A 144,179-nucleotide genomic window follows, 5' to 3' on the forward strand; every position below is an offset into this window, starting at 1 on the left:
AAGGGTTGAATGCAACATATGAAGGAGAAATGATACATGACTTGCTGGATGTAACGGATGAGCTTATGGCTATATCTTTGCAAGCATTCACTGGAGTAACAAGTTATCAAACAATTAGAGTAATTGGATATCATGAAAAGAAGCCCTTACAGGTGCTTATTGACACTGGTAGCACACATAATTTCATTGATCAAGGGGTAACTGCAAGTCTTGGATGCAGGCTAATCCTATCAATAACCAATCTATTCGTATGGCTGATGGGAGAAAAGTGCAGACAACTTCAGTTTGTAAGAATTTACAGTTGTAACACCTCGTGCATTCGAGCTAAGATTTGACTCATAAGATGGGGGTATAATAAAACCAATTTGAGTAGTGTATAAATGGTGTTTGAAACCCAATCAATACATGAGAAGATCCCTTGAGCAAAGGAAAGACGGAAGCTACCCTACGGAGCATGTTTTCAAGTGAGTTTGCACCATGTCTCAGTTAAAATGAGTATATGGAAAATTCTGTAAGGAATGTGGGAAAATTTCCTTCATTAAAGTTGTAGATCTTTGAAATACCTTTCCAACGGTATATTATGGAGGTCAAACATACATCTGTACAAAAAGTTATGCCCGTTTTACTAAAACAGTGTTCTGCCGATTTACGGTGGAATCTACGGGCCGTAAAAATTATACAGGCCGTAGATTTGGGCCGTAAAACTGGTCCAAAAATCCCAAATCACTATAATTGATTTACGGTGGGATCTAAGGTTCGTAAAACTTTTACAGGCCGTAAAATAGGGCGTAAAATAGGTCCGACAACAATTTTAAAACTTCGTTTTAAGGCTTTTTCACTTCATTCTTCACACCCCAAGCCCTAGAACGACCTTCTATTCTCTCCCATCATCAAGCACACCAAGGTAAGCCTATTCTAATCATTACAAGTCAATTCTAATATATATCCTTGTAATCTAAACAAGAAATCATCATTCCTAACCTAAGAAAACCCATCTCAAGGTTCAAGATTCAAGATTTTGGAAATCTTCTTCAAAGTTAAAGTCTTTAATTCAAGATCGGAGAATTACCAGGTATGTAGAGTTACTATCTACGTGTGGAAACATCATTGTTCTTCCCCACGCCTCATAATCCATAGATTATGATTCTTTACGAAAACTAGGGTTTCTATACCATGCTCATGATAACCCTAGGTCCATGTCCATGATTATGTTATGTATGAATTGTTATAATTCCATCATTGAGTTCTTAATATTTCTTTATGATTATTGAGAATCGTCCATAATCCATGAACACCCGTATCTCGTATTCCATGGGTTCTTGCATGCGTGTTTTTAAATAAAAATGCTTATTTCATAAATATCCTACATGTCTACAAGTTTTCATGCAATTGTATTATATAATTATCTTCATGCCATGATTCAAGATACATACATGCTAAATACAAGTTATTTCATGAAACCATGTTTACAAGTTATTTCGTGAAATCATGATTACAAGTTATGTCACGAAAGTCACGGGCTTCTTAGCCAACTATATCATGTTCATATTTTTAGGAGTTGCACAAGTTACCAAGAAGGCTCAGATAGCCTGAAACTACGGAACCATCGTAGGACAAGGATCACTCCGCCCAGTTAGTACGATTTCTTAATTTACACTGAATGGATCCATCAGGCACGTTACCACCTTATACCCTGGCAAAGTATGGGGGCTCTGCTGGTCTGGCGAGGTACCAGACTCCACGTATCCACGTGGTGATATCATGTTGTCGGTTTATGAAATGCTCTCCCTACTTATCATGTTTTACTTATGTTATATATATATGTACCCATGCTCATGCTCATGTTCATGTTCAGGTTTTCAGTTTCAGTTCTTATCATGTTATTCCATGTGCCATGTTATTTCTTTCAGTTGCTTTACATACCAGTACATTCAATGTGCTGACGTCCCATTTTATTGCCCGGGGGCCTGCATTTCACGATGCAGGTACGGATTTACAGGACGATGCCTCTGCTCATTAGGATCTGCACGTACCAACTTATTGGTGAGCCCCATCTCATTCGGGGTTTAGGCATTGTCTTTCTTTATTTAGTTTTGCATCTAAAGGTATGTTAGGGACCTTGTCCTAGCAAGTATGTTACGTGTTTCAGACTCATGTTAGAGGTTTCATAGACAAGACAAGTGTCATGCTAGACTTCCAGAGTTGGTTAGCCGGCTTGGCTCATTTGTGATATTGTTCGCATTCATGACTTAACCAAGTACTTATGTTTAATATTATGACTTACTATGTTTTACAAAAGCTCATCATGCACTTCACTTTATAATTCCGCTCATGTATGCCTCATGATGATTCAGCAAGCCACGTGGTTCGCTCGGTCACATGCAATTAGGCACCGAGTGCCGTGTTACGCCCAGGCCATGGTTTGGGGCGTGACAAAGCTTGGTATCAGAGCCTAGGTTCAAGTGTCTTTAGGGAGTCTATGAAACCGTATCTAGTGGGGTCACTTTTATATGTGTGAGGGCCCCATATATATAAACAGTTGACCACCAAGACATTTTAGGATTGTCTCACTTCCTTCATATTCTAGATCGTGCAGTTAGAGCAGTACTTTCAGGATGCCTTTCTAATTCGTGCGTGTACATATTTTCAAAAAATGCCTGCGAAAAGGAAATACAACAGAAAGGCCACAGCCACCAGCCAGAGGGCTACTGCAGAGACAACTAGCGAAGAGACCGTTCTGACTCAGACAGCAGCCCCAACCGCTCCTACTGTTACACCTCCTAGTGATTCGGATGGGGATGTTAGGAGTGCTATCAACATGCTCACACAACTGGTAGCAGCCCAGGCCCAACGTCAGGAATCTAGGTCAAATTCGGGGAATAATGGAGAGTCTTCTAAGACTAAGGGCTTTCTCAGAATGAATCCCCCAGTCTTCACGGGGACAAAGAAAGACGAAGACCCTCAAGACTACATTGATGCTCTCCAGAAGATCTTTAAGATTATGACAGTTACATAAATCGAAGCAGCTACTTTTGGAGCTCATCAGCTACAGGGCATTGCTAACACTTGGTATGAATCTTGGGAATTATCTCGAGGTGAGGATGCACCTGATGCTACATGAGATGAATTTACAAGCGCATTCCTGGACCACTTCATGCTAATAGAAGTCAGAGAGGCTAAGGCTGAGATATTTCTAAAGCTTAAGCAGAATGGTAGGTCAGTTCAAGACTACTATTTGGAATTTGTCAGTCTGGCTAAGCATGCTCCACATATGGTACCGGATATGAGGGCAAGAGCGAGGAGGTTTGCTAGAGGACTTGATTCCTATTTCTATGATGGGGCCAATATTGCTGTACAGAACGGGGGAATGACTATCTCCAAGATGGTTGCTTTCGTATAGGGTAATGAGACAAGGCTAAAGGAGGAGGAAGCCTTGCAGAAAGAGAAAGACAAGGAGTTCAACAAGAGGGTCAAGTCTACCGGACAGTTCAGCGAGAACGGAAACAGGAAATTCTTTAAGAACAGGTCAGCAGGACCTGCTCCGTCCACAGCAAGTGCCCTAGTCCCCAAGTTCCGTAATGATAAGAAGCAGAATTTCAGGCCATCAAGTTCTTACTCTCAGGCTAGTGTGGGTCAGTCGACTTATACCCATCCGATATGTGGCAAGTGTAACAAGAGACACTCAGGTGAGTGTCGTGCGGGTACTGATGCCTGCTTTAGATGTGGTCAGAAGGGCCATTTTCAGAAGGACTGTCCATCAGTCAGATAGGGTACCGGAGGTAATGTGACGCAGTTCATAAATTCAGCAGCTCCTCATCACAATCAGGCCCAGCAGGGGTGTGGCACGGCAAGGTCCGACAATACAGGTGATAACGTCCAAATCCACCCTATTAATTAGAATGGGCACGGTCGTATGCAAATATAATTTACCCAACTATGAGTCGGGGTCGAATCCCACAGAGAACAATATGTAGGTGATTTAAGCAGATTAGGAATTATCACTAACAATAGCTATGCCCGAACGCATCAATGGTTGTTTTTGATAAGGTTTTTATAAAATATGGAAATATAAATTCTAATCTACAAAGCAATTAAATTGATCAATGGCAACAAGAATGGAAGAAGGGAAACTACTTCTCAAGTAACGATCCAATCTATTTCACGAATTGTAAATAATAGCAAGTTTATGTTATTTAGCCTCGGATAATGACTCTAAATTAACTTCTTCCGAAGATTAACTAGACTACCCAATTGAAGATCCCTCAAGCAATTAGGAGCATTAAGAACACCCGAATATGGCTACAAGTGGTATTGCCTATTCCTAGGTCAACTTCCATTAGATAAGGGTTAACGCCCCAAATTCATGTTAATTATTCTATCCCAACTCCGCTCTTCCTCTTCCGAGTTTCAAACAAAGTAAATGGGCGAGTTCAAAGGTTAACTAATCCAATGAAAACATTCAAGAACAAGAATAATTAAAATAGCAAAAACTTACTTGATTAAGAACAATGCAAATGAATAAATAAGCACAACAAGAGTATCAATCTTAATTGTCACCAAGAGATTTCCATCAACAAGGATTAAAAAGAAGAGAGAACATTTTTGTAGGAACCCTAGCCTCCAACTTGTGGGAGCTGCCAAAGATACTGATGTTTTGCCCTCATTTTCTATTTATAGGAACTGGAATGGAAGAAATCGTCAAATCCCAGGTTCTGGTTGAAAATTGCCGAAAATCCTTCATCGCGATCGCGCCATGTGTATGTGCGATCGCGTGGATGACGTCAGCTTCCCCTGCTCCCTTAATCGCGATCGCGTGTAGCTCCTGCGCGACCGCGTGGAATTAACAACGCGCGTAGGCGCGATCGCGTTACATTCCAGCGCGATCGCGTGGAGTACAATTCCCGCGTGGGCGCGATCGCGTGGGTACTCTGCGCGATCGCGTAGAGTATTTTTCCACGGCTCTTTTCCAGAACTTCCAGTTAATTCCAGTTTTGCAACTTTTTTGCTTGTTTTCCACACTTAGGCTCTAGGGACCTCGTATTACCTGAAACATGACAAAAACTACGTAAAATGACATAGACTTGCTTAAAAACAAGTAAAACTTATAGTTAAAAAGCATCGATTGTGGTGTAAAATCACGCCACATCAACAGGCGGTGGTCAGAACCGTTTGTATGCATTGACAGGTCGTCAGGATACAAAGGCTAGAGCAGATGTTATCACAGGTACACTCACAGTTTTCACTTTTGAAGTATATGCCCTTATTGACCCAGGATCCACCTTATCTTATGTAACCCCTTTTGTTGCTAAAAAGTTTGGTATTGAACTAGAAAAATTGTATGAACCCTTTGAGGTGTGCACCCCAGTTGGGGAATCAGTCATAGCTAGACGTATTTATAGGGGTTGTCCAGTTTTAGTCTATCACCGTAGAACCATAGCTGATTTAGCGGAATTAGAAATGGTAGACTTTGATGTGATCATGGGTATGGACTGGTTAGCTTCATGTTATGCCACAGTATGTTGTAGAACTAAAGTTGTAAGATTCGAGTTTCCTAATGAGCCAGTCATAGAATGGGAGGGTAATTCAGTAGTACCCAGGGGTAGATTTATTTCTTACCTAAAAGCCAGAAAAATGATTTCCAAAGGTTTTATCTACCGCCTAGTTCGAGTCAAGGATTCACATGCCCATAGTCCAACTCTCCAGTCTGTCCCAGTTGTAAATGAATTTCCAAAGGTCTTTCAGAAAGATCTTCCAAGAGTCCCTCCTAACAGGGAGATTGAATTTGGAATTGATCTACTTCCCGATACTCAGCCGATATCTATTCCGCCATACAGAATGGCTCTAGCAGAGTTAAAAGAGTTAAAATCCCAGTTGAAAGATCTTCTTGACAAGGGGTTTATTAGGCCCAGTGTTTCGCCTTGGGGTGCGCCAGTCTTATTTGTCCGAAAGAAGGATGGTTCCTTACGTATATGTATAGACTACCGTCAGTTGAACAAGTTCACCATTAAGAACAGGTACTCTCTTCCTAAAATAGATGACTTCTTTGACCAACTTCAGGGCGCCCAATGTTATTCCAAGATTGACCTCAGATCAGGCTATCATCAGTTAAAGGTTAAGGAAGTTTATATTCCGAAGACCGCATTCAGAACCCGTTATGGCCATTTTGAATTTCTTGTTATGTCATTTGGGTTGACAAATGCGCCAGCTGCTTTCATGGATCTTATGAACAGGGTCTTCAAGCCTTATCCCGACTTATTAGTTATTGTCTTCATTGATGATATTTTGGTGTGTTCCCGTAATGAGGCTGATCATGCAGAACATCTCAGAATAGTGTTGCAGACTCTTAAATATCGCGAACTTTTTGCAAAATTCTCAAATTGTGAGTTTTGGCTTAAGTCAGTGGTATTCTTAGGCCATGTGATATCAAGAGAAAGTGTTAAAGTTGATTCTCAGAAGATTGATGCCGTAAGGAGTTGGCCCAGACCCACCTCAGTTTCTGATATAAAAAGTTTCTTGGGTTTGGCAGGATATTATAGACGTTTCGTAGAAGGATTTTCCTCTATTTCTGCTCCGTTGACTAAGTTGATCCAGAAGAAGGTTAAGTTCTAATGGTCAGAAGCTTGTGAGCGAAGCTTTGAAGAGTTGAAGACGAGATTGACTTCTGCTCCAGTTTTGACGCTACCAAAAGGAACCGAAGGGTTCGTGGTTTATTGTGATGCTTCGGGAGTTGGTCTCGGATATGTCTTAATGCAACATGGTAAGGTTGTAGCTTATGCATCTCGTCAGCTCAAGGTTCACGAAAAGAATTATCCGACTCATGACCTAGAGTTGGCAGCTGTAGTTTTTACACTTAAGATATGGCGTCATTATTTGTATGGAGTGCATGTTGATATTTTCACAGATCATAAAAGCCTGCAGTATACCTTCAAGCAAAAGGAGCTGAATCTTAGGCAGAGGAGATGGCTCGAATTGCTTAAGGATTATGATGTGGATATTCTCTATCATACGGGGAAAGCGAATGTTGCAGCCGATGCTCTTAGTCGGCGTTCCATTGGGAGTTTAGCCCACGTTGATGCAGATAAGAGAGTTATGACCAAGGAAGTTCACCGTTTGGCTAGTCTTGGAGTTCGACTTTTGGACTCCGAGAATGGCAGCGTGGTTGTTCAGAATAGAGCCCTTTCCTCCTTAGTGGTTGAAGTCAAAGAGAAACAGTTTAGTGATCCCTACTTGTTGCAGCTGAGAGAAGGGATTCACAAGTATAGGACGACGGCTTTTGAACAAGGGGGAGATGATGGTACCTTGAGGTACCGAGGCAGATTATTTGTTCCAGATGTAGATGGGCTCAAAGAGCGAATCATGTCAGAAGCTCACAACTCCAAGTATTCTATTCACCCTGGTTCCACTAAGATGTACCATGATCTTAAGAAGATCTATTGGTGGAATGATATGAAGAAGAATGTAGCAGATTTTGTAGCTAAGTGTCCGAATTGTCAACAAGTGAAAGCCAAACACCAGAGGCCTGATGGCTTGTGTTATATCCCGTGTTTTCACACATTTGGAAAATTGGAAATAATTTGGACTTGTAAGAAATAAGGTCATAATTGAATTTATGTAACCCTTGAGTTGTTATGAAAGAATATTAATATGGAAGTGACGAACAAGACTAAGGGCAATTTTGGGAATTTTGAAAATTAGTTTCGGGGATTACAAAATAAGAATTTGACTAATTGGGCTTGAATTTTTTTTTAAGTAAAGTGAGGCCCAAAGCCAAGGCTTGGCCGGCCACATAGGGGGATCCAAGCCCATGGGAATTAATTAAACTCCCATGTGATTAATTGGCTATATAGTAGAAGATTCAAGAGAAAGAATAGAAGAAAGAAGCAAAGCAAAACAAGGAGAGAAAAAAAAGAAGGGTTCGGGTTTGGCCCTAGAAAATTGCCTCCCAAAAATCTTGCTTCTAAAATTTTGTTCTTGTTGAATTCCTACTAAATTGAGTGCCCTTTTCAACTTGGTGTAGTTGGTTTGGAGGAAGGAGCCCTTGTTTCATCAATTTGATCATATATCCAAGTGAAGAAGACTAGAGAAAAAGGTAAGGATTCATTCCTTTTTATTGTGTTATGAAGTTTTGTTTGTGTTGTAGTATGTGGGAATGAGTTGATTGTACGGAAAAATGGAAGTTTACCAAGTGGGTATGTATATAGGCATGTGGCCGTGTATATATGTATGTGTATAATTATAATGTGTTGAATTTATATCATATTCTAGTTGTGGTTGGGGTGAAATGCATATTGGAAATGAAAGTTGAATGAATGTGATAGAAGTTGAAAAATAGTGATGTAGCCGTGGGGTGTCTTTGGTAGAATGAGAATGAATCAATTTTGTTTAGCAAGTTAGTAGTGTTGTTGTGATGTTTGCAAGGTATATGAAAGTAAAACGATATAAGTTTGTTATGAAATGGAATGTAGAAGTTTATGTCGTTTTAGTACGATTTTACGACATTATGAAAATGAAGTTATTAAGTTGCTAATTATGACAAGTATTGATGAACTTGGAAGAAGGAAACATGTTATGAATATGTATGCCAAAGATTAGAAGTTTTGAATGAGTTACGACTTTGGCGGAAAGTTTGTATATTATGTATATCGTGTGTATAATTTAAGGAAACCATATGAAATGCTTCTAAACTATGTTGTGGTGATCTAGATTGTTAATGAATGTGAAATCATTGATATTAGTTTGAAAGTTTGGGTTAGAATGAAGGTTATGTCAACTTGTTAGAAAGATGACTAGTTGAAGGATATTTGTGTTTTTAATGTTCGTTGTGGATGTTGATGTTGTTGTTTGGGTTGTTGTTGATGATTTTGAGCCGAGTTAGAATTCTCGGGGATGCTATATGTATAGGGGAGGTGCTGCCGAAATTTCGGTAGACATATATGAGTTAAGTTGAATTCGTAGAATCTATAACTCACAATTGGTAAACTTGACCATTTGCAGATTTTTGACGAAACGGGAAGTGAGTTTGGAAAGGCGTAAGGAGCTTGAAAGATATGTAAAGCTACCCCGATCCTTCTTTTGGCATGCCTAAGTGTATTAGAATCGGATTCGGGCCTCGAAAGACTTTCTGCCCATGGGAATCCGCATCTAAAATTGTCACATTTTCGTTCAATAGGATTGAACCCTTTTGGTATGCTTTCTTGAAAATTATGCGAACCTTCCCCAAACTATTTGAAAGGTTATAGAATGTCCGTAGAACCTTCGTAGGTGACCCCATAAGCTTAAAATATGTAATTTGAGCCCACCGCCTTGTTTGTCCTGAGGTGGGCCCGCTATTCCCGGTTTTGCCCTTATTATACTCTAGTCTTACTTTCGAGCGATTTTTGAAAGAAATGTTTTGACTACCATTCTAATTGCTTAACAAACATTGTTTTAAATATTCCATTAAGTCTGATAAATTGCTTTGGCACTCGGAACGATTTCAGAAAGATTATGCTTCTGTAATTCATTGGATTGGTTTGTCATTGGTATGCCTCATTGAGTCTCTGAAAATATTTATGATGTTTTAATTGCATTTAGTCTCTCACTACTCCATTCGTGGATGCCCCAATGTTTCCCACACTGAGCCCGGGCCAGGATATGTTGTCAAGCGTAATCCTCTGCATTGTTCGCCGTGCCTCGATGTGAGGGGGCACGTATACGCGTACGTGGGTTTGTGGAGTATGCTGTGCCACGTACGCTTGTTCTGATATGATTTGTTATGGTCATCTGATATGATGTACTATGTTACGGGGTTACGCCCCTATTCTGATTCTTCGGTGTTGTGGCACCAGCGTCGGGAGGGTGGCCACGTTCTGTCTGCCGAGTCCCTTGGCAGGGGCCGGATTTGATATGACATATGTTTCTGTATACACTCTGCATGTTTTAAAAATATGTATTTGATACTTTGGATTTTCTGCTCGCTTTCTGTACGTTCTGTACCAGTTATGATTCTGTTTCTGTAATTCAGGCTTTACATATTCAGTACATATTTCGTACTGACCCCCTTTCTTCGGGGGCTGCGTTTTCATGCCGCGCAGGTACCGACGACAGGTTTGCGGATCCGTCCGTCTAGGATATCTTTTCTGCCATTTGGAGCGCTCTTTTATTCAGAGCCATCTTTTGGTACAGTCTGCCACTTCTATATATGTATATTCTCGTTCATGGGTACGGCGGGGCCCTGTCCCGTCATATGATTCTGTCAGTCTGTTTAGAGGTCTGTGGACATGTTTGTGGGTTGGGGTCTTTCTGTACAGTTGTGTGCTTATGTTGTGTTTGGGCGATCCCATTCGCCGCGGCGGCCGGTCCGCATATATTTAAATGTTGCTTTGTTGGCCCTGTGTGGCCTTTGTTGGTATTTTCTGCGTGCAGGGTATATGGGATAGTCCGTAAAACAAAGGAAACTCTGCCGAAATTTTCTGGAAATTACCTAAATTTGAAATGACGCCTTGTCGGCTTCTGCCATATACTAGAATGCGTTTGAGTGCCCAGATCGGGCACTAGTCATGGCCTACGGGGTTGGGTCGTGACAGCTTGGCTCAGAATATTGATATTCCTGTCTGGAAATGGGAAATGATCAATATGGACTTTGAATCAGGTCTACATTGTTCAGCTAGGAGACATGACTCTATTTGGGTGGTCGTTGATAGGCTTACTAAGTCGGCGCACTTTTTGCCAGTCAAGATCACAGATTCAGCAGAAGATTATGCCAAGCTGTATGTTAATGAAATTGTCAGATTGCATGGGACCCCAGTGTCCATTATTTCAGATCGTGGTGCTCAGTTCACAGCGAACTTCTGAAAATCCTTTCAAAAAGCATTGGGTACCGAGATAAACCTCAACACAGCTTTTCATCCGCAGACAGATGGCCAGGCAGAGCGTACTATTCAGACTCTGGAGGACATGTTGAGAGCATGTGTCCTGGATTTCAAAGGTAATTGGGATGATCACTTGCCTCTCATTGAGTTTTCTTATAATAAGAGTTATCATACTAGTGTTATACCCCATTTAAACTGGTTAAATTAGAGTACAACATATTGGAGATTCCTATTTTTCTTTGTTTTAAGGAGTCGCCACCTAATTGATTTTAAAGGTGAATTAGGGCACCTGATTACTAACTGAGGTAAAGCTAACTAAACCCCGTTAAAGGTCTGCTCAAATTTGATCTTTTCTTCCTTCCCTACTGGTACGATAGTTCCCTTAAGGCTCCAGTCATCCTCAGTAGTGATCATATTCACGCCCACATCTCCATGATTAAGCAGAGGGTTATTGGTCACTTTTGGAGAAGCTCCTTTGAGCTGAATCACATTCTCTTTGATTAAAAGTTCAATCTTATCTTTGAGAGCTAAACAACTTTCGGTATCATGTCCGGCAGCCCCCGAGTGATATGCACAATGTTTAGTCTCATCAAACCACTTTGGTCGAGGTTCGATATTTCTCCAAGGGATTGGATGGATTACTCCTGCTGCTTTTAACCGTTCAAAAGGTTGGGCATATGGTTCAACTAGGGGTGTGTAAGTCTTTTTCCTTTCAAAGTTTTGACGAGGCCTTGGTGGGGTTGCTAGATTATTTTGAGGTTGGTAACGGGCAGGCGTTTGTTGATAGTAAGCTGGTTGGGTATTATAAACGGGATAGGAAATGGGTGAAAACATTTGGGAGTATGGATTATGGTATGCATGAATCTGGCTTGGTCCCCGCTCTTGGATGTTCATTACAGCTGCAACTTCCTCTCTTTCTTCTTACTCCCTCCTATTGTTCCAGACTGGATAGCCTTGGTTGTTTCTTGTAAGGCTGCGAAGTTTGTAACCCTCCCAGACTTGATTCCTTCTTCCAAAGCTTCCCCTATCTTGACGAAATCTGTGAACTTTGCCCCAGTCATAAGCAACATCCTTTCATAATACATGTTATCTTGAGCTTTGATAAAGATGTCAGTCATTTCACTTTCGTCCATCGGGGGCCGGACTCTAGTTGCTTCTGATCTCCAACGGATGGCGTATTCACGAAAGGTTTCAGTTGTCTTCTTCTTCACCCTTTCAAGGTAAGATCGATCAGGGACGATCTCAATGTTGAACCTAAATCTTTCCATAAAATCCTCTGCCATGCTGCTCCAATTATGCCATTTCTTGGGGTCTTGTTCAGTATACCAAGTTAATGCATCCCCGGTCAGAATTCTGATAAACAACTTCATTCTTATGGCTGGATTTCTTCCCACACCGACTAAATTATCACAATAAGATCTTAAATGGTTGCGGGGATTTCCCGTGCCATCAAACATCTCAAATTTGGGTGGTTTATATCCATCAGGTAGGTCAACGTCAGGGTGTACACAAAAGTCTTCATACTCAAGTTTCTCTCCCCTTTTGAAATCTACATATTCCTGACTTCTTCTCTCAACTCACGTATCTCTTTATCACGTTCATCCTCTTTCATCTTCCATTGTTTCTCCACCTCCTCATATGGGTCGACAACTGGTGCTATGGTGACGGATGGCTGAGCTTCTGCACATATATTGGTGGAACACATTGCACGTTAGAAGGAGCAACATGTGCCGCCGATATATGTTGAGGTGCCGGGTGGTTTTGGACTGGTGGAATATTGCGGGGAGGGGTAGTTTGAGTGTTAGTTGGAGTGGCATATAATGGGTTACTGGGGATTTGGTTTTGAGGATTTTGGTATGCGGGAAATTGGGTGGTATGCTGCGGATAAAAGGGTATTTGGTTTGGAGCGCTTTGGTAGACGGGGAATGGAGGGATATACTGTGGGTAAATAGGGACTTGAGTAGGGTGTGGTGTAGCGTGTTGAAGGTTAAGAGGAGTTGAGTTTTGGCCCATGAGAGATGGATTGATATATTGTAGGTTAACAGGGACTTGACTTGTGGGTAAAGGATTTACGGGAGACGGATTCATGGGTGGTGTGTTCATGGGTTGAGTGCTTTGTGCAGGAAAATGATTAGGGACGGGAGATTCTAGAGATGGGAAGTGAGGCGGTATTGGTGCCGTGCTCCTTGGCTCTTGAGGTGGGGTATTGGAGACGCATAGCATACCCAAGTTTCTAACACGTTCAACTTCACCTTGGAGATCAGCAATTTGTTGCTCCAAACGAGCAATATGTTCATCATTAGTAGTGGCATCCTTAGTTCCCGAAGCCTCAGGGTTATCCTCAATAGGGGTGACATTTTCAATACCCAAAAGGTCCGCCGTAGGTGGATTGGTTCGCGGCCTTCGTACTGCCCACTGAGGAATATCATTTGTATCTGCATTCTCATTATCCGCCATCTCGAGTGTCAGCGTGAATAAGCCTTTGGGGAATAAATAAATAAAAAGAAAAACCTTCAAAAATGAAGAAAATTGCATTAGTATGGTGCAAATGATTGCTGCTTAAAATAGTGCGAATATTAAGCAAACAACATTGAAAGAAACACATATTGCACAACAAACAAATCACGTAGTAAAAGAGAAGTATAGCAATCATAAGGCGACCTATTATGCAAGGGACCTCTTTTGTGCCGGAGGTAGGCCTAACGCGGATTTGAAGGATAAAACATGTAATTATACGTCATCCCAATGTGCTATTAATTAAAGACTCGTACAATGTTTGAAAACCAAAATCTTGGTACAAAGGAAAATATTACAACTTGATTTTCATAAGCTAATTAACAATGAGGAAGGCCCTTCGTCATTCTGGGTTGCTTGGATTGATTGACCGATGCAGCCGAAACTCCTCCCATTTTGATGCCTTCTTTGATGCCAGTATCTCCTTGCTCGGCGAGAACTGCATCTAATGCTTGCTAATAATTAAGTGCCTGCTGCTCGTATTGCACTAACTCATGACTACCTGCGTTCACAAACGGTTAGTTCTACCTTTTACCCTAAATAGCACATAGTCCACATAACACACATGTTTATCCTTCAAATCAATGCGTATTACGTGATAACCGTCGCTCGGGGTCATAGACCCGCTCGGACATTTGGACAAGGCTGACTAATGAACTTAATACACCTTGGGTATTAAGCCTCCTAGGTTCGTGCATGCTCTTAAAAAGGGGTTTGGTTTAGCTCTATCTTAGGCCGACTAAGAGTAGGTTTCCTATGATGCAAGGCTCCCGAGCGGACAACTCGAGTGAGAAGGCTACGCGGTCACCGTTATTCGGACACCCCGTGCATACGCCAACTCTCCTAAAATTCTGGATTTTTGAAGAAATTTGCGGGTGCGCAAAACACACCTCACGTGTACGTGTGATAGTGTGAGTTTTCCAGAAATGGAGGAAATATGAACGGAATGCCAGTTTAAGAAAAGCAAAAACATGTATATTACATAGCAAAGGCAAATAAGGCATAAAACAATAATAAAGACATTTAAAAGCATATAAGGCGAAATAAAGAAAACAGACAAACAAAACACCCCACAAATATTAATTAACCTAAGTATGTTGTGGTTTAGAACCTAATGTCCCCAGCGGAGTCGCCAAGCTGTTATACCCCATTTAAACTGGTTAAATTAGAGTACAACATATTGGAGATTCCTATTTTGCTTTGTTTTAAGGAGTCGCCACCTAATTAATTTTAAAGGTGAATTAGGGCACCTGACTACTAACTGAGGTAAAGCTAACTAAACCCCGTTAAAGGTCTGCTCAAATTTTAATTCTAGGTAAGGGTTCTAATTATCCTAAAGGAAAGGGGTTAGGCATCCTCTAAGATCCGTCAACTACGGTTATCCGGCCAAACTTAGGTTAATTAATTAAGATTAAAAACAAAATGTGAGAGTTGAGGAATAAATATGCGAGTGTTTCACTTATAAAACATTTGCAAGCTTTGAATTGATTAAGAAAAGGTGACTTGAAATTAATAGAGCACTGTCCAAATACATGACAGTAAAGTTAGAACAGTTCAATCTAAACACTCCAGAAAACGTTTGGTATAAAATGGTCATTACAATGAATCACATTAGAAATCCTTAACTTTGCTTTGAGGTATTAGTAACCAAAAAAACGTGTTTTAAGAAAATTATATGCAAGAGAAAAATGAGTAGAGTCCAAGATCCGTAGGTTGGCAGCACTTATTTGGACTTGAAAGCCACAAACTGATTTAAGAAAAAAAAACGTTAAAGACTCGTTTAAATCTTCACCAATGTTCCATTTTCATGTTAAAAAAAAATACATAGTTGATTTTGAACATTTCTTCGGAGTCATAAAAAAATTTCCAGTTTGAATGCACATGCAGTGAACTAGATTAGAATTTAAAAATGTTACTCTTTGAAACTTGTTCAAATAATATCCCAATCACCCCTTCTAAAGGTATATAAAATATATATATATAAGGTCGATAATCTTAAATAATTCAAATAAATAATCACATATAAGAAAAATCAAAACGACGAATTAATCATAAGAGATAAGCTAGAAAATGCAGTGGTCATTCTTTCCTCTCCCCTCTTTCCTAACTTCTGTTCAGATGCATCCTTTAGAGAGGACAAGAGGAATGAATTAAGAAGCAAATGAAGATCCCGAGTTTCCTCTCGCTTCCCTTTCTTTATGCTCGAATGCATTTCAAGGGAGGGCAAGAGGCATGAATGAGAAGCAAATGCATATTTCAGGTCTAGCGGCGGTGGACACTAAGTCTCAAAGCGAGACTGCTTGCAGTGGTGAGAGGCTTTATGAAGACTCCGTTTGGGTCCGTACATACGACAAAATATAGATGGAAGAAATTAGAGATGTAACCAATACGAAAAAAATAAAATAAAAAATAAACCCACACCATAGACTTTAAATAAAATGCATTTGAGATCAATACTCATTACAGCAAACATACAAACAAGTTTGACTAAACATGCGACAATGAATATGAGCTTTATTTTTATTTCCTCCTTGAGCTTTTAATATTAAGTAGAACATGCTAGGATCCTTTTAATGGTAAAGAGAAACAACCATGGTACTGATTTAAGTCTCTAATAAAAATGTACATGGGTATTGTTTCATGCTAATTGGTTAAGCGAAAAAATCTAGAAACATGAGTTATAAAGGTAAAAGAAACTTCAAATGTGCAACCTACATCTGTGATCCCTGAGCATATACCTTCTCGATACACAAATACCATATTTTATAAACATCGTAAAGTTCTTAATTAGCGTAGAATTTAAACTTTAAATAAGATCTGATCAAATTTGTTCCGACAGGAGAGAAAAAATGGACACATTAAACAGAGCATATTTTCTTAAGCATGATTTCAATAATCTTAAGAGCAACACCTAAATCATATCCTCTGGAAACTTAAGAGCAAACAAATAAAAAATGATTTTTAATAAACTAGTCAAGACCCCATGTTATAAACAAATCACCCAAATAATCATTTTATCCAACATATAGCATTCACGTTCTACATACATGCTCAGAAAATAATCTTCTTATGATTTGAAAATTAAAATGCAAATGAAAGAAAGTCTTGATACATGCTTTCGAACATACCAAACACACCGGATGAAATACTGCAACTAAACAAACATCCATGTTCGGCAAAACAGCATACCAAAATGTCTTTTTTTTTTTACAACATTTAAAGCGCGAGAAGAAACTAGGATTTAAAGCATTGCAAGAGCCACTCAAAAATCAGAAACATATTTCTAAGAAATGGAAGGGTCGAAAGGAAGGACAAACTGACCTTTCTATGGTGCAGTGAACTAGAGCGTGGGTCGAGAAATCTACCCGAGGCCTCAATTTAAGAGTGGCGCAATTACAGAAGAAAAATATTGGCTAGATTTGTTGCGAAGATGATGTAAGGCTAAAGAACTTCAGAGTTAAAATGGGAGGCTCCCAAAACTTGGTCCAAATGGACTCTAAATGCTAGTATTTATAGATACAAATTAGGGTTTGCTAGGATTCAACGTTTTTTGGGCGGGATCTCAATTATTTTGAGTTTAAAATGAGTCAAAATGGAATCGTTTGAATCCGAACGTTGGCATATTGGACGGACATAGTCAGATTGCTCCGAAAGTGGGAAAAAAGCAGAGTGAAAAATTCGAGTGAAGATGGCATGTACCTCTATATTTCGAATAGTTTCGGTCAAATATGAAAAAGGGAGCGTCCTTCTGAGAAAAGATGGAACTTACTTGAAATAGGGTGTGCAATCTTCTGACCATGGTTGAAGATAGGTGGATTGTTGTGTAGAAGAAGAAAGAGAATCAGAGGTGCCGTTTGGATAGCCAAAGTGAAACCCTAGTGATGTCTTGAGGACAAAATAGATATTTGGGTAGGGTAATTTCATATGGGCTGCTGAAGGGTCTTTTTTGCTGGGCTTAAGAATGGGCTGTAGCTTTGCAAAGCTATAAAGGTTCTGCACTTAAATTCTTAAATTTGGATTTAGTATTCTTTCTTCCATAATCCCTTTGGCCCTTTAAATTTCTGATTAAACATCTTTTAATAAATCATATATTAATATGTGCTCAAGTGAATAAATTACATAATGTAAAATAAAATGCCTAGTAGTTACATAGCAGTAAAAATTATATGATATCATGATATTCACACCATGATATTTATAAGGTATAACACTGAAAATGCTATCATTTAGTTATATAAAGATCAATGCGATGCGTTTTTGCGTAAGACAATAAATAATTAAAAAAAAATATTAAAAGTGATCATGACAATTATAATACTAAGTGATGGCAATACAATAATAATAATAATAATAATAATAATAATAATAATAATAATAATAATAATAATAATAATAATAATAATAATAATAATAATAATAATAATAATAATAATAATAATGATAATAGGCAATAACTATAGTCTGATAATGAAAAAATGACGACATTAATAGAAAGCTAATAATTGTAATAAAATATAAATAACTGTTCTTAAGTTATCAAAAATATTAGAAGCGCAAATAAATATTTTGGAAGAAAGGCGGGACAAAATTGGATGTCAACAGCTAGTATTGGGATGGCACCATTTGAAGCTCTGTATGGTCGAAGGTGTAGGTCACCAATTGGTTGGTTCGAAGTTGGTGAAGCAGAGTTGTTAGGGCCAGATTTGGTCTATCAGGCGATGGACAAAGTCAAGTTTATTTAAGAGCGTTTGAAAACGGCTCAGAGTCGCCAGAAGTCTTACACAGATGTGAGACGAATGGACTTAGAATTTCAAGTTAATGATTGGGTGTTCCTCACCTATGAAGGGTGTTATGATATTTGGGAAGAAAGGGAAGCTTAGTCCCAGATATATTGGACCTTACAGAATTTCACGAAAGGTCGGTCTAGTAGCTTATGAACTTGAGTTGCCACAAGAGTTGGTTGCCGTTCACCCAGTGTTTCATGTATCCATGCTGAGGAAGTGTGTAGGAGACCCATCGTTGGTTGTTCCTATTGATACTATAACAGTTAAGGATGGCCTCACCTATGAGGAGATCCCCGTAGCCATTCTTTTTGACAAGTTCACAAGTTGAGAACTAAGGAAGTAGCCTCAGTAAAGGTCTTATGGAGGAGCCAGAAAGTTGAAGAGGCTACATGGGAAGCCGAAGAAGACATGAAATCCAGATATCCTCACTTGTTTGAAGAGCAAGCAGATAAAATTCAAGGTAAATACCTTTAGTATTCATGTCATGTCCCTTATGTATTCATGCCTCACGTTTCACGTTCAAGTTCATGTATTCTCTATTCATGTCTCATGTTTTAGCAGTCATGTTTTCATGAAACCATGTCATGTCAGTTTCCTATGTTCTATGTCATGTTTCTTCACGTTCATATATTCAAGTTATGTCCAGCTGCATTCTTAACCATGACCCATCATTCGAGGAGGAATGATCCCAAGGGGGAGATATTGTAACACCTCGTGCATTCGGGCTAAGATTTGACTCATAAAATGGGGGTATAATGAACCCAATTTGAGTAGTGTATAAATGGTGTTTGAAACTCAATCAAGACATGAGAAGAGCCCTTGAGCAAAGGAAAGACGGAAGCTACCCTACGGAGCGTGTTTTCAAGTGAGTTTGCACTATGTCTCACTTAAAATGAGTATACGGAAAATTCTCTAAGGAATTTGGAAAACTTTCCTTCGTAAAAGTTGTAGATCTTTGAAATACCTTTCCAACGGTATATTATGGGGGTTAAATAGACATCTGTATAAAAAGTAATGCCTATTTTACTAAAACAATGTTCTGTCGATTTACGGTGGAATCTACGGGCCGTAAAAATTATACAGGCCGTAAATTTGAGCCGTAAAACTGGTCCAGAAAGCCCAAATCACTGTAATTGATTTACGGTGGGATCTAAGGTCCGTAAAACTTTTACAGGCCGTAAAATGGGGCGTAAAATAGGTCCGACAACAATTTTAAAACTTCGTTTTAAGGCTTTTTCACTTCATTCTTCACACCCCCAAGCCCTAGAACGACCTTCTATTCTCTCCCATCATCAAGAACACCAAGGTATGCCTATTCTAATCATTTCAAGTCGATTCTAATATATATCCTTGTAATCTAAACAAGAAATCATCATTCCTAACCTAAGAAAACCCATCTCAAGGTTCAAGATTCAAGATTTTGGAAATCTTCTTCAAAGTTAAAGTCTTTAATTCAAGATCGGAGAATTACCAGGTATGTAGAGTTACTATCTACGTGTTGAAACATCATTGTTCTTCCCCACGCCTCATAATCCATAGATTATGATTCTTTACGAAAACTAGGGTTTCTATACCATGCTCATGATAACCCTAGGTCCATGTCCATGATTATGTTATGTATGAATTGTTATAATTCCATCATTGAGTTCTTAATATTTCTTTATTATTATTGAGAATCGTCCATAATCCATGAACACCCGTATCTCGTATTCCATGGGTTCTTGCATGCGTGTTTTTAAATAAAAATGCTTATTTCATAAATATCCTACATGTCTACAAGTTTTCATGCAATTGTATTATATAATTATCTTCATGCCATGATTCAAGATACATACATGCTAAATACAAGTTATTTCATGAAATCATGTTTACAAGTTATTTCGTGAAATCATGATTACAAGTTATGTCACGAAAGTCACGGGCTTCTTAGCCAACTATATCATGTTTATATTTTTAGGAGTTGCACAAGTTACCAAGAAGGCTCAGATAGCCTGAAACTACGGAACCATCGTAGGACAAGGATCACTCCGCCCAGTTAGTACGATTTCTTAATTTACACTGAATGGATCCATCAGGCACGTTACCACCTTATACCCTGGCAAAGTATGGGGGCTCTGCTGGTCTGGCGAGGTACCAGACTCCACGTATCCACGTGGTGATATCATGTTGTCTGTTTATGAAATGCTTTCCCTACTTATCATGTTTTACTTATGTTATATATATATATATATATATATATATATATATATATATATATATATATATATATATATATATATATATATATATATATATATATGTACCCATGCTTATGCTCATGTTCATGTCCAGGTTTTCAGTTTCAGTTCTTATCATGTTATTCCATGTGCCATGATATTTCTTTCAGTTGCTTTACATACTAGTACATTCAATGGGCTGATGTCCCCTTTTATTGCCCGGGGGCCTGCATTTCACGATGCAGGTATGAATTTTTAGGACGACGCCTCTGCTTATTAGGATCTGCACGTATCAGCTTATTGGTAAGCCCCATCTCATTCGGGGTTTAGGCATTGTCTTTCTTTATTTAGTTTTGCATCTAAAGGTATACTGGGGCCTTGTCCCAGCAAGTATGTTACGTGTTTCAGACTCATGTTAGAGGTTTTATAGACAAGACAAGTGTCATGCTAGACTTCCAGAGTTGGTTAGCTGGTTGGGCTCATTTGTGATATTGTCCGCATTCATGACTTAACCAAGTACTTGTGTTTAATATTATGACTTACTATGTTTTCCAAAAGCTCATCATGCACTTCACTTTATAATTCCGCTCATGTATGCCTCATGATGATTCAGCAAGCCATGTGGTTCGCTCGGTCACATGCAGTCAGGCACCGAGTGCCGTGTTACGCCCAGGTCATGGTTCGGGGCATGACAACAGTGGTTACTGCAAGGTACCACATTGTTTTTGAATTTCTTACTCTTGCCCCTAGGTAATGTTGATATTGTACTAGGAGTGCAATGGTTGAGTACTTTTGGAAGAATTCTGTTTGATTTTAAAAATAGATCCATTAAGTTTGTATACCAAGGGAAAAAACATGTGTTAAGAGGTGCTGGTGCTCAACTCAAATCTGCTAAGGCAAAATCTTTGCCCAAGGATGAAGGACAAGATGCTCAATTCTTTATCATGACCTTAGTCAACACTGAAGTAGAAGAAGCTCAATGCCACAACATTCAAGCTACTCAAGGTACTGAAAACTCGCCAGAATTATCTACCTTGATAGATCAGTATTCTTGTATCTTTGAGATGCCTACTACATTGCCACCACATAGAGGTTCATATGGTCACAGAATTCCTTTCTTAGACATAACTAATCCAATTAGTAAAAGACCTTATAGATATCCTGGTGTCGAAAAATATTATTATTAAGAAATTAGTACAAGAAATGATGGGTCAAGGTGTGATACAACATAGTACTAGTCCTTATGCATCTCCTGTGGTATTAGTGGGGAAAAAATAGCAGTTGGAGACCTTGTGTTGACTACAGAGATTTGAATCAAGTTACTATGAAAGATAAATTCCCCATACTAATGATAGAGGATTTATTGGATTAATTGGGTGGTTCCGTGGTATTTTCTAAAATAGATCTCAGGGCAAAATACCATCAATTGAGAATGGCTGAAGGGGATACTCACAAGACTGTATTTAAGACTCATGAGGGTCATTATGAGTTTTTAGACATGCCTTTTGGGTTGACTAATGCACCCACATCCTTTAAAAGCCTTATGAATGCTGTGTTTAAACCATTATTAAGGAAGTCAGTGCTTGTGTTTTTTGATGATATACTGATCTATAGCAAATCTATGTCTGCACATATAGATCATGTAAGGGCTGTGTTTGAACTAATGAAGTAGTTTCAGTCTAAGATGGCAAAGTGTGCTTTTGGGGTGGCTAAGGTGGAATACTTGGGACATTTCATAAGTGCTGAAGGGGTTTCTACTGATCCCAAGAAAATTATAATAGTTTAACAATGGCCATGTCCTACCAATATCAAGCAGCTGAAAGGATTTCTAAGCCTCGCAAGGTATTACAGAAGTTTTATTTAAGGTTTTGGGGCAATTTGTAGACCATTACATGATCTGCTTAAGGAGGAGGGGTTCATGTGGTCAGATGAGTCTACTATAGCTTTCAACACATTGAAGCAGGCCTTAATTTCTGCTCATGTATTAGCTATGCCAGATTACTCTAAACCTTTCTTGGTGAAAACAGATGCTAGTGGTAAAGGCATTGGGGTTGTCTTGATGCAGCAAGGGCACCCAATTGCTTATATCAGGAAATCTTTAGCTCCTAGACATCAGGCTTTGTCTGTATATGATATAGAATTACTAACACTCATCTTTGTTGTGACCAAGTGGTCACATTACTTGCTTGGCAACCACTTTGTTGTCAAGACTGATCAGAAAGCATTGAAACATTTACTGGATCAACATATTCACACAGACTTTCAGGTTGCTGGGATTTCTAAGTTAATGGCATTTGATTTTTCAATAGAATACGAGAAGGGTTCAGAAAATAAAGTTATTGATACTTTTTCTAGGAAACATGATGCTGAGATTTTAGCTATTTCATTGCTTACTCCTAATGATTCGTTGTATACTCAAATCAAGGATACTTGAGGGTCTGATCCTTCACTACATGAAGTGATTACTGTTACATCCGGCATTTTTGCTTATTAGAAAAATTTGAGATAACTTGACTTGTAAGGAATAAGGCCATATTTGGACCTTACTTGGTATGAATGTGTCGGCTAAGAATACATTGATGTGGAATTACGAAAGGAGGCCAAGGAAAAAATTAGAATTTTGGAAATTTGTTCCATGAATTACAATTATTTAGCCAACAATTGGGCTCAAAAAATTTTTTAGAAAATGAGGCCCAAAGGGTGGAGGCCCAACCGGCCATAGGGGGCCCAAACCCATAAATAAATTTTTCTTATATGGTCAATTATATATTGGATAAGCTTGTAAGAAGCTTCAAGAAATAAGGAGAAAGAACAAAAGAAAATAAGAGAAAAAGAAAGAGGAGCTCACGGCCAAGGAGAGAAAGAGAAAAGAAAAGAAGAAAGAAAATTCTTGGAGCTTGATCTTGGGTTTAAAAATCCATTTCTTGTGGGATTATTACTAAGCTCAAGATTCTCTTCAAGGTGATATAATTATTTTGGCAAGAAACTACCATTTGTGGCAAGTGGAAGAGTTGAGAAAAGGTAAGAATTTTACCATTTTTATACCATGGAATTTATGTATATATGTTGTAGTGTGTGGGAATGAATCAAAAGCATGAAAATTTTGTGTGTAGTGAATGTGTGTGTATGGCCATGTGGGTGCATAATTGTGTAGTGGAGATGTGTTGAATTTTGTATTGTATCCTAGTTGTGGTTGTGATGGAATTTATATTGGAAATGAAAGTTGAATGAATTTGACGGAAGTTGGAAATATGGAATATGGTCGTGCGGTATTGTGTTGGTAGTGGAAGATGAATTAAATTTCTTTAGCATGTTAATTGTGTTAGTGTGAAGTGAATGGAAGAAAAATGGTTCTTGTTGTCATGGAAAAATAGTTGTTAAGTTGTGCTAGGAAAGTATGCAAATTTATTGTGGTTTATGTAAATGTGGAAATGAAAGTAGGAAGATGTAAATTATGATTTTCATTGATGAAGTTGGAAGATAGAAATATGTCATGAACATGTTTGCTAAAAGATTGGAAGTTGTGGGTGAATTATGCCTTTGGTAGGAAGCTTGTATATTGTGTATACCTTATGAATATTTTGTGAAAATGGTATGATATGCCTCCGAAGTATGTTGTAATGGCCTTGATAAGTTATAAATATGAAAATGGTAAGATTGGTTTAAAAATGTAAGGTCGGAATGAAAGATGTTATGTTATGCCGGAAAGATGGCTAGTTAAGCCATATTATGTGTTTTGTAATGCTTGTTGTTGTTATTGATGTTGTTGTTGGGTTGCTGTGTTGATATATTAAGCCGAGCTAAGTCACGGGGATGTCATATATATAGGGGAAATGCTGCCGAAATTTCGGTAGGCAATTATGTGATTAAGTATGGAATCTTAAAGGCTTGAATTGACAATTGGTAAACATAACCATTTGTAGATTCTGGACGAAATTGGAAGTGAAGCTAAGCGAGTATATGGTGCAATTGAGGTATGTAAAGCCTACCCCTTCATTCTTAGGCATGTTCTGAACATAATAGGCTCGGCCGCGAGCCTTAAATACGACTCCGTTCCTCGGAATTCGAGATGGAAATCCGCTCCAATTCCTTCAGTGAGATTGAATCACTTTTCTTATAACTTGTCCCTAAAGTGAACTTTTGTATGAAACCTTTCTAAACGGAGTCGGAATACTTCCAAATGATTATGGATGACCTCATAAGGTCTATTATCAGTAATTTACATATGTCGCCTCAAGTTGGTCCGAGGTGGGCCCACAAGGCCCCGACACTTTTTGTATGACCTAAATTGCCCTATTTCTGTCCGTTTCTCACCGGCAACATCTGGACTATTATTCTGATCATGATATGACAACTTTTTATATAAATTTTACAAAATGGCTTTGACATCTGAAAATCTGATTCTAGTAATAATCTGTCGTGCCTTCCCAAGCAAGATATAGGCGTATATTATGAACGCTATCCGAATACTCTGATTTGACTCGCCATTTGGCCTACTTCAGTTTGATTGAGTCGGTATAACGATCTGTATGTATGAGGTTTCTCATAAATCTGTTCGTGGATGTCTCAATGCTTCCTTTCACCGGATCCCGGGCCGGTTTATATCGTGCGGATGGGCCGCCGAGTCCCTTGTCGGGGGCCGGGTCCCATGTATGAATTCCGAAGTATGATGTGTCCGGCTCCGGGGTACTGTGGTATATGTCCGTCCCCGGTTACCGTGTATATGTTACGAAGTATGATGTGTCCGGTTTCCCGGCGTGTGATCTGTCCCCGGGGTTACCGTGGTTATGATATGATGTGGTATGTGATGGAAATGTTCGAATAGATGAAATCTTCTGAAATATGATATGTTGTGGCGCCAAAGGCAGGAGTGGCGACCACGTTCCTGTGCCCTATTATGATTCTGTCTGTCTGATTGGATTCTGATTCTGTCTGTTTGATTGGATTCTAATTCTGTCTGTCCGTATGGATTCTGATTCTGTCTGTCTGTATTGATTCTGATTCTGTCTGTCTGATTGGATTCTGATTCTGCCCGTCCGTCTGGACCATAATTCCGCCCGTCCGTTTGATTTATGGTTCTGTCCGCTATATTTCTGTGCTTCCGGTTCAGACTATGATTATGTTTGTTATGTTTCTGCTTTACATACTCGGTACATTTTTCGTACTGACCCCCGGTTCTTCGGGGGCTGCGTTACATGCCCGCAGGTACAGACGCACCTGGAGATACGCCGCCAGTCTAGGGCTCAGATTCTGCTATTTTGAAGAGCTCCTTGATCCGGAGCGTGTACTTTTGGTATATATCTTCTGTCTTCTGTATATTCTGTATGTATGGTAACTCCGGGTACGGCGGGGCCCTGTCCCGTCATATGACTCTGTATGTCTGTTAGAGGCCTGTAGATATGTATGTGGGTTACGGGTTACATCTGTTCAGGTAGGTGCGTACGATTTTGTGACTCTGTCTGTTATGTTAGCCTCATCGGCTTATGCAAAAGTTTCAGTATGTATATGTATATATATTTTCGCGCGCGCCGTATCTGTATTGGCTTGAATCTGTAAACTCCTATTTGAAATATTCTGTTTGGTACGCCGATTCTGTCAGGTAGGTACGTATGGGTATCCAGTTAGGATACCAGTCGCGGCCCACGGGGTTGGGTCGTGACAATTACCAAACTCCAAACACAACCTTATAAATCTTACACCTGGTGCAACAATCAACTGAGGTGGAAGGGTAGACTTGTAGTAGGAAATAACTAGTAGTTGAAACAAACTATCATTGGGTTGTGGCACAATACTCCTCAAAGGGGGCATTCAGGCATGGATGCTACTGTTAGAAGGGTTCAAGCACTGTTCCATTGGAAAAATCTCAATCAAGACATTAGGGATTTTATTAGCAAATGTGATAGCTGCCAAAGACATAAGCATGATGCTGCTGCTTACCCAGGGTTGTTACAACCTTTGCCAGTTCCTGATAGTGTTTGGAGTGATGCGTGTCTTGATTTTATTGACGGTTTACCCAAGTCCAGTAGTAAGGAGGTGATTCTGGTAGTAGTAGACAGGCTAAGCAAGTATGGGCATTTCATTAGTTTGCAGCATCCTTATACTGCTCAAACTGTTGCTCAAAGTTTCTTAGACAATGTGTTTAAGTTGCATGGTATGCCAGTTACTATGACTAGTGACAGAGATCCTGTGTTCATGAGTGCTTTTTGGCAGGAGTTTTTTTACCTTACAAGGAGTGCAATACAGATATCAACCGCATACCATCCACAGACTGATAGTCAAACTGAAGTGCTAAACAGAACCTTAGAGACTTATTTAAGGTGCTTTTGTTCGGATAGTCCTACGGAGTGGGCTGCTTACTTACCCTTGGTTGAGTGGTGGTACAATACTACCTACCATACTACTATCAAATGCACTCTATATGAAGTGTTGTATAGTCAAAAACCCCTTATACATCTTTCTTATCTGGTAGGAGAATCAACTACTGATATGGTGGACAGATCATTAACTGCAAGAGAAGCTGTTATTTAACTTCTGAAGTTTCATATTGAAAGGGCTCAACTGAGAATGAAGGATTTAGCTAATAAACACAAATCTGATAGGGCTTCAGATTTCAGTGGCAACTAGACCCTTCAATAAGCTTGCAGCCAAGTATTTTGGTCCCTACCTTGTTGATGCTAAGATTGGTGTTGTAGCATACAAGTTTCTGGTGCCAGCTGATGTTTTAATTCATCCAGTTTTCCATATCTCTCAACTGAAAAAGTGTCATGAAGTACCTCATTCTCCACCCACCAGTGTTTCATTTATCCAGTCCTTATTGTCCTAATCCGGATTCTGTGCTAGAAAGAAGATTGGTAAAAAAGGGCAACAAGACTTTTTGTCAAGTTTTAGTTAAGTGGAGTGGAATGGATGCTGAACAAGCAACTTAGGAGTATCTAACTGAGCTACAACATAGATTTCCTACTTTTCATCCTTGAGGTCAAGGATGCTCTTTAGAGAGGGGTATTGATGCACGTTTAGGACTGGGTGAAGTAGTTAAAGAGTTAGTTAGATATTTCCCAGAGTTAGTTACAGATTCCCAGAGCAGTTGAGTTGGCCAGTTATGTTGATTGTATAAATACCCACTGTAATTGAGAATTAACAGGCATTGATTGTGATAATACTTCTCTCTCTTCTATATCATTCTTACTTAGCTATAATCTCGGATTACTTCCCTGACCTAGCCATCATCTTTCTCGAGTTCACTCCTGGATTAACAACTATACATTTCAATTTGATTGTGCATCAATGGTTGTATATAATATGACTTTCTTTCCTCTATTTATAGCATAGATAAAAATATATGAAAAGAATGTAAACATGACATTAAGCATTTGAGACCACGTGGGAAGATAATAGGTGATCATAGAGGTGTGATACATACAAACGAATAGTGGGGATTATGCATGTAAGTGGAATTAGTGCTTAGTTATGGGCATCCACCCTAATATGTAAGATATTTAATGAGATTTCTTTTATTTTCACCAATTTTTAACTCTCTCAGCCACTCTCTCGTTGCTTTGCTTGCCAGTTGTTGGCCTTTATTTCCGATCATTCGAATCACCAAAAAAGAAATCAAAAACCCACAAACCCCCCCCCCCCCCGCCCCCCGCCCCCGTTCCCTTGTCTTGTTTCTACAAACGTAGAGAAGAAGAAAAAACATCAGGTAAATTCAACAAAAAGAACATTATTACTATATTTTAAAGGAAAACTTGATGAATTTCGGTTGCTTTTCTTTATGGCTACTATTATTATATTTTTGAATGAGTTGTGTTTTCTTCTTTAACCCTTTTTCTCATTATCAGTTTATTCCTCTCTTTCTCCTTTTTTTTTTTTTTTTTGGATCTGGGGTTTTCAAGAGTTAATTGTATTTTGGTTTGTTGGGATGGCTATGGATGACAATTTCCATAGGCAAGGACTAGGGGTAAGATTTTCAGCGACTTTTCAACTTGAACCTTTGTTTTGTTTTTAAGAGATAATTTTGAATTTGACAAGTTTGTTTGTATAGGGTATCGTATTGACAATTATCTTTTTGCGGATTCTATACTTGGTGCATTTGCTATCAGTTTCTTACTTCTGCTTGAATATGGGGAAATTTGGCCATCTTAGGAAATATTTTATTCGAAAGCATTAACATGTTTTTCTGCTTCTTTTATTATCAATAATCTACTTCTTTGGCTGAAAAAAGTATGTTCTTTTTGTTGTTGGGGGGGGGGGGGGGGGGTTATACTTGTTTTCCGGTTCCATTTGTTACTGTGACAAAAAGTGTATATTAAGTTCAGTTTAGATGTCTTAGAGCAAGAATGCTGCATATATAGCCTTGAAATGAAGATCATTCAACTTCATCTTTGATGATATCGGGTTAGCATTCAACTTCATCTTTGGTTATAACGGGTTTTGGTTTTGGAATGTCTAATGGTTTGAAGAGTTTCAAAGTAATTCAATAAAGAGATGGTATGCAGTTTTCCTGTGGAAATATCTCGGAATCAATTGGTTTATGTGTTAAGGCATGCATGCTATGATAAAATTGTATTAGTACTGAGCTATTCTTATGCTTTACTTACTTCACAGGCACATGCACCTCCTGGTTATTTTGTACGCTTGGAGAACGGAAGGGCTAAAGACGATCTTTATTTAAGTAAGAGAGTAAGGATGAGAAGGTGGTTCTGTTGCACCTGCAAAGTAGAGGAGTCTGACCCATCACATGAAAACGAGCTCCAGAAAAGCCCTAAGAATAATGCTGATGGTATGCTGATCTTTTTTGTGCTATGTTACATCAGAGTCAGACGAAACAGAAGTTTATCTCTTTTTCTTGTCTAAAATGGTCTTCTGGCTCATTGGTCCCATTTGATATTGCTAATAGTTGTAATTTTAAGATAACCCGAGATTGAATTGAATGTCTATGGCTGAACTGACACTTGACGGAAAGCCAATAGTCCTGGGTCACTATCTCCCTTTCGGGGACTGGAGGACAAATTTATAATACTTTGGAGATTCAGTCAGCATCATTATCCCATGTCGTCGTTCTCTGACCAGTGTCTTTAGAAGTACTAAAAGCAGCTAGATAATGAGAGGTGTTTTCCGCAGTGGTGATGCCCGTTTGGTGGTCAGTCTCTTTATATATCCAGTCTTGTGTTATAAGTTCTTCGTGAGCCATTATGTGTAGTAATGTGAGAAGTGGGAGAAGAAATTTTCATTTGTTTTTATAAGTAAAGGTATTAATATAAATTCAGTACCTACAGCAAAGCTAGATAGTAAAGATGGAGAATTGTCCCTGCATGTATTTGGTGGTCTATCTGGAAAGAGAGGAGCTCCAGATGCTTTGAGAACAAGGAAAACTCAGTACAAAAGATGAAGTCGAATAGGATTTTGCTTTTTTGTTTTTGATGTAGTCAGAATCTCACAAATGATACTATCTCTGTGGTTGATGTTTTAGGTTCTCTATAGGGCTGCGGATTAGTTTTTCTTTCTCAGCTTACACTTGTAAATATGGTTTCAGTACAACCCATGTACTGCTTTGGCTCCTAAATATACATAAAATATCTCGTTTAGCGAACAACCCTGACATGACAAATAGATTATGCAAGCACAGCAACAAAAAGCAAAAAGCTCATGAATTGTCCGGGCATATGTAATAAAACTAAAATCTTCTGTAATCTCCTCCCCCACCAAATAAACGAATTACATTTAGCTAGCTATCAGGTATGCATGTTAGACCACACATTGAATGTGGAGGATAATGCCTTGCACTTTTGGTAGCATGATGAAGATATGTAATGAGCTTAAATGAAGTAGTGAAGATTCATATTGCCGATCGCAACTTGTTTGGGACTGAGGCGTAGTTATTATTGTTGTTGTATACTTGTGAAATGAGTTCTACTGTTATAATGGGCCAGGTTATATGTTTTAATCCTTTCCCTCATTACGCACATCAGGATATCAGAAAGGGACAAAAGCATCAGTTCCTGCCAAGGTTGAAGTGCAAAAAGCAATACCAACTATAGAGGTCCCTGCATTGTCTTTCGATGAACTGAAAGAGGAAACTGACAATTTTGGATCGAAGGCATTAATTGGTGAAGGATCTTATGGAAGAGTATACTATGCCAATCTAAACAATGGCAAAGCCGTGGCTGTGAAAAAGCTTGATGTTTCATCTGAGCCTGAGACTAATGTTGACTTCCTGCGCCAGGTAACTGTATTGTCTTAATGTAATTTTTCCTTGCTGCTTCCGTGTCCTATCATACAAAGACCCCACTGATATTTATTTTCTTTTTCCTCTTAAGGTCTCTATGGTTTCAAGATTGAAGCATGAAAATCTGGTGGAGTTGCTTGGTTACTGTGTGGAAGGGAACCTTCGTGTATTAGCTTACGAGTTCGCGACGATGGGTTCCTTGCATGATGTTCTGCATGGTATAAGAATATGTCATTTGAATGAGATAGAAATTATTAGATTAATTAAAAGGTGAATATGTGGTATATATGCTTTCTGATTGTATGTAAACTTGCAGGCAGGAAAGGAGTACAAGGGGCACAACCTGGACCCACACTTGATTGGATGCAACGGGTAAAAATTGCTGTTGATGCTGCAAGGGGCCTTGAGTATTTGCATGAGAAGGTCCAGCCTCCAATAATACATAGGGATATTAGATCAAGCAATGTCCTCCTCTTTGAAGACTACAAAGCAAAAATTGCTGATTTTAATCTGTCAAATCAGTCTCCTGACATGGCTGCTCGTCTTCATTCTACACGAGTTTTGGGAACATTTGGTTATCATGCACCAGAGTAATGTCTTGCACCTTACTCTTCTTTGAGTAATCTGTACTTATCGAAGTGGTCTACTGTCTTTTTTGTATTTTGAACAATATTAATCCCATTGCTTCTTGCAACATGCTGCTGAATTTTATGTTCTTTTTAGGTATCTAGATTAAGTTTCTTTCCAAATAGGTATATCCTGGATCAGAAATATTCAATTTAAATGGGAAAACAAACTAATAGGAATGCGTGTGATCTGTGGGAATATGATGGTGAAACAGTATGTCAAAGTTTATATGCTTTGTATCTTTAGCTAAGCATTTGAAACTGTAGTTCTGTAGGACAAACCATAAGACGTCAGATTGCTTTTGATATTTATTCCTATATAAGCAAATTGACACACACACACACACACACACACATTATATGTGTTAATTATGATGGAGGTCTTGGTGTCAAGGTGCATTTGTTAGAAATTATAGATTCAATACATCTGCCAAAAAATTCAGGATTAAGGGTATGGTGTCAAAGAATAGTCATGCTACCGTCTATATCTCTCATTTGAAAAAATTAAAAAACTCATTATGGTGTTGTTCTCCAAGATGTCTTCTTTTCAATCTCAATCATCGGTCTTGACAGTATCCTTGAAATTTTAAATAAGGATAAAAATGCTGTATATACTAAATTCTGTAGTGGTATACTAGACATGCTATTTCTCACCTTAGACCACTAGACCATGAAATTTAGGATCTATATGTACACTTAACAAAGCTCTCTACTATCAATTTAAGAACTTATGTGGCTTTGGTGTAAGCACCAAGAATTGCGGATGAGATTATGCTGTGATAACGAGTGCAATAACAATAAAGCTTCATCCCCAAACAAGTCGGGGTTGTCTATATGAATCCTTGTTGACCATGTTTCTACATTTAAATTCATCTAAGGCGAACATTATTCTAAATAAAAAATAAAAAGTAATAGAAGTTCTCTTTATTTCTGCCAGCATAAACAACTCTATAAGGAATAAAAGACTCCTAAAATGCATAGCTCTGAAAGTAAACGTACTAACATGACTAACACATATCCCAACTAATTGGTATCACCTATATAGATCCTTTTCTTTAATCAAGCCCTATCTTTCGCCAAATCTGCATGGGTTCTCAGAGACAGTACGTCTTTTGAGAGAAATTCCTATACACCGTTTCATCTGGAGGTCAATGCGGGACATGGCCAAACCATCTCAAGCGTGCTTCTCGTGTATTATCCTAAATATATGTGCTACCTGCACCTTCAAGAAAATATGATTGTTTTTAATCTTATTTTGTCTTGTATGACCGCAAAGCGTTTAGGTTACGCATATTTAAGTAAGAAGGTCTAATATAAATTCTTTGTAGTGATTGAACTTCAACTCCCAAAATGATTGTTTTTGACTTTTTGTTGTCCCCCATGGTAGATTTAGTAGATTGTGCGTTAGTAATAGCCTTTAGGCGATCGGATTCTGCAAAATTTGTTATGCTTTTACCAAAATGTTTACTAAACTTGGCCCCAAGCTCTTTGATCTAGTGGTAAGAGCCCAGCACGTGATGTATGTGATAGGTACATCACCGGTTTGATCGCCGCTGTAGACAATGCTTGGTATTTGATTAGAGAAGGGTAAAGGGGTGGACTCATTATTCACCGAGTTCGAGCAGTGCGTCCCTACTAAACGTTACTGAGATTTGTGGTGGGATGTTGGGATATTCTTTTTGTGCAAAATAGACATAAGCATAAAGAATATTAACAAGCTTTTATTTATCATCTTTCTATAGAAAAACCAGGCTTGTTAGGTTTTGTTCTTTGAAATTGCCTGAATTTTGAAGCTTTATTATTTAAGGAGGTTTGCTTCATAACAGTAGTTGTCTACTAAGGTACCTAAAGTTTTGGTACAAAACTTAATGACTGATATGAGATTTTAATTTGTTGCACGTTGTGTCAGATCCTATTTTAACCAAGTTGAGGTCTATGTCATCGTGTTACATTCTTTCCGCTGTTTATTAGTGGCGAAATTCTTTAGACATTCATTGTTTTGAGGATTTTTATCTCAACCTAACTTTCCAAAAATGTTTACAGATACGCAATGACAGGACAATTGACACAAAAGAGCGATGTGTATAGCTTTGGGGTGGTTCTTCTTGAACTTTTGACGGGAAGAAAACCTGTAGATCATACCATGCCTCGTGGACAACAGAGCTTGGTTACTTGGGTGAGCATTGCATTTTGCACGAAATGGCATGTTTAGTTTCTTGTATTTCTTCTCATTTTGTTCACCTTCCCCTTGTTTGTTTAGGTAACAATTATTTTATATTCTATATCTTTGTAATGCTTGTAGGCTACTCCGAGACTAAGTGAAGATAAGGTTAAGCAATGCATTGATCCAAAGCTGAAAGAAGTTCCTGGAAAAGGAGTTGCTAAGGTTTCTTCCCTTCCCCTCGCTGATGTCATTTTTTTTGGTTGGTAGAAGCTCCCCCTACCGTCAGTAAAATAAGGGATTTAACAACCCTCCCCCACCCAACACCCCAAACAAAAAATTGAAAGATCATAAAAGTCTCTAACAAGTCTAGTTTGCTCAATTCAGTTGGCAGCTGTTGCAGCACTGTGCGTACAATATGAGGCTGAGTTCCGTCCTAATATGAGTATTGTTGTCAAAGCTCTTCAACCACTGTTAAAGGCACCTGCACCTGCTCCTGCTCCTGAGTCATAGGGGCTGTAGTTTCATTTGCACATTTCATATACACTTTGAGTTTGATCATGCGAGAATTTCTTTTCAAGTGGATAAAGATCATTTTTTCATTTTCCCCCCCTCTTGTCTCTGGTTTGTTGCCTGTCATGTTAAATTATGGGAGTGCTTTCGAGGTTTACTCTAAAACTGGGTTTCGGTTATTTCTTGGTTTTTTCTTTTCTTTACTTTTGTTGTCTATCCCCGTATCAATTTGTGTATCATAATTTATTTTATGGATTGAATGATGAACATCTAGTATGATGTCAAGGTTAGTGTCCGTTTTCTGTATGAGTTAAGTTTGGTGCACCGTCAGTGTATTATTTTTCTACACAATCGTGTAATTTTAACCTGCTATAATAGGTCACCAACTTTCTCCTAATTTTTTTTGTCTCTCTACATTTACACACTGAATTTTTCTTTATTCTCTCTCATCCCTTCCCTTCAATTTCTGGATCTATTTTTTTCTTTATCCCCTCTCTCTCTTCCCTTCAACTTCTCTGTCTTCATCTCCTGATTAATCGATGGGGTTTCTTTCCTTGCTTCTTCTACCACCGTAAGCTTTTGTTTTCCTTCAAATGCTCCTTTGGTTTATTCTAAATGTTAGTAATTAACAATTACAGTAACAAGCTTTGTAAACACTTACTGAAAAGTAACAGTTATTCGAAGCTTTCTCTTGACAAAATATTCTAACACTAAAAAAAATTTAATTCATAAAGTTTTATTCCAGCAATTTAAAGAAACAATAGCCCTTCAAATGCTTGTAGATGGAAAAAATTCCAAAATTTGGTAATGAGAACTTGCTGTTAGACAAGAAGAGGTTCCCCAAAGTTTAGAATATATAAGGTGTTTAAAGAGTTACTTATTACAAAGTTCACAATGTTTGAAGGGTTAAAGAATTCTTCATCAATGATCTTGAGAGGAAAAAAAGGTCAAAACTGTAACAGCTTTGAGAAGGAAATAATTTGTTTATCCCTAAAACTAGGAACCAATTTTGGTTAGAGTACAAGTAGGATTGAACTTTCCTTAATGTTAATTAGTCTTCCATGAATTACAGTTTCATTAATTAAAAGAAAAAAGGTAAACATATTTACTTTAAAAAGTTACTATATTTACCTTCAAAATTACCAAATGAGATATCTCTTCCCATCTGACCCCCCATTTTCAAAGTACCCCTATATTGTCGATTTGAGTGTTCATTGATTTTGTTGGTTTATATAGACATTTCAATATGCCACATCTGGTACTGCTTTAACATAACATTGTATAGCTTTTTGCAGTAGTATTAAGGTAACTAAGTAGGGTAATCGTCTACCCAACACTGGCCAAGCGAACATTTCTTTTTTCATAAAATAATAAAGTTTTACTAAATGAGACAAACGCCTGTATAGAAGAACTAAAAAATCTACAAAAGACATTGTTTTTATTTCTCAACAAATAGAACAAGTTGTCTCCTAACCTTTCACATTTCTCACAGGACTGTGTTATATTCTTGATATTTTCAATTCTCCTATATATAATATTTATTGTTCTTAACTTAGATATTTATATATTTTTATTTAAGGTCATTAACATTATAAGTAAAATAATATTTTATGAATTTGTCAATATAATGGAATATCTTCTAAATTATAAATTTAAATTCATGTATAATATAAACAGATAATCTTTTAGGAATTTGTTATAAAATATACCTATATTTCTATTAATTATTTTAACTTTACCTGCATTGAAATATGTTTATAAAGTTATTATTACCTGCTATTTTCACTTGTATAAATACTCCCTCCGTTCACTTTTACTTGTCCACTATTCTCTTTATAGATTTACATCTTTACTTGTCAATTTTCACATATCAAGGTAAGATAAAAAAACAAAAAAAAAATCTATTTTACCCTTAGCATTTATTACTCATTTCAAATCATTTTCCCAACTCCAATACAATTATACACCATTTAATAGGGGTATTGTGGTAAAATATCTATCTTATTGTTTCTTGAACAGCGTGAAAAGTCAAAACGTGACAAGTAAAAGTGAACAGAGAGAGTAGATATTAGAGTTTTGATTATTATTAATAAAATTAACTTTTTATTCTGCTCATTTATTTTATTATAGAACAACATTAAATTATATAGTCAATTAATATCTCTCAGTTTTCTTTTTTGTCTGCAAAATAGTATTTATTATATTCATAGAAATTTGTTACATAGATAAAAAAAAAAAAAATCATGATTTTACAGAAGTAAAATAAAAAGACAATGATAATGTAAAATAGGCATTTTGAAAAGTCAATTAGGATAAAAGGGGAAGAATGTCTATTGTTCAAAGTTGAGGGAAATTTGATTTTTAAAGCGGGGAGGATAAATGATTTTCACCGGTTATACCCTCATAAGATATGTAGCCAACAGATTTCTCTTTGCCAAATTGGATAACACTTCGAGATTCTCAATCAGCCTTTTTCCAATAAAAAATTTATTACCTTACAATTGTCGTATTATCATATCCAATAAACACCAAAGTTATGCAAGGACTTCAGACAAGAATAAGGGACTTAAACACCCGTAAAGTTAAGCTGCTAAAGTGAGTATTGGGTACAAATTAAGAGGAAATTTTATGTATTTCCGTTTATAATTTGAACACATAGTTTGAATATTACTTAAAATTTCTCATAGATATGGGATACTCACTCGTAACCAAAGATTTGATATATAAAAAAAAATTGCGGATCTAAATTTTTTGATTTCTTTGGTTGTTTAAAGTCATATCAAATCAATATTGACAGGTTTTGAAAATAATAATTTAGAAGTCATCTGGGCATGAGAATTGTTTACTTTTACTTCGAAATAACTTTTTAACTTTATTTCAAAATCAATGTTCAGTAATAAATTTTTCAAGTCTGAGTTGTATTTCAAATTTGGAAAAAGTGCTCCAAATATGTTTTTCAACTCCATCTTTGTAAATTTTAAACTAAATGAGTCTTGGCCCGCGTTCGCGGGCCCAATGATTTGAATTTTAATACAACTCCACTTTAAATTGCAAGTTTGCAACTAATAAATCAACATAAAATTTCATCAGATGAATAGTTAAAAGTTCTGGTATGCCAAAAGAATACAGGCAAATACCAAATTAGACATAAAAACTCCACGATGACAAACATGCACGTCGGCTGATATCTCCAAGTTGCGAAAAAGTAACATTCAACCTTGAAAAATCACCCCAGGATCAGGGGATACCTTGACTCAGCAGCTTCCTTTGAAGATGTGTTCGCCATGAACTTGATTAAACAAAAGAGTCGCCTTCAATCTTCTCTTGCAATTGTACGTAGGCTGCAGCCAAAGACAAAATGTTTTGCCCTATAAATTTCCAGAGTGTTATTTCTTGTACGTCTATAGCTGCTGAAACTAACCCCCTCCGCCTGCTAATACGGCTGGTGGGTAGAAAACCAAGTACCGACATTTTCACCATGCATAAAAACTATAACTTATGGCTGCACCCTTGACTCGACCTATATAACTAACTCATAGGTCTTAACGATAAATCTCTTTTCTCTACATCTTTCAACTTCTTTCGAGCTTATACAGATACATAGTGACCATCTGGGTTTCAGTTAGAGCCTTGAACAACCCCTATCAAGGTAACTAAGAACGTGACAATTTTGTTCATCAAAGCAGAAAGTAGAATTTAGTATTAAAACCAGCAAAATATAAAGTAACAAAATACTTATCGAATGTCATTCTAATTTGATAAATGGCCGGAACCAAATAGAAAAGTCAGGACTTTGATTCTTTTCAACCTGAAGAAAAAAGTCATAGAAATGCAATGTATACCAAAGCAACCTTAATTCAGAGAGAGCATATAACACTTTTAAGATATCCATATTAGAATCTGTAATTGTTTTGATGAAGAAAAGTTGATGCTATTGGTAAGAAAAATTCTCCTCTGAGGTTTTACATTCCAGACTATATTCCCTCTAGGATGCACGGTACTAACATCAACTCACACATATAGACTGCATGCATTTATGTAATGGACAGGAGCATGATCATTGGTGTGCAAATCAAGAATTGTTGTTGCTATAAAAGCCTGAACATCAATATCTAACAATGCTAGATTAAAAAACAAATAAAGCATATCAAGTAAGAAAAATATCATGCAATATAAGTATTATGAATGCTAAATTCTTAACTTGCCTGCACTACACAGTAAAGATGCCAATGTTGCCTTTTCTGGTTGGTCCAATTATTAACAAAGACACAATTTTGTCAATTGTAGGACATTATGCATAAACCAGCAACGCCCTCCACCAAGTATAAGTGATACGCCCAAATTACACCTTTAATAATAGGAGTAAGCGGTCTTTGTCAAATATAGAACCCAACGAGGTTGGAGTCAAATCCCACAGAGAATACAATGAAGAAATATACTTGTTGAGTGTAACGCTTGACTTTTAATCTATATTTCGAGGGAAGGGGAATATAATAATGTTTGATTTTGGTCTTTGACCATCACGTCTACACTTTGTTGATATGAAATTTAACTATTTGCAAGTCGAACTAAGGTTGTGGTTCCAATGGAAAGTAATGCACTTGGGTTTCACTTCAACTCATTTCTATACCTAAGTGTAGTAGATCAAGGGTCGCTTAACTCTTGCCAAACGTTTTCCAACCAAATTAGCAAAATTCATTCTAAGCTTTTCCAAGCCTTAGAATGTTTTATATGAGAACACCCATTTAGTCTCAACTAGTTTGCCTATTCCTAGCTCAAGCTATTAGATGAGGATTATGTCTCAAATTGTTGTTATTAACTCTTTTCCTAACCTCTACTTACTTTTCTAAGAAAAGTAATGGTAGTAAGGCACAAGTAATGTTGTACACCATCACAAGACATTGAAACATGAAAAGTTAATAGAAAACACATTTGACATATAAATGAAGTGTGAATATGAAACCCAATCACATAACTATCACATTTGATCTCACAACCTTAGCTAAATGAGTTTAGCCACTAATATTCATTACACATAAAGTAAAAGCATAAAGAGTATTCATAAAGCTTACAAAAGTCTTACATGGAGAAGGTGACAAAAGTGGAGAATCTCTTAAAAAGCTTTAACCACCAATAATAAATGAGCTCCACCAAAAGCCAACTTTAAAAAGTATAGAATAATGAATCCAAAACCCTAGAATTCTATTTATAGAAGTGCAAAAACGGGAACAAAATCTAGACAAAAACACCCCTGCGCGTCATGTGCAACCTGCCAATCGCAGGTGCTGCAGATTCCAGCAGTTGTGGTGCAGCACATGCTGCATCAAATGCAGCTCGCATGCACCACATGCGGCTTGCATGTGGTGCTCGCAAGTGCTGCACCACTATCTTCACTTCTTCAACATCTCCGTCATCAAATGCTGCAGTACTTGCGACTCGCAGGTGGTGCTTTGGTGCACTTTGGCTTGTATTTGCTTCATTTTACTTCCAACACTTGTTAGTCTATAAATTAACACAAAAACACGAAAAGTGACATCAAAAGTACTTGAGGATTCACAAAAGATTAAGCAATTGGCATCGAATGTGTCGTAATTTCGCGACACATCAGTAAGTGAACCACATAAAGTTACCATACAGTCAATATAACTTCTGCTAACAATATTTAGAGACATATAAACAATTACCGGTGACAGGTGAATTTGGTTGCCAGTAAATTAAATTAATTTCCTCATTTTAGGAGGCTGGGAAAAGCTAATGGTTGGTGTTTCATCAAACTGATTTTGACACAAGTTGAGCAAAAGAATTGACATATACTAAAATTATTTAAAAAATTTGCTTCTAATATAGTTTGAGGTGTGTGGTTCAGTAACATCTCAAAACCAATATATGAGTGTTACCCCTTTGCTCTATTTGGCCTTTCTCCATTCTTTTTTTTTTTTTAGGTAAAGGTAACTCTTTGTCCATCTCTATTTTATTGCTAGGCATCTATTTTTCAAGCGTTTCAGAAAGATTCCTAATTTAATAGTTGATATTTGTAATCTTAACATTTTTCCTAAAGTACACCCATCGATACAATATAACATGAAATATAAAGCACAACCATTTAGCATTAGCATATTAAAATTAAATTAAAGCCAAAAAGGAAGAGCAGCAGGGACAAGACACCAATACATTTTTTTAATTGGTACAACACACCAATGCTTCAGAGGGATGCAAAACGTCCAGCAGCACAACATACGAAGATTACTATTTGGAGAAACACACTGCAGGGAAAACCATCCATAATTTAATAATGTGTCAACTAAATGGAACAGAAATAATTGTTCAACTAATTACAAATAAGCACTATTGCTTTCAAAAGAATTCTCAGAGCATCAAATAACTTTAATTATCCGATTAACATAGTCATAGATTCCTATCATCTATCTACTTTTTAGTTTCCACATATAAGGTATTTTGTAAGTAGATGATGTGATGATAAACCCACTTTCTGCTTATGCAATAGTATCGACACCCTTTTATTGTTAAGAAATCCAGACATGTTAAGCAAGAAATTTTGACTCATCTCATTCCTATATATAGCACCAAACATCATTGGATAAACATGAGATTGTCAGAACCAGAAAGGCTTTATGATCAAAGAAAGGCCTATTTGCAGATATAAGAATACATTCTTTTAGCACAAATAAACCAATTCAACAGGTACTCTAATAGGTGGAGTAAAAGTGCTCTCTCTCCCTCTCTCCCTATATATATATATATATATATATATATGGAGTAACACATGAGATAGTTCTCTCTTGTATATGGAGTTGATGCATTATTATCGCCTTGAAGGTTCATTTATTAACTGAGAAGAAAAAGAACCGAATGTTCGTTTCAATTTCCAAATTATTATTTTTCCTGTTCTATTAATTTATTTCACTTATTTATTTTCATTTGCTGACATTTTTTGGTTAAAAAGATAGCAATGCAGTAAGAAGAAGTAATCATGAAAGAAATAAAAACAAACTACGAAAAGCTATCGAACCTCCTACGAAAAGCTATCGAACCTCCTACCTCATTTGCTGACATTTTTCGTTATTGTGTGTCACATTTTAAGCTAATGCACCAGATTGTGCTTGACTATGTCTATACAGAGACAACTTTCAATTACAAAGATAAAGACATCCACACAATTATGTTATCACTATATACATGAACAGTGCAATTGCAAACATCGGCATGATTAATTAATGATAAAATATCAATACCTAAAATGTGAAAATACTTTATAGGGGAACAAGTGAAACAAAGTGGAGAATCAATAAAGACCAGTCGAGAGATATTACTCGGTGACCATCAGGAACTGACTCAAATAATGAAACAATTGCTTACCTTCTTTGTGATATCACCAGGCAAATAATTAGCAAGACTTGCGAAAAATCAAAGCCTTATATGGGCATAGTCAACATGGCCACACATTTAGGTCTTACCAACCATGAATTAAGCATGAAAATGATAAATCTGAAGAGAACCGGAAGAAAATTAGGGCAAAGTTTGAGATGAAAATTTACCAAAAATTGCAAAACCCAGATGAGAAAGATGAAGAGAACTCAAACAGCAAATGGACGAGGGGATCTATTGAACTAGTACTGATTCTTCTAGAATTACTAGAGCCCGACATTTTCTATCCTCGCATATTGCATTTTGATTTGTATAAATAGGATATTTTTGTGCCACAATTTTAGGTTTTGAATGAGAAAAAAAATGTTAAGTTTTGACTCATTTTATAAAAATAATTTGTGTGTCACAATATGATAGTAATTCCCCGCGAATCATCATAACTTCTGATGGATGAGCAAAAACTTGCCTTGCCAAAAGTCCTTGAGGATTGTCCGGACTTTAGTACAAATTATGTAATAAATTAAAAAATGACTCACAATTATAATTTAAAAAAAAATGACTTACGAGTTTTGGTGGATCTGAGAATACAAATGGTTGGGCAAAAACTTGCCTCATATATGCAAGCAATATTCTGACGGATCGTCATAAGTTCTGATGGATTGGTAAACCTCTCCCTATATGCGGGATTTTTATTATCAAATTTGTCTTTCATTAAATCAAATAACTATGAGTATTCAAACGTAATAAAGCACATTTTTTTTCAAATATTATAAAGTTCAAGAAATGAATAATTTTATATTTCAAGATTCATTTATCGCAGCAAGATCGAAGGTAGCACCGCAATGTGGAAATTAAATTATGTAAAAACAGTGAACGAATGTTAAGAATTTCTTAATTTAGTTTTGATATATTGTGATAATAGTCTGTTTCGAAAAAAATATTTGTCATGACACACAATTATTTGCTAGAACTCTTGAGATCCAACTTCATTTTATTAAGGTCAGAAGGAACATCTAGGTCATCGATACTAATTCGTTGTTAGTTTCAGAGTATGTAATTCTAAATAAAAGAATCTCTAATTATAGCAGTATGCTATTTATTAAGAAAAAGAATAATAATCATAATTTAATGTCAAAACAATTGAATCTAACAAACTTATGCTCTAAAAAATGAAAATAAAAGCACTACGTGTCATTAGTCCATGGAACGAATGATGAAACGGGAATTTAAGTCCCTCGAAAATCAGAATTATTTCCCAGAGACTGTGTTTTTAGGTTGAACATACCCTTTGAAAAAGATAATTTTAAGAAAATAATTATTACTTTTTTTATGATATAAATGATTATATATTTTGGACTAAATCTAAAAATTAAAAATATCCAATAATATGACCGGGAGGAGGCAATAATGTATACGTACAACGAAAACAAATTTAAACTATGAACAGGTTCATAAATATGATTATATGAGCAATGGACAATTTAATTGAAAAAAGTTGTCGGCCATAGTTATAATAATAAATGACCCCACTTGAAATCAATGCGGCTATATCAAAGGGCTAAAAAGTCAGCACAGTCAAAAACTAATAAAACATGCGCAACAATCAACTTATTTGGAGTAATTACCTAAATACCCTAAAAATTTATTTCTCATTCTATAATAGTATAAAGTATAAATATAAAAAATATAAATATAAATGTGGGTCGCAGTTAGTTTTGTTATTTCAAATTCAATCCTTTCTTGATTCCCTATTCATTTTTCTTCTTTTTAATATAAATGTGAACCCTATCTTTTAATTTCAGTTGACCATTGAGGGAGTTCATGGTCGATAACATATGAACTCCCTCTTCTATAAAGTATATATATAATATGTTAAGGCAAAGGAGAGAGCATTCAGATTTGACAGAACAAATTATGCTCATTTTACCAAATTACCCTTGATCGACGATCCTTAGTCCTCACCCATGCTTCTATTATAGTGAATTTTTTTACCGAAGTAAGCTATTATTTAAGTCAATTCTTCAAAATAATACGTTTTTTTGAAAGTTAAAAAAACTAGCATAAACGTATTTTGAATAACGTATTAGGTATTATTTTATTCAAAAATTCCAACGGACAAAAAAGTCACGGGTTAACGGCGTTAAAATATAATTCGTTACTGACATTAACGTATTATGGCTAATACGTTACTGACAGTAACGAATTTAGAAATTTTAGGTACAAACAATCTTTCTATGAAATCTGACATTGATTGATCCTAAAGTCGTAACCCGCAGTTACGACTTCAGCATAAAACGTAACTGGCAGTAACGTTTCTTATGAAACTAGGCACGTGCACTCGAATCTTGTAGAGAATCCTGCAAATTGGGAATCCTTCTGACTGATTTGACTATAAAACGTTATTTATAGTTACGTTTTACTTATAAAATGTGACACACAATAACGAAAAACATGCTAAAGTCCATCTTCCTCATACTTTTTGAAACAAAATTTTTGACCAAAGGCCTCGACAATCAGATGGTCAAAAATTCTGTTAGAATTTTAAAGTCGTTAACCCGTGACTTTTTTATCTATTAGAATTTTTGAATAAAATAATACCTAATAGTTATTCGGGTAAATCCAATACAACTCTACCTTCAAATTCCAAATAAAATGTAAAACATATGGTCAATGCAGGTGCTTAATAATAAAAGGATAAATTGGTGGACAATTTAAGAGTTGGCAATTCAATTCCGATTGATTTTGTTTCGACGAAACCAAGGGGCGCAATCAAGTTGTAAGTTTACCTGAACACAAACCCTAAATCCCTTTTAGTTTTTCTTTGTATTTTCATGTTGTTTGATGGACCCGTAGAAATTGAAATCCTCTAATGATCTTAAATTTCTCTTACTTATGTTATATATACTAATTACTAACAGAGAACGTTACTTGGATGGGAGAAAACATTACATCAAAGTTGTATTTGAATTGTTGAAAGCTGGTGGAAATCCCTAAATAGAAATGTGGGCGTAACATATACATGTCTTCTTTCGATCCACTGGTCTCTGTATTTGAGTCAGTTGGAATTGAACATTGTGTCAAGTCTGGACTCTGCAAGTGTAGTTTGATTGTGTATCTATAGGGACTCGGCTTGAGTTTACCCTTTCTTTTTTAGTGCTCGTTATTCTTTGAATGACTTTGTTAATTCCGCACTCAACTTAATTTTGTGAAAGAAGAAACATCCTTTTCTTTCTTCTTCAAGCGTCTGGACTTGAATTAATTGTTTTGCTCAACTGCAAATGCGTTATTTTAAATTTCATAACATGTTGGTCAGTTTTTCGCCAAGTTACCCAAGTTTTAAGGTCAATACTGTTTTTGGGTCTTCAGTTAGTCTACTTATTAAGTGTTGTATAGATTTCAACTTGTTGTACAAGTTAAGTTTTGAATCTGTTTAATTTATTTAAGTTATGATTTCTTAGGAAATAGAAGGACGTCCTTATAAATATTCAGTTATTCCTTAACTAAAGAGGGAGAATAATATGATTTAGTCATCTTTTTTACCTACAAAAGAATAAAAGGTATGATTTGGTCATTTTTTGTCGAGGTGTTTACAACTTAGTCTTCCTTTCTGCAAGTAGGGGCATAGGACTATATGTGATCACACGCTTCACGAGGTATAAGTTTGGATTAGGACTGACATAAATTACCGCTTATACAACCCAGCCTGGATCATTGCTTTTATCGTCAACAAAGGGTTTCTCTCAATAAAAGAAGTCGGCTTAGGAAAAATTCATTCCTTTGCTGGATGCATGTCTAAGTAGTAAAAAAGGACAAGTGCACTATACTGGAATGAAATTTAAACCCGAGAGCTCTTTCTCCCATCAGCTCCACTGAACTAATAGGCTAAGATTTCGGCTTAGTATGGAATTGTCGGAAAACTAACAGGAACAAGAGAGGTGTGAGGAGAGACAAGAGGAGGAGGAAAAGGAAGAAGTTCTCGGCGAATTAGATAGAGGGAGGAGCACTTTTTTTTGGGTGAGTAGAAATATCTATGTTCCATATTAATGGTACAATTAGCCTGCTGTAGTAGAATATTGCCCAAGGATCATGCCAGTTCACTGTTCACCTATAAGTGAAGCAGAAATTTGAAAGAAAAAATCTGAAGTTTAAGTTGACATTCTAGAAATGTCAAAGTGACCCAAATTTGGGATATAAGGAGTTGATTCTTCTCTTTTGGGATTCAATGAAACATTTGAGAGGGAATAATCTTCTAAAACCCACTGAACCATATCAACTCGATACCAGGGGCGACTCAACAACTTTAATGGCCTAAAGAAAACTTTAAAGAGAGGCTTTGAACTCTTTTGAAGAAGAAACATTATACATAGTTTGATATGCAAAGTTTTTAACTCTTTTTTTATGGATTTCTTGAAATAATTTTTTTCGATTGATAATATAGTCAGCCCGTTTAATCTCTTTTGGAACAAAGTTGATCTAATGTACTCCCTCCGTTTCATTTTACTTGACCCATATTTACTTGGCATGTCCCTTAAGAAAATTTTATTAGGGGTGTATTTTACTAAACGAACCTTATGAATGATGCTTTGAAACTCTAAATTTGAGTACTAGTACTTTATGTAGTTATTTAATACTAAGGGTAGTAAGGGAAAACAGTAATAGAACTCTCTTGATTTGCTAAAATGGACAAGTAAAAAAGAAAAAAATATTTTTAGTTTAGAGGCTAAGTAAAATGAAATGGAGGGAGTAAGATATTATCAACTTTAATTTTAAAACTTCTTCCCGCTGAGGCAATTACTACGAGAAATGTTCACATTATACTATAAACAGAATATTCATTTGCATCAAAATCAAGTCTTTTAGTAACCGTATTCATACTTCCTGGTTGATATATTTGATTATGCAATAAATAATCTAAAAAAAAGTACCTATCAAAAATAATTAAAATTAGAGGAAAAATAATAAAAAAGTTAAAATAATAGAGGTTGATTCTAGAAATTGATTAACTTTTTTCAGCTTCAATATACATGTTGTAATGTTTCTAAAGCACAACACAGAGGCTTTTCAGCTCGTGTTTACCAATATTTTTAGAACTCTTTGAGATATCAAGAAATAGAATATTAAAGTATAGTACATTATACATGGATCAGAAGAGGTTAAAAAAAGCATATGCACTCTTGGAGAAGACCTGAAAGGAAGTAAAGTTGTCGGACTAATAGCCTATAGGTTTTTTCCATTCACACGCAAGCCTAGAGATTAGTAGTGTTTTTTTTTTTTTTCGATTCCCAAATTTAGCTTAAATTGTCACATTATCAAAACCCATATGGGCTCTTCTTTTCCATCAGTTATATAGACTACATATTAAGTTACTCGGACTCTTCACTTTCGGTGCCGCACCAGTGTCTACATGACGTGGGTATGGGTATGGGTGTGGGTGTGGGATCCGTATCCGATTTGGTCAACCAGTTTTGGGTACTTTGACCAAAATCGACAAAGAAATTCTGGATAGTTCAATTATTTCTGTAATCAAAGCAAAAGCTAAGGTGAAATTTAAGAAAACGGAATACCTTGTAATGTCACTCCTTGTCCTTTATCTCTTTCCGAGATTCTCCTCTTGATCAATATTTTCTCCTCAAGTTTTCTACATAATATCTCAGAATTTAGGTTTTATAACTCTATTTTTAGATATTTGAATTACTTTTAGGCGAATCCCTACACCCGTATCCATACCTGGATCCGCATCCCCGGATCTTAAAATTTAGATCATGAAGGATCCAACCTCTAGATCCGATACGGGTGCGGATCTAGAGGTCGGATCCTTTGTGATCTTAAGATCGTATCGGATCTAGAGGTCGGATCCTTCATGATCTAAATTTTAAGATCCGGGGATACAGATCCAGGTATGGATACGGGTGCGGAGATTCGGCTAAAAGTAATTCAAATATCTAAAAATAGAGTTACAAAACCTAAATTATGAGATATTATGTGGAATACTTGAGAAGAAAATATTGATCAAGAGGAGAATCGCGGAAGGAGATAAAAGTAAAAGGAGTGACATAGAAATTTAAATATACAAGGTATTCTATTTTCTTCAATTTCACCATAGCTCTTGTTTTGGTTACATAACTTATTGAATTTGTTCGGAATTTCTCCCTCGATTTTGGTCAGAGTACCCAAAATTGGTTGACCAAATCCGGTACGGATCCCACACCCATGCCGTGTCAACACGGGTGCGGCAACAAAAGTGAAGAGTTAGAGCAACATAACTCTTGGCTACATTTCCGTACTCAATAGGACTTCATCAATTGTACTGTGAGGTAGAGACAAAGGTCAAAGTCATTTTTTTTTTTTGTTCCTTATTCTCTGTTAGAATCTTGATCTTTGTTCATCACGCTGAAGCTGGATCTATCATCATATAGTAATGCTGAAGTTTATATTTTCCTCTTATAATAGATGGAGCAACTTCTATCTTCTCTTGTGTTCAATGGTTCTATTATAGAAGCCATCACTAAAGCCAAGCAGCAGCAGAAGCTTTTTGTAGTTTTTGTTTCAGGTAAATAGTTTCCAATTCTGTGCAATTTATTTATGCTATGATTTCCCATTAATGTGTCCTAAAAGACCCTGATCTAGGATAGATTTGGGTGATGTTGTGCCGAGGTTGATGACATAGAATGGCAGTAATTTCCCACGTAGCTCGGCTGGACTTAAGAGTAATGGCTGAGTGGTTAGACTCCGAGGAAGCATATTCTCCCACTCAACCCAAAAGGGAAGCGTTTGACAATATGTGATAAGAATCGGGTTACTTGAACGAAAAACAAGAAAATAACGCAGAAGCGAATGATACTAAGATTAAAGACTAGAAAAATAAGATAGGTGAAATTCGAGAAATAAGTCCCCAAATCTCAAACATTATGGCTAATAACTGACGAGCGCAAATCACAATATAATTTCCTGAAGCGCTTCGCTAGTCAAAAATAGTATAGTTTAAGATCGTCTCCACAGGGATTGGTGTTACTAATAAATCAAACAAAGTCTTGCTCAGTATTATTAAGGAAATCAAATCTTTAGAGTTTCTGTGGTGTAAACCACAAGTAACAAATTTACTATTGAATTAAAAGAATAATGAAAACATGGAAATTGATCAAAGGTTACTATCAATAGGAGAATTAAGGGCGAATGACAAGACTGGTGCAAAAGAAATATTCAGGATTAATAATCGTTCAAGGTTCTTTTCCTGAGGTTCGTTGACTCTTTCGATTTCAACGAATGATTAGTCTACCTGCAATATTCAACTCTTCTTTCGAATGAATCAAATGTATTCAAGAATAGACTAATTTAAATTCAATAACATATGCTAGAACTAGCGAATGAATTTAATAGTAGGAAAACTTTTCTCGAATATCTTCCTATCTTGATTCAAGAACACTTCAAGAAAGCTCTTACGATTACTGAAAAGAATTGCACTCAAACAACAATATAAGTAGCCAAGTCTTCTCTCAAACTCTAAGCCTTCTCCCAAGATGTAGCCGTCCAAAAGATGCATTCAAAAATGTGTGTTTTAGGTATTTAAAACCCTCCAAAAATAGATCCAGACAAAAATACCCTTAATGAGGCACAGTGGGGTTGCATTGGTCAAAACAAGAATTGCTTGCCAAGCTATGACCATGTCCTGGTACACTACTTGGCACATAGGAAAAAAAAACTTACTCTTGCTTCGTTTTCCAACTGAAACAAAAATGCATGACCCTTCCTTAGCCACTGTTTTGCTTATAACGTGTTAGTGTCCTACCTTAAAATAGTTGGGTATATTTGTTGCCTATTGAGGCACTCTTTTCCAGAAAATCATGTGCACAATTGTTCCTTACGCTGTCATAGGTCAATCTCTGGCCTTGAGCGTCTCTTTTAATAATGTTCTTTTAGGTTCTCGAACTCCGAATTAAATTTCGATTTGTTCGTTGAACTTCTACTCAGACTTCGAAGTCCCATAACCACAATTTTTAGCACCAAACATACTTGTTTGCTCGGAATTAAGTCCTACACAAGAAACACACGTAATGAGTACAAAATACTACATTATAGCTCAATTAGAATTAAAATATAGTCAATATAGATGAGAAATATAGCTTTAAAAAACCATGTTCCTAGCCTATCATCAATAACCCTAATTGATTGTAGTAGACCGGATAAGTAGATTAAGGCTAATCATGTTTACTAGCATATTGAATTAAAGAACTTAGATGAAAGTGATCTAGATCCTTAATCGAATAACTACTATTCAATTAATTCGAGTAAGAACCATAGATATCAAGCACAAAATTAATCTTACCTCTTAAAAGAAATCATTCTTGTAAGATAAAATTCCAAGTAGCTAATACACAAAGGTGTCAAGAAAAGAACTCTCTATAATATTGATGATAATGTTGTTGTGTAAAAAAAGAACAAAATCCACCCCTGTATATGGGGAAAAAATCGTGCAACCCTATCCCAAGTAGCATGGGATTCAAGTCTACTTATCTGTAAATAATAAATTGTAAAACCTAACTAGAAAACTTTAAACTAGAAAAACAAGTGAAAATTAATGCCACTCTTCTTCCCAAAACTAAGTAACAAAAAGTTAGGAAAAAGTGACACTTTTGGAACCAAAATTTCATCCAATTTGGACATGTGTCTCCAGCCCCTTTGGCATGATACTCACGTGTAGTGCAGCCCCATTTGGGCTTGATTTTCATGTGTAATTAAGCCCCATTTGGGCTTGATTTGCAGGTGCAATTCAGTCCCGTTTGGGCTTGATTTTCAGCTCTTTTGGGCTTCATGTGGGCCCCAAGGTTCCTCCTCTTGGGCTTGGACTTGAACATTAATCCTCTCATACCTACTAATTGATGTACCTGAGATGCATTTCCTCTAGCTCCCGAGAAAGACATTATATGAACTGGATTAAAAGGGTCAGTCATCCTAAAATTAGGATTCATTTTTTGTCGCAAATATTCACTTGTAGCATACCATATTCCAATGGATTGACGTAATTTTTCTACCACGTGTACATTCCCATAATGATGGTGTTTTTTCAAAATCAAACTTTGTTGTTCAGCATCTTGAACTAGCATGAAATACATGTAGCGCTTAGCCCACTTTTCTTCACAATTCATGGGCTCATTCTTGGGCTCTGCTTCCACGATAAGCACCTTCTTGATCTCTCATTGAAGCTCATCAACCTTATCTTGATCTCCTTAGCTAAGGATAGAAGAAATGCAAATGGGATAGGCTGCTTTAGTTACCCTTTACAGACATGACTGAAGCCTTTGCTTAATTTTGAAATAATCATATTTGGTATGCAGTTTTACATAATACACCTCTGCTTAAACAGTTAATGCAATGAAATACAAATTATTAGAAAACAACACATGATGAAATATGAGTAGTCACTTGTTGGAGGCTGTATATTCCATCAAGTGTAATCTCTTTGAACAGAATTACTTACTGTAAGAGAAAATTCTAAGACCATCACAGCCCTCACTCTAGCATGACTCCAGCTCTCTCTCTCCTCCATAGCCTCCATCTACAGCTTTTTCTCTCTCTCCTCCATAGCCTCCATCTACAGCTTTTTCTCTCTCCACCATAGCCTCCATCTACAGCTTTTTCTAGTTCTTTTGCTTTCTCTCTCCTCCAAATCTTTTCAGATCTACCCTCTGTCGACATCGGCGACCTCTGACAGTGCCGGATAAATTTTCCGGCGACCTGTCAATGCCGGAAAAAAAAAAAAAAAAAAACTCCGGCGACCTGAGTTGCTGCCGGCAGAATCACCAGTGACATCTGACAGTGCCGGCGACCACATCAATCAACATAAAACTCCTTCAGTGGTCATTTCAGTCTCTTCAGTGACTTTCATTAGAAACATGCAGGGCTCACACCTTTTTTTCATCAGTGGGGATAAATCCTTTGAACTCAGGAATACGGGGGATAAATATTATAACTGGTTTTCATTAATAGAAAGGGGCAAGAGATATACAAGCAAGATCAATATGGATATTCAGAACTTGAGATGGGTGTGCGAAGCGCTTATTCAAGCATCAAAAGGCACTGGTCGACTATATAGAAGGTGGGGTAGAAAACAACAACACAATCTTTTCAGAGTTTACCAAAACTTCAATGTTTATGGTAGATTTGTTCGCATAGAGGTTTGGCATGGTTCATCTAAAGCAGCAGTGATAATCCCTGAGATTAGCCTCAATAGTGGATGGTCAGATATTGCGAAGAAAATCCTTCGATTTCTGAAAGAATTCAGCGAAGCAGAGCCACTGCTTCCTCCTCCCCCATTGACAAAATCTTATCGTGCAGCTGCTAGCATTGACAGATGGCCAGATATAAGTCAAGGAACCAACAAAGGAGAATTGAATGGAAAACATCCTCTGCACAGAAGCTTGGTTGGCACCTTCAATGATCCATTTCATCACAGTCCCAATCCCGAAACTATTCAGAAATGGTTCATTAGTAGATGGAGAGTTACTGCTGGCATCAAAGTCATACCTTTAGACCACAATCAGTTCCTCTTTGAGCTTCCTTCCAGGCAAGAGGCAATAAGGGTAAAGGCAAGGAATTGGTTCTGGAACGGAAGACATCTTTCTTTATCTTGGTGGTGGCATGACATTTTCTCATTGCAATCTGGTAACTGCTCGGAAAACATATGGTTGAAAGTTTTTGGAATCCCCCTAAATGCTTGGTCAATGGATACTTTTGAACATATAGGGGCTCGTTGCGGGGGTTATGTCGGTGTTGATGAAGATACAAAGAACAGAACCCACCTGATCTGGGCTCGCATTTGCGTCAAAAAATCAGCTATGAAGTTTCCGGCAAGTTTGAATTTTGAATTTGATGATAGGATCTTCGAATTGCCAATAATTAAGGAAATCCGGTCTTTTTCTTTACATGCTGGTCCTTCAACTGGTTTGCCCGAGGTTGGTAATAAGATGGGATCAAATTCTCTCTCAGCTCTACGTGTTAATACCATTAATGATTCACGTGACACACGTGTGGAAGAACCTGTGGAGAAAAGAAGGAATTTGAAGGATTTAAACACAAATGGGCCGGCCTTATTCTCTTATAATAGTCAGGGTAGTAAGAAACACTACAAAGGGAGAACTTCATTAGCTTTGAACAACGGTTACTACACTAAAGGCCCACTTACAAGCAAACACTTCAAGCAACACAAAAAGAAGCAAGTGTGGAGATCATCTGTACCAAAGCTGGACCCATGCTGCTTCAGAGCTTCATCTTCCTTGAATGCTTCATTCTCTTTTGATCCTTTTGAACTAGAAATTCAAGCTTCTAGTCTCAGGGATTTAGAACTCATGGAGGGGACACTATCCGAGCCTGAAGCAGATGATGAAGCGGTTCACGCAGGACACTCGATGGACCCACATATACCCAAACCGATATTCTCAGCACTGTCAGTTTCAAATGAATCTGACTCTGGTATCTCATCTCAGTCCTACAACAGTTTTCTTCCTTTGCCTTGGCATGATCCACAAATTCAAACTGTTGATATCCCTGATGTGGTGGAAACCTCAAAATGGACGAAGTTGACAATGATGAAGGCTTGCAAAGTGTTGGGGGTAAATGTTGCTGGGTTTGAACACGAACTTCTGGGAATTATTCTGAGAATGGAGGAAAAAAGGAAAGTGCAAATTCTTGAGCAAAAAAATAAAACAGGAGAATTAAAGAAAGGGAAAAGCAAAGCAGTTACTGAACTTAAAAGATTGGATTGGGGTCTCCAGGACGGGAGTGGGAAGAAAGAGAGGGGCAGGTCTCACAAGGCTCATTCCAGATGAGAGTTAAAACACTCAGCTGGAATGTGCAGGGTCTCAACAATAAAGACAAGAGAAGCACTTTGAAATCTCTTATTCACAAGTGGGGAGTTGATATTATTTGCCTGCAGGAAACCAAAATAGAGACATGGAATCCATCTCTAATCAGGCAAATTTGGGGAAACAGATGGATCTCTTGGGCAGAAGTCAAAGCAATTGGTACCAAAGGAGGGATATTAATAATGTGGGACAAAAGAGCTTGGAAATGTGTTGATTTTGAAGCAGGAGCCTTTTCTTTATCATGTAGATTCGAAAGTCTTACTGAGGATTTCAAATGGGTTTTTACTAGTGTTTATGGCCCTCATACCAATCCAGAAAGGGAGGATCTTTGGCTCGAGTTAGCATCTATCAGGGGATTGTGGTCTGACCTATGGGTCATAGGAGGGGATTTCAATGTGTGCAGATTTGTGGGGGAAAGATTGAACTGCGTTAGAAGATCAAGGGCGATGCTGGGCTTCTCCAACACTATTCTAGACCTGGATTTGATTGACCCTCCACTTCAGGGAGCACAATTTACCTGGTCAAGAGGGGAGGAGTCTCTCTAAGCCTCTAGAATTGACAGGTTCCTTATCTCAACAGAATGGAGCGAGATGTTCAATACTATCAAACAGTACCCTTTGCCTAGAGTTTTTTCTGATCATAAACCAATTATCCTGGAAAGTGGAGATTGGGAGACCACACCTTCTTATTTCAAATTTGAAAACATGTGGCTTCAAGCTGAGGGTTTCATGGACATGATAGAAGGATGGTGGATTTCTTACACTGTATTAGGCACCCCAGACTTTGTGCTAATGTAGAAACTAAGAAATCTCAAGAAAGACATTACTAAATGGAATAGGGAGGTCTATGGAACAATCGAGACTCAAAGGAACAAGGCACTCAAAGAACTTTGGAAGCTGGACCAGTTAGCTGAGCTCAGAGCTCTCTCTACAGAAGAGAAAGGTCAGACATTGAATCTCAAACTTGAACTTCAGCAAATAGCAACCGCTGAAGAGATCTCATGGAGACAAAAATCAAGATGTTTATGGTTGAAAGAGGGGGATAAGAATACAAAGTTTTTCCAAAGAATGGCCAACTCTCATAGAAAGGGCAATACCATTGACAGACTCAAAATAGGGAATGAAGTAATTGAAGACAAAGGAAGGATCAAGGATGGTATTCTGGAGTACTATCAACAAATTTACAAAGAAACTGAATCTTGGAGACCCTCAGCTGTCTTTGAAGGTCTGTCAAGTCTCAACACAGTGGATAAAGAGGACCTTGAACTTCCTTTTTTCACCGAAATGGAGATTTTAGAAGCTCTCATGACTTGTGCCCCTGACAAAGCTCCAGGCCCTGATGGTTTCACTATGGCTTTCTTTCAAAAATCATGGAACTTCATCAAAGCAGACCTGCTAGCAGCTTTTAATTTCTTTCATCAGAACTTCCAAATGGTGAGATCATGCAATGCCTCTTTCATTGCTCTTATCCCAAAGAAGAAAGGGGCCGCAGAGCTTAGAAATTATAGGCCTATAAGTCTTATAGGCAGTGTCTACAAATTGCTACAAATTGCTGGCCAAAATTTTAGCTAAGAGGCTCGGAAAAGTGGTGGATTCCTTAGTTTCTGGACAACAGAGTGCTTTTCTGAAGAATAGACAGATCACTGATGCATCTATGATTGCCAATGAAGTGCTAGACTGGAAAATTAAAAGTGGTGAGACTGGGATCCTATGCAAATTAGATATTGAGAAAGCTTTTGATCAGCTTAACTGGGCTTATTTAGTCAACATTTTGAAACAAATGGGTTTCGGGGAAAGGTGGATAAGGTGGATTTATTTCTGTATTTCGACAGTGAAGTTTTCAATTCTGGTGAACAGAAGTCCAGTTGGGTTTTTCTCTTCTCAAAAGGGACTCAGGCAGGGGGATCCATTGTCCCCTTTCCTCTTTATCATTGCGATGGAAGGATTATCTCAGCTGTTAGCAAAGGCCAAAGAACTTCAGTGGATTCAAGGGTTCCAAGTGGGCAGAAATCCTTCCACCTCAGTCTCAGTCTCTCATCTCCTCTATGCAGATGACACCCTTATATGTTGTAGAGCTGATTGTCAGCAGGTCTCTAATCTCAACACCACTCTCATGATCTTTGAGGCCATCTCTGGACTTCATATCAACATGCTTAATAGCACTATATATCCAATGAATGAAGTGACCAACCTAGAAGCTCTTGCTGATATTCTTAGCTGCAAAACAGGCTCCTTTCCCACCACCTATTTGGGACTTCCTTTGGGTGCTAAATTTAAATCATCTGGGATATGGAGTGGGGTCATTGAAAGAATGGAGAAAAGACTAGCCACTTGGAAGATGCAATATCTCTCATTGGGTGGCAGGCTCACCCTCATCAAAAGTGTCCTAGACAGCATTCCCACTTACTTTATGTCACTCTTCCCTATGCCAAGCTCAGTTCTAAAGCAAATTGACAGGCTTAGAAGGAAATTCCTATGGGAAGGTAACAGTGTTACTCATAAATTCTCTTTGGTCAAATGGCAATTAGTTATTCAACCCAAAGGCCAAGGTGGGCTGGGGAGTAGAAATCTTAAGTTTCATAACAACAGCCTACTCATGAAGTGGCTTTGGAGATATTGTCAAAATGAGGCAGGGTACTGGAAGGAAATCATCAAAGCTAAATATGGTATTCAAGACCACTGGACTGCAAAGAAAAGCAATGAACCACATGGTGTTGGAGTATGGAAACACATCAGTAGTCTCCAAGAGGAATTCTTCCAGGCTGTCTCATTCAAGGCTGGAAATGGGCTCAAGATCAGATTTTGGCAGGACAAATGGCTTGGGGACACTTTAGTAAAAGATTTATTTCCCTCACTATTTCTGATAGCTTCTAACAAAGAAGCAACATTAGCTCAATATAGAGTTAACAACTGTTGGACACCAATTTTAAGGAGAAACTTACAGGATTGGGAAGTTGATGATTTTCTTTCTCTATTAGAAAGTTTGGGACAAAGTACTTTGGTGGCAGATTTTCAGGACAGAATACTCTGGGGCAATTCTAAGGAAAAGATTTTCACTGTGAAGGAATGTTACAACAACTGGTGCTCTCAAAATAGTCTTTTAGAGGTTTGGCCTTGGAAGCTTGTATGGAGAACCAGACAGCCTCTCAGAGTTACTTGCTTCACTTGGACTGCACTGAAGGAAGCATGCCTAACACAAGACAATCTTAGAAGGAGAGGTGTAATAGTTGTTAACATGTGTACCATGTGCAAGCAGACCAATGAAAGTGTCAACCATCTATTTTTGCACTGCCCTGCAGCAGCTAGCCTCTGGTTTTTCTTCTACTCTATGCTTGGTCTACAATGGGTAATGCCCTTCAACATCAAAGATGCATATGCTAGCTGGATACTCTGGAGAGTTGACAAATCCATTAAAAGAATTTGGAGAATGATCCCAGCAGTAATTTTTTGGACCCTATGGAAGGAGAGAAACAACAGATGCTTTGAAGGAATCTCAACTCCTATTTGCTCTCTAAAGTCTAGGTGTTTAGTTAGTCTTTTTAGTTGGCATTTTTTTGCCCCTGTAAACAATGTGGGTAACTTTCTAGATTTTATCAGCTCCTTTTCTCTAGTTCAGTAGAGATAGGATATCTTTAGATTGTTCTACAGGTTTTGCCAAGCTTGCCAGCTTTTCCCATCTGTAACCTTGCATCTTCTTGATGTTTTACTAATGAATTTTATTACTTTACCAAAAAAAAAAAAAAAAAGAGAAAATTCTAAAATCATTTTCTGATTATTTATTATTCCACAATTCCACAATGAGATTGCATTACCTAGCAACATTCTTAAGGATAACAAAACGGTCTGGTTCAGTGTTTTGAACGGCGCGTGGCGACAAAAGGCGACAAGGGCCTGCCTCGCCTTTTTTCGAGGCGAGCGGGCAAGGCGCTCGCCTTTTTTGAAGTGCGGCGCCAATAAATAACAAAAAATTAAAATGTTAAATTGCATGTATAAATAATCAAAATCTCAATAGCAATAACTTATTAGCAAATATTTCAATTAAAAAATTATCTATTATTGAACAGAAAGAACTGGGCCGAAAAATTGAAGAGAAAAAACAGAGGACAGAGAAAAAACTGTGCAGAAGAGAGAAAAAACAGAGGAAAGAAGTTGCATACAAGAACTGAAGAAAAAGAAGAAGAAGAAGGGGAAAAAAAAAGAATCTGAAGAAGAAGCCTTTCCCAAAGCAGAGGAGGAAAAAAAAAAAAAGAAGAAAGAAGAGGAAAATAGAAGGACTGAAAAGAAGGAACTGAAGAAGAAGTGTACCAAAAAACAAAAGAAGGGCGTATGTAAAAACCATAGCTTTGGTCCCGATATATGACTTAAATTGTATTCTGTTTCTTTGAAAATAAAAAGGCAATGCCTTTCTCGCCTTTCTGATTTGCCATCGCCTCAAACCTAAAAGGCGATATACTATCGCCACGCCTCTCGCCTCTCGCCTCTCGCCATAGGCGACGAGGCCAGTGCCTTTTACAACACTGGTCTGGTTGCTGGTTCCATTTTCTGACTTAGTGAATTCTGGTGAATTGTTTCATTTTCTCTTTCATACCTATGATATATGGAGCTTTTTAAAAGAATAATTACATGATTTCTTCAGCATATGTTTCTGCAAATATTTCTGTATTTCTTACTTTACCCTTTTTTCTTGGTTCTTTAGGGAGGGGGATTGGGTATATGAGAGATGACTTTGATGCCTAGGAAATGCAAGTATCTTTCGACTAATCATCCTAATCGTATTTCTTTCAAAATTTTTGTCTTAGGTGACAATATGGAATCAAACCAATTGGAAACATCAACTTGGCTGGACCCAAGGGTAGGCTTATTCTTATGCTTCCTAGAATGTTATTAGGTTTGGTACTTTTGTCCCTTCGATAGTGAGTTCACTTTCTCATCTTTCTTCTAATTGCTCAGGTTGCTGATTCTGTTTCAAAGTACTGCATTTTGTTGCACATCCTAGAAGGAAGTATTGATGCCAGAAACTTCTCAGCCTTGTGTATCCTTTACCCTGTAGCAAGTTTCTTCCCCCTCCCTTCTTAAACCTGGAAATACTCTATTCCTCGTCTTATTTCTTTTGTTTTTCTACACATCCCTCTCTCTGTTCTTGCAGGGGAGTTTTATTTTATTTGGCTGTTAATTACACGTAGTTTGTGAGGGTGGGGATCTTTTTCTTCTAGGAGCATCATGGAGCTTGTGCTGGATAACATAAACAAGGAATTCTAAGACCTGATTTTATGGAGGTTTTCTAGCTGAAATTGTTTAAATGGAGTTTGTTAAAGAAACTTCAAGCAGAGGTGATGGTTGGATGAGTTGATAGACAAAATGTATCTAAAAGGAAGGAAAACTAAAACTATCTTTGGGGCAAGTCTAGAATAATTGTGTAACAATTACAAACTGAAATAATTGGTGCAAGGGTCTCCCTTCTCTCTAACAGAAGAACATTCATCATCCTGCCGGTGAGTTTCCAGGGATAATCGGATCAAAGTCAATACGGACTGGTTTCTTGTATCAATCATGCATTTTGATTTGTTAAAAACTGAGATATGAAATTTGCACTTTCAAAAAAAAAAAAAAAAAGGATAAAAAAACTTAGATATGCATTAATGGAAAGGAAGATCTACTTTACTCCCTCTGTCCCAATTTATATGATATACTTTCCTTTTTATTCTGTCCCGAAAAGTGATACATTTCTATCTGTCCCGAAAAGTGATACATTTCTATATTTAGAAATAATTTAACTTAAAACTTCCCCTTTTACCCTTAGTAAAATGACTTACAGCCACACAAATATCTCTGGCTTGTTTTAGACCACAAGTTTTCAAAAGTCTACCTTTCTGTCTTAAACTCTGTGCCTAGTCAAACTATATCACATAAATTGGGACGTATGGAGTATTATAGGTATTAATCTTTTTGATGTCACAGTCACAGAAAACATTAAAGAGCCAGGAATCTGGTATGAATGGTGCTGAAGTGAGCTTCAGAAGGACATGGTAACATTATCAGAAGTTGGAGGTTAAGACAACACAGGTCCTTGTATGTCTGTGCACAGAAAACTAATTGATCAGTAGCATTACTATCCGAGGTAACAGAACATTCATCATCCTGCCGCAACTTTTTATAATGCTGGATGGATTTATTTGGTGAACAAGATTGGTAGATTTACCGGCATCTGCTTTGATTACACTTTTTTTGAGCCGAGGGTCTATCGGAAATAGGCTCTTTGCCCCACAAAGGTAGGGGTAAGGTCCGCGTACATCCTTCCCTCCCCAGACCCCACTTGTGGGATTACATGGGTCTGTTGTTGTACCAGCAAAAGCAACAAGATCGTTCTAGAAGGATATCTCCCAAAGCTATCTAAGACATTTTTTGGAAGTGGGGAAGAGTTCCACATGGTCCCAAAGGGGTTGTATATTTGTCTTGCAAAGCATGGAGATAATAGAGTCATTATCAAAGGAGATCCTTTGCCATCCACAAATGATCTTATTGAAGGAAACAATTTTGAGGTACTGACATGTCCTGATGTTTGCAAATGGGCTCAGAGCAGGTGGGTAAAGTCATTTGGGGTCCAAGTGTTTGAGATGCGGGGTTTTCAGTCCCGTTTTGTGTTTCTACTTAGGAAAGAAGCAGAGCAAGTAGTAGGAGGTGACTAGAGATGGAGAAAAGGCAACCTTGATTTCAATAACATTTACCCAAGATTGGGTCTGGATTCGATTACTGGGTCTGCCACTTCACTAATGGAGAGGTGAAATTTGAGAGGAAAGAAATATGGCGGATGTCTTGAATGAGGAGGAAACCTTTCTCAAGAATCACCTGAAATGGGCGAGAGTGAAAGTTAAAGAGCCTCCGAATTTGATACCTATAGCTTGTTTGGCCAAGCTTTTGGGAAGTTAAAAGCACTTTTTTTTAAGAGAAATACTTTTTTTTTTTAGAGATCTGAGTTGTTTGGCCAAAAACAAAAAGTGCTTTTGAGCAACAACAAAAATATTAGTTGGGGAAGCTACAAATTTCTAATCTTCCATGAAGCAGAAGCAGAAAATTAGTTTTTTCAAGGCAATTATCCTTACCAAAAATTTATATTTAGGAAACTCTCTCTCATTAATTTAACAGATATCTCTCAAACATAAATACAACCCTCTTCTTTTCCCTTTTTGGTTTAGCTATGTTTGTATTTGTATTGATTAGAAACCTTAATATATTTTTTTATTTTATGTTTTAAATTTATATTAAAAATGAAAACTTAATTAATTAATCAAAGTAAAAAATATTAAACATCATTTTTCTATTTAATTAACACTAATTGTGAAATGAACTTTAGCACTTTTTGGAAAAATTGACCAAACACAATCTGTTTATCAAATACTAAAAGAAGCAGGTGTATTAAAGGCTTCCAAATTGGAGGCAGCGGGGGGCGGGTTAAGGAAATTTGTCATCTGCTTTATGCAGATGACACAATAATATTTTGTGAACCTCAGGTGGAACTGATAAGTTTCATCAGTATGATTTTGTTTATCGTTGAGCCTTCTCAGGCTTGAAAGTGAACTGGGGAAAGAGCAACGATTTCCAATTAAGGAGGTGCATAAATGCAGAAGTTATTCCTGTAACTGGGCACAATGGACATCTCTATTGACCTTATTTTTGGATTTATATTCAAATGCATCTGTGTCCCATGTTGAATGATTTGTAGTGTCCAGGGCCTAGTTTATCTTCTTTAATTGGACTTTCAGTATTCCAAGGGGCAAAGACTGGGGGAAAAGTAGAAAAAATGTTAAAGCATGCAAAGTTTCCAAAGTGAGTACTTCAACATGTCTTTATCCTCTTAATTATTAGTATTTATTAGAAATGTTCCTCTCTTAATAAATGGAAAGCCTGCTTTAGTATGAGGAGTTCAGTTGTCGGAGGTCTGCGATGGGAATGTTTTCACAGCCATTCTTTCTTGGTTGATGAGTCTTAAAACTGGGAAATCTTGTTGTCAATGTCATCTTGCCGATTTGCACTTTTCACGTAGATATATCCTTACATTGAACTACATAGATCCACAGAAGGCCGTCCCTTGTATTACAGCTATCGGATACAATGGTGTTCAACTTTGGCAACATGGTATGGTTAGTTGGTTGAGATGTAACTGAGTTGTTGTAACTTGTATCTCTTTCTGGTTTTTTAATTATGTATCTAATTTTCAGGGGGCTTTGTTTCTGCTGATAATCTTGCATCTAGTCTTGAGAAGGCGTGGTTAAGTCTTCATGTTCAGGTATCTGATGTCATATTCATGTTTTCCATGGAATTTTATTCCGGTGTTGGAGATATGATTTGATTCCCAATGGTCGTAATGGATAGTTTTACTAGGGAGACTACTAGCTTTATGCTGAGCAAATTGCAGGAGATCACTTGTTTTGAGCAGTTCTTTTAGACTTTTTAGACCACTAGACTCTGCATTTTGAATGTGAGCAATTGCTAGAATCGTGATTTGCGTTGGATTAAGTAGAAAATTACATTTCAATCCATAGAGAAAATTTGTTCCTTTAAAAGGGGTAGGCATTTCTTGTGCCATCCAGAGGGGATTCTATACTCTACTAGTTCTAAATGTTCAATGAAATCTGAAAGTTCTTTTACTGCTCTGAAGATTCTTTTGTTGCTGCTTCTTTTCATTGTATGTCTAGTGATATTAAGTCTCCATAAAATACCGAGGATTCCCCAGATCTCCCCGCTCCCCCTCCGCAACAACATCCACCTCATCCCAGATCAACTCAAATTTCTTTTGTCATCCCAGAACTCACTTAGCATAGAGATGTACACAGTCGAAATCTTTTTGAGTCAACCCACTTGTTTGAGATGTCGAGGATTTTTATTGGAATAACTGGAAGAGGAAGAGATAATGTTGGGTATGTAGTTAAGAATATTTGAGGAAAATGTGGTGACGTTTGTAGAATTGAATTTCGGGTGGTCAGATTTTTAGAGAGAAAGCGGACATTCTCTCTCTAACCCAACCCGTCACTCACACTACGCATCTCTAGATGTTTACCAAAAATTTTCAGGGACAAACTAGTCATTACTTGAGCCGAGGGTCTTTCGGAAACAGCCTCCCTACCTTCCAAGGTGGGGGTAAGGTCTGCGTACACTTTACCCTCCCCAGACCTCACGTTGTGGGATCCAACTGGGTATGTTGTTGTTGTAAACTAGTCATTACTTCATAAACCTTGTTTAGCATAATATATTCAATTTGAGGCGGAAATAATCCGTTCAGATTTGGGTTTAAGCTCATGGATTTGCTGTTTAGTATGTTAGGAAGCACTCTATTTCCTTCATACTCGAGGTATACTACGTTACCCACTTCATGATTTTGGGCTGCTCCACTTAGTTTTGTGTTGGTCCATGAATTGTTTTAATTTCACCTTGGTTCTTTATATCAATTATTTATGTTAAGTGCAGGAGACAACCGCTACTTTCTTGACTGCTGCACTTGCTTCAAAGAAAGAGCTTGTATCTCAAGCTTCTTCTGTAACATCTGAAGTAGGAAGCTCTTCAAGTGCTCAAATTTCACCAGCTCAGGCGGGGACACAGATACAATCTCCAACGGCTACACCGTCTAATAACTCTCAAATAGTAGAGGGAGAGGACCATGGACATGCTGCTACAGTAAATCCCATTTACTGACATACAGACCTTTGTTCACTATGGTCCAGTGTAATATTTTAATTGAACTACTTTGCAGGAGATAGATTCCTCGGTGATTGACATGGCTTCTCATGGATCAGCAGATGCTTTTGAATCTAGAATTGGTGAATTCAATGAGTCTACTGCTGCGATCACAATAGCAGAAAAGCCACTTGATCTTGTAGAGGTAGATTCAACCAAGACTAAAGATGAATGTTCAATGTCAAAAGAGAATCCTGGTTTGTGTGATCAACAATTGGAACCTAATGAGGAAGCTCCCGGAGATATTGCCAATAAAGCAATGAAAGGTCCCGAGATAAATTTAGTTGAAGATACAGCTGCTGATAAAGCTGATCTTTCAGATGCTTCGTCTAATACATTTCACAATGTTTATTTAAACATTAGATTACCTGATGGTTCAAGTTTACAAGTGAAGTCCCTCGTTATGGATACCTTAAGGATGGTCAAGCACTACATTGATAAAAACCAAATGAGCAGCCTTGGTTCTTACGATCTAGCAGTTCCTTATCCTCGCAAGGTTTTTGGTGATGAAGGTATAATAGAATATTCATATTGTCTTTCTTGTTACAATCCATATCCTTTATGTCCTTGTTTTGGGTGGCAATACATCCTCCATAGCTGCCCCAAGACAAGGGAATGCAAGCAGGCAACTTGACACACCTAGTTGCTGGTACTGGAATGTTCCACTTTTAATATCTAGCAGACCTTTTCCTTTGGTTAACATACATTCTTAAGGATTTCTAAACGTTGGTTTAAAGTAGTTACCAAAAACAAAATGTTGGTTTAAAGCAGTTAGGAAATGTGTCAGAAGATGTGGTTTTACCCAAATAATTTTGTTGTTTGGCTACAAATAATCTCATTTGCCACCTGTAATTGCTCTAGCATGGATCACATATGAGATGCTTTTTATCCAATAGTGTGAGTTCAAATTCTTATAGCCAGCCTCAACTAGTCTGGAGTGAAGTCTCGATTGATTTCCAAACATATTATATATCTGTAACAATTAGTTTGAAACGTATACATTCCACATGCTTACTTAGCATCTTCTTTGGAACCTTTACCAGGTTTTGTTGGATTTCCGCATATGATCCATGTACCGCTATCAAACATAGTTCTTCGTGGTTCTTTGCTGCTATTAATACAATACTTCGTTAATTACATTACTGTTATACCTGATAGATATCTTTTCTTTCTTGAAACATGTCAACAGATCTAAGTAGAACATTGTCAGACTTGGGTTTACGCAATAGGCAAGCACTGATAATCGTTCCTCGTAACAAAGTGAATATTACATCTTTGCATGGTCAAAACAGTTCCGCTGAGAGTAGCCATTCAGCGAGTGGAGGCGATGAAGGCTATTTTGCTATGATCAGAAGATTCTTTTCGTATGTAAATCCTCTATCTTATCTGGGTGGAAATTCTAACACATCAAACACTGCTCAGGATTCTCAAAATAGCATATGGCAATATGGTAATTCCTGATCCTTTCTTTTCGACCTCTGTTTAATTCACTGCTAGAGAATTAAAAATCAAGGATACGTTCAGCAAATTGTATCACTTGCACTTTCTATAATTATGTGAAAACAACCTTTCCCGATTTTGTGCGCGACTTTTGACTCAGGTGTAATTGCTTCTCCATTTGCTAGTATCTTACTTTACAGGAGCTTTTACCGATAAATTATAATAATGTGTAACTGAGCTTTTCGAGTTCCACTATCAGGCGTCTCAAACTGAGTTTTTGGGAGCTTTATTATTTCATGCTATTAAATATATTCTGCTTATAAATGGATAATATAAGGGGCGCAACTAGTTAGGAGGAAATTAAACCTCCTTTGTTGAAAAATTATATTGTGCAAATAAAGTGAACAAAAATTTTAGGCTATATTGTTACCTTTTTGGGAAAAAAAAAGGTTATAGGCTATATACGAATTGTTGAATCCCCTTAACATAATAGAGAACTCCAGTGAAGTGGCAAAGGGGCTCAACAGTTGCTTTAGGTCACATGTTCAAATTTTAGATTCAACATTCTAAATTCTTTTGAACCCCTTGCATAAATTTTTGGCTATTGGATAAGATGCTGATATATTCATGTGTTGACTGTCACGTTGTGCCTTGTTAATTTGGTTTTGCTTATACCTGGGATAAAATACTACTGTCTCACTTTATTGCCTTTGACGTGTAGGTCCAAACCCCACACCTCAAAATAATCAGACAGTGCGTGAGCCATTCCAAACTCCTATAACTACCACAACTAATAACAGAGGTAGGAAGCCAGCTTCATCCCGCTTTGGGAGCAACATCCACACTCTGAAACATGATGATGAGAATCGGTTTGGTGACAAAAACACATTCTGGAATGGTAATTCTACCCAGTTTGGAGGCGATGACAATGGTAAATAAAATTCCTGTGCACTTGCTTGTATATTGATGGGTCTATAAATAGCACTGTGGCTACAGTTTAGTATATTCTTCCCGTTAATCTTTGCAATAAGTTCTGGATTGAAGGTTGTTCCTTTTATCTTTACAATGTTTGGCTTATCATAAACTGCGGTTGCAAGAACCAGGTTTTCGGTTTCACGATAAACCTGGATTGAGGTCATATCCAAAGGTGAGTTTAGTATCTCTAAATTCCGCTGAAGCGTTTATGGTTAGTGAAACTGTTGCAGAAAAGCTAGATAATGTTTTGGTCACTAATAATTCATTAGCTCTCAAGTAGGTGTTGTACCTGTTCTCCTTCAAGTTAACCTTGTCATGTTAAATTGGTTGGGATGGCCCAAACTCAACCCATTATGAATTGGCCGATATGAGTGTTGTTTTTGGATTCAGTATTTTAAATGCAGAACATAGGTATGTGAAAACGTGTCGATAGCAAGTGTCATCTGAATTCAGTCATCTCTAAGCGGAACATAGATTTGTATGTGAAAACCTACTAAATCAACAAATTTATGGTATGAAAACATAATTTTAATTTTAGAACAATGAATTTAGTTTTGGGTAAACACAAATATACCTTTATAGTGTCTACGTATTTGAAAGTTGAAACGCTAGTGATTAATGAACTATAACATTGCAAGTTCTACACATCATACAACCTAATATTAGATGTCAATCGCATTTCGACGCTAATGTTAAAATTTTTAACACTCCAAATTAATAGTATCCAAAGAGTAAGGTTATGGAACTTCGGCATCCCCATCCTTTATCCGACAAGACTGCAGTGTACGCGTTGTGCATATAAATGGGTGAATTGAGCAGCAGACGAAGAAATCCTCACATCACGAATGTAATGCATAGAACATGAAGGATGTGTTCATACTATTTTACTATACAACCAGGGTGAGAGACACAAATTGAATGTACGAGTTACATTTGCATTGACATCCTGCAAATGTGAAGAAATTCTTACAACCTCATAGTATTAAAGAATGGAACAAATTGACTATATGATGTACGTTTGCAATGGGGTGCTTATTGGACGCTTTGGATAAATATTTGCCCTTAGCTATTCGACTTATCAGTTATCGATTTTTAAATATACTAAATATCCAATTGGACACAATAAGATACCAATTGGTTCGGTGCGAATTTAGCGGTTTTCGATCATTTATTCATTATGTCAACTTGAAAGATAAGTATGTATATGCTACTCCAAATCACATAATGATCTGTAAAAATATAGTTTTTCCTCATCCCTACCTTATATGTGTTCAAGCAGTTTTTACAACATGTACAAACAACCAAACTCGTTAGGTCAAAGCTTATTCCCGTCATAAATTTACAACCTACTTCCGAAAGCCAAATTATCGAACCAAAAAGCAAATGTTTGACATGGACGGGAATTTGACGGTCCAAGATCCTATCCTTTTATAAATGAAAGTTACAAGACGTTTATCTTATAACTAGCATATCTAAGTATCTAACGGTAACACAGTGACTTAAGTAAAAGATCTAATAACCAAAATAGAGTGAAGCGCCAATATTAAATATTGGGTTGGGGTTTGGGGATAATGACTGAGGAGTTTGTGAAGTGCTTTACAGCTGTAGGGTTTTAAAGACTTAAGAAAACTTTATATATGCCGATTGGTGTTTCTGGGTCTTGAAACACGAATTAGGGATAATCAGATTTTTCGATGTGTATTAGGACATTCATTGGCGTGAAATTCCACTGGTCCATCACAAACAGGTTGAGGATCGATACTAATTACTTCACCACGACCGACGTGGCTTATTTTTCCATAGAGTGGAGCGCCAAAAATATTGGGTTGGGGTTAAAGGGTTAGTGACCGAGGAGTTTGTGAAGTGCTTTAAGCTTTAGGGTTTTTAAATACTTAAGAACACTTTATATATGCCGATTGGTGTTTCTGGGTCTTGAAACGCGAATTAAGGATTATTAGAATTTTCGGTGTGTATTAGCACATTCATTGGCGTGAAATTCCACTAGTCCATCACAAACAGGCTGAGGATCGATACTAATTGCTTCACCACGGCCAACGTAGCTTATTTTTCCATAGAGTGAAGCGCCAAAAATATTGGATTGGGGTTTGGGGGATAGTGACTGAGGAGTTTGTGAAGTGCTTTAAAGCTTTAGTGTTTTTAAATACTTAAGAACACTTTATGTATGTCGATTGGTGTTTCTGGGTCTTGAAACGCGAATTAAAGATTATCAGAATTATCGATGTGTATTAGTACATTCATTGGGATGAAATTCCACGGTCCATCACAAACAGGTTGGAGACCGATACTAATTGCTTCACCACAGTCGACGTAGCTTATTTTTCCATTTCGGGGCCTATCTCATGATTATTGGACCTCTCGATGTGTGTTAGTTAGCACATGAATTTTTCGCAAATTGACCGACCGACTCTGTTTGGCATGAAATTCCATCGGTCCTTCAAAAACGGCTAGGGGACTGATGTCAATTGCTTCACCGAAACCGTCGTAGCTTATTATTTCATTTCGTGGCCCATTTCATGATTATTGGACCTCTCGTTATGTGTTAACACATGGATTTTCCGCAACTTGGCCGAACCGACTCTGTTTGGCGTGATATTCCACCGGTCCATCACAAATGGGCAGGGAACCAATACTAATTGCTTCACTACGACCGACATAGCTTATTTTTCAATTTTGGGGTCCATCTCATGATTATTTGACCTCTTAGTGTGTGTTAGCACAAGGATTTTCTGATCGACTCTATTTGGCGTAAAATTCCACTAGTCCATCACAAACGGGCGGGGGACCAATACTAATTGCTTCACTACGACTGACATAGCTTATTTTTCGATTTCGGGGGCCATTTCACGATTATTTGACCTCTCGATGTGTGTTAGCACATGGATTTTCCGCAACTTTGCAGATCGACTATGTTTGGCGTGAAATTCAACCGGTCCATTACAAACGGGCTGGGAACCGATACTAATTGCTTCAACACGACACACGTAGCTTAATTTTCCATTTCGGGTCCATCTCATAATTGGTGGACCTCTCGGTATGTGTTAGCACATGAATTTTCCGCAACCTTGCTGACCGACTTTGTTTGGTGTGAAATTCCACTGGTCCATCACAAACGGGCTGAGGATCGATACTAATTGCTTCAACACGACTCACGTAGCTTAATTTTCCATTTCAGGGTCCATCTCATAATTAATGGACCTCTCGGTGTGTGTTAGCACATGAATTTTCCGCAACCTTGCTGACCGACTCTGTTTGGCGTGAAATTCCACCGATCCATCACAAACGGGTTGAGGGCCGATACTAATCGCTTCACGTAGCTTATTATTCCATTTCTGGGGCCGTACTCTCAGTGTGTGTTAGCACATGGATTTTTCGCAACCTAGCCAACCGACTTTGTTTGCGCGAAAATCCACTGGTCCATCACAAATGGGCCGGGGACCGATACTAATTGCTTCACTACGGCCTATGTAGCTTATCTTTTTCATTTCAGGACCCATCTCATGATTAGTGGACCTCACGGTGTGTGTTAGCACATGGATTTTCTGCAACCTGGCCAACCGACTCTATTTGGCATGAAAATCCACCGGTCCGTCACAAACAGGGCCGGGACCGATACTAATTGCAACCGACTCTATTTGGCATGAAAATCCACCGGTCCGTCACAAACAGGCCGGGACCGATACTAATTGCTTCACCACAGCCGACGTAACTTATAATTCCATTTCGGGACCCATCTCATGATTAATGGACGTCGCGGTGTGTTAGAACATGGATTTTCCGCAACCTTGCCGACCGACTCTGTTAGCACATGGATTTTCTGCAACCTTGTCGACCGACTCTGTTTGACTTGAATTTTACCGATCCATCACAAACGGTCTGAGTACTGATACTAATCGCTTCACCATAGTCTACGTAGCTTATTATTCTATTTCGGGGGTCATCTCATGATTATTGGACCTCTCGGTGTGTGTTAGCACATGAATTTTCCACAACCTTGCAGACCGACTATGTTTAGCAGGAAAATCAATCGATCCATCATAAATAGGCTGAAAGGACCGATACTAATTGCTTCAACACGACCGACGTAACTTATTTTTTCATTTCGAGGCCCTTCTCATGATTAGTGGACCTCCGACGTAGATTGGACCTCTAGTGTGTGTTAGCACATGAATTTTATACAACCTAGCCGACCGATTCTGTTTGGCGTGAAATTCCACCGAGCCATCACAAACGGGCTTAGGACCGATACTAATTGCTTTACCATGGTCGGGACCTCTCAGTGTGTGTTAGCACATGGATTTTCCACAACTTGGCCAACTGACTGTTTGGCGTGAAATTCCACCGGTCCATCCTAAACGGGTTAAGGATCGATACTGATTTCTTCACCACAGCAGACGTAGCTTATTTTTTTATTTCGGGGCTCATCTCATGATTATTGGACCTCTCGATGTGTGCTAGCACATGAATTTCTGCAACCTGGCCGGCCGACTCGGTTTAGTATGAAATTCCTCTGGTCCATCACGAACGGGTTGGAAACTGATACTAAGTGCTTCACCACGACTGACGTAGCTTATTTTTTTCAAAATTTTGAGGCCCATCTCAAGATCATTAGACCTCTCTGTGCGTTAGCACATGGATTTTCGAATTGCTCCAGCATGCCCCACGTAGCTTATTTTTCCATTTACAAGTCAAGAAACCCCAAGCTCCCTATTATTGGAATTTTCGTGTGTTAGCTCATGACCGTCTCTGTTCGGCGTGAAATTCCACCCGTCCATCCCAAACGGTCTGGTGACCCATACTAATTGCTTTGGCACGCGACGTGGCTTATTTTTCCATTAATGAGTCCAGAAACTCCAAGCTCTTGATTATTGGGCTTTTCATGTATGTTAGCTCATGAATTTTCCTGAACCCTGCTGACCAAATCTGTTTGTGGTGAAATTCCACCGGTCCATCCCAAATGGTCTGGTTACCGATACTAATTGCTCCGACACTACACAGCTTAATTTTCCACTTATGGGGTCCTAAAACTCCAAGCTCTTGATTATTGGGCTTTTCATGTATGTTAGCTCATGAATTTTCCTGAACCCTGCTGACCAAATCTGTTTGTTGTGAAATTCCACCGGTCCATCCCAAATGGTCTGGTTACCGATACTAATTGCTCCGACACTACACAGCTTAATTTTCCACTTATGGGTCCTAAAACCCCGAGCTCCTGATTATTGGACTTGAAGGTACTCCAAAGGGATGAAGGAAATGATGATGATGAGAGATTGGCCGAGTGGTGAGCTTTCTAAGTGTGGTTGTTTATTGGTTAAAGGAAGTGTCAATGAATGGGAAAGAGTAATGTTACTGGATTACTAGAGAAGATGAGAGGGTTGCTATGGTGGTAAGAAGGTTTGAAGCAGGCGGGAAACAGCAGTTCTTTTCCCCTTGACCAATGGTCTAATACGGTGGTGAAATAAAGAACGGGGGAAGAAGGTCAAAAGTACGTAAAAATTAATTGATCTTCCACTCGTATCACGCTTGTGTAAAACACCACCCAACATAAAGCGGAGATTCTCTTAGTCAGGGAATACTGGTTCCACTCCAAACAAGACTAGGGGAATAAGGGGTCATCCGCAAAATTTAAGTGAGTAAATAACTTTTCAGCACAAGTAGAATGTAATATATGCATTTAACACTTTTTACCTTTTACATTGATGCATTCGATAATCTACTCGAAGCATTCTGGAAGGTTGTTGCATACAGGTAGTATTAGTTGTAGACCAATTTCTTTTTTAGTATAAACATTATTAATCTTTAAAAATCAATTCCTGTACACACCAATAGTACAAGATTAAATTAGTGATTTATGTATACTTGTTTTCCTCTTGATGAACGATGTTATCCTTCAAGTACATCTGCATAAGAGAACAAGTGGAAAACAAATCATCAATGAGTAGACAAGACCACATGGTGAAAAAACAAATAAAGGGTAAAGGAAAAACAACTATATCAATACACACATCTACGAAGGAAATAAATGTAAGAATAATTCATTTAATACTATGAAGGTAATAAGACCATATTATAATTTAAAGGTTAACTCGAGCAATTACAATAGCAGATAACCTAGACCATAATCACTGCACAATCAAGATCAGTAGCCAAGACTGTTCCTGTCCTAGTTTAACTTGGCTCAGATTTGTCTAAAAACTCAAGAGAAGATCCAACAGTTCTCTAATATCCACGGTAATAAGATACTTCTTCACGCTGCTCGTGTTGGGGATATCAGAATAATGTAACTTGCTAGACGTTGGGGTGGTGAGGGCGAAATCTGTGTTGATTAAGGATTTGGGAGCCTTACAAACTCCTGTAATGTGTGTTCGGCTTGAAAAGAACAAAAAGAAATGGGGTAGTCAGTAGTCACACAAAAGGAATTATGCTTCCATGAGACTACCAAGTCACTTGCATAAAGCCATCTTAAAGGTTCCATAGCTCTTTGGAGTTCTAACTCGAGTGTAAACGGAATCTTCAGTCCCTTTATAGTTTCCCTTTCTTAAACTCTCAGTATTTGCTAAAACGTTTCAGTCTCTTCTTTGATTTTTGCAATCTTAGAAAATCGTCGTTTATCCCCAAGGAAATATTTTCTAGAAGTCCACACAAAGTGGATCAGGAGAGACAGAAGCAAGGTCTACAAAATAGGTAGACTTTAACTAAGAGCCTCTACCAAGCCTGACATTTGGTTGATTCCTCTTCTCAGAAAATAGAGAGAGATTAAAGGTGTTTGGTATGACGGAAAATGTTCCCAAGAAAATATTTTCTCGGAAAATAAGTGATTTTTCTACTTATTTTCTTGTTTGGTGCGCAAGTTCAAAAATGTCATTTTAAGAGCATTTTGCATATATTCAAAGTAAAATACTAGGTTTTTGAACCGGTGTGAAACTTCTAGGGGTGGGGAGTAAGGTGGGGGTGAGGTAGGTGCGGTGGGGTGGGGGTAGGGTCTGGGAGGCGAGGGGGTGAGGAGTGGGGTAGGCCAGGTAAGGGGAGGGGGTTCGTGGATAGTGCGGGGGGTTGGGGATGCATTGGTGTGTTTTTATTGATCTAGAAAATGTTTTCCCTCAATTTTTTAAGGAAAACATTTTCCAAGATATTTAGTGCAACGAAACAAGGGAAAATAAGAAAACATTTTCCGTCATACCAAACACACCTAGTGATTAAGGGCTCAGTTGGATATTCTTCTAAATAATCCAAATCTCTTATAACAGTAACTACAATGCTTCCTACAGGAGGCTATCCTAGGATTTAGAAACTCTACCAACCTGGGTAGATGATTGAAAGAGAGACCAGAGTTAAAACCCACCAGCCACGCCACAAGATGCTACTGCCTCCAGAATTGAACTCTTTCGTACTCCTATTAGTTATGTGCAACAAAACACAAAAACAACTTTCATAATTTCTTGCCCAAGGAGAGGATGGATGAGAGTAGAAAATTATTTTTGATGAGAGGCCCAAATTAGAGCAGGTAAATTTTCTTGGAATCTACAAGAGCACGGCGTACAAAACTGAGGATAGAATTGATGCCTTCTCCATACTGCCTGTTAAGATCTATTTTACACAGCTGAAGGCAAAATTCTCTCACAAAGCACAAGAACAGGTAAAATTGACAGGAGTTTCCACTTCCCAATCGGAAATGTCACTCAAATAGAAGTGCAACAACAACGAACAACAAATTCTAGGTCTACTAGATAGCGGATGGAAGTAATAAACTAGGCATACCAGACCCAAAGCTTCAGCCACACTTCTCCTGGTCCCATCACCACACACACGTAGAAGACTGTTCATTAGGAACTCCCTTTGGTCTACTTTTAAGTGTTTCTCAAGTCCACGAGCCACCATCTCCATCTCAGGCTGTAGAGACATGCCAATAAAACAACAAATAGCATGAAATAATCTTAAGACTGCGGTGCAAAGTGCATTGGCACCTTGAAATAGTGACAACCCGAAAAATTACTACAAAGAGTGAGTAATCTAAAAGAATCGGTGGCCGATTTCCGTTTTCTTCAGATCGTAAATTATACTCAATCAGAAATTGAGATCAAGAATAAGTGTTTTTTTTTTTTTTTTTTTTTTGTGAAATTTGGGATCAAGAATAAGTTTATTAATAGTTTTCCAGGATCCTTTTTCTTCTCTCTTAATATCAATGGCTCAATGCTAAGGCACTTCTAAAAGAACTAAAACAGCACACACCATGAGATACACAAGCAGAGCAGAAACCACATGAACTTAACAGAAGTAGGCAAAATTAAGAAATACGAACCGAGAACTCTTCAGGAGGAAATATCTGGTGAATGGCACATACTTTTGACAGTTCCACCACAGCTTCAGAATGCTTTCCTTGTATCTCCAAGGCCTGAAAAATTAAACAATCCTAGTAGCATCAGTTTACTGGCTGATTCATTCAACGTATCAGAGCCAGTTGATAGATTGGTTGGAATTACAAGAACCTACAACAGCTGTTTAGTTTCCTTACTCTTGAATATTAATCTATAGAGGCTTCGGAACTGATGCCTTATTTATTAGCTCATGTTGGAGGTTTTTTATTATTAGGAAAGATCTAAGTTCTTCCTTTATTAATGTAAAAGAGAAAGTATGGCAATGATTAGCAACTACTTACTTGCTAGCTCCCTTTCATTTACTTGATAATTCAATAATTTAATGGGCTTACTCCATGCACAAAAGTGGTAAAGAGTATGGGAAGAGTGAATGTTCAACATAGCAGCCTTCCCTTGCATTTCTATGATGAGACTTTTGACACGTTTGAGGTGTGGAAGCTGCTTCTATGCAAAGATGTTAACTGAAGAGACTGTAACTGTACAATATACATCTAATCCTCTATTTATTTTGTGCGATATTCAATTCATAGAAGTTGATTTCACGATTCTCATCCTAACTTGATCCTAATTCTTCTTCAGGAGGTACGTGACAGAGCATAGAAGCAGAAGGTGCAGAAGTTTCCTACGAGATAGTAGTGGACCCAACGACATTGTTAAAGAAGAAGTGATAGCTTCAAACCAAAAGTAGATTAATGCAATGCTCTTCGGGGATGGATTAAGGCCTTCAAGAAGTCCAAGCACGAAGATGAATTTAATTTGATGTAGAAGAAAAACCTTACCCAAGCTTGCAAGAGCCTTGACCTAGTGCGTGCAGCAACAGCTGCAGACACCATTCTTGCAGCTTGAGTACTCTCAAGTCCAACATTAACAGCAAGACCAGCAACGAAGTTTTGCGCTTCCTCACCATCAATTAGAACAAATGCTGACTGGCTTGCAATGCTGCAGAAGAGCAAGGAAGAAGCAGCTATAAGAGGGTAAAAGATGCAAAAGCAGGGGCATTTAGCAATTAGTCATCAAGCTAAACGAGCTACCTTTCACAATAATTAAGAACAAAGTCGATTGCCACGCGATAAAGGGTATCACGTGCATTCTCAGTATCAAATGAAACTTTCACGTCTGATATCCTCCCTATGCGCCGTAACTACAAATAGACCAGCATACAACAACAACAACATCATACAAATGAACCGGCATGTTAGCACAAATTAGAGCATAGCTTATGTTCTTAGAAAATAAAAAATCATAATGAAGTTGAACAATTCTTTAATCTCTCTCTCCAGTGAAGTAACAAAGATTTTTAAAAAGGAAAAGAGGAAATGAGACCGTACCATCTAAAATAGAAAGGCTCATCTAACATGTAGTTCCACTAAAATTGTAAGTTTGAAAGATCACATAAATCGGCAAAGACAACATTATATAGGTACACCATCCCCCTCATGCCTTTTCTGGATTGCCACACTGCCTTCCAAATAAAAAAGGTTATGTAACATGTAATTCCACTAAAATTTCAAGGCCGGAAGAACATGGAAATTGGCAAGGACAACATTTTACAGGTATATAGTAAACCATCTTTTCATGTTATGTTCTCTGAATAAAAAAAAAGGGAAAAGGGTCAAAAATACCCCTCTACTTTAGTTTATTAGTCAAGTTTGCCCTCCGTTAGCGAAAGTGGTCAAATATACCCCTGCCGTCTAGGCGTCTACAAAGTTAACACATTTACCCCTATTTTGACGGATTCCCCCAAATTGGACCTAAATTACCCATTTCAATCGAAATTACCACTTAAACCCGACCCGCGACCCGCGACCCACAAACCAAAACTTCCAGAGCTTAAGACCATCTGCACCGTTGCCATCATCAACAAAGCCTCTTTCAATCATTTAATATACCCTCTCTCCTTAACTCTCCTACCACCGGAATCAATATTAACGACACCACTTTCCTCATTGAGAAAAAACAAGAATTAGAGATTAGAGCAGGTCTGTTGTCTTCTTTCTTTGATCCTCGAACTGAAACCACCATTGATGGAGCTTCAATGGCTGCCAAAGGGGGAAAAGGAAATAAAAGATTAGAGCTAAAATTTTGATTGCAGTAGCTGGTATGAAGGATTGAGTACCAATTCAAAAGCTGTTGATCTTTCTGAGCTTAAAAACACCCGAAGTTCATAGGAGTTCTAAGATTGCTGTTGTGGATCGATTCAAACGGCAAGACAATATTAATTGAACTGAGTTGTGGTGGTTTGCTGTTGATTTAGAATGTGTGCTTGAAAATACTGGTTCCATTCGTCTAAGCTAGAACGCCGAACTGAAACCACCATTGGCAGCCGTTAAAGCTCCATTAAAGCTTCGAAGTTTAAATTTCGATATTTCGCAAACGAGCTTCGTTTTGAGTGGGCATTGTTTCAAAATATCTACTTAGTAGAGGAGAAAACAAGGAAAAGATTCACTTCACTTGAAACTAGAAGGGAAGTAAATAAATCGTAGATTTGTGCTTACAGAAAATACAGTGCTTTAATTCTGGTATTATTATGCATGGTGTTCTCTATGTACAGAGCTAATGGTACCTCGAAGAACGAGAATGATGGTCGCTGAAGATAAGCATCTTGAGAACAGAAAATTTTGTTAATTTTTGTCCACGGTTGAAGGAAGAAGACGACCAGATTTGGGTTTTAGTTTAGTGGGTCGCGGGTCGGGTTTAAATGGGGATCTGTTTCAAATGGGTAATTTCGATTGAAATTGGGTAATTGAAGGGAATTGGGTTTCCGTCCAATTAAGGGTACAAGTGCACACTTTGTAGACGGCAGGGGTATATTTGACCACTTCCGCTACCGGAGGGCAAACTTGACTAATAAACTGAAGTAGAGGGGTATATTTGACCTTTTTCCCCCAAAAAAATGTATCCACTGGCTGCTGCCACCAGATCCACTCTCCCACTAGCCCTTGGGAATATCTCAGTTCTCAAAAAAAACAAAACACTTATGCACCTATAAAAATAAAATTTATCACAAAAAGAAGAAAGATCTACATGTGGTGCCCAATGATCTGAGAAAACATATGATAGAGTACCATCGAAGGTCTTTTGGTGGGTGATGAAGAAGAAAGGAACAAATATTAAATATATAAACGTCATAAAGGACATGTATAAAGAAGCCATCATTAGCGTGAGAACGGTAGTAGAAGATACAGAGGAGCTCCCCCCAACGATGGGTCTACACAAGTGATCGACATTGAGCCCCTACTTGTTTGCCCTAGTTATGGACGAGCTAACCAACACAATAGAAGATAAAGTCTGATGGTGTATGTTATTTGTTGATGATATCGTGTTAATTGACGAATACAACGGTTTCAACCAAAAACTTGAACTATGGAGAACCACTTTAGAGAGTAAGAGCTTTAGGATACGTAGAAGTAAGACAGAATACATGCACTACAAACAATTTCGATACCTAGGCTCATTTTTCAAGAAAATGGAACGATAGTTAGTCATACAATTTTCTTTGATCAAGTAAAGGTATTTTAATTCACAAACATGGCCAAACTGGCCTTATACATGGGTTAAACCAAAAGGTACAGAATCTACAAAATATGATTCTCTAGACACTCCACCCAATCATCTATACAACAAGGAACTTTCTGTTTGCACCAAAGAAAATAAGGGAGCGGAGGCTACTCCTCAACTAAGAGAAACTCGATTCTACACCCTCAAAAGCTCTCCTATTTCTCTCTCCAGACTACCCACATTAAAGCAAATGGAACCATGTTTCAAGCGCTTCGTCTTCTCCTCCTTCTCCCCCTCTTCCAACTGAACATCAAATCTTTCACAGTTCTTGGCATTGCCCAAGGAGTGCGAAACCACTTAAACATATCCCAACATAATCTCATGGTAATCCCGTAATGTAGGAGAAGATGGCCCACGTCTTCGCTCGCCTCCTTGCACATGTAACACCAACTGACGCTGACAGCCTTCAGCTTTCTAAGATTTTCCGCTGTAAAGATCACCCCTCTAGTGGCTAACCAAGTGAAAAAGCACACCTTCCTCGGCAATCTCATCCCTAACCAAAAGTTTCTCATAAAAGGACTTCACAGAGAACACTCCATTGTTTCCTGAGCCCCACCACCAAACATCGGGATCATCCACCGGATTGACTTGCCTATGAAGTAAGTCTATTAACCATTGAAACTCACTCACTTCCCAATCTTGGAAACCCCTTCTAAATCTCAGATCCCAAAAAGTCTCTCCACCTTGTGCCCCTCTAATTTGTTGAATTGTTAAGTCTCTTTGGCAAAATATCTATACAAACTCTGAAAATCATCTTTCAATAATACGTCCCAACACCAATTATGTCTCCAAAGTAAACTCTCATCAACAACAACATACGCAGTGTAATTCCACAAGTAGTTGAAATAGAGGAGTGTTACCGGATGGCTACGTGATAAAAGAACGCCTATCAAAGTGAAAGGTAAGTTAATGTTATATGATAGTGAATGTTGGGCTGCTAAAGACCAACATATCCACAAGATGAGTGTTGCAGAGATGCGAATGCTAAGATGGATGTGCGGTTTGGTCATGTCCGGCAAATACTATAGACCCATCGGTCCATAGGTGTGAAACCATGAGTGAAGGCGTAGAACAAGACGGATAGACCTAAAATCACATGGAGAAAAGTTGTCTCGAAAAACCTACAAATTCTTGGCATTTAATCAGACTCAAGTCCTCAACTAAAGATAGCGCACAATGGATGAAAAATGTCCATATAGGTGATATCTACTAGTCGGGAACAAGTTCTAATCTTGTTAGAGAACTTCTGATATTATTAGTATTACTATTATTTATATCTATTTAATTTATTTTTTACTTTTATTTTGTTTGGTATGACAATGACATGAGTTGGGAGCACGTTTTCCTCCATACCGAACACACCCTAAAGGGAGAAGTGAGGATTCATATAGCCAACCCCACCTAGTTTGGGACATGCATAGTTGTTGTTTTCTTATGCCTATAGCTTTACATCAACATTCTATTTCTGTATCCGCAAAGCATAAAAAGACTAACCAAGCTAAGCACATTGAACAAAAAAGAGACTTTTCTGTTATTCCAACTAAATTAAACAAAAACGTAATTCAATAAAGCATCCATTTATTATGAGGCGATACAAGTCTTTAACTACCTATTACCTAGATGAGAAATATGCCGGATATCCTTAAAATTTCAACAAGATATCAATTGGCTGAACAAACTTATAAAAGTGAATAATTTCAAGTTTATGATATTTATATTACTTTCCTTTGTTCTGTGGGTGCTTTGCAGCCTCACATCAGGGGTTGATTCCTATGTATTTCTCGCAACCAGAACTTTTTGGTATGGTTGCAACACAAAAAATGATCCTCCCTTTTGATGCTCCAAAAAAGGGAGGAGATATTTTGACTCTACTAGTCCACTGACAGGCAGGGCCAGAAAGCTAAGTCCTTCGAGTGACTGCTGCAGCTTTTTTGCTATATCGCACCATAAGTATTATTTCTACCGAAAGCAACTTCTTTTCAAATTCAAATACAAACACTATAAATTGTTGTTCAAAAAACGAAACAAAACCAATTCTACTAAAAAGAAACTAAAACCAAAAGGTTACTCTTTGTTTGTTTGTTCCAGTAATAAAGCGCAAACAGAACAACCAGTCAAATATATCATACCTGGTGTTTTTTTTTTTAAATGACAAGGGAACCCGGTACCCTTCAGGTGTGCACAGGGTTCCGCTCCTATGCGATCAGTGGCGGAGCCAGGAATTTTATTAAGGGGTGTCAAATTTTTATTTTATTTTTTAATAAAAGGCCAATGACTGAAGTCAAAAAAAATAAGCATGTCGTCAACTGGGATCGAACACGCAACCTTGTTAGCCTGAACCTTTGACACCCCTCAACCACTCAGCTAAGCCCTCAACTTATTACAAGAGGTGTCAATAGTAATACATATATGTATAAAATCATAATTTCACATACCTATACAACGTAATTTTCCGGCGAAGGGGTGTCGCTTGACACCCCTCGGGACCAGGTAGCTCCGCCCCTATATGCGATAGCCCGTAAACCACACAGGAGAGATAACCCGCACTAGACAAGTGTCGTGCGACGAGCTCGGCCCAGAAGACAGAAGACAAATCCCCTATTGTCGCAGGCAAGGAGTTTCAAACCTGAGACCTCCATTTTGGAAGCCCTATGCTCAACCAACTGAGTCACCCTTGCGGGTTTTACGTGGTGTTTTGATTCCTCACTCATAGAAAACATTAATCTAAGACCCCCACCCCAAAACTACTTTTTTCATGCATCTAAAGGTGGTCAAAATCAATCCCTAACTTGTTATACTCCACTTCCAATTGTCAGCTACTAAACCTGCCAACTTCTCCGACAACAAAAAGTTCAAGAAGAAAATAGAAGGGAGGAACCAGAAAGATTGTATATTGTGACATCGTTTTTGTTTTTGTTTGATAAGGTAAATGTATTTCATTCATAAACATGGCCAAAAAGCTGACCTTATACAAGGAGGATACCAAAAGGTAAAGTGAGCGGAGGCAACTCCTCAACCGAGTAAAACTCGACTCTACCTCCACAAAGCTCTCCTTTTTCTTTCTCTCTCCAAACAACCCATATCAACGCAAGAGGAACCATGTTTAGTGTGGCATTGTTAAAAAGCTTTGATACTGAGGTTACTTCATTCTTATAATTTCCTTTCCTGAAACTGTTACCTTTTTCAAAAACAAAAAAACAAACAAACAAAAAAATCCTTTCCTGAAATGGAGCTCACGTTCCCATATATTTATGTATATAAAGTTGCAAATCTGCGAGTTCAAGGGCTACTTGGAGCAAAAAGAAGTCAATAGTCTGTATGACTAACTCATTAAATATAAAGGGGATTGTAAAGAAAATCAAAGAACTAACTATGCAAACAATTCACATTTGTATAAGCAAAAAAAAAATTGTGAAAACTGAGAAGCCATTAACATACTGACTTGAATAATATCATCCGCCAAAATGTCCTTCCCCGTCATTCTATTGTCCAAGATGGCTGGAAAGTAAATTTGTAAACTGTGATTTAAAAGGAAATGCATAACTAACAATTATCGTGGAAGCTTGAAAACTTCAAGATTATACGTTTTTCCAACATGAAACACAAAATCCAATAGTTACACGTATGACAAATAAATCAATTGAATCTAAAAAATATGTTAAACTATCCTGCAGCAGCAAAAGTGCAGATTAAATTAAGTCTCCATAATGTGGTAACAGATTTTTTTTTATCAGGGTGTAGTAAGTAGTAACAGACTTGAGAAGCCACTAGGACAGGCTATTTTTCTGCATGATATGCTCTTTAGGCCTCCGCAAACACAATACTTCAACTATCTGTCAAACACTCCATGAACGCCCAACAAGAAAACCCACTGGATCGGAATATTGACGGATGACAGGCACAGAGAGAGAGAGACAGAGACAGACAGACAAGTGAACCTAGTTGAAGAGGTGTATAATCTTTGAAATTGCTAGTCTTTCCATCATTTCCGTTACAATAACCGGGGGCTGCCATAGCATTTCCGTTACAATAACCGGGGGCCTGCCATAGCAACATGAAATAAGTGGGAATGCTTATCAATATTTTTTCCCTCCTTTGGACAAGTACCGCCAACCTGTTAGCCGCTTTTTCAACCCTCTCAATCCACTGGATTCCTCACGACTAGGTCTTTGTTTGAAGCACCCAAAGGTAGGCCTAGGTAGGTTGTAGGTCATGCACCAACCTTACAATGCAGCACCTATGCAAGATCTACAATATTATTCACTTCACCTACCAGTGTGATCTCAAATTTTCTGTGGTTAATCCTAAGGCCTGACACATCCTGAAATGAAATGAGGATCTGCCTCAGGTAGGACAGCGGGGTAACATTAACATCACTGAACACTCCGATAGGGCACGGATCTAGAGTTCGGATTCGTGAGTACGATACGGGTGTGGGGATTCGGCTAAAAAATAGATCAAATAGAGTTATAAAAATATGCCTAAATTGTGGTAATTTGAAAGGAAGGGAATGCACGAATTTTTGAGGGAAAGTTTGAATTTCTAATTATTATAAAGTACAATTGCATCTCCTTATTTTTTATTTTATTTTTGTGAAACATGGCTATTGCAAATGATATATAGAGGCCATGATAGACTTCTTGAGTTCATTGCACATTCAACCGTGATGTTGACCTGCAAATAGCTTTAAAGCACCTTTTGATTACGGACTTTTTAATACATTTTTTTTTATCAAGTAAAGTATTTCATTAATAATAACAAGGCCGAGAAGGCCATATACAAGATATATACCCAAAAAAGGAGAAACCTACAAAATATGGTTCTCTCCAAAAGATACCCAATCCTCTATTCAACTAGGAACTACATGGCTACACCAAAAGAAAATAAGGGAACGAAGGCTACTCCTCAATTGAGCAAAGCTCATCTCCACCCCTTCAAAAGCTCTTCTATTTCTCTGCCCCAAATGACCCATATTAAAGCAAGAGGGGTAACATTCCAAGCCTTTTGCCTTCTTCTGATAGCTCCAGTCTTCCAACTGAACATCAACTCCTTCACGGATCGCAGCATCACCCATAAAATGCCAAACCATCTAAAGATATCCCACCATAACCTTGTTGCTAGACTGCCTGCAACAAAATGTGATCTACGTCCTCACTAGTCTCCTTACAAAGAAAACCCCAACTGATGCAGACAACCTTCCATTTTCTAAGATTCTCTGCCGTCAAAATCACCCCTCTAGCAGCTAACCAAGTGAAGAAGCACACCTTCAACGAAAAAAAAAAAAAACATGTCTAAATTATGATTTCCCCCAAACATTGTTTTGATTTCAGAAATCATTGTATCTATCTCGAATTTCTGTATTGATTTTGGTCAAAGTGCCCAAAATCGATTGATCATATCCGGTACGGGTCCCACACCCCAACAGGGGTGTGGCACCGAAAGTGACGAGTCTGTGCAACTTAGTTGGGATTATAGACCTATTAGTTAGTGGAAAGCATCTACAAAATTATATCTAACATGCTTTCTAATAGAGTTGAGAAGGTTCTGGATGAGATGGTTTTACCAGGCAGGCTTTGGATGCGGCTTTGGTGGCAAACGTAGTAGTAGATTCGAGAAAGAAGTAGGGGGGTATGTCAGGAGTGTTGTGTAAGCTAGATCTTGAAAAGGCTTATGACCATGTAAACCGGAAGTTCCTTGATTTCATATGCTGAAGATGGGGTTTGAGGAGAAATGGAGAAAGTGGGTCAGCTTTTGTTCAGTGTGTTACGCAGTTTGGTAAATGGTACATGTGTGGTTTTTTTTGGCAGTTCGAGGGGGTTGAGGCAAGGGAAGCCTTCATCACCTATACTTGTCATTTTAGTGATGGAAACTTTGAGTAGGATGATGGATAGAGTTGTTTTAGGAGGACACGTAAAGTGATTCAATGCCGCAGTTGGAGGTGTTGGGTCCGTTCGGTTTCTCATCTTTTATTTGCAGATAATACCCTCATTATTTGTGATGCAGATGGGCTCAGCTGGATTTTTAAGCCAAGTGTTAACTTGATTTCAGGTGGTGCCAGGCCTCAGAATTGATCTTCGAAAATGTGAACTCATTCCCATTGATGAGGTGGATAACATTGATTTGCTCGCTCGGGTTTTGCATTGCCAGTTAAGGGCTCTCCCTACTACATATCCATGTTTACCTTTAGGGGCCTCGAATAAAGACCTTAGTGTGTGGAAACCGGTACTTCAAAGGGTCGAGAAGAGGCATACTGGTTGGTAGAAACAGTATTAGTCCAAAGGCAGGAAGAAAGTGCTTATTAAGAGCACTTTATCGAGCATTCGTACTTACTTTATGTCCTTGTTTCATGCTCCTACCAGTGTTACAGGAAAATTGGAAAGACTTCAAAGAAACTTCTTTTAGAATTCGGCGGACGGGGAAACCGGGGCAAGGAAGTATCATTTAACAACTCCAAAAAATTTTAGCTCACCTGTAACCTTGCATCTTCTTGACGCTTTACTAATGACATTTGATTACTTTACCCAAAAAAAAAAAAAAAACAACTCCAAAAAGTTGGGTAGGTCCGGGAGTTAAATATTTGAGAATCTTTAATAAAGCTTTGTTTGGTATAAAGTAGGTAGAAATCCAATCTTTATGCATACAAGTGATATAGTTAATAAAGATGGGGTGATGGAAGGGAGGTGGCGAACTAAAGATATCACTTTGCTTTTTGGGTGTGGAGTGTGGAGGAATATCATGAAGGGATGGGTTGATTTTTTTATCAGGAGAATGAAGGGGAGCCTTGGTGTAACTGGTAAAGTTGCTGCCATGTGACCAGGAGGTCACGGGTTCGAGCCGTGGAAACAGCCTCTTGCAGAAATGCAAGGTAAGGCTGCGTACAATAGACCCTTGTGGTCCGGCCCTTCCCCGGACCCCGCGCATAACGGGAGCTTAGTGCACCGGGCTGCCCTATTTTATCTCTTTCAGGAGAATATTAGTTTTTGGGGTAATAAATGGTGTGAAGACATTGCTAAAAGATGAGTTTGCGAGCATTTATAGGGTTCACAGCAAAGGAAGGCGGTAGTCCAGCATATAAGGGGGATACAAGGGGAAAAAACGTTTTGGGATTTGAGATTTAAGAGGGATTTCCAAAATTGGGAGGTGAATGAGTTTCAAAAGTTGCTAGCTCTACTCCATCAGCATGGTGAGCCAGTCGATAGACCGGATAGGTTGAGCTGAAAGTTAGGGAACAATTGTATGTTCTTTGTCAAGTCCTATTTTTTTTTTATTAAGCACCGGGTGTCCGGGTCTCTTTGAGCCCCGACTAATCCCGGGGGTGCACAGGCCCTCGGCAAGGAGTTTCCCGCAAGTGCACCACGGGTAATTCAGGGTTTTACCCCAGTCCGATGGCCCTCAGAAATTGTTTGCACCCAGTGGGTTTTGAACTTGAGACCTTGAAAGGGAGCACCCCAAGGCTCAAGCCAATTACCACCAGGCCAACCCCTGAGGGTTGTTCTTTGTCAAGTCCTATTATGACAAGCTTTTGATGAGGGCGGGTGAGGCTTTTCCTATAAAGTTTGATTGGAGTCCTAAGGTGCCAAGGAAGGTGTATTTTTCACATGGTTAGCTGCTAGAGGGGCGTTCTTGACAGCATAAAATCTTAGAAAAAGAAAAGTTGTTTGCATCAGCTAGTGTTACTTATGCAAAGAGGTAGCAAAGATGTAGATTATCTTCTTTTAGATTGCAGTCTAGCCCCGAGACTATGATGGGATATGTTAAGCTGGTTTGGTATGTCTGGGGCGATGCCTAGATCTTTGAAGGACTTGTTCTTTTGGTGGAAAGCTAGAAGAAGCAGGAGAAAGGGCAGGGCCTGGAATGTTGCTCATCTAGCTTTGATATGGATTGTTTGGAGAGAGAAACATGAGGGCATTCGAAGGGGTAGAAATGAGTTTTGGGCAGTTGAGGAGTAGTCTACGATCCCTTATTTATTTATGGTGCACCCCTGTAGTTCTGGGATGTATGAATTAGGCATCTTTTCTAGAGAACCATATCTTTTTGTAGTTTTTTACTTTTTGGTACATCTTTTGTATACAGCAGATTTTGGCCTTTTGATTAATGAAATTGTTTACCTGATGAAAAAAAAAACTGTTTCTTTCCTTCCATATAACCCAACACACATAGATGGCACAGTCAATCATATTTTTCTTACAAATTTCTTCAAATCTTCAATCCCCCAGCTTGTCAAATGACACTTCATAGTGAATGACATTACACACTGGGTATGTTGTAGTTGTTATTGTTGTTGCAGTGAATGACCTTACGAATTGAGCTCTAAGTATATTGAAGCAACGAGCCCAATCTGGCTTGTCAGGGGACACTACATAAAAAGATGATTGTTGCTCTCCTCTGCACCGTTGCACAAACAATATCTACCGTAAATAGATAAACCTCTTCTCTGGAAGTTTGCTTGAGTGAGACACGCTCATGCGAGGCCAGCCATGGAAAACAACTAACTTTATAAGGCACCTTCGACTTTCATAATTGCTTCCAAGGCCGAACTATGTTGTTGTCCTCTTTACTATTAAGTGCCTTGTAACAAGAACTAACATAGAAAACTCCAGTACCCTGTCTTATCCATTAAATAGTGTCAGGTTTTAGTGCTTGGCCTTCTTCTAGCTCCTTCCCACAAATTTTAGTGGCAAATGGGACAATTTCAGCACTATCTGTGCTAGCAGTTTCTCCCCTATCACCAATGACCTCACCGAAACAGAAGAAACCCTGGGGAGACACAAACCCCTCAACATAAGCAGGAGAGGTTTGTTAAGTTTTGAGTTCGTCGGAGCTGGAAACTCGACTTTCAGGTGTGACTAAACTTCTACGATTAGGGTTTTGTTGCATCCCATCTCCTAAAAATGATGCATCAAGGGTGGCTCAGTTGGTTGAGCATGGGGCTTTCATAATGGAAGTCTCAGGTTCGAAACCCCCTGCCTAACAGGGGATTTGCCTTCTGGGTCGAGCTCGTCGCATCGGACTTGCCTAGTGCGGGTTACCTCTCCTGTGTGGTTTGCGAGCTATTGCACAAGAGCTGAGTTTACCCTGTGCGCACCCGAAGGGTAGCGGCTGCGGGTTCCCATGTCATAAAAAAAAATGATGCATCAAGACTTGGAGGTGGCTCGTGAGAAGATTCTGAGCTGTTGAGTTGCATCATTTTGATTTTTGAAGTTACGGTCGAACTTTGATGCCGGCACAGTAGATTTTCAAGTGGTCTGACCATTTTGGAGGTAGCTATGGTTTGGGCCTTTTCGACAGGTCAATCTTTTGAATTTTTTTCTTAATTGGACCGGGTTGGTTAGTAACCAGTTCAAATTTCTCCGCCAGACCGATTCACTAACCCAAGGTTAGATAGGTCCTTTCCCACCCCTTCTCCTCCTCAAATCCCGCCTCATCCAAATCCCTCTTCTTGTAGTTACTAGTGTTGTGAAAGGCGAGCGCCTTGTCGCCAAAGGCAAGAGGCACGGCGAGGCGAGGCACTGTCGCCTTTTAGGTGAGAGGCGATGGCACCTTCAAAAGGCGCTAAGGCGAGCCAAGGCGCTGAGGCGAGGCGAGATGGAAGGCGTGGCCTTTTTAAAAAAAAAAAAAAAAAAATTGAAGGAAACTTAAATGATATAACTTATAACAGCGCAGCTAGGGTTTAATGTACGCATACTCTTCTCTCTTCTCCTTCAGGCATCAGCTTCAGGTACGCATACTTCTCTCTTTCTCCTTCTTCTTCTTCACTCTTCCTCCTCTGTTTTCGACTTCTGCTTCTTCTTCAGTTCTTCTTCTTTTTTTATCCCCTGTTTCCGGCGACTTCTCCTTTGCATATTTTTTTTTTTTTTGCCTTCTTCTATTTTCTTCTTCTCTTTTTATCCTCTGTTTCCGGCACTACTACTCTGTTTTTTTTTTGTCTCTCTTCTGCAGTGAGGCAGTGACTGTTTTGCTCCTCTTTTTTCTGTTCAATAATTGTTAACTTTTGTTATAAACAGTAGGTTATGAATTAGTATTGCACTATTGCTTGAATTTTAGTATTGCTTGTCTTATTACTTATGAATTATTGAGTCATTCAAGCTCTAGACTTTTAGTATCAACTATCTACTTTTAATTTTTGAATTGAAATATTTGCTAATATGTTATTGCTAGTGAGATTTTGATTATTTATATATGCAATTAAATATTTTAATTTTTTGGTATTTATTGGCGCCACACTTCAAAAAGGCGAGGCAGGCCCTTGTCGCCTTTTGTCGCCGCGCGCCATCTAAAACACTGGTAGTTACTGACAACTTTGCCATAGATTTTGGCACCAAACTCCTCTCTCCACCCATCCATGCCTTTTTAGTGCCTCATTTACCCACTTGGCCTTCTCCTCCCTATTTTACCCACTTTCAGATCCCTGCACCATTATTTCAGGGTTGAATTATGGTGTTAACCGAACCATGAAATTGAAATTGCCCCTTCCACCACCAGACACTGCCACTTCCCCCTTCTTCACATACACCCTGACCCTACCAAGATTTTCCAAATTACTATAGGCACCCACAAATCGCCAACACAGATCTCAATTTCGTTCTAGATAGCTTTTAGCACTAGAGATGTGCCGGCAAGCCAAAGAATTCACAACCAGGATTTCTTCTCTTCTTGATTGTATTTTTTAGCCTGAAGACTCATGCCATCTTTCCAACGAGAGATAATTATCAGTACAATCTTTTTTTTTTTTTTGATGAAAATTATAAGTACTACTGGTGTCAAGAAACAACACTACGAGATTGTAGATGACCTCCAAATAAGAAGATAAACAAAGTTTGTAGACATTAAAGATATGCTTAAGTTTATATCTTAAGGATCAAGATAGGCCTACCCCCAAAATATAAGGGACCCTTTGTGTTAAAATTCACGCTTTTACCACTAGTATATGCATACATTGGAGAGTGTGCCAAGGGTTCTAGTTCTAGCTATAACGATCATACTATGAGTTCATGTCTTCCATCCTTCAAAGGATTAAAATGCTTCATTCACTTAGATTTAGAAAGTATAACCAATATGATTACAGACATGAAAGAAAAGCTGCACAACTATGAACGGAAAAAACAGTTGCATGTGTAACGATAACCTGGAAAACAAAATTACCTCGAATCAATCTATTGGCCATTCTCTGATACTCTTGTTGATTCTCTGCTCCAACTTGCTCCGAACCAGCAGTCGAAAGAGGCCACCATTTGGGCAACTGCTCCATGGAGCTCTTCTTCTTTCGTCTCCTGGAAAACCTAATTCGACTCCCCCAATCCGAATTATTATCCAACACATTTGGTTTGTTCCTATCAACAACAGTCTCATTTCTTGCAACGAGTACTTGTCTTCCACCCAAACTACGGTCTCTTTTATACACTAACTCAACGTTGTTGTTTCGGTTGTTAAGTCGTAACCCCAGCAGTAGCTTAAAAATAGCCCTAAGAGTGAAAATAAGTATGGAAGTGGTAAGTAGTAGAGTTGCTAGGAATTTAACGGTGGACCTTGTGCAGGAGAAGAGAACTCTGCCGTTATTGCTATCTATGCGGATTAGAGTTTGCAAGTCTTCAATGGCGGCTCGGCTTGAGTGTACGAATTCGCCAAGCTTGGAGTGGAGAAGGTCGTGTAACGATTTGGTAGGCAAACTATCGACGGTAAGGATGAAGTGGAGGTTTTCATCGGAGGGCGGACAAGTGTCTTCCCGGGAGAACTTTTTAAGGAGGCGGCGGCGCAGATGGCGGCGACGGGGAGGGGAAGAGGGGGACACTCGTCCAGAAATGACGTAGTGACGGTGGTGGTGGAAACAACGACAACGTTTAGGGAGGGAGGGTGAGATGATGTTATACAGAGGTGAGAGGTTCATGGTAGTGTATTTGTGTCAAGTACAAAAGCAACAAGCCACACTTTAACAAAACACAGAATGAGACAAATGAACAATACGCCTCTTTGGATCGCGTTAGCTTTTAGGGAACCTATATTTCCCACAGCTTCTGTATTCACTATGTCCCCGTCAGACAGAGCAATTTATAAAAATTAGTTATAAATTGCTTATTAACGAGAGTTAATAAAATAAGAATAGTCAAATTTCTCGTATTTGTTCTACTGTGTGCCTAACACCTGATCTTCTATGTAAAGAAAGAGATACTCCTTCAGATTTTGGGAATATAAGTTGGAATCTCTTCTCAAAGAACAACTAGAAAGTGATCTAAAGAGAAATTGATCACCCTCTGCCCAAACGATGTCCATTAGAAAGATAAAAGTTCAGATTCCGAAAGACCCAGAAATGCTTTTCTATTAATCGCTTGAACGACTGATTTTTTCTTGGTGGCCATTCAGTTAAAAGAACAGAGCGGAATTTGAGCATAGAATACGACCTTTCCACGTCAAAGACCAGATTAACAATGCATTCAAGCATAAAGAAGAAGATATGCCCATATATCGTGCAATATGCACCACCACAAGAACTAGCAAGGATGGCAATTCAACTATCACTCAATGAAATTCTTTTAGAAAGTGATGTTCAATGGTGAATCACGCCTTCTTAATTAGAGTACGTTATAGGCACATTATATCCAGATTCAGGGATTTTTCACTAGGCAGAGATAGCATAACTTAAAACACATAGGAAAACTACCAATATTTTGAGTCATCGCCTGCCTTTTAGACCAGGATAAACCAACATCCTTCTTGAAAATAAACATCAATAAATTCTATAGCACAGGTCTATCATCAAAATTCACTTGATTACAAGAATACATGAAAGAATTGATAATTGTAAACTGTTTACAAGAAAATCAATGCGTAACACTACACGTCTTTTTGTAAGTGGTATGTAACTTATACAACATCGGTGGTAGCTCGTATTTGTATTGCATGACAACTATACTGCTGTTGTCTACCTAATACTCCTCCATCAACATATCGTTCTCTCCAGATGAAACAATCCCGTGAAGCACAGAGGGATTGGCCAAATATTGGAGAGAAGAAAAGAGAAACAAGACTCTTTCTTCTTTATTTGTTCTGGATATTACACTGAATGGCCTTGTATTCTACACTCCCTGTAAATGCTCACCACAAAATGCGCTAGAAATGACCTGCAATAATAATTTTCTGGTAAGCAACTTGTATTTACAGAAGACAAAGGTCTAATAACAATAAAACAAGCACCATATCCAGGAACAGCGTTTTAGAGACCAACAAATACTAAGACATGCAGGATAAAGTTCTCACGTTAATCTGGTGGTACATGATGCATTGTTGCAAATCATTCGATATATAGTTGGAATCTGACAACGTCAACGACATTAGCTTAGCTTCTTGGTGTCTATATCTACATATCATAACATTGCTAACTGAAAATAGCACAACTTACTGTACTCTACCTCAGATTCGTAAACTACTTGATATAAACAGTTCTTTAATAAGTGTAAAATATAACAAATATTAGTGGCATCTGTTTGGTGATGAAATTATTGTGGCATCTGTTTGGTGATGAAATTATTCATTCTTCTTGATTAGTTCTTTTCATACATATCAAAATAAAAAGAGAGACAGGAAATGATAAACAATTCCATTAGATGACCAAGGTGCCAACCAAACTCTCCTAGTCTTCTTTTTATCCTCCCATATGTTTTCCACGAATAAGAAGTGCAACCAAGAGACACATCCATAAATCATAAAAACTTTGAACATGGTCTTCTTAATTTATGTGCATCTATGATAACAACTTGGAGCAGAAAGTATAGAAACATTAGCAGACATACAGTTCAAATAACTTCATCTTGGAAGAAGTGGCTGTCTTTCATCAGGTCCTACTCGATGACTAGCCTGAAAAAGAAATTAACATGAAATCCATCCAAGTCAAATAGGGAATACAGCGAAAACTCAGTATCTATAAATTTCTCATAAAAAGATCCATACCTCCTCATTTGCTCCTGCTGCCATATTTACAAAGGATGAATCTTTAGAGCTGAAAACAACACAAAAGGGAAGTATTAACAGATGCAGCTTTTAAACTTTGGGGTTGGGTAGGGTCAAGAGGAGGGGCGGGCGGAGGAAGTGAACATGCATCTCTATGATGTACACACCTAAAAACTTTAGCATTTGTTTCAGATCCATCTTTCAATAGATGGATTTGATTGTTATGGTTGGAAAATAGCAGGTGAAGCTTTAAGGCCAACTCATAGCAAGGAAGAAAGAAGAGTTGCACAGTTGAGGTCTCACGAAGTATTTACCAGCATAAAAAGAGAAGTTATTTAAATGTCTTTGTACATAGTATGGCCAATACCAATCATCACCTAATAGTAATTCAAGTATGCCTTGCTGTCTTAGTAAGTGAAGCTGCGAAGTATCTTGCAAAGTGAAGGACCTTATGCCAATAATAACTTGTAACTATTTTGTAAGTATCTTTCTAAGAAAAAGGTCATGCATTCATTATATCAAGCAACAAGGAGGTAACATTTGCAGAAATAGCAAAAAAAGAGTCAAAAGCAACCGTTCAGCTATGCAGAGAAATATAATTGTAACAGCTCAACCCGTTAGTGATATTGTCCGCCTAGGCCTAGACAAGCATGGCTTTAAAACTCGCCACTAGGATCGAAGGCATGCTTCCTTATATACCCAACATCCCTTCCGTGCTTTGCCGATGTGGGACTCTCCTAGCAGGGGTGTCACATACACCCCCTCTTACGGACTCAGCATCCTCGCTGAGGTTTGCTCCACCATATGGAATTTGCTTAGACTCAGCACAGAGGTTTTTCCCGCCTACCAGGGATTTGCCTAAGCTCAATTGAACTCTGACCCACCATCGACAAGGCTGACACAAGAGTGGCTCTGATACCATCTGTAACAGCCCCAGCCCGTTAGTGATATTGTCCACTCTGGGCCTAGATCAGCACGGCTTTAAAACGCGTCATTAGGGTCTAGGCATGCTTCCTTCTATACCCAGCATCCCTCCCGTGTTTTCCTGATATGGGATTCTCCAAGCAGGGTTGTCACATATCACACATTTTCTAAACTGGTTACATCTGAACTTTGACACTTCAAGACAAGATAATTCAATGATACGATATAAACTTAAACGACATGATAAAATGTCGCAGCACAGAGAAATTTTTGCAGCTGAATTACGTGCAGAACTACATTTGCTATAAGAAAAGATGGCTATAGTTGGATTATCATGTTAGTCATTCCACCAGACCTAAATATTTTCAACGGATGGACATACCGGGAGCAAGCCATCGCAATCCTGCTTTCTATCACATTCTCAGCATTTATAATAAACAAAAATAGAATACAGAAAGCATTATCCTAAGAACCAGTAGGTGGCAAGGAAAGATAACTTGGAGCTGACACATAATTTTGCATTACACATAATAAGTAAAGTAAATACCTATGGTTCTCCCGGACATCAATCAACTCCAATGTCCCGTTTGGTTGGTCATCTTTAACTTTTGAAAGAGGTGAAAAGAACTGAAGTATCAAAGTTATATGGTCAGTCCAACGAGAAAATGGGAAATATCAAAGGGACAACTCTCTCAATTTTAATACCTGGTGCATTGAGATGAAAACAACAGAAATCCCAAGAAGAAAGTTTACGGTCAGTGTATGACCAAACAACAAAGCAGATGCTATGCCTGTAAATATTGTTGCAACGGTCGAAGAATACTTCTTCAGAATCGTATCTGGTACAAACAAATTGTCTCATTCAGTAGACTACCATAACAACAACATACCCAGTAATGTCCCACAAGTGGGGATTCAGTAGAATACCATAATGGGAATTTTTTATTTTTTTTTGTTAAAAGTGTGATGGCTTACAGAGGAACACCAAGTGCAGACATATATTAACCCCATTAGGGGAGGATATGAAGAGCAAAAAAAAGGTGGAGCAAATCGAGTAAATAATCTCACCAGCATATTTGAAAAAAAAGGACGACAGAATTCCTTGCGCCGCATTGTTAACAATTAGAAGCATGGTTGCCTTTGAATGCCCCTCTAATATATCCAGGCTACCAGGACCTACAAATTCAGAAGAAACATTTCAGGCTGGAGGAATATTGTACAACAAAGGCCTTAATCTGAAGTAAGATCATTCTTTTGATTGGTAGTCTGAAGTAGGATCATCTTGATCCATGTTCTCATATGTTGCCACTTCAATCTCCTCTACGGAGAAGCTTTATAAAACAAGGGCAGAACTTTTGCACAGGTTACAAGCATAGAGGTATATGACTTATCAGAGTAGGTATATACACCTGATTACTTCCCTAACTATATTATATTTTACAATTAACAGATTTTTTTATTTTATTTTTTTGATGAGGGAACCCGCAGCCGCTACCCTTCGGGTGCGCACAGGGTAAACCCAGCTCCAGTGTAATAGCTCGCAAACCACACAGGAGAGATAACCCGCACTAGGCAAGCCCCGTGCGACGAGCTCGACCCAGAAGGCAAATCCCCTGCTGTCGTAGGCAGGGGGTTTCGAACCTGAGACCTCCATTATGAAAGCCCCTTGCTCAACCAACTGAGCCACCCTTGCGGGTTAACAGGTTTAGTATTATGATTTGTGATAAGAGGTAGTGATATGATTTTCCAACCACTAAATTAGGTTAGTAATATGATTTTCAACCACAACGACGTTACAGTAACACGATTTACACTATGAGAGAGTGATGTCATTTGCAATTTTGCAGGTTTTCTCATGGCGGTACATTCTAATCCAGGGCAGGTGTAATAATTTGGTATTCATAGCTGTAACAGTTTACTTAAAGATAAATCATGAAAGCAAGGAACTAGGAACTATAATGAGATCAAATAGCAAAGTAACAATGTAAGTCTTTTGACAAAGTGCAGTTTTGTTTAGTGGTTCTTATTTGCCTTGTCATGTACCATCTTTTGATTTATAGGAAACCCCTCAGAATCAACCCATTACCTTTAAATACGGCAATCCCAAGAATGGCTAGAAAGTTGAATATAGCACCATATCCGTACAGAAATAAGTTCTGCAAATTAAATAGTAACATGTCAGATGGCTCAGGAAGAGAGTACTGATAGAAGTCACGTCCGCCCTCTATGAAAGGAGAAATTAGCATAATCTCTGTTGCTAGAGACAAATCAGACATGCATCAACTGAAGTCCTATAATTGGACAACTGATGCTGCTGTAGGAAAAAGATCCCAGTAGAAGTCGGATTAGAAAATAAGGCAGGGCAAAAGCTTGCACAAAGAGTGAAACTGAAAGAAAACTGTTCTGCTATGTCCATCATACCAGAGAACTATTCTTCACGTGTAATTATAATTAAATTACAATGTTACATGTTTATCATACCAAAGACCCGTTCTTGATTTGGAATCTTAACTAAATTACTGTGTTACATCTTTCTTATTCCCTTGCCATCAAAAAAACATCTTTCTTATTCCCTGTACAAGGCATTCGAAGTCAGAGTTAACCATTGACAAATATTCTTAGACATTTTCTTAAATGCAAAGTCTCCAAAGAACCAAACATTGCAGTAAGCTGGCACTGATAAGTACCAAGTACAGGAATATAAAAATGATACATCCATTCAAAAGTAACAATTGTCCCGCGAAAGACAGCGGACGAAAATAATGAGCCAACCTAACCACAGAGCATTCTAATGATACAGAAATAAGAAAAATGATAATTAGCCATGAACTTACCTGGAGATATATGCTAGTGTCATATTGACTCTTCAAAGCATACTCATTGAATACTGAAGCCATAGAAGGCACAGTTACCTGTTTAAGAAACCCTCCTTTAGACAGTAATAAAAAAGTATCATAAATCCTGCCCAGGTGTTTACTAATGCCTAACAAAATAGAAGGGATAGTAGGTTCCTTAAATTACTTACAAAAATCAGTGTATATATGTATGCAATTGTGGTAACTGGAAGAGCCAAAGAAGTGGTGCCTTCAGGAAGGGATCGAAGTTGATTAATGCTAATCCCAATTAGCAGCAAAGCAAGAGCCTCCCACTGTAACAAAATAAGTCCTATTATATGGGTATACAACTTCTATCATCCTGCAAGAAGTTACACAGGATGCTTCGCTCTTTCCTGCCCCCACAATCAATATTGCACCACTAGCTTATTTTACTAGTTTGAAACAACAAACCTGAATTATGGAAAATCGCCGTTTCATAATAAATTTCAACAGCACTGCAATAACCAAAACCTGCACTTTGACAACAAAGAAATAAATATTAAAGAAAAGCTCTACCACAGCATAATATCCAAGAAAGATTCTGAAAGATATCATTTTGCTGGTATATAATAGTGGAACCGAGAAACTCATCAACTGATATGTAAAGTCTCAGGTATTGGAAAAAAATAACCACCTTAATAAACTTTTGGATTTAGGTAATGTTCACGGTAAGAGACAATTCAACAAAAAAGAGTAGTCCTTTTTTGATTCGGACAGAACTTTGGACATTCTAGAATAGATGCTGAAAATACTCTTTCATTAGATAAGCCAATAAAGGAATAGCAGAGTAGTTGGACTCCGACCCCCTGTGCATAACATTATTTTAGAGATAAAATTTATAACCACCTCAAAATTCCTAAAAGAACTTAAATATAGCTCTTTATGGCTGCTCCAAGCTTTTCCATGTTTACTGAAGGGACGAACGGAAAGATTAACATGATTATAACAAAAAAAATTACCAAAAGCACTCTTTTTTTTTTCTTTTTTTTTTTTTGGCCGAGAAATGGTATTATTAATGGCACCAAGGAGGTGCTGTCAAGGTACCAACAGAATATCCCTTCCTATTCGTAAAGGGACTCTGAGTTCTATCACTGCTTCAGCATCAATTACAAAATTCTGCTTACACCAAAAATGAAACAAAAGGAAACAGTTCATCTTGATCTTTTGAATAGAGTTTCCTTTATCTTAAACACCTCTTCCTTTTGATGACAAGGAACCCGCAGCCGCTACCCTTCGGGTGCGCACAGGGTAAACCCTGCTCTTGTGCAATAGCCCGCAAACCACACAGGAGAGATAACCTGCACTAGGCAAATCCCCTGCTGTCGTAGGCATCTCGAAACTCTTCTTTTTACCACTAACAAAAGGGTAAGACGCATGAAAATCTAGCAATGACGAGATATCTAGTTTTTCTCTAAAGACCAGTCAACAGTAGATACATTATCCATAAAATCAAAGGAAGCGGTAACCAACCATCTGCTAAAGACTGCAAGCTATTTACAAAGAGTACTTCACAGAATATCAGCTCAAATTGCTTGCAAGTTCAAAAATAAAATATTGCTTTGCACGGGCAGCCTCCATAATACAGATTAGATGGGAGCAATTTCAGTCCAGTCCTGAACCAAAATTTTGGAATATAATCTGGACAGATTTGGATCAAGAAACAATGGCAACAACAGTAACGCTTCAATAGGTCCCAATCTTTTCCCTTATTTTCTTTTGGTGCACCCATGTAGTTCTTGTTTGTATAGAGGATGGGGTGTCTTTTGGAGAGAACCATATTTTGTAGGTTTCTCCTTTTTGGGGTTACCTCTTGTATACGGATCAAAAAAAAAAAAAAAAAAAAAACAGTAACACTTCGATTCAAAATGTAGGAGATGGTGCAAAAGAAAGAAGAGGAACCAGAATCAATAAAGTAATTGAAGAATTCAGCAAAAAATCAGCAAGAACAATCAGATGATATATTGTAGAAGTGGTCAACTATAGCAGTTACCTTCAGATTGCTTAGCATCTTCACTGTTGCTGGGTTGAAATATAACTGTACAAAAATATTTGAGGGAAAATGTCAGAAAAAAGGAGAACTGTGGTAAAAAAATCCAGAGTTTATAGGCTGGTAGCTAGCTAGCTGTGACTTAAAGATTATATTAAACAGTGAAAAGATCGTAATAGTAGTAGAACAGTCAATCAAATATGTATACATGACTCAGGAGATTCAAATCCGAACATCAAATCAATTTCTATAGAGGTTCCTCAATAACTGTTAAAGCGAATGGGGACTATGGCAAAGAACCCATAAACCAATGTAGAGTTACGAAAAATGAATTTCTTTCTCCATTTACATCTTAGCCATGAGAGGAAAGAGTCAAGACATCACTTGTCTCCTACAGCACGATGAAATGGCATGTCTAGACATGCCCAGACTTTCATCCAGTAGGGCATCTAATGAAGGTAATTGGTTATTCAGCAGCCTCTCTTATTTAGAATTTTTAGTCGTGCCAAGGACAAAGCGACAGCCAGCAGGAAGTATTGTGCACAGAAACATTCTTGCAAAACCAACACAGTCCACTGAAGGCAGAGATAGAAATTTGTTACTGTGGTTGTTAACTGACGATCTCTGTGGAATCATCTTCTATGTACTGAATGCAATAGATGAAACTAGAAAATATTCAAAATATTCCAACTTTATAGCTATGTACAGTACAAGTAAAAACGCATAACCAAAATGTACCATGCTGGACGAAATAACAAAACAATAGGAATTGTCACTCAGAGAACTGACAAACACAGAAAGGCTCAACAAACAGTACCTGCATGATGAACTTTAGGTAGTTATTTATGGCATAGAGCAATGCTGGTACAGCAAGAAGCACATTGTTTCGTGCAGCCTGAAGAAAATATGAAATGGTCATGTAAAATTATCAAGTCATATTGAACAGTAAAATTATCCATGTAACAGAATGTTGCTGTTACATGGACATGATGAGCAATAAAATAGGTTTTAACCCACCCTGGGAAACTAGGAGCAGTTACAACACTCACATAAACGACATTTTACCTGTACAAATGTGGATATTGAAAGAAGTGGCTTTTCTCCAACCTTTTGATGCCTGGCCTGCAGAAACAATCCAACAAGAAACATGAATTGAGCTATCGAAAAGAAAATCTTATGAGTAAAACCAAAAAAAAAAAAAAATATAGTGTACCTGGATTAGAAGCATTATTATTGCAAAGACGACTTTTGTCGCCTCTGTCAAGAAGTTGACACTTACGGGACTAAACTTGAATTTTCCATCCACTTTTGACATAAATACTAAAACAGGCTGAAAAAGGAAATAGAATACTGAGTGAGACGTGTCTTTCTCATTTTTAAGCAGCAAATTTAATGCTTTGCTGATAGAAGCAAGTGCAAAAGATATGTAGTGACAGCTATAATTAACTATATTTAATAGAAAACCAACAGGTAGGATATTATCATTTGCATGCAGAAATTAAGAATTTTTCTTCTGAAAACTGAGAGGAAGATTAATAAACAGTTAGAACATCTGAAAAGGACCCCTACCTGTAAACCAACCAGCATACAATCTCCTACAACCAAAAGAACATTAAGAGCACGTTGCTTTGATGAAATCTTGCTTCTGTGTCGATCATATGCCCTTGAAATAGTTTTTACAGTTGGAGAAACCAACTTGGAATGACAGACAGCACATTCTGCCATGCCGTTCTTCATGAGTCAACTGCTAAGTATTTCAGCTCTAAGAAAATTCACCTAAATACAAGAAACAAACAATATAATAGATCAAAAATAAAAGAGCAAACAAAGTAAGGCAAGAGTAAGATAAAGTTCTGTTAGTGTACTTGTCAAATATAATTTTAAGTATCAGAATGATATAGCTCATATGCATCTCTTCAAGACTATTTCATATACCCCACAATCCGTTCAAACACATGAGGGGAAATACATGCACAGGTCATCCGGATCCTACATTTTCACAACCTGTTATCTAACTAGGGTCAACCCAAACCGCATATATTGCATTATCATTCATTCCCTAGACATACCCGTGTCTAGGGAATGTATCACTCATTCACTAAACTTGACGTATCAGTAGTAGTATGCACACACCTATAATGAACCATGTAACATAGACAGAGATAACCAAAACTATGAGAAAGAGTTATAACCAATAGAAAAGCTAATTGATGACACCAACAACACAATCTGCATACATACATAATATAGAAAAAGCAGTAACTTACTGAACAAAATGCACTTCAATTGTTACTGCAGCCGCAGGTGAATAAATGGTGACTTCGCTCCCTAGCATCAAAAACCAAATCACTTGTAACGCACGGATCTCACTATAAGAAAACCAAATCTTTTTTGCACTTCGAGTATTGAATTGGACACGGATCAAGCATTTAGATAAACAAAATGTAACACGTAAAGGTAATTCAAATAGATCTACATCCCAATCTTAATAAACAAATAAAGAAGAGACCTGCGAGAGAAGGTGGAGAAAACAGAATATTCCGGCCAGATCCAGACCGACTTGAGCTGAGAAAACTTAAGTAGTGATTGGAATTAGGAAAATCGAATTCTGAAAGACTAGTGTTTTAAGATGCGCGGAATATGCAGGTAGGGAGTTGGAAAAGGCCTATGCATTTTATTTCTATTTTAATATTGAATAAAATAAAGTGAGCCACACCCACATTCATTCATTTGGTGTGTAACTTTGCTTCAATAGTAAAACATCATAACTAACAGGTGTGAAGTTCTTGTCACATAGTAGGTCTTCCAGAATGTGACTAAGCTTATGTATGTAACATGGGTGAAATTCATTTTCAAAGTCTTCTCCAACCCCCCCCAACAAACATTCATTCTTTCCCCTCGTTGCTTTTAGCCCGAATTCATCCATCAAAGTAAATAATAATCACTAGTTTTTTCAATTTTATTATTATCATTCTAAAAATTTGTAACCAAAGCGAACCACCTTTGAAAAGCTACCTAGTTTTAATTAACTATGCAATTAAAAAAAATAGTATCTAATTCAACTAAGCTGAATAATGTAGTAATAATTCAAGTGGATTAAGCCTAGCAACTTCCGTTGTGTTTAACAATTCAATATCATAAAAAAGGCCTTTTATTTTTTTAAATTTGATATGATATTAGTATGATGACGGGGGAAGCAAAACAAAACGGTGTTGAAAGACTCGAGGATACCACTTATGTGAATTGCAACTTTAATGAGAAGTCACTCTTCTGAAAAAATGCAAAGCAACTTCTTCAAGTAAAACAAACTACCTTTATCTTGCAAATCTTGTAATTTACGGAACTCAATAACTCAATGTATCGTCGTACAATAATAATGTATTTATAATATGATTATTAACACATATAATCATACTTAGGGCCAGAGAAAAAAGATGACCAAGCATTATTATTCTGGTATAATTTTAAATGCCAAAGTAATCTTGTGCAAGACCAATATATTTACAACTAGCCATATATCGCACGGGCCGAACATGTTTATTCACTTTAATTAGCCTGTCTTTAAGGTTTGTATTTTGTTATTAAAAACTTAATATTAATTTACAATAGGAGTTTATATTACACAGGTTTTTGACTGGGCAAGGGATTGGAGTTTATATTACACAGGTTTAATAACTACCCCTAGTGTGAAGTAGTTTTTTGGGGTTCCCCGAAAGGGAAACCTCTCTCCTTCTTCAAACCATGTAAGTTTATTTACTATGTTTTCTGTACTAATCTTCCTATTATGTAAATTATTTTGTGATTATTATGTTTAAGTAATTACTTCCTTATCATCATGAATTTTTTATTCTTAGTATATGGTTATTCTCTTAACTTCTTAATAACCTCGATGGATTAACCTGTAAATTCCTAGGTTTTAAAAAGGCCGTTTTAATGTCCAAATGATAAAGGACGATGTTGGTCGTGGTTACCGGGGTGTGGTTAAAGAAGACTGTTATTAAGAACAAAGGTTAAGAGAAAGAGATGAATAGTATAACAAAATTCGTGACTGGACAAAGTCCAAATTAAGATAAAAAATATATATAAAAAATAAAAATTACTGTTCATTTTTTACTGTTCAAAAAAAAAAGTTTTAATTGATATTGTTGGAAAATCTGTATGTCTCGGTCTACATCTATTACCTCACTTAACTGTTGGTTGTTTTCCTCTAGTGTTCTTCTACTTAAGATTCTTGATAAGAAATTATTACTTATTCTATTATCTGAAAAACTTACTCTTGGTCTTTGTTGCCTTTCTGATCCTCCTTCGTTTCTTGATCTAATTGGAAGAAGGTCCATTTTTGTGCTTATCTAGTTATTTTGACTTTTTCTTTTTGAGGTGTTATTTCTACCTTTTTTAATTGGTCTATTAATTCTTCAACTTCTTTATTTTTAGAGGTCTCTTTATTTTTCTCTTTTTGTTGTTCACTTAACAACCAAACGCGCTCACTTATTAATTCTAACCTTGGTACTATTATTTCGATTTTCTTTATTATTTCTAATATTAATGAAATTATAGTAATATTTTGTTGTAGTGTTATTTTATCCGATTTAGCGTTAGGTATATAATCTTTAGTTCCTTATTAACCTGTAAATTCCTAGGTTTTAAAAAGGCCGTTTTAATGTCCAAATGATAAAGGACGATGTTGGCCATGGTTACCGGGGTGTGGTTAAAGAAGACTGTTATAAGAACAAAGGTTAAGAGAAAGAGATGAATAGTATAACAAAATTTGTGACTGGACAAAGTCCAGATTAAGATAAAAAAAAAATATATATATATATAATAAAAAATTACTGTTCATTTTTTACTGTTCAAAAAAAAATTATATATATATATATATACACACGTGGGAAAAATCGTGAGACCATACTACCCACACATGCGTATCTACGAGCCTCTACTAGAGTACTAGACATATGGACGGGACAGGACCCCGTCATGCCCAAAACATATATATACACAAAAGAATAAATCAATGGCACCTCCGGAACAATGGAGTGCTCTCAAGTCTGCTAGTTGCTCCTACGAGTCTGGATCACCTCCCTGTTTACCTGTGGGCATGAACACAGCGTCCAAAGAAAACGGACGTCAGTACGAACATTGTACTGAGTATGTAAGGCATGAATGAAATGAATATAATAAAGAAATCATAAGACATAAGATGAAGATATAGCCTGCTTAGCCTTTCAGACTGGATGCATTTCATACATATATCATATATAATAGTATTACATATATCATCATAGCACATACATCCCCATATCATGTATACCATTATCGTCAACCCGCGTCTGGGTAACCATCATATGCCGCCCACTAGTGGTGTCATGCCCGGCCCTCTAGGCTCGGTGTAAATATAGCAGCCCGCCTTAGCGGTGACATGCCCGGCCATCTAGGCACGGTGGAATCGTATGCAGCCCGCCTTCGCGGTGACATACCCGGCCAATTAGGCACGGTGGGATCGTATCGTCATATAGTCAACATAAACTTATCATTATCATACATCTCATAGGCATATCATAACCTTATCATAAACTTAGCATCATCATACATTCATCATTAAACATACATTAAAGCTTGAAGGTAACCATGGCTATGCCGGGGTGACATGAGGTCGTGAACCCCCGACTACGTTATGGAGTGATCATAATCGTCATATCTCACCTTGAAGGGACTAACATTTTAAGGTGAGTGTACACAAGGAAAAGCATCAATGGAACTATACTTAGGATCATTAACCTCATGGACATCGTACCTCACTTTAAGATTCTTTGTACTTAAACTCATCATCATCATTATCATGCTCGTATCGTATCTCTTTTCTTTAGCTTATACATATATGGCTCGTTACAGTCATGGACTCATAGTTTCTTTTATTTAGGAAGATCATGGAGGAATAGGAGGAGTCATGCCATAGAAGGAAAGGATTAACCTTACATACCTCTTTCGTTTAGCTATTCTATCGTTTGATCGTTCTCCTTCGATGCTCGCGTTTCTACCTTCAAAAGAGTTCGTATTAACATTAGCTGATCGATTACATGAACATGCTCAACTAAAGCTAGAGAAAATTAGGTAGCATTTTCTTTGTTTACACAACTTTCCCCATATTCCATATCAACTCCCAAACGCCTATAACAACATTCACAATATTATAAGCCACAATCATCATTCATCTACATTATCCACATTTCACAATTTCACTTCAATTTCTCCATAATCATGGTCATAGTTCACTATTACGTTTTCTCACATATAATGCTTATCCCATGTTCTAAATGTCATTTATAACATACTTACAATCACAACATATCAATATTCATGACCCATTCCAAACTACTATTCAAAATCTCATTATTCTCATCTTTGTGACCCATTTTCTATCTCCTTCCATAATCTAAGTATTTCAACCTCTCATTACCTTAAACAACATGGAAAGATCATAAAACTTACCTTAGATAGTGTAGGAATAAGCCTTGAGCGGAAATACTCCTCTTACACCAAAACTCTAGTTCACTTCCATTGGAATTTCTTGGCTTGGATAAACTTCAATAAGTTTCATACACTTGATTTTGTTGGTTTGATGAAGCTGATCACAAATCTCTCTTGAGTTCTTGTGGATGAAGAGTGGAGAGCTCTCTAGAATGTTCTTGAAGTGTGGAAAGGAGAAATGAAATGAATTAAATGGGATGGGGTCCTTTTATTAATTTTAGAAGTTGTCCCGACCAGATTCTACGGACCAACATACTAGCCATATGTATGGCCGTAGATCTAGTCCAGTGAAAGACCCATTCTGGTCATCACATATGGCCTAACATACGGCCAGTATGTTGGGCCGTAGAATGCCCAGTCTTTCCGAACTCTTTCTCGTCGACTCGTTTGATCTCCAATCCTTATGGAACCTTCTTAACACTTGTTTAACACTTCATTAACAATCTAAGGGACATTATAACCCTTCTCCAAGGCATCGTTAAGCCATCATTAACTCATTACTCGTAAATCGTCTTCCGATACATAGCATATACCTTGCCTTTCTTGGCAACTTCCGTCTCCTACCTCGAATGTCTTTGAAATCTCATTTAAAATCATCAAATGTTATTTCTTACTTACCAAGACATCGTATACTTCGTTCCCTTCGTATTCTATTCACTGTATGTTAACGGGAAATTTTCCGAGGTGTAACAATATCCATCTCAATCAATTAACTGTTCAAATCCAAACATAAGAACCATTGTTGTATATATTGGATTTTTTAAAAAGCAAAACTAATAAAATATTTTTATTAAATTAATTAAAAAATATGACAAAATAAATGTGTCGGATAATTAAAATTGAAGTGCATATGTCTATGGAATAAATATTAAGTATTATGACATATTAGAAATGCGATATGTTATATCGTAAATCACCAAATTTTAATTCCGAAATGAAAATATAAAGTAATACATTTTATAAATGTAAAGAAACAATAATCAGAGAATGCAAAGGAGAGTAAGATAAGTAAAGTATTGACAAAGAAGGAAAACCCGTTTTCCTTCTTTCTTAATACTTTAAACGTAAAAAGAGGACGAACAATAGCAATGCAAAAATTGTACCAAAAGTTATATAAATTGCACACTTTAACCAACTACCCTTTTATCCCACTTAGACATTTGTCATAGTCTCTCTCCAATAGACTATTTTCAAGAATATTTATTATAAAGGGTTAATTTTATTTTGGTTTTATAAATGAACAAGTAATTTGGACACACACATATTATATTTTTCAAGAACACGAAAAGTCAAGAGTGTACAGAGGAAATAAATGTGTCGGAGAATTACAATTGAAGTGCATATGTCTATCTAATAAATATTAAGTACTATGACATATTAGAAATGTCCACGTGAGATTAAAAAATAGTTGGGTAAAGTGTATAAATTATATGGCTTATGGTACAAGCATTCATTGCGTGTACAATTTGTTAAGCTTTTGGTACAAGTTTGGGCAGCTGTGTTTGTACCCCCAAGCCACTTATATATATTAGAAATATGAGAAGAAAATAAATATTCAGTAAAAACGTGAAAAGTCAAAAGTGAACAAATAAAAGTGCACGGAGGAAATAAATGTGTCGGAGAATTAAAATAGAAGTTCACACATGTATACATGAGAAGAGAATAAATATTCAGTATTATGGCATATATCCACATGAGATTTATTAATTCTTAAAGAATGAGAAAAGTCAAAAGTGAACATATTAAAGTGCACGGACGAAATAAATTTGTGTAGGAGAATTAAAATTGAACTGCATATGTCTATACATGAGAAGAGAATAAATATTCAGCTAGAATACGAAAAGTCAAAAGTGAACAAGTAAAAGTGCGCGGAGGAAATAAATATGTCGGAGAATTAAATTTGAAGTGCATATGTCTATGCATTAGAAGGGAATAAATATTAAGTATTATGACATATGTCTACATGGGATATAAAAATAGTTTGATAAAGTGTACAAGTTATATAGCTCATGGTACAGGCATTCATTGCGTGTACAATTTGTGAAGCTCATTGTACAAGTGGGGGCAGCTGTGTTCGTACTCCTACCGCACTTATATATAATGAAAATATGGTTATTAGGACAAAATAAATCAAAGTCAACCTAGAGATAAGTATGGCCATGTAGCTCTGAGCGAGCAATCTATTAAGATGCTATTGAAGGTTTAATTAAAATGGATCAAAATGGGGGTTTGGCAAAATGAGTAACTCGCCGAATCATGCAATGAAAATTTGTATTATTTATCTATGGGAAAATCACATAATAATACCACTTGAAGTTAAATATTATAAATTATATTAATACTTTTCCTTATTTACAAAATATACAATTTTAATTACTACATATACCAGATTGTAGTTTAATGTGTTGTGCCTTGATTTTAGGCTTTTAATAAGGAAAGAATCTGCATTTAAAATTTTTGACTTTATTGTAAGATACGATCAGTTTTTACACTTATCAAAAAGATACTCTCTCATACGATCAGTTTTTCACATTTATCAAAAAGGTCTTTTTTGTCTCTCTCTCTCTCACACACAAACTCCCTCTCAAACTCCCTCTCTTCCATTTTATATTGTGTTTTAAAAAAAAATAAAAAATCAAAACTCCATTGTTTCCTAGTAAATATCGATTTCAACTTCCAGATGTAAAATTATACACTTTTTTCGTTGTTTCTTTGATGTTATCAAATCTTCTACAACTCACATTGTTTTTGTTTTGTTTATTCGTCTTTCTTGTTTGAATCTCATAGTAAAAAGCTTCAAATGGGGACTTCAACTCCTAAAATCAATCGGCTTTTTGCTTCTTCCAGCCCGAAGATTGGTCCGGATCCATCTTTCGACTTGCATGCATTCACTCAATCTCCTGTTAAGGAAGATGGAAAACAACATATTGTTACCCCCAAGGTAGTTCAACAAAAAATGGTTACACGAAGCAAAGGCAAACGGAAGGGGAAAGAAATTTCGCTTGGAATGTCAAACGAAATCGCTTCTGATTCTGATTTTGAAGATGCAATCGCTTCTCTTTCTTCTAAGAAAAATAAGGTTGACAGTGGTAAAACATCTAATCCGAAGAAAGAAAATGAGTTTCATATTGTTTTACAAAAAGATGTTAAAAAAGGTCAAACATCAAAGAGAAACCGTGCAAAACCGAAATTGAAGGTAAAAAGCAAGTATTTATTACTTTAATTGTTGTTTATGTTCAAATTAACTGGTATGAAATTTGGATAGAAATGGTATGTATCATGTTTATATTTGGGTTTTATTATTGGTGTATGAATGTTGTATAATTTAGGTATTTTTATTGTATATAAACCTGAGCCATATATGGTAGACATAATTTTGTTATATTTTTTGAGTTTATTGTTCATCTGCGGCTAATACATACACTTTTTATACACCAATAATACATTCACTGTTATAAGCTTAAAATACATATATTGTACTAAGCTTAAAATACATATACTTTAATTGTTGTTTGTGGGCAAAATAATTGGTATGAATTGTGTATAGTAAACGGTATGTTTCATTTTTAAACTTGGTTTTTATTATTTGTGTGTCAATGTTGTATAATATAGGTATTTTTTTTTGTATATATACTTGAGCCATATATAACAAACATAATTTTTATATATTTTCAGTATTTGTTCTCTTGTGGTAATACATATTCTTGTCATACACATTTATAATACATTCACTGTTGTAATCTTTAAATAAATATAAAGTTCTAAGCTTAATTGTGTATTATTAAATTGTTTTCTTGGAAAGTTATGCATCGATATTCTTAATTCTGAGTCGAATAACATGCCTATGAAACGGAATAAATGCCACTATTTTAAGACCTTTTCAGTGTATCAGATTTTCTCATAGTTTCGAGTTTGTTTAGTAATTTGTTATTTATTATATATTTAGGTAAAGAAGGTTCAAACCAGATTTTGTACTTACACCAACAACAAAGCTATTGAGCATATAAAGTTGCGATTAAAGTCTAAGAAGCAATTGCAGATGTTTAGGGAGTCCCCATTTGGTCATTTTCTTGATTTACCGAATATCAAGGTTCACCCACAACTCATTCGCAGCTTGATGTATGCGGAGACTGATAATGATAGAGATGATGTGTTTATCATCAAGTTGAATGGAGAAGAGCTCTACTTTGGGATAAGAGAGTTTGCCATTATTAGTGGTTTGAAATGCGGCATGCCGAGTGAATTTGTTCCGGACCATAATTCACCAAATAGGTTAATGAATAGTTACTTTCCCAATCAACAAAGGGTACTCAAGAGTGAGTTGATAAGTTTTTATGAAGGAAGCATTTGTGTGGGTGATGATGATCTTGTAAAAATCTCCATTTTGTATTATTAGCACATTCCTATTCTCAACTGAGCCTTCCAAATCTTACGTATCTAGGCTGCACTTTGACTTAGTTGAGAGTGGTGAATATAGGAACTATCCTTGGGGAAACGATTGTTTTAATGAAACACTTGCTTCTGTTAGTCACCAATTGAGTTGTGATCCTTCGTATTATAGGGTTGGGGGCTTTCCACTTGCTTTGTAGGTTTGGTTTTATGAATGTTGCTCGAAGGTTGATCCTTTTGTTGCTACTCGTATTCGAAACCACATTCCTCGTATTCTTAATTGGCAAACATCCCAAGATATATTGTACTTTGACTATCTGAAGAAGGGGATGTTCAAAACTTATGGGAATCAGGTAAATAAGAACACTTTCAACATCATACATACATTTTTCATTCACTTTTAATACACGTTTTAAATCTGAATGTTTTAATAGACTTGCTAACCTGTATGAATGTTATATCCCGTATTTTTGAACGTCGGATTGTTTGTAGGCTGAGGTGGGGCCCACACATCAAGATTTTTTTTTTGGAACATGTGACAAGTTATATGAATCACATATGTAAAGTTAAACACAACTCATGAAGGACCCTTGGGCCAAATCAAGGTGGAAGCCCTCCAAACGAATATTTTTAAGAAACCGTTTTCGGGTGACCTGACTTTGAGGGGCAAAAACGGTATTATAAGTTTGGAATTTGGAAAAATACCAAGAAATAAAAGTTGTAGATAATTGAATTAGCTTTCAAACCCTAGGTCATGGGTTCCCAGGTGACGTCGGTACAAGGAGATATGGAAGTTTTAAGGTCGAAGGGTCAGTGGGCTAGGCTCAACTCGGGACCAACCGGGTAGGCCCAAAAAAAAAAAGAGAAAATTTAGGCCCAATAGAGAGGGGTGGCCGGCCATACATGGCCCAAGCCCACAAAATTAATTAATTTCCATGTGCTAAATAAATAAAAGGGACCATTTAGTAGTCATTCAACACTTAGAACATTCAAGAAAACTTGGTAAGAGAAAAACAAAAGAAAGAAGAGCAAAAAAAAAAAAAGGCCATCCGGCCATGCCATGGAATTTTTGCCCCTTTGAAATCTTCTCCCAAAAATTGTTTTCTTGTGGTATTCCTACTAATTCAAGGGTCCTTTACAACTTGGTGTAGTTATTTTGGAAGAAAGGGCACTTGTTTCATCAATTTGACAATTTGGTCAAGTGAAGAAGATTGGAGAAAAAGGTAAGAATTAATCCCTTTTTATCATGTTATGAAGGTTTGTTTGTGTTGTAGTATGTAGAAGTGAGTAGAATTTATGGAAATATGGAAGTTTGCAAAGTGGATGTGCATATGTATATGTGGCCGTGTGGTGTATGGAAGTGGAATGGAAATGGATTAATTTTGTTTAATGTGTTAGTTGTGTTGTTGTGATCCTTATAATGTAAATGAAGGTTAAATGGTTTAAGTTGGCATTGAAATTGATTGTAGAAGATTATGTCAATTTTAGTATGATTTTATGGTATTATGGAACTGAAGTTGTTAAAGTGTGGATTGTTGTTGTTGGTTATGAATTTGTAAGTAGAAAATGTGTTGTGATGGTTTTGTTGTATATGTAAGAATTTTGGATGGAATATGGAATTGATGGAATTGTTGAAGATTGGATATATGGCTTGGAATATTCTTGGCCTATGTTTGAATGATCTTAAATTAGTGTATGAATATGGAAATATTGATATTGACTTGAAAGTGTAAGTTGGATTGGAAGTTGTTGCATTGTTTGGAAAAGAAGACTATTTATGTTAGAATGCGTTTTTAATCGATTGTTGATGATTGTTGGTATTGTTGTTGGTATGGTTGTTGCTATTTGAGCCGAGTTGAATCTCGGGGATGTTGTATGTATAGGGGAGATGCTGCCCAAATTTCTGTAGGCAAGTATTGGTTAAGATTGGACTTTTAAGCCTTATGATTAATATTTGGTAAATGTGACCAAATGTAGATTTTGGACGAAACGGGATTTGAATTTGGAGAAGCGTAAGGAGCGAATAAGGTATGTAAAGCTTTGCTTTTCATTCTCTTGGCATGTCCTAGGTATGGTAGGCTTGGATACGAGCCCTGAGGACGACTCTACTCTTAGAAATCCGCATCTAAATTTGCCCATTTTTCATTCAGTAGAATTGAATTGAAAATGTTATGAATAATTGGAAAAATTGCCTAAACCTCTAGAACTTGCACAAATAGGACCCGATTACTTTAAAACTCTCATAAGTGATGTTATGAAGTGTAACATACGTAAATTATGTACGCCACCTCATTTGACCCGAGGTGGGCCCACTATTCCCGGATTTTTCTGATTTGTTCCGTTTGACTTATTTTGAAGTAGAATTCAAAGGAAACTCTTGGCTACTCGTCTAACTACTATATGACATTGTTTGAATTATTTTGATAAGTCCTATAATGTATTTTGAAACATGAAATTGATTTCAGAAAGCTTATTTTGACATATACTATTGTGATATCCGAAAGGCATACACTATGATTACTGCTCCGTTTCTGTTATATGGTTTGTCATCTAAGTTATGCTATTGAGTCTCCGCAAATGTGTTATATTTCATATTGCATTAGTTTCTCACTACTCCATTCGTGGATGCCTCAATGCTTCCTTCACTGAGCCCGGGCCAGGATATGTTATCACGCGTATTCCACTGCATTGTTCGCCGCGCTTCGATGTGAGGGGGCAGGTATACATGTACATGGGTTGTGGAGTATGCTGTGCCATGTACACACATTATGATATATGATGATATGATATGATATGGCCATCTGATATGTTTGACATGTGCACATTCTGATATGATATGATATGATATGTTACGGAGTTATTCCCTACTCTGGAGTTATGCTGTGTTGTGGCGCCAGTGTCGGGGTGGCGACCACGTTCTGTTTACCCAGTCCCGTAATGGGACCAGATATGACATATGTTTTCTGCATGCACTATTTATGCTTTATGATCAGCATTTTGATATTCTGGATATTTCGTTCATTTTCTGTACCTTCTGCTTCGGTTATGACTTTGTTCACTATGTTCCGTGCTTTACATATTCAGTACATTTTCCGTACTGACCCCCTTTCTTCGGGGGCTGCGTTTCATGCCACGCAGGTACAGACGATCGATTTGTTGATCCGCCCGCTTAGGATCCTATTCTGCTATCTTGGAGTGCTCCTTAGTCCGGAGCCTATATTTTGGGTACAGACTCTTCTGTTGCACATATGTATATTATTCAGGGGTATGACGGGGCCCTGTCCCGTCATATGTTTCTGTTATGTTTTGTAGAGGCTTGTAGTCATATGTGTCGGTCATGGGTCATGTTTGTTCGTTTCTATTTATGATCTGTGCCTTAAGCGGTCCCGGTTGCTGTTATGGCCAAAATGGCCCATATATTTGTAAATCTGGGCGATGTGTATTCCGCCAGCCTACCGGATTTGATATGATATTTCTGTACGGGAAACCGCTTAAGATGACATTTGTTCTTAGTATCTGTTTGAAATAAAGTATGTTAAGTCTGAATAAATCTTTGATATGTCGATTTGGTACGTAAGTCAGTTTGGGTGTCCAAATAGGACACTAGTCACGGCCCACGGGGCTGGGTCGTGACAATGAATACACGTGTAATTTTTTGTATTTGTTAGGTTGTTTTTTCCAACATCACACCAGCAAACAATGAATTGCCACTTCTCACTGAGTTACCAGATGTGCCACGACCACTAACTACCACAAGTGATATACCATCTGTACATGGTTCTGAGTTTGAGGCATTGAAGAATGAGGTTGTAAATGTAGGTATCGAATTCACTATTTTTTATCTTTTTTAAAAAGGTATGGAATGATTATGAGTTAGTTAACACATATATGGCTCATAAATTCTACTTCTTTATAGGTTCATGAAGATTTGAAACTATTTCAGAAGAAGGTATTTGTCGGATATTATAAATTATAAAGTTCATTATTTTTTTTCTATTGAAATAAACAAATGATCATAAATTTATTGTTTACTGCTTATTTCAGGTAGAGGATGATTTTAAACAGTTGAAGCAACACTTGGATAAATCAATATTGGACATACTTACAGAGCTCAAGTCCTTACATGGCAGGCAGACGAAAAATAATGAATATGAGGTTCCATTATTACCTATTTATGCAACATAACTAAACTTTTCAATAATTATATTTAGTAGCTAAAATATAACATATTTACTTCATATAGCTACCATGTTTTTACCACTCATCTGATAACTTCCCACACCCCTAAATTTAAGCCAACAAAAACGTCTCTCTCTCCTATCCCCCTAAATACACGCCATTATTCACAATATCCATTAATTTCCTCCAATTTCAAATCAGTTTTACAATTCTTCAACTTCCTTTTTCTATCTCTAATTAACTACTCATTAATTTCACTCATGATTAAAATTTAATTCCCAAAAAAGGTAAGATTCTATACTGATTTTTAATTTTCACTGTGTATTTAACCTATATTTTGGTTTTTTTTTTTTCGTTTGAATCAGGAATGCAACTCAAAATAATTAATTATCAGTGTTTGTTCTTGGTTGTTTTTTCTTAGATTCAAGTGAAATGGCTAAGAAAGCTTCTACTCCGATGAGAAATACAGGTATAGAACCCGAATTTGAGATTCCTAATTTTTCTTTGGGAATTTCTCAACATGAAACTGCCATTGCAGGCTCTTATGCTGAGAATCGTTCAAAAAGAATTAACGATCCTAGGAGTTCTAAGGATTATGTTGATTCAAAGATTAAACAACAAGAAAAAGTGAAAAAGGTTTCTCAAATGGAGAAACAAAAGAAGAGAAAGGCTGGTGACAATGTTGTTAATGTTAAGGGCGAAAAAATTGCTAAAGCCAAACATAATGTGGATGAGGATGATGATGAAGAGGTATATTTATGTTGTATTTTCAGTATATTTAGTTCGTTTTTTTTAGTTCAGTTATTACAGATCTGTGAATTAACCAGATCTATATTTTATGTGCATTTTAAGTATATTTTCTGTTGTTATTTTTTTACACATGTTTCTTCAGTTAATTCGTGTTTATTGTTCTTCACCATAATTGTAATTTTTAAGATTTTTAAGTATATTTGTGTATATTTTGTTGACAGTTATTACAGTTCTGTAATTTACATATTCAGTCAATATATGTCAATATATTATCAGTATATTCATATATATTTATTGTTGAATTACATTATATTTTTTCATTATCAATCACTGTTTTGTTTTATATTTGTAAATATTTTTGGTTGATCTCTTTTTTACCTGATTGTGTTCACTGTTTTTTGTCAATCATACGTGTTTTTTGGCATGTTGTTTCAGGTATCTAAATTTTTGGTTACCAAGCACCCTGCTGTGGCACCATCTATGTGTAGATACACGAATGCTAATGTAATGCAAGATATTAGAGTCAAACTAACAGACCCACAGATGGATATGTTTAGGAATTCTTGTTTCGGTAAATATCTCAGAATGCAGCAATTGGATGTACAAGCACAGATTTTTCGGTGCTTTATGGTCAAAGAACTTAGGGGCAGTACATATAGGTGCTTTACATTTGAAATAAATGGTAAAGTTCTGCGTTTTGGCCATAGAGAATTTGCACTGATCACTGGGCTAGATTGTGTCTCTGATGAAACGATTTTGTTTATGATAACTCAAAACCGAATAGGCTTATGGTTGAATATTTTGGTAGAAATGAGGAGAACCAACTGCCAGTTAAAAGACACGAGCTTATTGAGTGTTTCAACAAGACAGTTTGGGATGATAAAGGGGATGACGTAGTCAAGATGGCAATATTGTATTTTATAAATACGTGGGTACATTGTGGTGAGCCAAACTCAACAAACATACCAAGGATCCATTTTGATGTTGTAGAGGACGGGAGATATAATGAGTATCCTTGGGGTAAAGATTCGTTTAAAGAGTTGGTTGTAAGCATCGGGCAGAAATATGCTGATTTTAAGAAATATTATAGGATTCATGGGTTGCCACTTGCTATGCAAGTCTGGTTGTATGAATGTTGCTCAAAAGTCCCGTCCACCATTGCAGTTAAGACGGGGAATTTAGTTCCTAGAATTTTGAACTGGCGGACTACGGAAGGAAAATCAGAATTCAAGAAATTGATGGATGGCATGTTCAGAGACGACAAAAACTCGGTAAAACAGTTTTTTAACAAACTGAACAGTTATATTTGTTTGTGTCCTTTACCATTTAACTGTTTTAATATGTTTGTTTTTAATGGTATATTTTGATTATATTTTGACTATATTTATGAAATAAGTCATTTGTGATCAATATATTTTGACTATATTTTCCTCATATTTTAGTATGTTACCAATGTAGATATATATGGTAATGTAGTTTCTATATTTTGTTGTTCACAGTCTTGTAGATTTGAGGAAGTTGTGCCAACACCCCATGAGTTGGAAACTCTTAATTTGCCTCTTGTTGCACATGATATACCAGACGTCAAACATGGAGTTGATGGTGTACATGGTACTGATTTGGTAGACGATCATTACGATGATTTTAGTACCACATCACCGCATCTGTCCAGTGGCAAACATCAACAAAGGAGTGCCAATTCTGATTCCTCGCGATGCAAGAAACGGACACAGTTTCCCGTTTCTGTTCCTCCTTCCAGGAAACAACCATCACGGAAGGAATCTCGGATAAAAGGGACAAGCAAACCAGATGCACCTACAGGACCCGGAACAAATGAGTTTAAACTGATAAGGGAAGAGATTCAGATTTTCAAGAAAGAAGTAGGCGTTTTGTTTTCAATATGTTTTTGTTACTTCATATTGCTTGTGTCAAGTAATTAACAATTCTAATTCTATTTTTTGTGTTTCAAAACTGTAGGTGTTTGACTACATGGATAACAACTTCAAAAAGTTAGATGCAATAAAGGGCAATCAAACACCAGATAAGGTAAAAATCAAAACTAAAAGTTATGTTCATTAAATACATTACAGGCATTAACAAACCGGTTTACCTTTTTATTAATAAGATATTTTTTTTGAAGCTCGCTGATAGTAAAGCCCCGTCACATCAACATGATGTTGGCACACAACACTCACATGAGAAAAGCCAACGTCATCGTTCTGATAAAGGCACACCAACTGTCAACGACGTAGTCGAAGACAACACAGTAAAAATGGAAATTATTAACTTTTTAAGTTATTTTGATATATTTATTGGAAGGCTTTATATTTTCTTTTGGAAAATTTTAAAGGTCGGAGACACAATATTGCAAGGTGACTTACATACTGATGGTGGGATTTCTCCAGGCAATCAAAGTGGCGGTGCAGTAAAGTTTTCAACCAAAGAGAATCAAGGTGGTGGTGCAACTTCCGTGCAGAGGAGTCATCTAGTGGTACTCATTTTTTCTTTCACTTTGCTATATTTGCAGTATATTTTTCAAAATAAAAATATTGTAATTTTATTTGCGTTTAGTATTACCTATAGTGTATTTACATATATATTTTTCACGTAGTCATTTGTTAGTAGTGTTCCATTTGTTGTATCTATTTTTGTTATGACTGTGTTTATATACAATAGTAGTGCTATATTTGCTTTGATTGATATTTTAATAATAGTTTTTCATATATATTTTGGCTATATTTTAATTGTATTTTGATTATTATGTTCAAGGTTTCTTATTCTGGTTTCTGTTGACTATATTTCAGATATATTTTTCATATATTTTGTCTATATTTATATGAAACTTTTAACTTTTATAGCAGTGCTATATATGTGTATATGTGTATTTTTTTTACTGATGCCTTTAAATTTATTTGAACCATGTTTTTATTGTTTTAGGTTGAGGGAGTTGGGTTGCCAATTAATTATCCAGTTTTTGTTGTTGATGTGGATAAAGAAACCGGAGTTAAAAGTGATGCACAAACAGATGTAGTGCCCATAACACCAATCCATTTAAAATTTGATGTAAGTACTGAAATGTGGCTTTTAAGTGCCAATCACATATCGTTTTGATAAGCAATAATTGACAAACACCAGTCGTTTTTTGTTTGTTTTTTATTTCAGGAATCTCAGCAAACCGGTGATATGGAGAATGCTAATGCTGAATTTACCGCATCAGAGGAAATGATAGCGGACTTGCTAGTCAACTGTCCTTTAGCATGTGTTATTCCTCTCGGTCCTCTTCCAGTACCACGCGATGATCAATCCGATTTGTCAAGTTTAAGGACCCCTCAGAATCCGGACGATAACCCAGTAACGATCTCTCAGTGGATGATTCCTGATTCTCAGATACCAATCCAACTTGGAGTACAACCAATAACTGGACAAAGTTCAACTAATGAAACTGAACAGCAAGTTGGAGTACAACCGATCGTTGGCCACAGTTCAAGTGATGAAACTGGACAACAAGTTCCTGTACAACCAAATGCGGGTCAAAGCTCAAGTGGTGAGACTGCACAACTTTCAAACCCTGAAAAACAAATCATTGTCCATCCAGGGGATGCCCGAGAAAGGAAACCAAGCAAATACAACCTGTCCCCTTACTGCCTCAATTTCAGCTCAGCGGGTTCTTCTGCCAAAAATATCAGTCCTTGCATTTATCAGAAAAAGCACCCATTTGTTGAGCACCCTATCAATGCCCCGTTAGATACTTCGTTTCTTCAAGAATATCAAAAGTGTCTTGAGAAGGATCTGTTGAAATCACACGACAAAAAGTAATTATTTTCACAACTTATTTTTTTAGTTTTCCAGAAATCAATTCTTAATAAACTTAACGTATGTTCTTTCCATTGTTGATATACAAGAAGCCAAAGGAAAATCATTACAGAAAGAACAAGGAAGGACTGGATCCTGCGGATGCCGAACCTCGGTTACATTTAGGCGTTACAGACGTATCCGACAAAAACTGGTTCTACTTGTTATCTATGGATGGGTAAATTTGGACTGATGAGGTTTGATGTCTTTCTGCTTGTTATCTAATTTTTTTATGTTTTATAATAGAATTACAGTGTGATGTATCTAGAGTATATTTTTTACTACATTTGACATATATATAGATCATAATTTTGTATTTACGTTAAGACTGTATTGTATTTTAAAAATATTTTCATCATTATATTTGCACTATATTTAATATAGAGACATTAATTTATTAGTTGAGCATATTACTGATCAAGTATACAGAATTGTATTTTTGCTATATTTAAGAGTATATTTCACTATATTTAATATATATACAGCAATAGTTTTATTGAACATAGTATTGATTATAGTCACTGAATTGATATTTTTACAACATATTGATGTTATTTTCTACTAGCTACGCAAGAAGGGGAAGTATCACAATAACAACAATTATAGATTCACCACTGCCAGCTGTATTTTTCACATTTCAGTTGCTGAAATTTGCACATCTTGGGAAAACCCTGATTCATCCACATGTGTCGCCAATAAGGAAGATGAACTGTGTGAGTACATTAACGGGCACAAGCTGTTGGCTAATGTACCATGGTATACTGTTGATAACGTACTAATTCCTGTCAACGTAAAAGAGGAAAATCACTGGATTTTGGTTGTGATATCATTCACTGACAGGTGTGCTCTCATCCTTTGAAAAAATCATTCATTTTTCTACAAAATTTATATGTTTGTTTTTTTCGTGTTTTTTCTTTTTACAAATAGGTGCATCTACGTATACAACTCATACCGAGCTGCAGGGCATGATGCTGTCGTTAGAGCCAGAATGAAAATGTTAGCTACTCTTGTGACACACAATCTACAAATGACTGATGTCTATAAGAAGAAGGCGGATATAGATTTTGCCACACATCCTTCTTACAGAAATAGAGAACAGACCGACAACTTTGACATTGTGAATGTAGACAATCTTCCGCAAGGATTGTGGTGTGTATGTGGCAGCCTTTGCTGAATACTTGAGCTCAAGTCAAGTCATCCCAACCGAATTCGATGCAAAGTTACTCCGTATGAGATACGGTGCCCTTTTATGCGACTATGCATGGGATAAGTCAAACAACAATGCATCAAGTGATAACGAGCAGCCTCCAAGACCAATTAGACCGGCAGTTGATTACGATGCAGTTGATAAAGAGGATCTTGATTAGGCCACCAAGTCTTTTGTGTTTTTGATTTTCATGTTGAACAATAGCATAGTTGGTTGCGACTTTTGTTGATGTTTTTTCATTTTGGACATATTGTTTCATGTGCAGTAATGTTTTTTAGGATGATTAATGTTGAACACCACCTTATGGTTTTTATATTGTTGTTTCTTTCAAGTATGTTATTTTTTCAATGCATAAATTCCATTTTCATTTTATGTGAAATGTATTCATTTAACAAAGTAGTATATCTAACCATTTAAATACAGTCGAAATATACAGAAAATATAACTTAGATATATTCCACAAGTCCATTTTAATGTACAGTGTGTTACAAAAGTTAAAATTTCATCTAAATACACTTCAAATATATGTAAAATATATATGACATATAGTTAACAGTAAACCAGAATAAGTATTATCTACCAGATCAGACAAAATGCAACTAAAATATAGTCAAAATATATACGAAATACAACTATTAAAGCATAAATCCAAAACAAAAGGTCAAATCTGTTTACATAGAGTAAACTTTCCAAATCCCATTAAACCACCAATATAGCATAACATCGAAAAACATCGGATGTTCAACCATGTGAAATACAATCATACTAGAATAATATGAATTCAAGATGAATTCATTTTTTATTTTTAACAGAAATTTAATGTAGATTGTCTTAACAAATAAAATCAAAATGGACTTATTTATTCTTCTTATTGAGCGGCGGATTATCACACGAACGCCTGTTATGACCAAGACGTCCACATTTACCGCAAGCATTCCTGCGTTTACCAATCATCAACTCCTGTAATGGCTTGTCCCTCTTCTTTTTTGGCCTCCCAGGGGGTCTCTTATAGATCGGTGGCATAACAACTTCATCTGATATACTTTTAGGAACATTCCACTCGGTCTCATCGGGAAGAGGATCAACCGGCACATCATATGTGTTCACAACTGTTTCTGTCTTGAATAATTCCGAACAATATGCATCAGCAGTCAAATTTTTATTCTTCAATACTGCCCATGCACGAGAACACGGTATCTCGTCCAGTTGGAACATCCTGCAGCTGCAAGTTTTCTTCTTCAAATCGATTATGAAACTCCTCGGTCCATCATTCACTGTGTAAACATATTCAGTTGACGCTTCAACCTGAGCACCATTTAACCAATAAACAAGCATTAACCTGGGCAGTTTTACCATATTGGGAATATAGATTAGATATAGTAAAATATAGATTAAATTTTTATGTTGCAAACAAAGATACCCTCATTCGTATTGATTTGTACTCGTTGATCGACAACATCTCTTGATACCGCCTCATCAGTGTTGTGAATGTGTAGGTACCATTTTTTCTATTTGTGCAATTCCATCTACCAAACATCTTCCTCACTTCTTCAAGGAAATAAAAAATATGTAACTCTCTTGCAGCAACCAGTTTTCCATTAATACATTCGGCTATATTCGAAGTCATTGTCCATCCTCTGTTAACAGGTGAATAAAGCCTAGACCATTTATCCCTTCCAGCATCTTCTAGGTATCGTTTTACCCGAATATCAACATTCCCAATCTTCTCCATCAATTTATCGAACTCATCCTGGCTGTATGCCTTCGCTAGTGACTAAAATATAGGACTCAACACCTCACTGTTTGTTGTGTATTGCTTTGTCACATTTTTCCACAAATGCCATATACAAGCCAAATGAGGAACAGTAGGATACACCTTAGAAACTGCGTGTATTATGCCCTTATGTCTGTCGGACACGACACACATATTTTGCCTAACACCATAAGCTTGCTTGAACAGTTCAAAGAACCACGTCCAGGACTTATTATTCTCAGAATCTATCACACCATACGCTAGTGGTAGGATATTACCTACAAAAATCAGTATATATTTATAATATATTCAACACATATTTTAACTGAATTTGATCTCACACTATATTTTTAGCAACATCATTTATAAAACAACAGTATATATTTACAATATATTCACCACATATTTACAGTGTATTTCAGTATATATTATTCACAAATTAACACCGGCAATATATCCAGAGTATGATTTTAGCAGCTTTATTTGCAAATCAATAGCATATTGTTGTATTTATAAAAAAAAACATTCATAGAATAGAATTACACATACCTGCTCCATCCAAAGTACTTGCCGACACAAATGTACCATTATACGTTGATTTAAGGTGTGCACCATCCACTACAACTATTGGTCTACAGCACTCGAATCCCTTTATGAATGTTTTGAGTGCTACAAACAAATACATACACTCATTTTCTGGTGATTTATGCATTTTAACAAGCGATCCAGGATACGTTTTATCAAGGATATATATATATGCCGGCAACTTCTTGTATGAATCAGTTGGATCACCTCTGAAATCTTTTATAGCCTTCTCTCTAGCTCTCCATGCCATCATAAAAGAAACATCTACGCCGAATTCATTTTTAACATCATCTATTATATCCCCAGGTGAGACCTTCCTTTTATGGTTAGTTATTTTCGCCTTGACAATCGCTTCTCTAATAAACCAACTTGTTGCTTGTCTTTATGAATACACCTTGTCCTTCAACGGACATGTATGTTCGTCATCGAAAGATCTAACCCTGAACATTTCAGAATCCCTAATTCTCGACGCTCTGAACTTCCATTTACATTCCGGCGATCAACATCCCAGAGTATAGCTACATAATACAATGCAAATAGTACATATTGAATCAATTAAATACAGTAGAAATATACAAAAATATATTAGAAACATATTGCATCAAACATTTTTAAATTAACAGTGTGGTAAATAAGTTAACAAATCATCTCAATATAGTACAAATATAACAAAAATACATCTGCACTTTCAGTTACCAGAATACATTTAGAAAAAATCATACCTTATAGCATTCGATCTCTCTGTTTTGAAATTGAATCTTTCATGAATTGCGTATTTCGTCATCGCAATTTTCAAAGTTTCCTTATCCTGGTAAATTTGATCGACAAAAACTCCTTTCGCTTCCGGTTTCGAAATTACCAAATTGTTATCATTCCCAAACAAAACAACAGCCTTTCTTGTAGAATCACAAACTTCCATACCATCCCGATTCTCGCTATATCCAATTTGCAGCACATCATCTCTAATAATACGATTACCAGTTGCATCATCCTCAACATCAAAATCATGAATACTAACGCACATTGGATACATCCCCAAAACTCTATTTTCTCTCTTAAGCTCGACGTAAACACGAACTCCCATATCGTTGTGTATTTCAATTGGTTGAAAATAGCCTTCAACAGTATATTTTATTGAAATAATTTTCCTGACAGTATCCACACCTAATTGATTTGTAATCGTAGAAACTAACTCATCGTAATTGCAATTATCAATGAATACAATAACATCACTTGTAATTCACAAAACAGTTCTGATTGTTCCAAAAACCAGAATGACGGATCAACGCAGTTACGATTGTCATTATCCTGTTGTTTTCAAATACAACAATGTGTTATATTCAATTTAGCTGAAATAATAATATTTTGAATCTATGAATCTGAGTTTTCGTATATTCAAAATTTCAGAAAAGACGAAAAAATAAAAAGTTTGCAGTGAAAACATTGTTACCTCAATTATGAACTCAACTTGAATTCGATATTTCAACAGATGAAATCAAATATATATTCGTCGTTCTAATCGAGCTCTGTTCACTGGTATGATATTGTTATTTTTCAAAGATTTTTGATGAACTAGTTTTTGAACATTTTTATTTTTGGTTAAAAATATGAATGTACTTTTTGAATTCAATTTTTTTTTTTGAATTTGTTAGCTCTTTGAATGCGATATGGAATCAGATATGGAATGGGAGGATATTTGCGTGAATCAGGGAACAATAAAACTGATTATAATTTAAATTGGAACAGATTTTGTTTCCATAAATATAACAGTTTCAGTTAGCCCAGCGTGTGTATTTTCGCTATATTTATACTATATTTTAGTATACCCGTCTACTAGCTAAATATAGAGTCATCTAGCTACGAATTGTAAATATAGAACATGTATTTATAGGTTGTTAGAAGGAGCTAAAAGGTAGCTGTTTGTGAAAATTTTACAAAAAAAAAATGAAAGAGAGAACTTAAAACCACAAGGGCAATTTGCAGGATTGCCCTTCGCTGGGTGTGATCTTTAATTTTTACCCCTCAAAATGGTGATCTTTAAATTTTGTCCTTCAGGCAGAAATTTTGCCTGTGTCCATGCAAATTCTGCCTTCACCGGCAAATTTGTAAAATTCTTCCTCGAGGTTGCCTTGCGTTTTTTTTTTTTACTGAGTTGGGGTTCGAACCCACAATCTCAGGGTGTTAGGCGAATGGCAAAACTTAAAGACCACCAATTTGAAGGGCAAAAATTAAAGACCACCCCAAATGAAGGACAATCCGCGCCAAAAAATAAAGAAAAAGAAACCACAATCTTTACGTACTATAGTTTATGTGTAGAATTTAATCATGGGGGAGTAACCCATATATACAGCTCATGCATCTAGTTTGCAGTAGATGTAGCCCACTATATTATTGGTGTATAAATGATGTATCTGTTATGTATAGCTATATATAAGTTGCTCAACTTCTTTTGTAACTCTACATATACATCCTTATAAACTATTACACATTACATATACATTCTTATACACAATATATAATAAATAGGCTTTGTATAACAACGTATGAATTCAATGAAAAACAGTGAAGGGAAAGTAAAATGACGGAAGTAACCGTGGCAGGGAGTTTTGGATGGAAATTGTTGAGAACAAGGGTGGCAGAAGTTCTGATATGAGGTGTAAGAGTGATCGGAGATTTCCAATCAACACTGTGGCTCTACCGTGGTTGCGATTGAAAAGTGGAGGAGAAGCTCAAAGAACAATATTGAATACAGAAACAAGTGGACCCACTGGGGAGATAAGTAGCGGAAAATGAAGAAAGATTTTTAGAAATGGAAGAAGAAGAAAAATTGCAGTAGGGCGGCTAAATTGCAATTTAAATTGACGAAAGATACATCTGGATAAGAAGTGGATAGTTGGGCTAAAAATAGCAAACTAGATACCCCAATGGACACTCAGCTTAATTTTCCCTTTAATCAATCCAAAGGGCCTCCCTCTCTTACCGTTTCTTATCCAAACTACCTTCAGGCAGAATTTTACCTTCAGGCATAAGGCAAAACTCTACGTTAAGGTAGAGGTTTGCATTAAGGTAATATTTTTTTTAACTCAGTTGGAATTTCACAAAACTCTGCCTTAAGGCCTAATTTTGCTACAAAACTCTGCCTTGCGATTTTTTTTCCAACTGAGCCGGGGTTCGAGCCCCAAACCTCATGGTATTAGGCAACAACAACAACATACTCAATGAAATCCCACAATGTTGAGTCTGGGGAGGGTAAAGTGTATGCAGACCTTACCTCTATCTCGGAAGATAGGGAGGCTGTTTCCGAAAGACTCTCGGCTCAAGAGAAAACACGACGAGAAAAGGTCAGATAAGCACAAGCAGTTCAAAGCAAAATGAAAATGAAACTAAAGAAAGCGAAAAAGTCATGATAGAGCAGTCTGAGAAAAAGAAGCAGTAACTACTACAGATAAATAAGATAATCGAAGTACCAGAAACAACATATAGTAGCAAGAATCAAAGGACAATAGACTATAGATCAAAACTGCGACTATGTACTAGGCGAAAGACAAAAATTAAAGACCAGTTGTAACGACCCGTTTGGTCGTTTAGCACTTTTGAACTCATTTTCGCTAAAATACCCTTTTCGTAGTTTTAAATGGTATTCTTAACTTGCTGGGATAGGTGGCACGGTTATAAAAATGATGGGTAATTTTTGAAATATATTTATTTAATACGTGTGAATGTATTATTATTATTAGTAGTAGTAGTAGTAGTAGCAGCAGCAGTATTAGTACATACATAAATATATAAATATATATATATATATATATATATATATATATATATATATATATATATATATATATATATATAGTTTGGGGCAGTCAGTTAATTAGTGAATAATGGGCCAATATCACTTTACATGGATTGAATAATTAAGGACTTAAATTTGTTTCTTTAGAAGGAAAGGAGTGGGCCAAGTCACCCCATATTGCAGGCCACATTTAGAGAGGTTATTAGGGATTAAAATATTTCTGGTATTAAGGAGAAAACAACGTAACATCAAGGGTTTTGGAAACATTAACCGAGAGCAGGGAGGAGTAGAATTTCCAAGTATACATCATATTCAGGTATTACACCAACTTCGTTCCATAACTATGCTTCTTGAAATGAATCAAGATGAGGAGTAAAGTTAATTCTTTATTACATAGTGAAAATAAGGTATCTTTTGGGGGACAAAATAATTATGGGGTAATGATTTTGTTTCATAGGCATTGGGAATAACAATATTATATTATATTGGACAAAACTTCTCTATGATATAATTCTATTCTAATTTGGAGAGAATTCGTTGGGACTTTTGCATATTTGTTATAAATATTAACTCATGTGTTGGTACTGTTGATTAATGAGACCGCCTCTGCCATATTATGCCGAGAAAGCATTTTATTCTTTTAAACCAATACGTTTTGAACATGTGAGCGATTAATAAGATTAGCCGACGAATATCAAGACAATTAACGGACTTTGAATCCAAGGTGATCTATAATAATGGGATTAGTTTTTTTTTCCCTAGACTAATTTGGACCCGTTATTTATGTTATTAAATAGATTGAAGCAATTGGACATCGTTTGAAAAGTTATTTGGCGTTTCAAGAGAGTTTGCGCATTGGTTATAAGACACTATCCGTTCGGAAGCACTCCGAAAGGGAAAAGCTTTAGTGTGAGAGTTTGTGGAACCTGTTCGGCATTGAGGTAGGTTACGGTCTACTTTAGTTAGACTCTGATTAGAGAATCGTATGTAGTTGTAGAACGTGACGGGGATAGCATGATAGGCCTTCGGGCATGAAGTGGAGGTGAATTCCAATTAGGTGGGTTTTGTCAGTTGTTATGTGGGCTTGTCGCCAAATGTGTTATTTCTGTGATTATCACTTGTTTGTATCTCCGTCACATACTAGTTCACTCATCACATGAAAAGGAATGGTAATATTGATAATTGAACAGTGGACAGTAATATGACTTGTACTTGTTGATTTATATTGTGATATTGTTGAGACTGATATCATGCATGGCATGCTTCCATATTATTGTTGTGATGATTGGTGAGGTGAGTGATTGAGAGACTCCGAGGTCTTTTCCGGAGATGGAGAGTGACAGAGAGACTCTGAGGTCCTTGCCGGAGATTGAGAGTGATAATAGCCTCCGCGGTTTCTGCCGGAGAGCACGAGTGGTACATGGACTTCGCGGGTCCCCCATGAGTCATGGCTTTGAGGCACTGCCCTTAGCATGTGTGTACGAGAGTGGAGTGAGAGAGGTGACTGTTGCATTGCATTGCATTCATTCACTCATACATTTGACTGATCATCTGGTGAACTATTTTGTCTTGGTTGATTTCATGATTCCTTTACACTTTACGTGTATATTAGATGTGACCATACCTGTTTGTTCTATGTGTTACTTGTTAGTTTTCACTTCTTCATGCGTTATCTAATCATTGTCGGCCTATGATGCTTATCGGTACTAGTGTTGTACTGATACTACTCTTGCTGCACTTTTGTTGAGTGCAGAGTACGATCCAGGCTCCAGTTCTACACCCCGTGGCTGATACGCGAGGGTGACATTTTTCAGTCATTCAGGGTGAGCTACTTGGTCACCCGTGGCCCCTGAAGGACCTCCTCTATTTATTTCTGTTTTTGTATACGACAGACAATATGTAGCCTTCGGGTATTTTCAGACTTCTATTCCGTATTATGTTAGCGCTCTTGTACCCTTTGACCAGATTTGGGGATTGTCGTGACATTTCTAGTTATGATAAGTATTTAAGACTTGATAACTTATTCTTATTTAATTTTACGCTTATTTAACTTGTTATCAGTAATGTGGTTCGCCTACTCGGAGGGATAGTGCACCACGACTCCCGAATTGGTTCGTGACACCAGTAATTGAGGGACAAAAATTGAAGACCAGTCCCTTTGAAGGACAATCTGCACAAAAAAATGATTATAGTGCAAAGAGGTTGCTCAAAACATATTGGATCATGTATTGGTCCTTTGTACTATAATGAGAAACACAATCATTTTTTTGCGCGGATTGACCTTCTTTTGGGGTGGTCTTTAAAATTTGCCCCTCATATTTGTGGTCTTTAAGTTTTGCCCTTCGCTTGAAAAGGTGGGTGAATACCTGAGGTTCTGGGTTCAAACCCCCGCTCAGGCATAAAATAAAAAAATAATTTCGCAAGGCAGGGCTGGGGGGCGTGTATGCTGGATCCGACATACACTCCTTAAGGAAAACTAAAGTTATGCCGGATCCGGTATAACTAAAAGGCTGCCCCATAAGGTAGAACTTTTCCTTAAGACATAGTTTAGTTATGCCTTATGGGGTAGACTTTTAGTTAAAACATAACCAAAAGTATTTCCCATAAGGCAGAACTTTTCCTTAAGACACAGACTTTGCCTTATAAGACAAACTTTTAGTTATGCCTTAAGGAAAAGTTCCGTCTTATGGGGCATACTTTTAGTTAAGGCTTAACCAAAAGTATGCCCCATAAGACAGAACTTTTCCTTAAGGCATAACTAATAGTTTGCCTTGAAAAGTAAAATAAAATAAAATATATGCCTCAAGGCAAAGTCTGCCGGAGGGGGCAGTGCGAAATTCAAACTCTGTCTTGCGATTTTTTTTTTTAAATTTTTGATTGAGCGGGGGTTCGAACCCAGAACTCATGGGTTTTAGGCGAGGGCCAAAAATTAAAGACCACCAATTTGAGGGACAAAAGTTAAAGACCACCCCAAAAGAAGGCCAATTCTGCGAATTGCCCAAACACAATCAGAAGGGGCCCAATTTATTGTCACACACTGGCCCAAATGCAGATATCCGATCAGGCCTATTTTTACACAAAATGCCTAGGAAGCTGGGGATTCGGTTTTACTCTTATATCCTCGTTAGCATTGTAAATAATATAGTTAGTTAAAATCACAATCAATTGTGTATAGGACAGAAGACATGTTAATGAAAGAGAAAAACACACTGCCGCTCTCTTCAGTTGTTCAAAATATATTGGATGAAATATTGCGCCTTTGCATTGTAAATGCAAAACACAATTAGAAAGGGCTCAATTTATTGTTACACACTGGCCAATTGCAGATACACGATCAGGGCTGTTTTTACACAAAATGCCTTGGAAACTAGGGATCTAGTTTAGCTCTTATATCCTTGTTAGCATTGTAAAGATTATAGTTAGTTAAAATCACAGCCAACAACCGTGTAGTTTGTTAGAATAAAACATTCTTTTTCCTTCCATTTATTTTGTATTTATACGGGTCTTTGGTACAGAATGAAATACATAAGAAATTCTACAATTCTCAATTCTAAATTCCTACATATATTGTGCCTTTTGATATTATTGGCTTTGTTAAAATGATCTTTTCTATATTATTTAAGAAATTAATTATGTATAAATGGGTTTTATAAAGAAAACGATTGAGAAGGACAAATATTACTATAGCGTAAGATATAATAATTCACACGAATATGCTAAGCACGCATGTAAATAACCTATAATATCGATTTACATCATATCTTGGGGATGATTTACTTTTGATGAGATAGGTTTGAATTTATTATTTTTATTTTCAAGATTTGAGAGGGAAGAGGAAAATGTGCAAATGAAGATCTTGCACCCCATTTCAAGCAATATTGCTTTTCACACAACTCGTACGAAGGATGAAAGTGACTTGTATGCATGTTTATTAAACTCAATTCAGTTTATTATGTGTATCATAATTGTCCTCCTTAATTTCTCAAGTATATATTCACAATCATCTCTAGTTTACTGAATAGACTGAACATTTCCATTGTGAAACCATTTTTATTTGATAAAACAAATGATTTAATATAAGTTATATACACGAATGTTGTAGACATATTTTACACTATTAATTTAATTTCATCATTAATTCTGATAAGTCATGAATTGTAATCTTAAGCAGGCTGCTAATAGCATAAATTCTTGCTAATGCATATAACTTAAATTCTCTATAGTTAATTATAGTAAGTTCTAACTAATGCTTGATCTAGATGATTCTAAATTGCATAATCACGGAATTAAGATCCTAATGAAGTTGAGCCTTTAACAACAACACAGTGACACTCTGGATATATAGCCTCTCTACGTATGTATAGCTGTCTTAACTCAACTCCTCAGAGCTAAAGTGGCTAACTTATGCTAATTAATTAACTGGTATTAGGAAGGGGATTTGGAAAGTTTTTTGTGAATTTTTTTCTAAGACAGAAACCGAATGTGTTTGGTTTAGACCGCTTTCCAAACTTCAGAACAAAATATGTAGTTTCTGAAAATTAAATAACCCAAAGGTTGGTTTTGAAAAAATTAACAAAATTCTTCTTCGAAAACTTTCCAAGTGTTAAAAACTAATGCAAACAAATGACTTTTTTTTTTTTTTTTTGCAACAAAACTATAAATCAATTCTAGAAGCTATGTATCGAACATCATAGACTGTATATTCGGTGGGAGGTCCTTGTCACTTATATGCTAAAAATTGGGAGGATAATTTATCCAATAGAGGTTGCTTAATTCAGGTAATAGTTCTTCTTAAAAATTGTCATTTCTCATCACCAATTTCATGCCAATACAACAAGGACTTCGATCCAGACAACTTTTTCTCAATCATTTTTTTTGCGCGGATTGCCCTCCGTATGGACTGGTCTTAATTTTTGCCCCTCAGATCGCTGGTTTTTAAATTTTATCCCTACTTCTCATTTAATAAAAATTTGTGAGCTAAGTCTTAGTTTTGTGTTACATTTTTTATTTATAGAGAAAACTAGCTTTTTGTTCACTTTTGCATTTCTTTTTCTTGTTAGAAAAGATTATTGTGACTCTCTTCCAATCAATTGTTACTATGTTGACCTTAATTTCCCAACAAGCAGTTTCGGCTTAGCAACTCTTTTTTAAATAGCAATTGTTACTGTGTGATCCCCTATCAGTGATGTCCACCTGGCAATGTTAACAGAAGAAAAATGTCATTTCACTCTTTTCGTGTTCTTTTTAAATTAAAAATCAAGTGATTTGATTGAACTGATCAGCCAACGTTTTGTTGTGTTCTCCACTGGTTAAAAACGTTAATTGTGTTGTACCTAATTAGTAATTTCAATTATATATATATTATAAGCGTGGAGGAGGGATGAACAGTGCTCCTCCAACTTGTATCATGAGCTTCTCAAATTGTACACGCAATAAATGTTTGTATCATAAGTTATATAATTTATATACTTTATCCAATTATTTTTATATCCCATGTAGGCATATGTCGTAGTACTTAATATTATATTCCTTTCTCATGTATAGACGTATGCACTTCAAATTTAATTCTCCGACACATTTATTTCCTCCATGCACTTTTACTTGTTCACTTTTGACTTTTCGTGTTCTAGCTGAATATTTATTCTTTGTATAGACATATGCCGTTCAATTTTAATTCTCGTACACAAATTTATTTCCTCCGTGCACTTTAATTTGTTCACTTTTGACTTTTCGCATTCTTTAAGAATTAATAAATCTCACGTCGATATATGTCATAGTACTGAATATTTATTCTCTTATCATGTATACACGTGTGCACTTTAATTTTAATTCTCCGACACATATTTATTTCCTCCGTGCACTTTTACTTGTTCACTTTGACTTTCCACGTTTTTGCTGAATATTTATTTTCTTCCCATGTATACATGTATGCACTTCAATTTTTATTATCCGACACATATTTATTTTCTCCATGCATTTTTACTTGTTCACTTTTGACTTTTCACGTTATTTAAGAATTAATAAATGAAGTACTCCTTCCGTCCCATATTTCTTGGCCACATTATTTGACTTTTCACGTTCTTTAAGAATTAATAAATGAAGTACTCTCTTCGTCCCATATTACTTGACCACATTATCATACTTGACTTTTCATGTTCTTTAAGAATTAATAAAAATGAAATACTCCCTTCATCCATATTATTTGGCCACGTTACAAAAAATATATGTCTATTTTTTTATTCTATATTTTTCTTTTTTTCTATTTCTAATATATCTAAGTGTGAAGAGAGGACTAACACAACAATAGAAATTTGTACCACAAGCTATATAAATTGTACATTTTAATCAACTACTTTGTTATCCCACGTGGTCATATGTCATAGTACTGAATATTTATCTCTTCTCATGTATACACGTATGCACTTTAAATTTAATTCTCCGACACATTTATTTCCTCCGTGCATTGATACTTGTTGACTTTTGACTTTTCAAGTTCTTTAAGAATTAATAAAATGAAGTACTCCATCCATTCCATATTACTTGACCACATTACTAAACTACTTTTTTTATTGAATATTTATTCTCTGCTCATGTATACAAGTATGCACTTCAATTTTAATTGTCCGACACATATTTATTTCGTCCGTGTACTTTTACTTGTTCATAGATGAAGTACTCAACATTACTAAAAATATATGTTCAAATTACTTGTTCATTTACAGAACGAAGATAAAATTAATTAAATCTTTCACATCTTATCCTCTCCGTCCCATATTACTTGGCCACATTACTTAAAATATACGTCTAAATTACTTGTTCATTTTCAAAACCAAGATAAAATTAATTAAATCTTTCTCATTTTACCCTTAGTAATAAATGTTCTTGAAAATAGTCAATTTTGATTAGAATGTATTTATTGGAGAGAGATAGGAGTAAGCTAGTAAAATACATCATTTACTTCTGATTTCTTAAGGGGCGTGCAAAAGGGAAAGTGACAAGTAATCTAAGACAGAAAAAGTATATATTTTATCATAATATTCATATTTATTGGTGTAAGTCTCAATAGTCTTCGAAAATAATTTTAAAATGAGTAATTAAAGGGTAAAATTAATAATAAGAACACACAAATATTCACTCATTAATTCCATGGAAATTAATGGCCAGCCCCTTCTGCATGATTCTTCCCACTCTTCTCGCGTTGCCTAGCTTGATCATCCCCATGATAAATAAAGGAATATAAGAAAAAGGATGACATGTATACAAATATGTACGCCCTATAATATATGCGTAGTCGTTATCTTTATACACAATCAACATAATTGAAGTTTCATACTAATTAATAATTACCATATTAGTTTCTTTCTCTTGATATGCTAACGTGGACCAGTAAAAGTAAACAGAGGGAGTGACTTATATCCCCGTTTTCCTTCTTTGTCAATACTTTAACCGTGAATAGAGGACGAACAATAGCATTGCAAATTTGTACCAAAAGTTATTTTAATTCTCCTACACATAACTTATTCACTTTTGACTTTTCACGTTCTTTGAGAATTAATAAATAAAATATATATTTTATCATAATACATATTTATTGGTGTATAGTTTCAATAGCCTCAGAAAATGATTTAAAAATGAATAATTAATGTGAAGGGTAAAATAAGAAGAATAATTTTTTTTGATATGTTAACATCGACAAGTAAAAGTGAAGGGAAGGAGTGACTTGTATCCCTGTTTTCCTTCATTGTCAATAGTTTATTTATTTACTCTCCTTTGCAGTGTCTGATTATTCTTTCTTACATTTATAAAATGTATTACTTTATATTTTCATTTCAGAATTAAAATTTAGTGATTAATGATATAACATATATCTTTCTAATTTTGATTTCTTTGTAACAATTTGTTTTATCTATAATTGTGAATATAAAAAATTATAATATAATTTTTTAATTAATTTAATAAAAATATTTTATTAGTTTTGCTTTTAAAAAATCCAATGTATACAACAATGGTTCTTATGTTTGGATCGAAACAGTTACTTAATTGAAATGGATTAAAAGAAAAATTTAGAATCAAAATATTAATTTTCCCTCATATTCTTACTAATTTTTTTTTACATCGATGAACAACTTTCATTGTCATGATAATGAGAAAAAAGTCTGACTCTTTCCATCTCAAAAACTTTATTCCATCAACTAATTTTTTTAATTATAACTAAAGTGATGGTACGTAAAATACATTTTGTATATGTTGCTATAGAATGTTTTTAAAAGTTATTTTCAAAATACAAACCTTAAAGACTGGCTAATTAAAGTGAATAAACATGTTGCACGGGCATGTATTGCTAGTCTTTTAATAACTTCATTCACATTGTATATAAGTCCCAGTTTTTTTTTTTTTTTTTTGCTCTCTCAAGAAAACTGCAAATAACAGCTAAATTTGATAACAAGAAGTGTATGCTTGATCCAAGTAGTAGTACTAGCATAAATTATAAAAGAAATAGAAGACATGTAACTATTTTATATTTTAGGGAAGGAAGATATTAGTAGTTAATTGCCTGTAAAAAAGTCGGCGATATTCTCTATCGTTGAAAATTGAAATTGATAACAGCTTGCAGCATTGCATCACAGTTAGCTGTGCTTTAAGTCTGACGTTTTAACTACCGAGTAGAAGGAAAGGAGAAAAATTAACGAGTGTGGACTTCTCCTAAACTGTTAAATCAATTCGCAATAAACAATGATGACAAAGGAAAAGAAGACTAACATTAGTTCAAACTTTTACTACTCCCTCGGTTCATTTTTATTTGTCCAGTTTGGACTTTGCACATCATTTAAAAAAACAACAACAAATAAAAATTTGTTTAAATTGCTAAGGGTAAAACATGATAAAAAATTATTTTCCTCTTGATATGCTGAAATAACAACTAAAAGTGAAAATGTACTTTTAGTACATATAGTGGACAAGTAAAGTGAACGAATGGAGTAATATGTACACGTAACAAAAACGTTGACACAGTTCCTATTTGTGTCGTTATTTCTAAAATTGTCCTTTCGTGCATTTTCCTAGTTAAACGAACCATACAATGAACATCAAACTTTGGATTCCTCAATAATTACATTGGCCACATTGTTTTCCGATGAAAATGGATAATCAGTTAGAAATTTGTATTTCAAGGGTTTGAAGACAAGTGGATCATATCCAATCCCGAAAACTCTCATTTCGAGCAGTTTTTCGTGATCACAAGAGTTAGATTGAAATAATCAAGCATAAAAAGTAAGAAATCAAGCAAGATAAATATGTTCACAAGAGTAATCAATATGCCCGGATGTATTGTTCTCTCGAGTAAAAAAGGAAAGGATATGTTCCAAGAGATAAGATGGAAGTACCCTTGCTTACATTATAAGCTATCTATATGTAAACCAAAACGAGACTTTTCTACCCCTAAAGTAAAGGTGATGTGACGTGAGGGTGCTCCCAACGTTAACATAGTCAGTGGCTCTCTGATCTGGAATCAGGGATGTGAGTGGAGTTGGTGGGAGTGGGGAATAGTTGTGAGGGTTCCCGATCCCCCCGAGTGTCCGGTCTCACATGTGACCCTGGGCCGGTTTTTGCCCAATACACACATATCTCATTGAATTCAAACAAATATCTTGTCAAAAACTTTAATGGGATTAAGCAGAATTAGCTTTTTATGTGAGCCAATTACACCGTGAGAAAATAATTTCATCTTGAGATCAAAACTGGAAATTGTAATTTCTGGAAAAGACAATGCCTCAACGACTCTTCTTGTTGTTGGTGAATTATTAGCTTAAAAAGTAGAAAGGCGGCTTTCCTTTCCTCGCCTTGGAAACCATACTAGGTACTAAGACTAGTCTAAGAGCCCGTTTGGATTGACTTATAAGTTGCTTATAAGTTGTTTTCAGCTTTTTTGAGTGTTTGACTGATCAGCTTAAAGTCATTTTGTGCTTAAAATAAGCTCAAAAAAATATTTGGGCTCATTTGACTTAGCTTATCTAAAGCAGCTTATAAGCTGAAAACAGCTTATAAGCCAAAAAAAATAAGTTAGACTACCCCAACTTATTTTTTTTAGCTTATAAGCTGTTTGCAGCTTATAGACATAAGCCCATCCAAACAGACACTAAGAGGGATCTTTATTCAGCCCACAAAGGAATACCACTTTGCTTTTCTGTAAAAAAAAATAAAAAAATTAGGTGGGAAGACTAGTGTTTGAGAGTAGGTGTACATGGATTGGGGTGGTTCGGGTTTTTTAAATATCAAATCAAATCAATTATGTCGGGTTTTTAAATTTATAAACCAACCCAAACCAATAAAATTCGGGGTTTTCAACTTCGGATTTTTCGGTTTTCTGGGTTTTTTCCGGTAAAGTCTTCAAATAACACATAAAACTTGTGCTTTAAATATTTCTTTAGTCCTCGTAAGATACATCTATCTAATTAAGGTGTTTCTTAAGAAAATAATACAAAATGTGAGATGAGTGATGACACTCTCCTAAAATATTCAACAAAATATATAATGAAATCGCTAAGCCATTATGAAAATGATCAACATTATCATGCTAAAATAAGTACGACTAAATATTAAAAAAAAACTAAATTAAATTATGTATTTTACACTGTTTAAACGAATGAAAAACTAAGAAATAAATATCAACATTTATTTGTATTTCTTTTGTCAGCATTAGTATGGATTTGGTTTTGAATAGGTACTAAGACATGCTAAAATAAGTACGACTAATAACTATTAATTACAACTAATATTAAATAAAAACTAAATTAAATTATGTATTTTACACTGTCTAAATCAATGAAAAACTAAGAAATAAATATCCAACATCATTGTTATTCCTAGCGTTAGAATTGTATTTCTTTTCTTAGCATTGGTATGGATTTGGTTTTGATTTGGACTTTAGTTGAGTTACCAACATCTATGGGCAATAAAGCTTGTTGGACCATTCAAAATCCTTAGACCAAGCTTGAAATAATATGTGAAAAGACAAAAATAATGATTTTTTTTTATATTTACAAATTACATTACAAATAAATGTTTTTATAGATAAAATATTTTATAAAGTTGTATTCGTGTAATGTCGGGTTTTTATTTCCATTACCAACCAAGTCAAACCAAACCACTAGTCGGGTTTTTATCTCGGTTTGACTCGAATTGTCGGTTTGGTGCGGTTTGTTAGTTTTTTTTGTATACCCCTATTTGAGACCATGATTAAAATTTAGCTATTGTTTCAAATATATTTAAATAGTTATTTTTTAATGCTAAAATAAAATTTGGATAAAATTATTTCTAGCTAAAACACGGAATAACTCTAGCAAACGGTGTTGGAGTTCATAACTTTGACAAGTTGAACTCCATCGCAACGGGTTAGAGTTCAAAATTTGTTGGAGTTTCAAACTTCATGCACGATCCTCGGAGTTCGAACTTTTACGATCTAAGTGTAAGAAATTGCTAGAGTTTTAAACTGTAGGAACGTTTCATGGAGTTCAAACTTTTATTAGTTTAATTTAATTTTTAAAAGTTATTCATTGTAAGTTAAAGATTATCCAAGACCATATCAAAAGCTCAATCGTCCATCTCATACACGATGTGAGACTAGCTAGCGAAGAAGATTATAGAACTCTTTATGTGTTCTCTTCTTTCTTTTCTAAGTGAGGCGGAGTTCATTATATAGTCACACCTGCTCTATTTAGATTGAGATTGGACTTTATTACAATAGTAATCTTTGTCAATATTTAAATTCTAAATAATATGGAATTGCACTCTACACGTTCTCTCTAGTGTCTTCTAGAAAGTAACAAGGAATCTCGTATGCCTTGGGAACCTATGAAAGTAGGAGATTTTAATTAAATGTCTTATCAATAACTTATGGTTAGTCATTAAGATGCATTGCTAACATCTTTGAGATGAGTATACATGTTGAGAGGATTTGCTTTGTGGATGAACACTAATACTTGTTTGGGCCGTCACAACTTCAAGGGATGCCGGCCGGACGCTAATAGTACATTATAAAACTTAATTTGCCCAATTGGTAGAATATATTCAATTGACTCGCCATGAGCTTAGATTCACCATATAACGACCAACCTATTTCATCTGTTCATAGGAAAACTACATATATGATTGCTGCCTTTTCGGTTGGTGAAATATACATGTCAATTTTCAACAACACGTTACGTGTCGGAGTGAACCCCATGGATAGAATCAATCATAATATAAAATTACAAATCGTCCTTATAAACGTTTGTCAGACCATTCATGTTTAAGCATCAATGGTCCAATCAAAAGGCAAAATTAAAGGGTAAAAACAACAAAAGGTTAACAGGGAGGAATACCTCATTGACTAATTAATTAAGGCCAGTTGGAAAATAGGCAATAGGTAGAGTTAGGTGAAACCTGAAAGCTGATGGCTTTAATTTGGACTTCCATCTATCTGTTTTACTCCCTCTTCTTTTTCTCTTTTTTTTGGCAATTTGGTGTAGACTCATGATCTTCTTACATTAATCATCTAATAGGCTTTGGGGCCTATCTATCAGTAATCATATATCTGTTCTTCTTCTATCCATTTTTATTCTTTTTGTTTTTTCGTTTTGCCAGATATTAATTACTACTACAATTTTCAGCTTAACCGAGATTCTCAAACAACGCAGAAAATGTTCACCAAACAAATATCATTATATCAGTACCATACTACCATCACAGCTAGCAAATAGCTAGTGCTGCCAAAATAGAGATCAAGATACAAAATCCATCCAACCTCTTGAAACGAGTTGGACAATTAAATTTCTAAATCGGGTCAAATATGACTTATAGCCATACCTGTGATAAAATTAAAATGGATACTTAACGGGTTAAAATGGGTTTTAGAATACAATCAAACTCGTTACTCATTTAATGCAACACATAAGAAGATGGTCTAACCCGTTTTCAACCTGTCCTATCTTGTTCGACCCGTACATTTGTGAGTACTATGCTCAGCATCAATAATATTTTTCGATCTTCGGATTCAAAGGTTTTTATAATGTATATTCTTAGTTTCCAAGCTTCCATAATAGCCACACCCAAAAACATACTTCAAAAGGTTCTCAAATATAAACTATCGTTGATGCTAGCTAAAAGAGCTATCATTGGATCCTAGTTATGTCAATTACAAAGGAAAATAAAATAGTTTTGTATTCTTAAGGAAAATAAAATAGTTTTGTATTCTTACACTTAATTATCTATATCTCATATGAAGAAGTAAATAATGCAAAACTAAAAACAGATGCAAATTATTCTTTAATTTTTTTCTATCATTATTGGCCTTGAAAAAGCAGCCTACCCCCCCCCCCCTTTTCCACCCCCTTCTTCCACACACACACAAAAAACTAGTCAATGCCGTGTTTAGAGACACCTCTATTATATTAACAAAGATTCTTAAACAGCTTAAAGAAATTAAGGACCGCTTTTTAGACAAGATTAGCTTTGGAAGTCATTTTTTAAGCCTAGTCGTCGTGGTATGAGTTGTTATAGAGGGAGGAAAAAAGTAGAACACCATGTAATTTCAGACTCACTATCATTTTCAAATCCATAAGAAGAAACGAGAGAAAAAATTCCACATGGATTAGGTGCGTTGAGTTTTCAGCATAAATTGTGGTTTATTTTCTTTCCCTTTGTATTTAAAGTATGCACTATGTGACAAAATAATGGGGTCATGATGAAAGGGAAAAATAAAAATAGTATACCGATAATTCTAGACAATTTTTTTCTTAATGGAGATATCAATTAGTAGGTTAATGTTAGTTGTATGAATAATAATGGAATATAAGGTTGTTTTAAAAATGTTACATTTACTATTCTTTCAAAACCAGACGGATACAGTATACGTACATTTCCTTTTCAATAATTTAGACCTAATTTACGTTGACCAAAAAGTTTAAAGAAATTATTTTTTGAAATGCAAATTTTGGATGTCGTTAATTGTACAATTTCATTAAAATATTTAGTATCTTATTTGTAAGTTAAGATAATCGTCTTTTGATATTTCTTAGGAACTTGTTGAAATTATTCTAGACAAATGCATGGAACTAGGATATTATTTACATGAAATAGAGAAAACAAAAATTTCAAAATATTAAGCAAAAGCGCTATAATACTCTGAGATTTTCAAAGCATTTCTTCCATTCATTGTCTATATTTAGTTTTATGTCCCTCTTATTTTGAAACTATAGAAAAAGTCTCCACGCCAAGCAAAAATAATTACATGCCAAACATGTAGATCATATTTGTTTATTTTTTGTAACTACACAAGAGAGTTGACGAACAACATATAATAAGACATACCTTCTACAAAGGTGAATATTAATAAACGACAAACCATTAATAAACCATGATCCTCCATGTGATAAACTAACGTACTTGAAATAAACTTTATTTTCTCACATTTCAAATCAAAATCACAGAGGGTGGGCAGTGTGTGGTGAAGCATTATTCTAGCACGTTCTCCAATTATCAATATGTTTCATCATACTGAAAGGAATCAACAGTCAAGATCATGTACAATACGCTTTAAACTTGAACATTTTATTTGGACACAAATGTTGAGACAGAGAATGAAAATGTGGATATGTTAGGTTTTTTTTTCCCCCATGATTTTCTTACCTTATTTGGATTTTTTTTTTCTTGAAGCAAGGGCAAAGCATTATCATAATTGGTTTTTCAATTTCCTAAAAGAAAAATATAAATCCCTTCTATATTTGACTAATTCTTTTTTTTTTTGGGAGGAAATTGTTTTTGACCTCTACAAAAATGAATCTCCTTCTCACTTTTTTTTTTTGAAAAATAAAGAAAAAGAAAATTCACAATGTAGTTCTTTAAAGTTGGAAAATCCTATTTAGGAAAAGAATTTTTTCTCGATATTCTTTAATTTGTACTATCATTTTTATGTGTGAAATTTTGATATGTACTCAATTCACCAAAATATATTAATTTATTATGTCTCTTTTGGTGTGTTTCTCTTTGTTATCCAATTTTCCCATCGTCTAAAAATTTGATTTAACTTACTATTAGTTTATGCATGTCACATGATTCTTGGATTAGAACATGTTGCTCTCTACTATTAATTGTGGAAAGGGAAATACTAATAGTAATTTTTTATAATTTAGGTACTCAAAGATGATAATCATATTAGATGTATAACTTTTAGTATAACGTAATACACACTATGAAAAAAGTATATGGTATTATGTATTGTCAAAAAGAAGTTTAACATAAAAGAAACATTGAATATGTAAATTGCCTGGGCTGACGTGAAAACTAGTATTCCTTACTTCAAATAATATAATTTCTATGGTTAACTGATAAATTAAAGTAATATAATATATGTGTATTATTCACGAAACTTCAACTCGTTTTTGTCTAAAAAATAATTTTACTGTTAAAATATTTTCAAATTCAAATTTACTTCACTCAGAAATAGGAAAGTTGCGACAGAAACAGCATACTATAGATCCAAGCTTATCTCTCCTTAGATGTAGATAAAAATATTATTTTTTATCCATTATAATTTTAAAATCACGTTACTCGTTATTAATGCACTAGAATTATTTTAACTTAGAGTTGTGTTTTTGCATAAACAATGTATTAGAACTTTTTTATATTTATTATCCGTCTTAAAATAAAAATTATTATAAAATAAAATAAGGAAAGGCCACTTCCCGTATTGAAAGGGGCGAAGTGCACAAATAAACGTTTTAAGACTCCCATTTAAGTTATACCTCCGGTGCTTAAATCTTTGTAAGAGTCACTTTAAAATCAACTTCCTACAAACGCGATCGAAGTTGCACAAATTCGTGTTTGCTTGTACACGAATTTGCTTAAAATCTAGCATATTGCTTGTACAAGCAAACTTCGTATAAAACACATAAAGTTCAAACATTTGTTCATGTATTTGTGCATAAGTTCAGATATTTGTGCATGACAAAGAAAAGAAATTCTACTTAGAAATTGTGATGATAGACTCACTTCAGAATGAAACTATAAATAAGGAATTGTACCAAGACGACGAAGCGAAGGAAGATGAGTAGCTGCTATTAATCGAAATTTGCCAGCACTGTCTACGGCTTAAATAATTAGAAAGAAGTGGGTATAAATTAAACAGGAGCGTCCAAACTGGGTTTCTCGTGGAACTTTTACTATTGAAGGATTGCTTGCAAGCATTCTACGAATAATTCTCACAATGAGTGGGGACTTACTTTGGAATGTAAGAAAGAAACTAGGAGTTTTTGTTTGAAAACGAAACTAAAAAAGGTAGAAAAGGGCCTTTTCGTTACCTCTTTTTTTTATCATGTTACGTATTACGTGTTTCTTTGCTGTTCGATACTTAGCTCAGCAAAAAAACAAAACCTACAAAATTGATCAGTTGCCCCCACATGCAGTTAATCTCATCATTGAGATCACATGCAGTTCAAAATTTATACACATTGAAAATATAAGAAACGAAAACTATCCTAAGAAGTCTTCCACAGTGGAGGAGTAGTGGATCACAAAGGCTATATGATTCTTGATTAATTTGATATGAATCGGATTGATGAAATTGATTTGATAAATAATTAACCAATCGGCTGAAAATAGACGTGGATCTAGGACAGGGTTTATGGGTTCAATTGAAATTATTACTTTTAGCTCGAACTATACAATAAAATATGCATACATATAATTAGACACTAATATTAAATTCAGTGTCTCTAAATTCTGGATCCACATGGGATGAAAATATAAATTAAATAGGTGAGAAAGAGAGCGTTGTCGACAGAGTCAACTTGTCCCTAATAACAACTCAAATATGTCTAATTAATTTGAGGGTTTACTAAAGGAATCATATCAACTTAATTAATTATTTAAAGGTTTCTATAGTTTTAGTTTTACTAGGACATACGTTAAGAAATACTATAATTGAAATGTACTACATCTGTTTTGTGCAGATTGTGTTACCTTGTCGCAAACATCACATAAATGTATTGGATTAAAATAGAAAAGGAAATTTTCTGAAATGAAAGTTTCATCGGTTTATAGATCACTTAAATTTTTTGTAAAAAGTACTAATTAGTAGTTGATTATTTATATTATGTCGGCTTGTAAATTTTGAATTAGTAGCAGGTTATACCAAGTCATTCTCTTTCTGACTCTGTACGAAAATGAAAAAAAAAAATTCAACATAATTTCGTTATGTATGCAGTATGCACCAATGATACTAAAACCAACATTAAAAAGGATCAGATTACATAATAAACGCGGTATTGTAATTTTTGAATTAGTAGTTCATACCAAGTCTTATTACACAAGTTATAATATTTTAATTTCTTACATTGAATATATAACAGAAATGATGCGGTAATATTTTTTCAGTAATGTCTCAAGTAAACAAAATGTTTCTCTAATTGATATTTGATAATGAAGAAACATCAATATAAATAATCTTTCTAACTTTTATTTATTATTGGTGTATCTACGAAAACGCTGAGAGAGTTCCATTTGTAATTCTTGAGACGTTTGAATGTCAAAAAAATGTCCCCTTCAAAGTTTCTTGTGGACTATTTCTAGTTTTCCAGTTGGCAAACAATAATTTTCTATACCCATCGACACTCAATGAACATAACATTCGAACTATTCTCTTCCATATTTAAGGGTTGCTTTTTCCGGAAGCTATCAAGTATCAAGAAGCCAGTATCACCTACATGTACCCGGTGTTTAATTACACAAAAATAAACAATATAATGTTCATAAGTATGTATGCATTATAGTGGTGTATATTCTAAATGTCTAAATGAAAGCTAGACGTGTATATTCTAAATGTCTAAATGAAAGCTAGACGTGTATATATTGATTTCGTATAAACACCTAGGGCGAGTAATGTTCTCGCTTCCCGAGCTAAGTGAGATATCAAGACCCACAGCTTCAATGATTTGAGTTTCAAATGTTTTGCCTAAAAAATCTGAAAGAATCTCTTGTTTAATTTATTATTCATTATTTATCATATCTTAAGATTAAATAAAGGTAAAACTGTGTATTTTCACTTCAACCCCATTTGCGGTTGCACGTGCATATAGTAGAAGGAGAAGATAAGATTATTGTGCATTATATTGGCATTTTGATGAGAGAATTTAACTTTCTCTTCGAAGATAAAATGCTCACATGAATAAGGCTTGACTAATCTAAGGGGTGGCCCCTTTGAACACGAAAAAAGGAAAATATATCCAAATTAAAGGCAACTCCACCTACCCTTATTCCTTAGGACCCCCACCCCCAACTCCAACCCCACCACGGCGGCTAGGAAAGTAGAAGACAACGATATAGACCAAATTATATGATCTCACTGTTCATTATTAGACTTTAATTACAGGCAACACAAAAATTGATATATTGAAAACGAAAACAGAAGAGTGAAAATGTTAGTTAAACTTAAAAACGCTCCTTTTCCCTTGCACAATTATAGCATGCGTCTCTATGCAGACTGCATACTGTTATGTCCTTTTTGTAAATTTATGTAGCAGGTAACCACTTGTTAGACAAAGAAACAAAGAAAAATGCAGAGTGATGGAGTAATGGAACTTTAAAATAAAATTAGAGTAAGTCCAGCTGTATAGAGTTCATTTTTTGAAAAGTCTTAGATTCATAATCAGACAAATTGAATTGATGCCAATTGACAGCTCCATACCAACGACTGCCTTATACTAGAGTGTTAGTACTATAAATACTTTTCCCGTTGCTTCCCATTAAGTCATCACCTCTCTAAACCACTTCTCTTCCTCTTCTTTCTGACTCTTCCAAAGAGTCTTGCAGATTTATGATCTATAGCCACATTTGAGGAACTGGTGGTGCAACTTAATTTCCTCCTAGCAATGAGGCTTCCCGGTGGCGGCCCCGGCCGGGGTCGTCATATGCCACAAATATTAGTGGCATTGGCCATATTGGCTATTGCTAATATCGTTTCTGCAGACCCTTATATATATGCTTCTCCACCACCACCAACTTACGAGTACAAGTCTCCACCCCCTCCTTCTCCCTCTCCACCACCGCCATATGAGTACAAGTCACCACCACCTCCGTCACCCTCTCCACCACCTCCATATGTGTATAAATCACCACCACCTCCATCACCTTCTCCCCCACCACCATATGTGTACAAGTCTCCACCACCTCCATCACCTTCTCCCCCACCACCATATGCGTACAAGTCTCCACCCCCTCCATCGCCATCTCCCCCACCACCATACGTGTACAAGTCTCCACCACCTCCATCACCTTCTCCTCCACCACCATACTACTATAAATCACCTCCGCCACCCTCACCCTCACCTCCACCACCTTATTACTACAAGTCCCCGCCACCTCCATCACCTTCGCCACCACCACCTTACTACTACAAGTCCCCACCACCACCTGATCCCTCACCACCACCACCATACTACTACAAGTCTCCACCACCACCCTCACCTTCACCACCTCCACCTTACTACTACAAGTCCCCACCACCACCCTCACCTTCACCACCTCCACCTTATTACTACAAGTCCCCCCCACCACCTTCTCCTTCACCACCACCACCATACTACTACAAATCGCCACCACCACCCTCACCGTCACCACCTCCACCTTATTACTACAAGTCTCCCCCACCACCTTCACCATCACCTCCACCACCATACTACTACTCTTCCCCACCACCACCCAAGAAATCACCTCCTCCACCATACTATTACTCCTCTCCTCCACCACCCAAGAAATCACCTCCACCCCCATACTACTACAGTTCTCCACCACCACCAGTTAAGTCTCCTCCTCCACCATACTACTACTCCTCCCCTCCACCACCAGTTAAGTCACCTCCTCCACCATACTACTACACATCCCCTCCACCACCTACTCCTTACTACCCTCCTCATCATCCCTTGATCGTTAGGGTTGTTGGAAAAGTCTACTGCTACAGATGCTATGATTGGAAATACCCAAAGAAGTCCCATGACAAGAAGCACCTCAAAGGTATACTACTCATCTGTCACATTCTCTCATACATTAATTTTGTTCTGTTTAATATTTCTTCATACCTATATTCAGTTAGATCTCTTTATTTGTGAATATATTATTTTGTCGTTCTTAGCTTTACTCGAAATTAATGTGTCTT

At 36.6% G+C, this 144,179-nt stretch overlaps 5 protein-coding genes and 1 long non-coding RNA gene across 13 annotated transcripts in view; 3 read left to right on the top strand and 3 right to left on the bottom strand.

Annotated features, from left to right (window-relative positions):
* Positions 1-27,908: 27,908 nt before the first annotated feature.
* Positions 27,909-34,206, top strand: LOC132610008 (PTI1-like tyrosine-protein kinase 1). 2 transcript variants are annotated; one of them, XM_060324250.1, is made up of 8 exons: positions 27,909-28,066; positions 28,972-29,146; positions 30,336-30,589; positions 30,684-30,810; positions 30,909-31,182; positions 33,262-33,394; positions 33,521-33,604; positions 33,767-34,206. In XM_060324250.1, the coding sequence occupies exons 2-8, from the start codon at positions 29,053-29,055 to the stop codon at positions 33,890-33,892; spliced, it is 1,092 nt and encodes a 363-aa protein (XP_060180233.1). In that variant the 5' UTR covers positions 27,909-28,066; positions 28,972-29,052; the 3' UTR covers positions 33,893-34,206. The 2 variants fall into 2 exon arrangements, with proteins under 2 accessions (XP_060180233.1, XP_060180232.1); XM_060324249.1 differs by lacking the exon at positions 27,909-28,066 and adding an exon at positions 28,097-28,324.
* Positions 34,207-38,849: 4,643 nt separating this feature from the next.
* Positions 38,850-41,888, bottom strand: LOC132610265 (uncharacterized). 3 transcript variants are annotated; one of them, XR_009571075.1, is made up of 3 exons: positions 41,449-41,670; positions 40,064-40,155; positions 38,850-39,394 (listed from the first exon to the last, which is right to left on the bottom strand). It is a non-coding gene; the product is annotated as an uncharacterized LOC132610265 (long non-coding RNA). The 3 variants fall into 3 exon arrangements; XR_009571073.1 differs by having other exon boundaries at positions 38,850-40,155; positions 41,449-41,888; XR_009571074.1 differs by having other exon boundaries at positions 38,850-40,155; positions 41,270-41,888.
* A 2,009-nt stretch (positions 41,889-43,897) lies between these two features.
* On the top strand, positions 43,898-65,463 carry LOC132610436 (plant UBX domain-containing protein 11). The gene is made up of 10 exons (XM_060324729.1): positions 43,898-44,054; positions 47,729-47,828; positions 57,935-57,987; positions 58,086-58,167; positions 61,203-61,268; positions 61,352-61,419; positions 62,598-62,804; positions 62,881-63,376; positions 64,054-64,314; positions 65,026-65,463. Exons 2-10 carry the CDS (start codon positions 47,729-47,731, stop codon positions 65,241-65,243), a joined length of 1,551 nt encoding a protein of 516 aa, XP_060180712.1. The 5' UTR covers positions 43,898-44,054; the 3' UTR covers positions 65,244-65,463.
* Positions 65,464-70,939: 5,476 nt separating this feature from the next.
* LOC132610130 (uncharacterized) lies at positions 70,940-89,326 on the bottom strand. Of its 3 annotated transcripts, XR_009571027.1 has the most exons (8): positions 88,373-89,326; positions 80,673-80,728; positions 74,704-74,813; positions 74,452-74,611; positions 73,597-73,689; positions 73,056-73,187; positions 72,599-72,690; positions 70,940-71,197 (listed from the first exon to the last, which is right to left on the bottom strand). XR_009571027.1 is itself a non-coding variant. In XM_060324405.1 (7 exons), exons 1-7 carry the CDS (start codon positions 89,112-89,114, stop codon positions 71,147-71,149), a joined length of 1,344 nt encoding a protein of 447 aa, XP_060180388.1. In that variant the 5' UTR covers positions 89,115-89,295; the 3' UTR covers positions 70,940-71,146. The 3 variants fall into 3 exon arrangements, 2 of the variants coding, with proteins under 2 accessions (XP_060180388.1, XP_060180389.1); XM_060324405.1 differs by lacking the exon at positions 72,599-72,690 and having other exon boundaries at positions 88,373-89,295; XM_060324406.1 differs by lacking the exon at positions 72,599-72,690 and having other exon boundaries at positions 80,673-80,748; positions 88,373-88,511.
* A 596-nt stretch (positions 89,327-89,922) lies between these two features.
* Positions 89,923-99,732, bottom strand: LOC132610131 (CMP-sialic acid transporter 3). 2 transcript variants are annotated; one of them, XM_060324407.1, is made up of 17 exons: positions 99,468-99,731; positions 99,226-99,286; positions 98,528-98,734; positions 98,172-98,288; positions 98,024-98,080; positions 97,776-97,853; positions 96,962-97,006; positions 95,383-95,442; positions 95,121-95,243; positions 94,930-95,007; positions 94,182-94,251; positions 93,164-93,271; positions 92,801-92,934; positions 92,643-92,722; positions 91,172-91,220; positions 91,015-91,078; positions 89,923-90,345 (listed from the first exon to the last, which is right to left on the bottom strand). In XM_060324407.1, the coding sequence occupies exons 3-16, from the start codon at positions 98,693-98,695 to the stop codon at positions 91,028-91,030; spliced, it is 1,218 nt and encodes a 405-aa protein (XP_060180390.1). In that variant the 5' UTR covers positions 98,696-98,734; positions 99,226-99,286; positions 99,468-99,731; the 3' UTR covers positions 89,923-90,345; positions 91,015-91,027. The 2 variants fall into 2 exon arrangements, with proteins under 2 accessions (XP_060180390.1, XP_060180392.1); XM_060324409.1 differs by lacking the exon at positions 99,226-99,286 and having other exon boundaries at positions 99,468-99,732.
* Positions 99,733-142,761: 43,029 nt separating this feature from the next.
* The window catches only part of LOC132611509 (extensin-2-like), a 4,877-nt gene continuing 3,459 nt past the window's right edge, over positions 142,762-144,179 (top strand). For both annotated transcript variants that reach the window (XM_060325926.1, XM_060325927.1), the window contains exon 1: positions 142,762-144,037. In XM_060325926.1, the coding sequence (XP_060181909.1) occupies positions 142,897-144,037 (1,141 nt within the window). In that variant the 5' untranslated portion in view covers positions 142,762-142,896. The remainder of the gene's footprint in view (positions 144,038-144,179) is intronic.

The sequence above is a fragment of the Lycium barbarum genome, chromosome 9 (genome assembly GCF_019175385.1).
Source record: "Lycium barbarum isolate Lr01 chromosome 9, ASM1917538v2, whole genome shotgun sequence".
Taxonomy (NCBI): domain Eukaryota; kingdom Viridiplantae; phylum Streptophyta; class Magnoliopsida; order Solanales; family Solanaceae; genus Lycium; species Lycium barbarum.

Bases quoted from the DNA above. Each gene is read 5' to 3' on its own strand.
- LOC132610436 (XM_060324729.1), top strand. From the start codon at position 47,729: ATGGAGCAACTTCTATCTTCTCTTGTGTTCAATGGTTCTATTATAGAA. The intron at 58,168-61,202 runs GTATCCTTTACC...TGAACTACATAG, and splicing joins CAGAAACTTCTCAGCCTTGT to ATCCACAGAAGGCCGTCCCT. The intron at 62,805-62,880 runs GTAAATCCCATT...ACTACTTTGCAG, and splicing joins ACCATGGACATGCTGCTACA to GAGATAGATTCCTCGGTGAT.
- LOC132610131 (XM_060324409.1), bottom strand. From the start codon at position 98,695: ATGAAGAACGGCATGGCAGAATGTGCTGTCTGTCATTCCAAGTTGGTT. The intron at 93,272-94,181 runs GTAATGGGTTGA...CTGAATTTGTAG, and splicing joins TGGGATTGCCGTATTTAAAG to GTCCTGGTAGCCTGGATATA. The intron at 91,221-92,642 runs GTATTTACTTTA...TGTTGTTTTCAG, and splicing joins GATGTCCGGGAGAACCATAG to CTCTAAAGATTCATCCTTTG.
- LOC132610130 (XM_060324405.1), bottom strand. From the start codon at position 89,114: ATGAACCTCTCACCTCTGTATAACATCATCTCACCCTCCCTCCCTAAA. The intron at 80,729-88,372 runs GTAATTTTGTTT...TTTACTTTCCAG, and splicing joins GGCCAATAGATTGATTCGAG to CCATCTTGGACAATAGAATG. The intron at 74,612-74,703 runs GTAGCTCGTTTA...GCTCTTCTGCAG, and splicing joins GTTCTTAATTATTGTGAAAG to CATTGCAAGCCAGTCAGCAT.
- LOC132610008 (XM_060324249.1), top strand. From the start codon at position 28,286: ATGGCTATGGATGACAATTTCCATAGGCAAGGACTAGGG. The intron at 33,395-33,520 runs GTGAGCATTGCA...TAATGCTTGTAG, and splicing joins AACAGAGCTTGGTTACTTGG to GCTACTCCGAGACTAAGTGA. The intron at 33,605-33,766 runs GTTTCTTCCCTT...TGCTCAATTCAG, and splicing joins CTGGAAAAGGAGTTGCTAAG to TTGGCAGCTGTTGCAGCACT.